The sequence below is a fragment of the Homalodisca vitripennis genome, chromosome 2 (genome assembly GCF_021130785.1).
Source record: "Homalodisca vitripennis isolate AUS2020 chromosome 2, UT_GWSS_2.1, whole genome shotgun sequence".
Classification (NCBI taxonomy): Eukaryota; Metazoa; Arthropoda; class Insecta; order Hemiptera; family Cicadellidae; genus Homalodisca; species Homalodisca vitripennis.
Window position 1 is genome coordinate 199,349,196 of NC_060208.1, and position 144,179 is coordinate 199,493,374.

The following is a 144,179-nucleotide window of genomic DNA, read 5'->3' on the forward strand; positions in this document are numbered from 1 at the left end:
CATACAAAAACGCATGAAAAATAGACAAAATCTGTTAAGCTATCTACAAATGTAATATTGAAATTAAAACAGCTGTTTTATTAAAACAAATTAATGAGTTACTATTATTTTTTATCAAGTAAATATTTTTAACAATCATACATTATCATACATAAAAAAGTTATCTGAATTATCATTCAACAAAAAAGTTACACTTGTCCTAAAAAACTAACCAACGTCACAGTAGATGTTCAAAATGTTTCCCCTCATTCAAAATACAAGCATCCAGCCGTCTTCTCATAGACTGCCGAACTCTTCGAAGATCCCAGGTGTCTCACGTATCCTTTGAATCCCGTTAACAATCCTTATTCGCAACTCTTCTATGGTATCCACAGGCGAGTCATAGACAAGCGTCTTTTTAAATGTCCCCATAAGAAAAAGTCTAGAGGATTGAGGTCAGGGTGACCTTGCAGGCCATGCTACTGGGGCTCCTCGACCAATCCATCTGTTTGGATATGCTTCATTTAAAAATTCTCTTACTTGTAATGTGTAATGAGCTGGAGCTCCATCCTGCATGAATCACATGTTGTTGCATGTGTATAGTGGCATATCTTCGAGTAACTCATTCAGATTAGTCGTCAAGAAATGTAAATAATTTTTCACCATTGAGCGTATCAGGTAAAAAACTAATAAAAATTTTATCACCCAGAATAGCAGCCCATACGTTTATAGAAAACTGATATTGGTGACGGTTCTCTGAAATAGCACGTGGATTTTCAATTGCCCACATGTGAGTATTGTGGGTGTTAAGAATAGCCATTCTTGAAAATTTTGCTTCATCAGTAAAGATAATGTAATTTAAAAAATGTGGATTTTTTGCACCTTTGGATAAGCCATTGGCATAGCTGAACACGAGGAAAGTAATCTCGAGGCAAAAGAGCCTGGACCCTTTGATAGTGATAAGAATGCAACTGCTGCTCGTGTAAAAAACTTCCAGACAATTGAATTACTAACACCGAAATCCAAGGCTAGTTCTCTAGTACTTCTTCCAGGATGATTCTCTATTTCGTCCAACACGCCCTCCTCCAATTCAGCTGTACACGTTGTACGTGGCCGTCCTGATCTACCAACTTTTCCAGATTTAAAGGTTCCCGTCTCGCTTAGCCTTCTATGAATGGAAGAAAACATTTTATGAGTCGGTAACTGTCTATGAGGAAAATGTTCCTGATAGAGTCGTCTAGCCTGACGACTGTTGCAATGTGCAAGAACCGTACATTAAATGCATGTCTGCCATTTCACCATTAGTGTACATAATATTCATATTACCTGCCATGATGAATAAGATATTATTAGCTATCAAAAATTAACTTCAACGGCACTCGCACTAACTTGTATTAAAGTACAGATCAACACACGCACTTAATGAGCAATGGAAAATAGCTGTTTGTAATGTTTATTTAAATTATTATAAACAATGTTACATTGTTTTAAAACATATGTTTTAAATAGAAATTATTTTGTTTCTCAAATCAAATATTTTAATAAAACATCTGTTTTAATTTCAATATTACATTTGTAGATAGCTTAACAGATTTTGTCTATTTTTCATGCGTTTTGTATGTAATTAAGGATTATTTTTTAAAGTTTGCGTTTGTCTATTATAGACTTATTTTATATCTTTCTCTTCGAAATTAAATTTTCTACAAGTACCGTGAAAAAATATTTTGTGTTTATTGTACATTTAACATAGTAAATCTGCTTCAAACCTAAATGTAAACTTGTTTTTTTTCGGGACCAAGTTTCGCGTATTTTCGTCACATATCTTAAAAAATTACTGTAGCTACAGGTCTGGAAACGGTTTTTATTCAATTTTTCAGTTCATTTTACATAAAGTACGGCTAAATTGTACATCTTAATTAACAGCCAACAAATACCCGTAGGGCTTCGTTGCAGCAGGGGAACTGAAATTCAGACGAAAATCTTTCACCCTGTATAACTTGGTAACTAAGCATTTTCGGACCTATGTTAATTAGACCTTTTTTTCTTATTTCGATGTGAGGAATCACGCCCTGACTTATGGGCACCTTTTTTCAGAACACCCTGTATACATGAAAAACAAGGTATATACATATTACAGAAAACAGAACAAATTTAAAATAAAATTATTACAATTAAAACAGTTTTTGGCATAAAACAATCAATTATTAAGGTTACCGAATTATTACATTACAATCAATCAGTGGATTATATGACCTTGTCAAAGAGAAACATTTTTTAATTTTATCTTAAAATTTTTATACATAACCTCTAATTTAATTTCTATAGGAAGTTTGTTATGAAATTTTGATCCGACATACTTAGGTTTCTTTTGAAACAAATAATAATAAATAGTCTATATACAAAACATATGCTGCAACAAATAGTTTTTGTTTGACTAAAGTTATTAATTTAGTCAACCATCATATGCTTATAAACAAAATAAATACAAAGCCATCAGTGGAGTAAGTATATTTGAAATGTGGCTTATCCAGATATTTCACCATGTAAACACCATGTAATAGTTGGTTTAAACATCATACACTAATGAAAACTATTTTTTTTTACAATAAATCTATTCAATTATAAGGAGTACCGTAATGGTCAACACTTGGAAATATGCTGTAACATGTTTTGCATTTACTATTGTCTTGGTAAGAATCTTAAATATCTATAGATTTTATTGAAAAATGTAGACAGGACATTAAAGACATGTCTCAACAGTTACTTTAAGTATGTAATTTAAAAGTAAGAAGAAAAATGTAGTTGTGTTATGTTTAAAAACAAGCATTTTTTAAGGTTGCTTTTGATGATAAAAGTATTGTCATGGTAACACTGATCTTTTCAGACATTTGCTGGTGCTCAGTGGACTAACACTTTTAATGATGGCGCATATCTAAAAACACTTATACTGGATTATTTAGGCGATATTAATTTATTTTGTTGGCACACAAGAAGTCATATTTAAATAAATACAAAATACATAGATAAGCAACAGAAGTCTTGTCATTAAATTAACATGTACAATATAACAGAAGCTATCTTCATTGATTCTGCCAATGTTTCACGTAACAATAAATACATCCCGTGCACATAAGGCCTCCTTAGCCTTGTGTAACTATAACATGTATTTGAATCATTGCTCTTTTGCAAAACATCACGAATATTGGAAAAGGTGGTTATTTTAGTGTCTTGTACATAAATGTATAATAGGATCTTCATCTGTTTGTGTGTTTTGTTTTTAAATCTTATCTCCTGGCCAAGTATGATGAGTAGTTCTCAAATAACTTCAGTATAACCAGATTATCTCATCAGTGGAAATAAAACAGTATGTCTTGTAAAAAGAATGAACTTTTGCTGTTTTTAACACTTTTGTGTATTCTTTTAGATTACTTCTTAAAAGAACACAATATATTTTATGGAAAATGATTCCTTACTTACCTGGTTTACTAAAGTGAGGTGCTGATAGAACTTCAGATTCTTTCCTTCCTATTTAGAGATTTTCTTTCTTAAAAAATATTCATTTTCTGAAAAAAAAAAAAAAAAAATAGGTTTGTTAAAAAATGTTTTGGAACTGGATTTGTTTTACTAAACTTGTGTGTCTTGGTGCTAATAATTTATACTGACAATTTTTATCAGATTTTTAAACTCAAATACAGAATTATTATATCTGAAAATCCCATAATAATTGTTGTGTAAAATTATCTGGCAGCATTGGAAATGTAGTAACTTATATTATTCATAAATTAGACTACCACACCAATAGCCTAGTTTCTACCTTAATATTATATAATCAACATTTATATTAAGGATAAAACAAACGTTAAAAACAATATAACTTAAGTAAAACTTGTTTTGCGCAACTCTGCAGAAGAAAACATGATTTTTATACTTGCTCCAATACTTTAGAGAATTTTTTCCAACAATTATAAAATTCCTTACGCACTGCTAAGAGCATACTACTGCCTAACACACACAGCCCTTACAATCCTGTTAATTTTGTTCTAGCTACCATTTCAGTAAACCCGATAGATAAGTGTTCAGACATTGTATAGCTTATAACCAGAGTAGATTTCATTTCTTTATTGACAATGGACCATCTGTAAGATTTACAGTTATTATGTGCATACATGATTATATGCCTAAAAACAATTATCTGTTACATAATATGTAGCAGATGTGTGATTTATTCGCAAGCTACTTTTCTTCTGTTTTTCTTGCCACCTTCACGTCGTTAGCAACAGTTACAGATTCAAACACTCCTTTCTGCCTTAGTGAGTTCTCCTTCACTATCTCGGAGGTTTTTGATGCCCTGGGTGAACTTGATGTTACCAAGGGATGCAGCCCTGATCTTATTCCATCGAGTGTCCTTCGATACTGTAGGGTACTGCTTTGTAACCCTCTGCAAGCTCTCTTCAATAAGTCACTCCATGATGGAGTCTTTCCAGACGTCCTCAAGCTGAGCTATGTCATACCAATACATAAAGGTGGATCTAAGGAAGATGCTACAAACTATCGTCCCGATAGTAATCCAGTCAGCTGTTGTCAAGATTTTCGAAAAGCTCGTTGTGAAGAAAACTCAACCCTCTCTTTCTTAATGTCATCTCACCAAAACAACATGGTTTCTGCAGAGGAAAATCTACAACTACTACTAATCTGATTGTACTGGAAACGAACATTGTTGAGGCCTTTAGCAACCGCAAACAACTCGGCATCTATCTTGACTTTTCGAAGGCCTTTGACAGAGTTAGTCATTCCCATCTTCTGGCCAAAATTGGAAGTTTACGGTGTTTGTCGGGTACCTTCTTGAATGATTTGGCAGTTATCTGTCTAATCGAAGACTTGTGATAAAATCTTTTGGATCCCTTTCTTCTGAGTTCGTCGTTACATCTGGAGTACCTCAAGGCTCGCATTTGGGACCACCTTTTATTTAATATCTTCATCAATGACATTGTTGACATCATTAAGGTGGACTCTCTTCTTTTCGCCGACGACATTAAGCTATACAGTTTCCGTAGAAAGTGAAGTCGATTGCTTGAATCTTCAGTGTGGCCTGGATGCAGTCAAGAGTTGGTGTCGTCAAAATGATATGACGCTTAATATAAATAAAAGCTCTTGTATCACATTTCATCGAAACCAAGTCTCCCATATATTTCAATTATACGCTTGACGGTGCCCTATTATCAAGAAGCAACATTGTCCGAGATCTTGGCATAGTTCTGAGTGAAGACTTAACCCCCCACGAACATATTAACAACATTTGTGCCAGAGCTGCTAAGGCACTTGGTTTTATAACTCGCTCTTCCAGAGACTTTCATGATCCTACTGTACTCGGGACGCTATACTGCACACTAGTTCGACCTCTGCTTGAGTATAGTTGTGTCATGTGGTCTCCTCATCAAGTAACTTTGGTGCGCCAGATTCAATCTATACAAGACAAATTCATCCGTCTATTTGGTTGTTGTAGGCTGGGATTCGCCTACAGAGACGTACCGCTGGCGGCTTATTGAGGAAGAATTGGGACTTTGTTCTCTGGAAACCAGAAGGAGTATCCAGGGTTATGTTTCTGCACAAACTTATCACTGGCGGCATTGTTTGTCCAGAGAATCTTAAGAGGAGTTTCCTTTCGCTGTCCAATGGGTACGGAGATCTTCAGAATTATTCGGCAGACGGTTCGAACTATGAAGCCAATAGTACCCTCATACGTATCCAATGTCTAGGAAACATAGTATCTCCTCACATGGACTTCTTCGCTGATAGTGTCACTGTGGTCAAGAAGAAAACTGTAAATGCCTTGGTATTATAGAAATTGCAAGCGTCATTTATGGTTATTGATTTTTGTTGAATTATATATTATTAGCGACATTTGTTATAGATATTATTATTGTTATTATTATTTATTATCTATATGTGTGTGTGTGTGTGTGTGTGTGTACGTATGTGTGTGTATGTGTATGTATATATGTAGATGCACTGCTTTGATTCTTTGGAAATGTATTTATTATTTGTTTTTCTATAACTTTTCAGATTTTTATATAAATTGTTATCCTTTTATAGATATTAATTCTGTTATCTTTTTTTTTTCTTCTAAATATTTTATTTTTCATTTGTTGTTGACTGGTAACTTACGGATGTTTTGTTTTTAATATCAATTAATTATGTGCTTGTATGTAAGTAATACGTAGCTCCTAGTCATTCATCAGTTTATGCATGTTAGCCACCACTTGTAAATTTTTCATTGTATATTTTTTGATGTATTGGGTTTCTCCCGTTGAAAAAATAAATAAATAAATAATAGATATTGTTACGTGTTAAATTTAGATTGTAATGCTTCATCTGAAGAAACAAAATTAGCACATCTAACAGTGTTTTATACAACATTCAAAACAAGTGTTATGTAAAATCCTGTTGTTTTTTCTGCAAAGCAGTATGTCCACTTTGACTACCACCTATTGAATTCTAGAACGTCAGTTCATAGAACCACTCAAGGAATATAAATATACCTGGTACGTGATACATACTCTCTTAAAATATGTGTTTTTGTTTATCACTAGTACAGTGATGGGCAGCACCATAAGATGCTAGCATTGTTGGAGCTAGTTAGAATCGCCATTGCTTATGCGATTAATTTGTTGTTGTTGATAACTAAAGTAATTTCAAGTTTTCTTTAGTGTTTTATTTGAAATTTTCTGTTCTTTCTACTCATTCAATTAAAAACATATGTGATATACTAACATGGTTTCTTTCTTTATGCAATAAAACGTATTAAAGTAATTTAACTTTCTCAGATTTTTAGTTTTTCAGTGGGTACAAACAACTCAATTGGTGTTTTTGTGCCTTTATATAAAAATAAATGTGGGAGTTGTAAATATTTTTGATTTGTAACAATTTTTTTCTATTTTATATATTTTGGATTTTTATTTGAGGGAATTGAAGTACTATGCTATGCTACAGGTCAAAAAGTACATAATAATAACTGTTATTCTTGGGTAGACTTTAATAAGCGGCCTACACTCTTTATTCGGTTGTTTTTTCAAATGGTTTGTCAAATTGTTTTTAACCGAATGAATAATTCAATATTAAATGTATTTAACAAAACATTATGATTCCTACTTATTAGTTAGTCATTTGTCATGTAAATAATAAACAGCAAGAAGTAACTAATTTATTGTGAATTTGAATATGACGATGAATATGAGGAAATCGTATGATAGATTTCTAGATATACTTGTGGGTTTGGCTACTGCCTTTACAAAAGCCGTTGCTCACTGCTATCCACGCAATCTATAAATATCGTAACATATTTCTGATGTGCAGGTCTAGGCCATAGTTGGTTTTGTTATTTTATAATGTTATTGTTAAATTTATGTTATTAAAAATTGTAATGTATTATTCTTGTTGTTAATTTATTATTATTCTTGTTTCGTACGATTTACATAAAATATTGAATTTGGATAATATATCAAATAGTGTGATAGAACAATTGAACGAGTGTAGGCTACTTATTAAAGTCCCTGCTTATTCTTCTCTAAAAAAACAGTTTATATTTTTCAATATGTAATGGTAAGAGGCCTTATTGCAATGATTATTTTATTATTCTGTAACTTTTTATAAGACAGATATATAATATATATAATGCACTTTAAATTTTGTGTAGCTTACTAATTATTTATTTTCAGCATATGCTTGCAAAACTCCTAAAAACTGTGTATCACTACAGGTGAATATAATCAGTAACTTACCCAGAGGGAACAGGGGTAATACCTAAAAATCATTAGCCAAGACATTTATCTTATCCCTCTACGATGTAATTTATATTTATTTGCACAGTTTTGAAGGCACAAGTGAACTAAATTTGTGTCCCTGTACTTCTATTCAGAACATGTAGGCTATAAGGAAATGTTACAATAAATGTATATGTAAAATATAAGGTTGCAAACTAAAAACCATATTCCTAGACTACATTCATAATTTATTAACCACTGTAAGGTTTCATTAGCTGAACATTTTGTGTAAATATTGATTTATCTGAAGAGAGTCTAATTTAGTAATAAATCCATAATTCTACTATGTAATTCATAAAAAATTAAAACTTACCATTCATAAAAACATAACCTCAATAGAACCATGTTTGACATTTATGTCACAATGTTAAAATGACAATGTATGAAAAAGTCTCAGCGTTAATGTTTATCTCATAAAAATAAAAAATAGAGTACGAACCGTGAAAAGAAATTACTGACTAGACCTATGTTGTGACTAATAGTCACATTGGTGACGATTCAAATTTTCCATTAATAGGTCATGGACGTCAAATAAAGTTTTCCGTCTGCTGGTTGTTGTTATTTTAGAGTGAGGTATAAAATTATATACATGACGTTTTAAATTTCAATAAAGTTATGGAATTTACAAGAAGTTTTCTTACCCTTTCTTGTCTTGGTTACATTTATTGCGGCTTAGTTTGTTTCATTTATCTTTATTTATTATCTCCACTAAGGTAATTAGTGATTCTACTCTAATATGGGCAGTTTGATGAGTTGAAATTGTTTGTCGGTCCGAGGATATCATTGTTATTATTTTCAGTTTTAGGGTTGTATAAAGTGTTTAGAATTGGATAGGCAATACTTGTAGACCTTGAGAAATTGCATATAAATTAAATTGACGTAAATTGTATACATATCTTGCATTTTTAGTATAGGGAATTTTCCCAAGGCAAAAGAAGATGGAGGGTGCGCGCAGCGTGATGAATATCCTCCTTAAAAGTTTATCTTGGACCAGAATTAATTTAGAATCAGAGATAGAAGAAAAACTATGTCGAGATAAAAACATCTGAGGTTTTGCATGGAGTAAATCTGTTGCAGGCTTCCGGATCATATAATGCTCGCAGGATGCGACAGATATGTTAAACTCGGAATATTGAAATCACTCATCAGTAAAATATTCTCAGGGGGAAAAGTGCAAACAATAACCTTATCGAGAATTACAAATTTCATAGAAGGTTGGCAGGTTATGGAGAATGCTATATGCAAAACCAAGAAAATGCATCATGATAATAAAGTGCAGGAAATAATACCATTCGGTAGGATCATATAAGAATTATCCAATAAGCGTCTGGGTTGTAAACAGAAACAAACACGCAGCCCTCACTAAATTTAGTTCTAGTAGTAGTAGTAATAGACGTAGTAGTAGTAGTAGTAGTAGCAGCAGCAGTAGAAGCAGAAGCAGTAGCAGTAGCAGCAGCAGCAGCAGCAGTATTAGTATTAGTAGTTGTTGTTGTGGTAAAATTAGTAGTCGTACGATTATTATACGATCGATCACATGAGTAGATATTAAAGCCTGAAACCAGATTTCTTAACTTCCTGAGAAAGTTTACTTTCTACCAAGGCAATTATATCATATAAAGAAATATCAATATTTAATCGTCGCGAATCGGTGACTGATTCATCTTCTCATCAAGTCTCCTCTCTTAAGAAGAATGAATGTTTCTGTGGACGGCGTAGGCACCCACGAAACAGATATCCCGCTAAGGATTCGATTTGCAATATTTGTGAGCAAAGGGGACATTGGGCCTAAGTGTGTAATTTTACAAAAAAATTGTGTAAAGGGACAAACACTTTCAAAACAAAAGGACAGAGAGTAAACTATATGACATCATCCACATTGGCTGCATCTCAAAAATGTCTTTCCAAAGCACTAGTTCCCCTGACTATCAATGGATATTATGTCGAAGTCTTAATCAACACATGGAGCTCTGATAATTTTATATCTGAGACTGCTGTTAGAAGATACAACACTCGTAAATATCCAATAAAGCAACAACTATCCATGGCGTCAATCAGGCGTCAAATATATGTGTCTTATGCACTTGGCTATTGTATATTAATATGAAATATAACAGACATAAATATTCGCAAGCAAAACTCATAATTTTACCTGAGTTAAGCGCTGATGTGATAGGACATGATTTTCTTCACCAACATTCAACTGTTGAGTTAAAATATGGTGGAGGACGCCCGCCCCTGAATAAATGTTACATTCATAGTACTAAACAGATGCCTTTTATCGTGTTTCCCCTTCTCTTTCAACTAAAAAATCTGAAAAACTTTATCAGATGCACGTAGATATTGGACATCCGGGTATTGTGCGAACTTTTCACTTATTGAAACGCAAGAATCTTCCCTACTCTATAGAGGATGTGCGTAGGAGGACTGCTACATGCTCCGTATGCGTAGAAAACAAGCCAACGTTCTATTACAAAACTACATTAGTTAAGAGTAAGAAAAGCCCCTACATATCTCAGAGACTATGTTTATATAAAGGAGGGGTGAATGTAGCATTATCTTATGTCTTTTATGTCTTAAAACAGCTGCTTATTAATTCTCAATATTTATGTTTACTTTCTGTAAACACATTTATCTAAATGTAGCTTTGTTTTAAATTGAATAAAACCATTTCAGTTCGGTTCAAACCTTACTCCATTTTATAACACAAATTGTAAACGTTTTTGTGATAATCTGGCTCAAGTATTGTTATTTATAATAAAGATTCCCAGTAATATTCACTTATATTACAGTATATGCAACAAATTTGTCTTAATGCTACATACAGAAGATACTTAGCATAAGTGGTTGGGATGGTCTCAAAGTATATTTTTCAAAATTTAGTACAGGTGGCATTGAAGAATCTACAGACTACAATGGCGGAAACGATGCACTGTCGTAGTGTCAGGCGCGAGGCCTATTTGTTAATTTAATAACAACAGTTCTTTTTTGTTGGTTATTTAAGTTATAGTAATTGAGTTTAGTTTGTAAAACTCACTACATTCATGAGTGTAATTAGACGTTTTAGAACTTATCGGTAGCAATGAACGGGTTAAGTTTGAGTGAATTGTGTTGCTTATTTTGTTGTCCACCTTGTCCATCAAGAATCGCAGCAAAATTAGCTTTCTTACCACCTGATCCCACATACAGCTTTCAGTCTGATGAATCTGGATCCAAGTTTCAAATCAGTCTCTCAGACAGAGCGGAATGGCAATATTCAGAACGTGAGAAGGAAAATATAGAAGGCTTCTTTGCAAGGACTTCAAGAGGCAATAGAATTGCATGTCTTTTTGTTAGGTGCAGTGCTAATGCTCGGTTTACAATATTGTTTTCACACGGTAATGCAGTTGACTTGGGGCAGATGAGTAGTTTTTATCTAGGCTTAGGAACTAGAATCAACTGTAACATATTTAGTTACGATTATTCAGGATATGGAGTAAGTACAGGCAAACCCTCTGAAAAGAACCTGTATGCTGATATTGATGCGGCCTGGCAAACATTAAGGACAAGGTATGGGATAAGTCCTGAAAATATAATATTATATGGACAAAGCATCGGAACTGTACCCACAGTGGACTTGGCATCAAGATATGAGGTTGGTGCAGTTGTTCTACATTCACCGCTGATGTCAGGCATGAGAGTGGCCTTTCCTAATACGAAAAGGACGTGGTTCTTCGATGCCTTTCCTAGGTAACTTAGTTGAACTGCCTGTTGTTTGCTTCTTATATAAGGGAAATTCTGAAATTGCTAAGTGCCTAAAGATCCTAGTAAGCTATTTAGATAAGACTTAGGCCTATTAGATCTAGCAATCTGTGAAAAACTCACTATTTTAGATCAAACTTAATGTATAATTGGTTTAGCTATCTGTTTTATTCAAATGGTTCTGTTGCATAACAACCTAGAAAGGTAAGCAATTAATTGTATAGGACCTGGTCTGTATGTAAGTAGACTTTAATAAGTGGCCTACACTGGTTATTTGTCCTTTATTATTGGATGTTTTGATTTGTTTTTATCTAATGTTATAATGTTTGATTTTATAATGAATGATTATAGCTTATTACAATTTATTTAACTAACATATTGATTTCAACTTATTAGCCTAATTAAAATTATTTTAAGCAACTAGACGTAACCAATTTTTGGAGAATTTGAAAATGGCGATTAATGTGAGGAAATTATGTGAGATATATTTAAAAAGTGATTAGATTTGTTTCCCCCCATGTTTAGTTTTTGTACCCATGGGGATAATCCTTACACGTCCCTTTCACAAAAGTGGTTACTCACAGCTATCCGGTCAAGCTGTGAATATTGTAGTTTTTCTGATATTTACATATATGTCTAAGATAGTTTTATGGTTTTAATGTTATTGTTAAATTTATTGAATTAAAAATTATACTTACCATATTATAATTATATAATGTAACAATATAATTTATAACATTATATTATTCTTCAATTACTCAGTTGGTAGAGCGGTGGTGAACTCTAGAGTATAACAATCAAATAACGAGTGTAGGCTGCTTACCAAAGTCTCCCCGAGTACTAAATTAGCTTCATAGTTTTAAGACGAATGGTTTTATTGAGTTATAGCAATTTTGAGACTCTAGTTAGACATTTCTAGATAATTTGTATTTGTTTAGCTGATGGGCAAGGCTTATAGATATGATGTATATCCATAGTTTCAAAAATATTTATCCCACTAATCTAACTACACAGGCGGTAGTGTTTGGTGCTAAGGCTACTGAGTTTTGCTGTAAAAAAAATGTATGTAAATATTTTATCTGATTTTAAAACTTGACTATTCATTTACATATTCTCATGTTCTATATGTATTAAACTGTAAAGTTACTAACTCATTTCAAGTTTCTTTTTTTGTTCCAACAGTTATATCCATTCTTCACATGTGTGGTTTGTTTTTTGTGTGGGATTTATAACTTAACGCATAGCTGATCACTGATGAAATATCTGATCATGCAGTATCTAGGTCTAAAAGCACAGTGGCATGCTCAGGTCGGGGAAAGCGATTGCTTGTAATTATACCTCCTAGTTATTAAAATAATGTCTTGTAGACTGTGTTAGCGTCATTACTAGTCTAATGAGTGTTTTTGACAATGGTCTTTCTTTATTTTTACAAACACAGCCAAATAAATCAGTTCATAGAATGTTCTTGCCGCTAAAGATTCCTATTTGCTTAGCATCTGGTTGTGATGCCCTTCCTCCAGGTAGTGGAATGCAATCCCATCATCTGTTGGAGTAGTTTGTTTCTTTTGCTTTGACCTTGGTTTTAAAAGTTTTATATCAATCTCGTGGTTAGTTGAACAATTTTGATAGCAAATAATTATTTAATTTACCAGCCGGATCTGTAATCAGTTGGCTGTTCGACATGTTGGAATCATATTGTTCTTGGTTCAGAGCCTTCGAGATGTAAATGTAATCTATTTTTTATGTGCGTTATTTTGTCATTGCCTGTGCTGAGCTTCAGTGTTATCTGCTTGGGAACATAGTCAGAATCACCATGCTACTGAATACAAGGTGCCTCTTGTCTGGTTGTGTATTCTGATTTGATGTTCAGTGAAAAAAAAATTGTATGTCACTATTTCTGGGAGGTTCTATCCCTGTTAAGAAATGTATTGCTTCCTTCAGAATACCCACGATGGTTGAGAACAACAACTATTTGTAAGAACGTGTGAAAGAATTGCCAATAAATGAGCAAGTGCGCTTTGATCTAAGAGAAATGTAAGTGTTTTTAAAACAAAAGTATGAACCTACTTCCCCGACCACATAAACAATCTGGCCAATAAGTGCTGGGATTTATGTTATGAGAAGAAATAAATGGAGTGGTAATTGATGATCTGAATGCAGCGAAGACAGTCTATTACTCACTTGTGGTGTCCCATCTTAGCATGGCCTAGTAGTCTCGGGGAGGAACAACTGAAGGTAACCTACGGCGAATTCTTGTCCTTGAAATTTCTTGTCCATAAGGGTGCTGGCTGATCTCAATTCTATGGACAGCTACAGAGAGTCATTTAAATATCTCGGGATACTAACAGCCATTGCACTCTATATAATAGATGCTGTTCTGCATATCGATGAGATGGAGCTACCTACAGGAAGTAGTATACGTACGTACACACAACACAAGACATGCATCACAACACATCCTACCTCTTCATCGCACAGCATTAAAAAGAAACCATCCAACATTGGACGTAAACTACACAATGCTCTTCCAGAATCGCTTAATGTCTCACAGGCAACAGACTGAAGAACCTAAGAGACCGGCTTGCAGACCACCTTCCACACGACACGGCAGAATTCTTTGACTTGGTTCAACAGTGTCCATGAACATTTATAAGTTTTGATTCAACATGTATTATTTGCTTTAGCTCTAGGATCTCTAGAAAATAGTATTAAAACCTTGATAAAATATTGTATAAACCTTGATTTTATTTAACAATTGAATTGAATATTGTTTACAATAGTACAAGTAAAACAAAAGGTCTTTAGTGCTATACAAGAATTAGACAATAATCCTTTTTTTTCATTGATTACTTTTTAACTGTATAAAGAATTATATATTTTATATATCAACAATGTTTTCACTAATATTGTATAAGACGCAATGACTGTTCGTAATGAATATGTAAATAAAGATTGATGACTATGACTATGATGACTATCAAGCGATAAATATTACATAGTGAAACAATACACGGTGAAATAGTGGTTACTTGTTTTATCTAATCATAATCAATGTCAATTAAGAGCATTAACTTGTTCACACACTACTACAAATTCAGGAAAGAAACCAGTAGCTTAATTCTAAACAGAAAAAAACTAAGCACAATTAGCAAACAGTAACTATTATGCATAAAAACATTAAGCTTGCTAATTTAGTTATATCTTCTTAAAACAAAATTCTTCCAAAAGTAAAGGGCAGTAGTTGATAATAATAACTTTTGCACCTATTATCTGGAGGTTTAGCCAAATATTTATAAAAGACCATGTTTTACATTGTGTAGAATAGTGACAGATGAGGGTGTTTTTAGAAAAGCTTATTTTTGAACATTTTATTGTTATTTCGTATAATATGAACAATTTATAGTAAATATTTCTATTATTAGTTATTTTTGTATTATGTTCTAAGAATAGGTGGAAAAATGGCAATAATAAAATTGATAACAAACTGGCTATGAAAGTTGGTTAATAATATTTTCCCAACATGAATAGTTACATTAGTTACATAAAAAGCTATGTACACCAATGAATATTATTTTAAGTTGCCCAATGGCAAAAACAGAGATGTTTTTATTACATTTGTGTGTTGTGGTAACTGTAGATTATCTGTTTGTAAGGATAACACTGAATTAACATTTTACATATGCTATCTATGTTTTGGCATAGAAACTAAATAAACAATAATACCTTTGCTTTTCAGCATATAACTTTGTACGGTTATGTAACAAAGTTCATTGTTGTTAATATTATCTGTGTAATACATGAATTTACCAGTTTCTTCAACTTTTTGGCATAAAATAGGGTATTTAAATTGTCATAAAAAGTAAAAATCTTGTAATTGTAATTTTATAAATATAGTAAGAACTTTACATCTGGTACTAACACCTGTGGTATGAAACCAGGTATAAATTTAATATATAAAAAAATGTATTTTAGTGAACATCAATGTAGGCATTAAATTAATGATAAAGAGGAACCTAGAAAAAATTATATATAATAAAAAGCATACTACATGATCAAATTTTGTATCTTGAATCTTAAAATCCTAAATTTTATATTCTGTCCCTACACAAGTATGTTGACTGATAATAAAATATTATTACTTTATATTTAAAAATTATTACTAAATTCAAAATTATTGGATCTCTGTTGTCTGGATTAACAGCAGAAATATTCTTTGATCAAATGTAAAATAAATTCATGCTAGATGAGTAGAAGATTGGGCAGTTATTGCATTTCACATATTTACTATTATGAAATTACTTGAAATAAGTAAGTGGTGTAATATACTTACAAATTGCATAACATTATCTTCTGTTTATACATGAAGTAATAAAATTCACTCACATAATTGAAGAATAGATTAGACTGTAACAAATTATCTTATTCTGGTATTTAAAGAAGTATTGACTATAAACACAATTTAAGATTTCAATGAAAACTAATAAATACCAGTTCAGTTAATATTTTTGTATTTAATAATTTTGTACCAAAATCTGGCTGTACTCAAATATATGATTGCAGAATTTTATTAGATACAATAAAAAGTCTTGAGTTTTATTACAAAATATGAAGTACACTGTTGTAACTAAAGGCTACAATATGAGCTTAATTGACATATATTAATGATTAAGGCATATTAAAATGCAGAATTTCAAAACAACTACATTGGTATTATGGGTGTATAATTTAAAATAGGATTTAACAACTAAAATGTTAAATACAGTGAATTCAAAATATTTTGATCATCTACTGACCATACAAAAAACAATCTTAGAACTTTAAATTGTTTAATAAACAGGTAAACCCTTATTTTAATTACAGATCTTTTCATAATTTATGAAATTTTTAATATCAGTCAGTAGTTTATTCTTAAACAATCCAGATTTTCTCTCTCTCTCTCTCTCTCTTTGAGCACAACATACTTAATGTAAAATAGGCACAAATGCAGTCCTTGAGTTCAAGTATTACAACTCCAGTTCTATTATAATCAGATTTATAATCTACATGTGATTTGATTCGCCTGGATTCAAAACCAATTACAAGATTCTAAATTTGCATATTACATTTTGTTGCCCTCTAGATATTTCCAAATCAATATATTATATATGAGTGAACTTTATCAGAATCCTATATATGCATACTGTCTGCCTATTTCATCTCACTTGAATAAGTTGTGCGTAAAAATGAGTACAGTATAACACTAACCAATTTATTTAATTTATATATGATTATAATTTTTATTTAATTTGTTTAGTTAATTTTATTCAAACTCAGATAGACAGGATGTTTACCACAGATATAAGTAAGTAAATATGGTGTTACTTAACCCATATTTAAGTACAGTATGATATTTACAATAGCCAAGACAGGAATGGATGCAGCTCTTTAACCAAAGAGGTCACGAGTTAGATTTTTATTGGGTAGTCAATAAAAATGTTCTAATGTATATTGTAATATATATTTTATTATTTATATATTATGTATTTCCCTTGACAATATTTGATATTGATTACAATGCCATTGATGAAAGTTAAGGAATGATTGATTATCAGAAATTAATACATATTACTACTAATTTGGTCTTTTTTGGTTAAGTATAGTAGTACAGTAATTAATATCCGTACATTGAGTTAGCTCCATTTCACCTTCCGCTTAGTGTAGTGTTTGAAATCTGATAATAAACACTGCACTAAGTGGATGGTGAAAGAATCTGCACTAAACGAAAGGTGAAATGAAGCTAAATTCAAGAAGCCTATTCACATTGAATCAAACCTTCCCACCATAGCATTGTTAGGAGTAATAAGTATGTTTAAGCACTCGTTCTCAAATGTCAAAAAATACCCATACACGTAAATTGTGAAGGCAAAAAATTAACTTTGGAAAACAATTTAACTAGAAGTGAGGTGGGGGTGGGGATGGTTTTACAGTCCCTTAATTTTACTCTGCAATGTGTAGCAATAAAATATATTTCCTAAAAATCTGAAACAGAATTTGATTGTAGACCCGTAGAAGCAAAAAGATCTAACGTTAAAGCTACAAAATACTTTGTTAGAGAATTACATACTGTCACAAGTTTTATTTTATTTTGCTTTGAAGCTTATAATTATAATAAGCTTATAATATAAAATAGAGACATTTTCAATGTGTTAATTACTTATTTCATTGCCTACTAACGTAGCGTATTTTATTTATCATCAACCCCTCACTTATCATACTTAATTCTTGTTGCAGTATTGATAAGGTTCCCAAAGTGACGTCGCCTGTCCTGGTTATCCATGGGACAGAAGATGAAGTGATCGACTTCTCTCACGGGCTGGCCATCTACGAGAGATGCCCGAGGGCCGTGGAGCCTCTGTGGGTCGAGGTATGACAGTAGTAACTGTTAACAAATTTTATAAAGTAACATTTAAAAAAGGAAAAGTTCTAAATTGCACAAGATTTTCTTTTCTCTTTTTTTAGTTTTACAAGAAAATGTATACCTAGAACAATATTTTGACGTAGTTTCCACCAATGTATACAACATTTAGGAATTATAATTTTCTACCCACAATTATATAAATATGGTATCTTTAATCCATTATTCAATTATTTTTTTGTTGATACATATTTGACATTTGTTTAAAATATATGATGTATTTTTATCTCATTCGAAAATGTGTTATTCTGTTCCTCCCTATTCACCCAAGGTGCAAAATACATGTTTCAGCTGGATGCTGATGTCCTCTCCTGAAGAATAAGTTTCTACTTGCTCAAATGTCAGACAATAATAAAGTAAAGTATCATTTTTAAAGCAAGAACCGATAGCGTGATAAGCTCCCACAGCCTGTTACTTTATGTATGTTCAAGGTTAGCCACTCTTGGGTGCCCACCCACTATGGCACCATTGTGTTTCTCTTTCTGCTGGTGTTGATTGTGTGGATATACTATTTGTTTGTTGACATGACCTGCCATCTTCTCAGTTGTGAAATACGCTCTATTATTATTATATATAAAAAAAATCATTTTTATTATTATAGGTCCTCTAATATAATTTATGTAATAAGATGTTAGAACAAGGTGTTTTTCCAAATGCTCTCAAGCTGGTAAAAATAATTCCTGTATATAAGAAAGGAGACAAGTTAAATCCATCTAGATACTGCCCTATATCTTTGGTACCCATCATTGCTAAAATCTTTGAGTATTGTATTAAGAAGCACTGTTTGATTTTTTTCTCGTTTAATTATCTTTTATTATACGTTTAATGGCTGTTGATGACATAATCGTACGTTTTGAAAACATGGCTGTACAGTCTGCCACTTTAAATTGATTTGTCCAAGGCTTTCAATTGTATTTCACATAGTTTGTTCTTGGATAAACTTACTAGTTATGATGTTATGGGAATTGAACTAAATCTTTTATTATATCTTAGCTGTAGGAATCAGATGGTTGTTGTTCAAGGTAACAATAAGTTTAGCTTTAGTGAAGTTAAAAATGGAGTACATTAAAGCTCAGTACTTCACCCGTTTTTTTTAACTATAGCAGTCCAACTACTTTTCCTGTAATGTTCCATGTAATGTTCTTTATGCTGATGACACCTCACTCTTACATAGTAATAATGTAACTGAAAATCTGTTATTAGAGCAAGATGCAATGTTAGAAACAGCTTTTAAGTGATTTTAAGCTAACTTTTTAGTAGTAAATGAAAATAAAACTGAACACATTTGTTTTATAATGAATAGTATGTTTAAACAATTTTAAACTGTTAAACTGCTTGGTATTTGTTTAGATAGTAAGTTAAATTGGGAATGGCATATATAAAACGTTTGTAAAAAGTTAGCTAGAGTTGTATTTTTACTGTGTAAGCTTAAGTTCTCTGTTAGTAACAAAATGCTCATTATATATTATTATGCTTTTTTCCACTCACATTTGATATACAGTGTGGGTAACAGTAGGGTATCTAATAGTTTTTATATGGCAGCAGAAAGTTCTTAAAATAATTAAAGGGATACCATACAGAGAGACGTGTTTGGTGTCCTATTTTAACTATAGGAACATCACAAATTTCAAAACTGTCCTCAAACAACAATCCTGGGAAATTGTGTTCGCTCAGGATAGTACAGAAGATGCATACAAAATATTTAGCCAAACAGTTGCACTGGCAATTTGCGTATAAAGCCCAATAACATTTTTGACTATGAGGTCTCGCAGCTTAAGCAAACATTCCACGAGGCCCAGGAGAGATGCCTTCCGAGTGGTACAGAAGAGTTTAATAAAGACATGACGGATAAGAAAAAAATCTTATGATTAAAGACCTTTTTTACGATAGGAAAATGCATTATGCACCGTCAGGGACAGGTGTTCGCCCTGGTATGTGGGACTCTCACCCACTAAAAACCTACCAGTCCAGGCATTGGAAACCCTCTCGGGAACGCATCTCTGCAACTACTTCAAGAGGGTGCCATCGTTCGCCCAATGGGCATTACTTCATTCTAAAATCCACCAGCATGAACTATTCTGGTGCTTTATAGCTGCTTTCTTCTTTTTTGCCTTAGCACCCTCTTGCAGAACGCAGCGACAGCGTTCCACGATTCGGGACTGGACAACATCTCTTCTATAAGAGTCTCCGGCGAAACATGCCCGATAGCTGCCTCCAGCTCCCTTCTCTCCGTTTCCCACCTTCTACATTTGAAGAAGGTGTGCAAGGCATCATCCGCATCCGAATCCCTGTACTGGCATTCCGGACTCGGGATCTTCCCCATTCTGTTAAGGTAGAAGCCGAAACAACCGTGCCCAGTGAGAAGCTGGGTAAGGTAGAAGTCTACCTCTCCATGCTCTCTTTCGGTCCATCCCCTCAGATCACCTATGAGCCTAAAAGACCAACGTCCTCGACTCTCCGTCTCCCATCGAGTTTGCCACTCATCCATTGTGTGCGAACGGGCAGTAGCACGGCTGACAGTGCCATTTCCATCGTATACATGCTTCCGCTCAAGAGCAAGAAGATCGATGGGAATTACCCCCGCAATCACAAGGACGGCCGGCTCTGAAACGGTACGATAGGCAGATGAAATCCGGAGAGCTCCTCTCCTCTGCACCGCTACGACCTTCTTCCTGTAATGCTTCTGCCGCAAGGCATCCGCGTTAAAGACCCTTATGATTAAAGACCCTTAGACGCCAAGCAACTGCAAGTACTATAGAAGAAGCTAATGACAAAAGTAAAGCTCTGTGGAGAATAATTAATAGTGAGCGGAAATCTTCCAACAATACACTTACTAGTATCACCAGATTGTATCACCAGTACAATGGAGCTGAATATAAATGGAGCCAAAATTCAAGATCCTAATCTAATTGCTAACCACCTTAACCTATTTTTTACTAATACTGCAAATGACCTCCTTGTAAAAAGCCAACATCAAATGCCTCAACAGCCTCCAGTAGATTCTACCCGTACACAACAAATACTGAATATGTTTCTTTATCCAACTAACGAACATGAAGTGCTAAAGGTGATTGAGTGTCTTAAGAACAAGATATCAACTGGCATTGACATCTCTGCTTAGCTACTGAAGACATGTAAAGAAGAACTTACCACACCACTTGTACATCTCATCAATCAGTCACTCAGAAATGGAATTTTTCCGACTGACCTCAACATTTTAATAGTATTTCCTAAATTAAAGAAAGGAGACCGTCTTGATCCCAAAAATTACTGTCCTATATCACTAATATCCACATTCTCCACAAAGTGTTTGAAAAATTAGCGCTTCACAGACTTCTTTAACATTGATCTCTTCATCAATTACTTACCCCATATCAACACGGCTTTCTCAAGGGAAAATGTACCACATCAGCCATCATCACCATTGTTGAGTTTCTCATAGACAATCTCGAAGCCGGCAACACATCAACAGCAATCCTACTTGACTTTAGCAAAGTTTTAGACTGCCTGGACTACACTCAACTGATAAACAAAATGAAGAACTACTGCAAACCAGTTCAAAAGTTTATTAACAGGAAGAACCCAAATAGTTGAACTAAAACACACAGAGAAAGGAGTAACAAAATTAGGGAGATCAAAACCACTACTAGTGACAAGAGGTGTCGCCCCACAAGGCTCTGTGCTGGGTTCTGTACTTTTTATCTTGTTAACAATCGATCTCCCAGATTATCTGGTGGAATATAACGAAACACTGATGTATGCAAACGATACTTTCCTCCTTCTCAGTGAAAAGCTCCCTGACATGCTCGAAGTTCGTTCATCAGTAGCATTAAATATGGCTATACAATACTGCCATAGTAATAGCCTGGTTGTAAATGAAGATAAAACCTAACAACTGGTGTTTGGCAGGAAAAGAGACCAAGTGAACGACTTCCAGATATAGAAATATCCGAAGAGGCCAAGTATTTGGGAATAACTATTGATGAGCAACTGACATGGATCCCTCATATTGACAACCTATGCCTAAATTAAGTAGCAGCCTCCATGTCATCAAGAGGATTAAATCCATAAGTAGTACTAGAGTAGCAAAAATTGCATATCATGCAATCTTTGAATCACACCTGCGGTACGGACTCGGAGTTTGAGGTAACTCATCGGCAACAAACTTGGTGTACAAACAGCCTGGTGCACCAGAAAAAAACTATTAGAGTTCTTGCAGAACTCAACAACAGAGACAGCTGTCGACAGAAATTTAAAGAACTGAAGGTTCTAACAGTGGTTTGCCTGTACATCTTAGAGGTGGCCACTTACGCTAGCACTCTACAGCTACAGAGAGGTACCGATAGACACAAATACAACACTCGACAGGTCTCGAACTTTACTAAAATCTTTAAGAAAATCAATTTTTAATTAAATAAATAACGTACGAAGAATAAACAAAATCGGTTACAGTTTTTTTCTTACTGAACGTACATGTTTTATAAACTTTTATTTTCACTTACTATTGCAAAAAAATAAATGCTAACAAAATAACTAACCTTAGTTTAGTAACTGTTCGAAATTCCCTCCTTCACAATGCACACAGCACTCTCCTCGACGTAAAATATTTGTGGTGGCTCTGCGAATTATGTCTGGATTGTTTCTTATACTGTCAAATGCGTTGCGAATTCTAACGAGTAATTCTTCCTTGGTATCAACTTTACGTTTATACACCATAGCTTTAATATGTCCCCATAAGAAGTAGTCAAGAGGCGATAAGTCAGGCGATCGTGGTGGCCAGTTGATTGGTCCACCACGCCCAATCCAGTTTAAGAAATTAGCATTCAAATAATTTCTAGCTACTAAAGAAAAATGAGGAGTTGCACCATCGTGTTGGAAAATCATTTTTAATCTTTTTTGTAAAAGGATATCTTCCAAAAAAGCCGGTAAATCATTCTTCAGAAATGGTTCGTACATATTTCCTGTAAGGTTTCCTTCAAAAACGAATGGTCCTAGAATTTTGTCATCAATAACGGCACACCAAACATTAATATGAAATCTGTGTTGGAAAAAGGTTTCTACGGTAGAACGTGGATTTTCTTCGCTCCATAAATGACTATTTCTACAATTGAAGGACCCGTTTCTAGTGAAAGTTGCTTTATCAGTAAATAATATTGAATTCACCCTATCAGCATTGTCTAGAAGCCAATGAGAAAAGTTTAACCATAAAGGGTAATCTGTCGGCAGCAAATGTTGTACCTTTTGCAGGTGAAAAGGATGAAGTCTCTCTTTACGCAAGATGCGCCACACTTTGTTTCTCGATAAACCAGTGCGATACGCAATTCGCGTCGTACTAGTACCCGGGCTACGATGAATATGTTGAATCACTTGAAGTTCATCGTTAACGCGATGTGCCTGCCGTTCAACCGAAAACGAAATTGTTGGAAATGATCCATTCGTTCTTAAAAACTGAAACACTGAAGAAAAGGTTTTCGCATTCGGAATCCGCCTTGCAGGAAATCTTTCCTGATATTCATGTCGAGCAGCTTCCGCATTGCCATTAGCATATCCGTAACAGAACATTATGTCGGCATATTCTTCATTAGAAAATTGAAACGGAATATTAACTTTTATACTGTATCAATATTTACACTTAACTAATCTGTATGACACTTCAATATAAAATATTCAAAAAAAGTTCGTAATTGTGATTGTTGAACAGCTGTTAGTACTGCCAACCTATGAAAATAATATTTTTGAAAATTATAATTAACATGTTTTCTCCAAATATTAGGATGTACATTCAGTAAGAAAAAAAGTGTAACCGATTTAGTCTATTCTTCGTACTTATTTATTTAATTAAAAATTGATTTTCTTAAAGTTTACGTATAATTTTTATCGGCTTATTTTACATCATTATCTTAAGAAATTAATTCTTTACAAGTTTTGTAAAAGAACTTTACGTGTTTGTTACACATTTAACAAAGTTAATCTACTTGAAACCTAAATGAAACTTGTTTTTGGACACCGAATTTTGCGTATTTCTTCAGATATCTTAAAAATTACTGCAGCTAGAGATCTGGTACCAATTTTATTCAATTTTTCAGTTCAATTTGCGTAATATACATTAAATTTTACGTCCTGGGTAACGCCCAAAATAATTTAATAGGGCTCCCTTTTAACGGTGGCACTGAAATCTGGGCGAAATCTTTCACCCTGTATAGCTCGCTAACTAAGCGTTTCTGGACCTATGTGTATATGAACTTTTTTCGTTATTTTCACCGTAAGAACAAGTCCTGACAGTTTCTCCGTTTCTTCATGGGACACCCTGTATATATATATATATATAGTATATAATTTCAATAAACATTGAATCGCAAAAAGTACTGGCTCCGCCGGGAGTCGAACCCGGATCTCTCACTTGCCGGGTGAATGTGCTACCATTACACCACAGAGCGCTTACTTTTTCCGATTCAATTATTTTGTATTTGGCCGTATCTGTCACATATGTGTTTAAATAAGCAAACTAACATATGATCAGAAGACCAAATACCTGTCAAATGACTTTTATTTACGTTAAATTGTATAAATGGCAATAGCCTTATTTAATTTCAATAAACTTTTTGCGATTCAATGTTTATTGAAATTAAATAAGGCTATTGCCATTTATACAATTTAACGTATATATAGTATATAATATATATATATATATATATATATATATATATATATACTATGTATATATATATATATATATATATATATATACTATGTTTAAAGACGAATAAAGATCTTGAATCTTTTAGAAAAAGTTATTCCTGCTAAAATTCATTGGCACCCAACTATTGGAGTTTATAGTGATGGTATGATGAATGATGGAAATGTGTGTAAATGGTATGTTATTTAATGAAGGGAGGATGTATTTTCATCATGAAGAATAATCTGGGCAGCCTACTGTTATTGAAAAAGACTTATCATGAAAAGTTGATAAGGAAATTTGTTAAACCAAGTTCTTCACCAAACAGTTCAGTTGTGAAGGAACTTTATCAGAAATTCCCAAAAGTTTCAAGATATGTAGCCTAGTTTATTATATTGTTGTTGACAAACTACTTAAAAAATATGTCAGGAGGGGACAATAAATTATACAGATGAAGACAAAATAAGCATGTTTCTCTAAAGCAAATGGTAAGTTCCATTCAGTGGAGTTTAAATAAGAAGTGTACTAAATAAGTATCTTACCAAATGAGCTGATTAATTTATTTATAATTTAGAATGTAGAAGTAATTTTGGGTCACTATCCACAACAAGTGGCTATCATGAATAATGTGGTCAGTCTGATTTAAGTTCTGAACACGAGATAAAATTAACTCCTTTTCCATTTCATAATTCCATTCTAACTGCCACGGGAAAAGGAAAAGGGCAATAACCAAACTGGTGTTGCAGGGCGCGGGTCACAACGACATAAAGCTGTATAGCCAGTATTTGGAGCAGTTGAAGCAGTTTGCAATGACGTAGAACAGTGTAGCCAGTACTTGGAGCGGTTGAAGCAGTTTGTAACCAAACTGGTGTTGCAGGGTGCAGGTCACAATGACGTAGAGCAGTGTAGCCAGTACTTGGAGCAGTTGAAGCAGTTTGTAACCGAACTGGTGTTGCAGGGCGCAGGTTACAACGACGTAGAGCTTTATGGCCAGTACTTGGAGCGGTTGAAGCAGTTTGTAGCCAAACTGGTGTTGCAGGGCGCAGGTCACAACGACATAGAGCAGTATAGCCAGTACTTGGAGCAGTTGAAGCAGTTTGTAACCAAACTGGTGTTGCAGGGTGCAGGTCACAACGACGTAGAGCTTTATGGCCAGTACTTGGAGCGGTTGAAGCAGTTTGTGTCTGTGGAGCTTCTCAACTGACAGTTGCTGCCGAGTGAACGGGACGACCCTCTCCCTCCATCCACCATGAGCTCAGCCACCAACAGCTCCGTCACCGAGAAACTCCTCTAGCCCCCCATCCACCCACCTGCGCCGACGATGCCAGTGAATTTCAGAGTATTTTGTTGGATATATTTTTATAACCTTGGAAATGCATGAAAAGACAAGGTACCTGGGTGCCGGCTGGACTGTTTGGTTCGCGCAGAAAGTGAGGTTAGGTTCGATGTCGTCTACTGTCGCTGGTCCAGTTGGCACCTCACCACCAGAACATATTGCATTTGACAATTAGCTATAAATATAATATATCACAATATTATGTACTCTCAGTTGTGTACGATGAGAGTTGATTTCTAAATCTGTAGCTGTTCGTAGGCATAAGCGGTTATTTTGTACTCTTTTAGTGCCACTAAATATATAGAACTAATATTCTTTCATTATATATAGTGTTTAAAAAATTTCATTAAGCCGCAGAACCAAAATAGTTAGTACAACTCAATCATTCATTCATCATTACAAAGTAAAGACATTTCTGAAACCTGATAAGTGTTTTAAAGATGCAAATTCAGAAAGTGATTGTATACTTAATTTTTCTGCAAAATTAAACACCAGGGAGATTGTGTCTGTATAAAAAAAATAGCAAGAAAATGGCATTATAAATCTGTTTAGTTTTTTTATAGATAATCCTTAGTAAATTTGTTTTAAATTAAGCTTTTCACATTGTTGCAGTCTATAATGTTTGATGACCTATTCTAATTAATTAAAATGTTGACTTAAAAACTAGAAAAGTGAAATGGCCATGAAGATAAAACAATTACCAAAAAATCTAAATAGAAATATTTTAAATTAAGAATTCATCAAGTCTGTTATTTACCATTCTTCCATTTGGCCCAAGAGAAATCTATTTTAAGAGTTAGAAAAAATGTTACATTTCAGTGTTCTATAAGTTAATTAAATATCTCTGAGAAATAGTCTTGATTAATTAAAAAAGATTATTTGTTATATTAACAAGACACAGAATTAGTTCATTGTAATTTATTGCAGAATGTTAAAAATTAATTATGATGGGACAACACAACTTTTCCCAATCTGTTTTTTGTTATCTAGACACTATCTGGCAAACTTTCTAATTATTTAAACAATTGGTTATTATATTCAATCAATCGTAGTGTATTTACACAAAATGAATGGGGGCGTACTTGTGCCATTGGAAGGTCTTGTATAAATGTTTTAGTGGTACTAAAAGGGTTAGCAATTTTAATGGAAAAACTTCCTAAATTAAACCATTTCAATTTATATATCTGTTAAGTTATACATATTATTATACTCTATATTGTATTTGTTTATCTCGTGGTTTTCGTATGGTTCAATATTGTTTTATGTTTTGTGTAAATTTAAATGTCTCTGGGTAAGATAGAACAAAACGATTTGCTTAACAGTTCCAAAACACTCAGTAAAAGCACAGCAGCCATTACAGTAATCATTCATCGGCGTAATAATATTGTCTTCACTCAGTCTCAGAGGTTTTGTAGGTTCTGTTAAGATCGAGGTAGGTGTTTAGATTAAAGTTTTGGTTTTGGGTGTGTGTAGTAGAAAAAAACCATTGTGAAAATCTTCCATATAAATAAACAGTACGTAAGTAGACATTGTTGATGTAGTTGTAGCTATTCAAGCATTCCAATGTATAATATGGTAATGTAATGTTATTGAAGGAGAAGTTATAAATCTGTAATGAAATCACTTTTAATTTTTGAAATTTATTTTACATAATTTATAATAGTATCTTATTAATTCCTTTCAGTGGATAATAGGTATTTTTTAATACAGGGTGATTCACGAAGATATGCGAAAACTGTGGGAGCTCATTCTATATGTAAAAATAATGAAAAAGTTTACATAAACATGGGTCCGGAAATGCTTCGTTAGCGAGTTACAGCTAGCAAAAGATATTTCATCCAAATTTCAGCTCACCATGTAAAACGAGGTCTTCCTGAAATTCTGGTAAGGTAGATTAAAGGGGCTAATTCAATAATTTTTTATCGTTTTTGACCTGATAAATTGAATAAAACAGGTCCTACAACTGTGAGACAATGACTTTGTTATTTCACCAATAAACATATCAAAATTTTTAATAAAACTTGTAGAATCTTTTATTCTGAGCAAAACTGTTTAAATAAAGTACACAGAAAGTGATGTAATGTCAGTAATTCTTTTTGAAAAAACTAAGTATGTTTGACCTGGTAAGCGCTCTTGAAAAATAAATGGTCCAATCAGCTGATCATGAATAATACCACACCATACGCTGTAACTCACTAGCGTAGCATTACCGGACCCATGTTTATTTACTTACTCTTACTCCCATGGCCATGGATACCCTAGGTGGTATTTGGCCTCAGCCAACCAGCTGCCTCCATCTCTCCCTGTCTTCACAATCCCCCTGACCCGCTCTCAATTTCCGCAAGTCCTTCTCCACCTGGTCCTTCCAGCGATTTTTGGGTCTACCTCGAGGTCTTCTTCCAACTGGATTGTGTTTCCAAACCTCTTTAATCAATTTATCATCCTCCCTCCTCATCACATGGCCTGCCCACCGAAGTCTCTTGCTCTTTGCTTCTCCTACAACGTCTGGAGATTGAAACATCTCTCTGATTTCTTGGTTGTGCCTGATTCTCCATCCATCTCCATCTCTAATAGGTCCAAAAATTTTCCTCAAAATTTTATTCTCGAATGTAACCAATCTCTTTTCTGCCTGTTTATCTATAATCCATGTCTCTGCTCCATAGAGAAGAACTGGTCTTATAACAGTCTTATATATTCTTAATTTTGTTTTGTAAGACAGTAATTTTGATTTTAAAATATTATTTAATGCGTACATGCTTCTATTTGCCAAATTTATTCTATTTTGGATTTCTATTAGTTCATTACTCTTTGAATTAACTATTGCTCCGAGGTATTTGAATCTTTCAACCTGTTCGAATTTATGGTTCAGTATTTCCAAATCTTCTCTACCATTATTTCCTCGCCTAAAATAAATCAACTTTGTCTTAGCGTCGTTAATTTCCAGTCCTATTGACCGGGTTTTGTCTATTAATATTCCTGTCATCTCCATCAGTTCATCTCTGTCATTGGAAACTAACACCACGTCATCCGCAAATGCCAGTGCTCCTATCTTAGTTCCAATGCTTATACCTAGTTTCCTATTTCTTATTTCTTTCAACGCTTCTTCCAGGGCTAAATTGAACAGTAATGGAGAGAGGCTGTCTCCCTGTCTCACCCCTGTTTTTACCTCAAACTCGGGTGAATATTCATTTTCCACTTTAACTTTGCATTTGGAATTTTCTAAGCTAAGTTTTGCCATTTTCGTTAGTTTTGTAGGTATTCCATACTGCTCCATTTTTTCCCATAGTTTATTTCGATTGATACTGTCATAAGCTTTCTGAAAGTCTATGAATAATCCATACAATGCTCTATCAAATTCCAAGTGCTTGGCTATTGATTCTTTTAGAACAAATATTTGATCGATGGTCGACCTTCCTTTTTGAAATCCTGCCTGGTGATCTTCAATTATTTCTTCTGTGTACACTTCTAATCTTTTCTGTATTATTTTTGACAGTATCTTGTATGAAGTATTCAACAATGAAATTCCCCTGTAATTATTTGGCTCTTGTTTGTTCCCCTTTTTGTGTAAAGGCACAATTATGGCTTCCTCCCAGTCCGAAGGCATCTCTTCATGTTTATTTAAACGTTTTTTATTAGTTTTACATGTAAAATGAGCTCCCACAGTTTCTGAATATCTTCGTGAATCACCCTGTATTACAGTAGGTCTATTAACTTTGGTTCATTTATCTTCATGTGCCAATTAGATAGACAAATGAATAATACTCTTATATATAGGGGTGTGCGAATTGTCCTGGTTTTTCTTGATTTTTTATATACATTTGCAAAGACCAGCTCTCGAGCCTGCCCTGAGTTTTTTTTTACAAATAAGCTAGTGATGAGCTAGTTAGTAAATCAAAGTTACTTTTAAGAGTTGAAAATATTGTTTCCCATTTAGTAAGTGGTTTATGATTTCTTGATATATTCTAAAATACTCTGTCCGATGTTGGAGAATACCATCTTTGTATTTAGAGCTGACAGGTAAAATGGCATAATCTAACTTACTTTTTTGGATCTCGTCGAGTGGGTTCATGTAATCAAACCAAAATGGTGAAGTGTTACGCAGTAGGCTATGTTAGCATTTCTCCATAACTCCACTCCGAAGCCAGTAGAGTTCGCTAGTCTGTTTTTATCAAAGATGTAAGGTTTTTGTCCGTCTGCACGATCTCGAGAATTATTGACCTATATTATTTAAATAACATCAAATTCAATTGTTACGATATAAAGAGTGTTCAGGAATTTGGTCAACGCTCAAGAAAATTAAAGCACTGCCTATTTGGTGAGTAAGTAAGAATCGAGATTGATGATACAAACATGTATAAATAGTATTTTACCTCTTTTTGATACTAAATGTTCAACAAATAAAGCCCTCGTCCTGTGGTAGGAATAATGAGTGTACACACATGCAGTGATGAGTTCGTGTGGTAAATTAGCAAGAAACCCCTTTCTTGAGTTTTTATTGTATTTTTTCATACAAGAGATTGTGAAAGTAATTACTTGACAGGTTGTGTAGACTGTTCAATAACTTCAATCTATATCTTAACTTTATTTTTGTAAAGCTCTAACCGGAACCATTTTTACATAAGGCTAAACTCAGATGATACGTTTTCATACACTAACTATTTGTTAGCGTATGAAAATGCTGTGTCCGAACCAGAGTTCAAGTCATGATGAAAACGGAGATTTTGTTGTATTTGTATTTACTACAATGTAATACAGTTTGTATTTGAAATTAAAGTGTGTCTAGATTGTGTTTATTTATTCTGTAATGTTCGTGCTTTAAAAGTTTATGACAACATTTATTATTAAAAAAAATTATGAATAAAAACAATTCAATTTATAAAAACTTTGATATTTTTTGTATAAACCTTGGCTTCATTAAAACTAAATAGCAATTTTCTCACACCCCTAATTTTACTTCTTTAATACAAGTACCAATTAAAAATTAGAAAAAAATATTAAAATTAATTATAGTAAATCCTGAATTGGAACAAACCCCTTATATAAAATATTATTAATTTAACTATCTAAAACTGTTATGTTGTATAAAAAATCTAGGTGAAGATAAATATGTGTGTATAATTTTTTAATCATGAGCAGTATTAAATTGTAAAAAATAGACATACATTTTAATATATCAATTTTATGGTTATCGTCATTGGACTATAGCAAAATCCCACATAACTACTGTGATCCTTTTACTTAATATGCATATAATATACATAATTTACTTATTTAAAATCATTTAAACTTGTAATTTATTGTTGTTCTTGTTATTTTAAAAACAGTATTTACAATTTTGGGTGTAATTCTTTCTGTTATTGTTGTGATACATTATCAGTGTGTAAAAAAGAGTAAGTTAGATATATATTTATTTCCAAATGCGACTCGGTAAACTAGCATTATTTTAGATTAGCCGGTTGGTATGTATTATATCATATGGTGATTATAATATTATGCATTTTATAAACTAATTTAGGCAACACCTTGTAAATTGCATTTTTATATATTATTGTTATAAAATATCTAAACAAACATACAGTGGTTCAAATTAGTATAAAGGAGAAAGTATGGCAACTAAAAAATTTAATCAACCATTCACTCTAATGTACGTATCTTCTTAAACCTGTAAGAATCTTTATTGTTTAATTGTATTTTTATACAAGCAATAACATTTGGTGCCTGAAACGTTAAAAGTAGTCTTTGTTATATTATATTTACCCTTTAGTTTCCGTTGTGCGATTAGTGAAAGAGGGTGCTCGCACTAATATTTATTTATTTTTGAAGATATAAATAACAAAACTATAGACATTTTCCAATGTTTAATGTTTGTATTTAACGATGGCAAAGTCCGTTATCCTGTTATACTTTTCAAATCATTCATTGCTAATAATGAACTTAATACAAAGAAGTTGTTCTTATCAATATACCAATGTTATTTTTTATCATATATTATTTGCGAAAGAGTGCTCTGTCATTCTTCAAGACAAATTTCATATGTACTTCAAGACAAATTTCATATGTACATTTTAGCTAGTTTTTGCATGCAACGAGCTCAAAACTGTTACAGAATTCCTGTTAGTATAAATAATTATAAACATTCATTTAATCCTTTTACTGCCAAAGTCAAAATATCTTGTCTTTTTTTATTCCGGTCTGTTGTGTGTCCAAATATTTGGCGTTTCAATGTTTAGAATCAAAATATGCTAAGCTTTGTTTACGAAGTTTGAAGTAGATAAATCTAATTAATAATAATATCATGTTTGAAGTCTTTTAATATCATATAGACAATAAATATTTTGTGTAAATAATAACAAATTTTAGATAACACTTTTTTAGATAATTATAAATGTTTTATCAATACATCTTTTAAGTTATTACTCACAAAACAAAATTTAAATATTAATAAATGTAAAATCATACCAATGTAATATAGAAAAAAAAATTATTTTCCAGTATTAAGAAAATCTTGTAATGGTCACCTCATTATCTCCTGTATTCTTGTGAGTTTGCAGTAAAAGGATTAAATTGATAATCTTTCTTGTACGAAAAAGCACTACTATTTATGTGCAATAAACGGCACCTGCCTCTCAACTAAGAGTATGGTTGTTAGCCATATTAAACAAGTTGTGTGGTTGAAAAGTGAAAAATATGTGATTAAAAATGCTGTCAGTCTTGTCAAAAAGTGACGAGTACATTGAGTCCAACTTCAACACAGCCTATCTGAAAATAACAAAATCAGATTAAAATAAACTAAAACTTGTCTGAAATAAGTGAAATGGAATAAAGTATTTCAGTATGTTATTAAACTTGAATACGTTCATCTATCAATACAGTTTTATGTGAAATTTACTTTTATCAACTATGCATGTTGTAAATTTTTTTAGAATCTGTTCTAGGTTTTAGCTAAGATTGATTTAATCTTTTATTCGTTCGTTGTTGTTCTTGTTTTTGTTATTTTAGAAGATTGAAATTAATAGATAATAATTATACTCAGGTGTACATAATGTTAAAAAAAAACATTGTTTAGGTTTATTATTCTCAGGCAAAATTGTAATAATACTTCTACCACTATTAGATCTCAAAAAAAGCAAAGAGCAGTCAGTACAAGTAGAAACATTAGCCGAGTAGGTTTGTCCAACAGCTGTTGTTACCGCAGATGTAGTTAACGTATGATGCAGGTTTCATGGGTATTATCAGATATGTGCCTTATCCACTCTGATCAATACATTGTACCTATATGTTCTGTATCACTGTTCTTTTGGGGAATGGAATATTATTGTTTACTATGATGCATATTAACCCTTAGTTAGTAAAGATTCTCCCCTTACAATAGAAACAAGTAAATGAGAGCAAAATATGTTATCACGTTCGTTGAACTGATGCGAGCTAAATTTCACACACAGTATTTATATTGCTGTGTTCTCCAAGCATGTACAGGGTGTAATAAACTTCTGTGGGTTGTAGTAAAATAACTTCAAACAAAAAATGTCATAAACGTAGGATGAAAAATGTTTCGTTTAGCTGCCATTTTGTATTTTTTATAAATTATGATTGTTATCTCTAAAACTAGTTACGCTAAAGAAACCCAATTTGGTACATAGATTTGAATAGGTAAGAGGAAACTAAAAATAGTTATGTTATTTTCTGTAATATTAACAAAATGGTGCCTGTTGAAAAAATTCCAAAAATACCAGTGTAGTTATAAAAATTGTATTAGCTACCAGCTATTTGAAAATTTTTATTAAAATTCTAACAGTACTTGATCAACAAAATCCATCGCTGAAGAAGTACACTGAGCACCGACCACTTTAAAGATACGCTTGGACAAGCCAGTAGTAGCAAATACAAGATAGGCATCAGCTGTTTGTTGCTCTTGGCTTGTCGTGCTCACTTATTCGGATTTTGATATTGTTGGAATTGTTATAAAAGTTGCAAAATAGTTGGTATCTTTTACATTGTTTATAACTGATGTAAAACAGTTGAATACTATCACCCACAGAGGTTTTTGACGTCCATTTTTGAGAACACTCTGTATATGGTGTTTTATGACTATTTTATCATAAAATATTTCTTTTTTTTCAGAGTTTTTTACAGCCATAGAAAATAAGGTGGAAGCACTGATGCCAACCATTGCACATTAAAAACGAAAGATTGAGGTGTACATTATGTAGGAATTAAAATGATGTATGTTGTTTTAAGGTGCAATCCGTATAGATATGAATAACAACTGGTATCAATGCTTTTTTTTATTCATAGTGATGTGTTCCACCGTCAACTAAGGGTTAATACAAAACTCCACTTTTTAAATGACCACTGTAAATGATGTAAAATAACTTTTATTGTATTCGCTAGTGTATGGAGGATAAAGTTTTTTTAGTGATTTGTGGGTTTTTATTTTCATGTTTTTCATATAGTGATATATTTCTAAACTATCATTTAACCATGGGAATTGTGTTGTAGTGTTGACTAGAAAGCTGTGTCTTTACTGATGTGGTTGTTTTTTTTCTTTGGTTTCGGTTGGTTGTTTTTGTTTTGACTGAGGAAGAGTTAGCCATCTATCATCCATGTTGTGATGACACAAAAATCCCAGTTATAATGGGAAAGACTGTGAAAGCTCTGTTTCTTTTTTTTATATCGAACAAGTTGATTGTAATAAAAGTATGTTGTATGTATGTATTTTAGTGTATGATATGGTTATTAAGTTACAATAAGTTCTATATGTTGCCAATATATTAAACACTTGAGTTTTATAATTTTTATCTTATATCAAACTGTGTAAAAATGTCTTGTTGATAATATCTTGTGGGTTTGTAATTTCTATATAAATCATGTACATTACTCAATAACTGTTTGTGTAAATTTAACTTTCCCAGAGTGAAAATCCTAAGAAGCCACATAATTTATTGCCTTAAAACTGAAAATAGTCAAGTCTGTTGAATGGAGAACAAATTTCAGTTGGACCTGATATCAAATTTTTGTTTAACGATTTATGGTTACAGATGTATTTTGGTGCCAAAGGAAATGTAGATTGTATGTTTTTATAAAATATTTTATCTCACGTTTCTTTTATATTCTAATCACTGCCCTAAACTGTACATTAGTTTTACCCTTCATTTCAGCTCTCAATAAAATCTTGTTCAGTTCAATAATGTTCTTTTCCTGTAATAACCTTGCATGCAGTTTCTTTTCTAAATTCATTTTGAGTATGAGGGTAACAGAACAGTTTGGAGTATGTATTAGGATTACAGGACAGTTTGGAGTATTATTAGGATTACAGGACAGTTTGGAGTATTATTAGGATTGCAAGGCAGTTTGGAGTATTAGGGTTAGAAGCAGGCCTGTACTGAGACCGTTTTTTTTTGGACAATTTTACCGGGCCCCGACACATGTCTATTTGAAGGGATCGTGTTGACGGACGAGATAGCTCAATCTAATAACTTTAACGCTATTATAGGCTAGATGTGCAGTATCGATTATTACAATTGCGAAGAAACTGTGACTATTACTTTGAAAATAATAATCTTACTTTTGATTTAACAGTCTCGATCATGTTTATTTATATTGTGCATTCAAGCGGAAAAGTCAATAGTTTCTGCGGTGAAACAAATACTTCATGTGCGTCCGGTCTGATCAGATGAATCATAACTGGAATATCGATACAAAAGACGAATTATCTTCAATTTAGAATAAAAATTAAATTTAAAAAGCACCTCTTTTAAAGATTTTTCTCACAATCATTAGTATCTTAAAATAATTTCAGTTTGAAAACTACTTCGGCAGACTAATTATTATACATTTTTAGAGTTCACTCAATTAAAAACAATGCTTAAAAATGGTTCGATTAACAAGATTTTTTAAGTGCTTATTTTTAGCAATATGTGCTGAAATATTACTATCATAAAAATATTGTCAATAGGATAACGGGAGGGGCGAAGCGGTGTGACAGGGGCATGGTGGTAGGACATGACGGGGCCTGCCAAAGCTGAGTACGGTCCTGGTTACAGGACAGTTTGTAGTACGGCATTATGGTATTGTGGTAACAGGGTAGTTTGGAGTATGTGGGTAAAACGACAGTTACAGATATTACTGTCTTTTTTGTTTTAACACGGAAGGGGTATAAATTTCTCTCCTCTACAAGTGGTCTACAATCTAATCTAGAAATTAAGTAAACATTATGTAATGTCATCTCAAATAGTTCAGTTGCCCATTGAATTTATCTCAGTGGGGAACTACTGGTATAGAGCAAAAATATAAAGAAAACTAGTTTGTAAAGAACGTTATTTCAGACCTTGAGCCATTCAGCCAAGACCAGGAAGCTCATTCTAGGCTCATTGTACACAAGGAGATTCTGCTGCAGTTCAGCATCAAAATATCAGACCAAATATTAAATTAATATTTAGTCTCAAGTTACGGTTGGTAATACTGAAACCTTTACATTACATCCATAACTTGTAGTCTCAATTATTTTAGTACTGTTTATTGTAGTAATAACATTTCAGATATTAAAACTTTATTTACTGTACTGATATAGGTTATACAGTTATAAAAATTGGTTATCAGAGGTGTGTTGAATTCTGATTGCAGAATGGGCTTAAATATGTAAAACCTGAATTTCAGTATTTGTATTTATTCTGATAACAAATTTTAATTAAATATCACATGTTTAAAACAATTACCTGTGAAAGAGATAGAAAAATCATTTTCAAAACCTTTTACTTACTACTTACAAATAACCTAAGATTTTAAATTCTTCACTTTTGAATATGTTTGCCTAATTATTGAGGCTGTTTGCCTAATTTTTGTTTTCTTTTGCTGTGTTAAATGTCTTGGAAAGTTATGCCATGATTTCTAATTAGATGTCAAAATAGTAATTTTTAACTAAGAAGATTAAATGGTGGAATATTGAAATTTTTATTTGTATAGTGAAATATGTCAGTTTCTCGATGGAACTGTGTAAAGGAAGCATCCTGATATTTTATTTTCCAATTATATACACCACAGTAAAATTTTTTCTCTCTCTTAGGACAAGTAGCTTATAAATTGCACCTAGTGCTATATGGACCTTTGTGATGCTTCTGAAGTGACAGAATATTCAGGATAGGTAAGGTTGGGGGTAGGAAATGCCTCCTGTAGAGATCCATGAGGAAGAATTAGGGCACTAATCTCAGTCATGTCTCCCCGGAAGAAGGGGAGGCCAGCTCTAAACCAGCCTCTCCAGTCAAAGCAGGCAGGGGGTGGCTCACCCTTGTTGAGGCTAACAAGAACCTATGACACTTAGGGAATGAACCCCGCAAACTCCAACAGTCATCTCCCGCAGCAGACCAGGCCTATTGAGTTACCCTTTCACCCCAGAATCTCGACAGCGGTTAATGATATGCAGCTCCTGGACATCCAAAAGGTTGCCCAGATTTAAGTGACACATCGGTTTTTACTGTACCCAGTGTGGGTTCAACTGGAAGGTATAAACCAGCCAGAAGTGATCCCTGCTGGGTTCCAGTAACAGTAAAAAATTATCTGGTGAAACCGGATTTGAACTTTGGACTTAAACCTGTTTATTTTTTAATTTTGTTTATTTATTACATGGACATTAAGAACGGTAATTTGTCAAATTACAATAAGTAAACTCAAGGAGTTGTGTTGTTCATAGTGTATACAGAATTCTTGTGATCTCTTCAGTCTGTTTCCAGAGGTAGTCTGGAAGGAGGTTTTTTTCAGTTTTTGGCCTATATATAATGGTTTTTTTCTCCTAGAGGACTGTTCTATGTTGGAATAGGATGATGAATCAGGAGACATGGTGTGTGGGGTAGGTATGAAGGGCCATGTGAGTGCAGGTTAGTCTGTTAACATATAAAATGGCTTCCTAGATAGAGCAGTTTCAGGGTGGCCACCTGAATAAGAATCTTAGAACTTATGAGATTAAGAATGAATTTGACACCTGATTAAATTCAAAACGTATTTTGCATGATGTGGTTCTTAAAACTGCAAATGAAGATTGGCATAGGTTCACGAGCCCCCTCTAACGCCAGTTGCCATCACTACTGCAGTGGAGAATATTGGTTAGTTCTACTGCTGTGTCGCGGTAAGTCTCCAAATACGTAACAAACCATTGGCTAATTAAAGTCGGCCAACCGATCGTCAAGACGATAGTGGCCAAGGCCACTACACGAATGGTAGCTGTAAGCGGCAATGTGGTAGTGGATGCTATACCAACGGTGTTTTTGTGTTTAGGTGTTATTATAGTCACCGAAATGGGTCTCCAAACTAAGTTTTTCACTTATTCTTGAGTGAAAATAATATTTTTTTAAAATAGTTTGTTAGATAGATTGTGTAGGCCTACAATGTACAGTGTTTACCCTATAAACAGGTTTAGCGTTCGGTTCAGTGAAGATTATCATCTGTTAGACGGTCTGATAAGAGATGCAGTCCCGATTTTTAGACACCAGAATGTCTGTTGGATTTTTACAAGACCTGATAAGTCATCTTTTGGAGAAGGAAATTGTGGATTTGCGACAAGTAGAGCCGAGAAGGGTCTGGGTTCGACATGATGCACAAAAATGACAGAATGAACCGAGGGCTGAGAGAGGCAGGAGAAAAATTTTATATCTGGAATTTGGTGGCAGGTCAGTGCACTGCTCACGTCTATGATGGCCAGTGTCGAGTGTTCTCCGTACGTACAATACATGCATTCAACTTTCAAGTCGCCGCACTTTCACCCACCGCTTACCTGTGCAGTTTGGTTGAAAAGTACCAAAAAATAGTACTTTTTTCGTCCTTGCCGACATAAAAATGGGATGTTATTATTTGTTTTATGCCTTAAAGCAGAAATAAACAAGCTAAATTTAAAGTAACTCCCATTATAGTAGCTCTACTAGTTTGGGTGTTAACGTTAAACTCTGGTATCTCTACTTATCGATCTGAGAGTAGTGGAAGAAGTAGAGAAAACCAAAGAAAAAGGAAGTTCTATAGGAAAACTGCTTACAAAGACACTGGACAATTTTAGTTCACTCAGTCTGGAGTAAATACCCCTCCGTCGCTTGATGCCGCCCTCTCCCAGTATCTCCACCACAGCTCGGCACTCGCCCGCTTGCTCTATCCAGTGACCTGGCCACTGCCACTTAGCGGCTTCTTTCACACCAAAAACTAGCTCCCCGGATACGTCTATGGCTACATTAGTCTGTTCAATTAAAATTTAACGCTTGGACTGTGACACTTGTATAGGTCTACACATTGTATGATATAGTTATTTGCTCAGATGTTTGCTTCAGCGCAGATTTCTTTGCGAGCTGTTTATATATAGTTTGTGTATTAATAGATATTACAGGAAATTTTAATAACATAAAGCTTAAGGATGCAGCAGTGAAGAGAGGAGTTCCTTCAGATACTATCAAATGGATAGTAGTCCTCTTAAACAGCAATCAATTTGGAGCAAAACTCCGAAAGGAATTTGTTACAGCTACACTAATGTACTATTGATTTGTTTCATATATGTAAGAAAGGGACCATTTATTTTAATTGATTAAAATCTAGTGTAATCAAACAATTATTTTTCGATATGAATTTACAGTGTCCATTTAACTCTTAACATGTTGCAATAATAATTTGATCGAGGTACAGAACTTTATTAGAGACAGAAATAGAACTTAAAATGATCTCTAGAGCTTGCATTCCAGTTAGTGTCTCTTGCTTTCAAATTAGTTTTTTAAGGTAGATATGGACATTCTGTATACTGGAAAAACCTTATGGCTAATTCTTAACATTATTGTGTAGAAGCATAAATTTCCCTTTTGTTAATGTGTTCTCTATAATTAAATTTATATAGTTTTTCCTTTGTTGCTACAGTTGACAGTGAACAATGAACAATGCATGCATATCGTTTAGATTATCATTTTCAGTGTAACATTCGTTTATTAGTAATATCGACTTATGACTATTGTCGGTTAGCAGCCGGGTCCACTACAGGACTTCAAGCTATGTGAAAACTTTTACTGCATGAAAAATGCACTTGTGGCTGTTGCCGAAAGGTGATGAAGCATATTACCTCGAAAGGATATATGAAAATAAATAAATTTTGTAATGCTAAAATGAATAGAAACATGTCCGAATGCTTCCAGAATATGCCCAAAGGTGCTTATAAGTTTAATTTTATATAAAAGTCAGGATGCTGTACTTTTGAATCAAATGTATTATGGAAATGCAGGAATGCTCTAACTAAACTGAGAACACAAAGGAGTGTTTAGTTGGGTCCTGAGTCATTAAGGCATTCCTGTAAGTGAAGTAGCAGACCTTGGCCGAGAAAGATTGTGATAGCAAATTGATTGGAATTTAGATAGCTGAGCTGTAGAACTTCCTTTTATGTATGTAGAACTCTAATAAATGACTGGGTAAAGAGCCAAGCCTCAGGTCTCAGACAATGAAAAATGTTGAATTATCCCAATTGTAAAAGCTAGACTAGCTGGGCCTAAGTAAGGACGATGACTAGCTGGTACTTGAAATATGAACAGAAATGGTTCTCTTCAGAAACATCTAGTAAGTTAAGGATTTAAGCCAGACTGATAAATGCTGATTCTGAGGAAAAGCAGAAGAATGAGTGAAACACTTAGGGATGGAATGGCCTGCTATTTGTGTAACAAAGAAAAACATGTCAATAGACTTTTTATTACAATCAGAATCTTTTTATTAACACGAACATTGAGAACAGTTATGTCAGAATATACATATGATACATGGTAATAATACATGATTTTCATTTATGGTTGATCGAATTTTATTGTAAATTTTGGCTGATCTCTTCAGTGAATTCTTGAACACTGTAAATAGGATGTTCCAATAACCACGAATCAAGTTTCCTCTTCATTGCCTTTCCAGTTAGTTGTTTGTTGTTATCTCCTAGGAGGTAAAAGAACAGGAACCCCCAAATCCTGGTCTTTGCAGAAGTCATTGGTAAACAGAATAAAAAGAGGTGTAGAGATCCCCTTAGGACTAAGTGCAGAGTCTTTGACTATCCCTCAGAGAAAACAATGAATACATGATTCTAATGGAATAAATACAACAGTTGAAATTACTTTTACTTTTCTTCTTGCCCTTTGCAGACTCACAAACTACAAGTGGCTGTTACGTTCTTTCATATTGAACTGGATTGCATCATGCTAACATTTAATTATAACTTTAGAGAACTAATATTTGAAAGCATATTACTTGCTAAAACACTAAATTCAAAATTAGAAACATCACTAATTTGTTGATTTAAATGGTTTATAAAGAGAAAACAAATTTATAACTACAAATACAATTTCTTTATTACAATATACAACATAAGGAATGAACGGATACAAAGATACACAAAACACTGAGCTAATAAAAAATATTTATTTAACCATATGTTTCAAGAGGCAGCCACTTGGAACTCTCAAGAGCATCCCAGAGGTTGTAGTCCCTCTCCATCACCTCTCGATTCCAGGCCTCCACATCTGTTGTTGTGTTATGGTCTGTAAAATAAGGAGGATATTATGGAAATGGTATAAATTGTTCTCATATATTATAATATAGTACATGAAAGTTGATGAATATTGTATTAATTGTGTATATGAATGTAAGATAAGAAAATGGTTAAAATATGAATGAGTGTCCCTATGAACTCACCTGTATCAGCAATTTTATTACTGAAACTTTTAGTTTAATATGTACTGAATGAAGATGGCTATTTATTCCTATGGCTTTAAACCTTCACAAGCCATTAATAAATTCATTAACTTTCCTAAAACACCAAGACAAACTAAAAAAAATTTTCCCTTAAATTTAAAGCTAATTTTTATTATAATTAAATTATAAAAGATAAAAGCACAAAAATGAAAAAAAAACAGGGCATTTTACTTAAAATTAGCGTATTTATTGATAAAAAAAGAACTATTTACAAAATTGTTTTCTAAGACAATTCTACTATAAAACACACTATAAAACAAGATAACTAATCACAACACTATCACAAAATAAAGAATAATAACAAGATACGTTGTAGCAGACGCGCACTTGTGAAAACTGAGAAAGCAGTCATACACACCACGGATATGTTTGGTTATGGCTCTGTAGGAGACACAGAACTGATGAGCAGGTGGTCGGAGTTAGACAAAGGGCGCTCCCGTCCCCCTGCCTAAGAGTGAAGGTCGTTTATAAATACTTCTTTGGCAACCACAACAAGAATGGAGCATGCACCGGGCATTTCGTAAACTTTTGTGAACTAAAAAGACTCTCCAAGAGACAATGTATAACATCGGATATACCTGTATTTGGTGTTTTGGTCAAAGTTTGCCATTCTAATACGAGGGTCTTCCAGAAAGTAAAGGACGATTGCGCATCACGGGCGGCGCAGTTCCCCCACCACCGCGGTAGATAGCTTGTTCGTTAGCCACACCTTCTGCCTCAGTGTGAGCTGAGTAGCGGTACCGTGAGGTCACGTTTGCGTCTCCTGTGAAAGTTTAAAATGGCGGCGTTAATTGAAAATCCCGCCAAGTGTGAACTGCGTAGTGTGATACGGTTTCTGAATGCACAGAATGTTCGATCAATTGAAATTTATAGGCAAATTAAGGCAGTTTACGGTGACAATGCGATGCGATGAACGAGTCATCAGTGAGAAAATGGTGCATTCAATTTAAGGAAGGTCGAACTAATGTGCACGACGAGGAACGAAGTGGAAGGCCATCAGTCGTTACTGACGAGTTGGCAGCGAAAGTTGATGGAAAAATTCAACAAAACCGTCGTTTCACTTTGAGTGGTCTAGTGGAATTTTTTCCACAAATTTCAAGGTCGCTTTTGCACGAAATAGTGACTGAACGTCTTGGTTATCAGAAAATGTGTGCTCGTTGGGTGCCTAAGATTCTTACTGATGTCCACAAGACTAAACGGATGGGAGCAGCTCTTGAGTTTTTGACTCAGTATGACGAAGAAGGTGATGCGTTTCTTGACCGCATCGTAACGGGTGACGAAACTTGGGTTTCCTATCGAACCCCGGAAACAAAGCTCCAGTCAATGGAATGGCATCACTCGAATTCACCAACAAAAAACAGGAAAGAAAAACCAAATTTGAACACCAGGAAATTGATGGCAACAGTTTTTTGGGACCGAAAAGGCCTAATCCATGTGGAGTTCATGCCGAGAGGCGAAACAATCAACTCAGAGGCCTACATCGAGACCTTGCATCGGCTTCGCCGCGCTATTCAGAACAAACGACGCGGAATGCTGTCGTCGAAAGTGGTGCTGATCCACGACAATGCTCGGCCTCATTGCAGTGCACGAACCAAAGCAGAACTCAATTCTTTCAAATGGCAAATCTTCGGACACCCTCCGTATAGTCCAGATCTGGCTCCGAGTGACTATTACTTGTTTCCAAAGTTGAAAGTGTTTTTAGGCGGAAAAAACTTTTTGGGTGACGAAGACCTCAAAGAAGGAGTAAAAACGTGGCTTCATTCCTTGGCGGCAGAATAGTATAACGTCGGAATAGAAAAACTGGTGCCACGCTACAACAAGTGCCTTGACAGTTCCGGCGATTTTGTAGAAAAATAGAGTAAGTTTATAAGTATTTATAAATAAATTTTCATGCTCTTATCTTTTGTTTTTATTGACTTATAACAAAACGTTCTTTACTTTCTGGAAGACCCTCGTATATCCGTCTATGACTTCGGAAGGGTTAGTTGTATAAACAATTTTTTGTTACAGTGTGGGTGATAGTTATGATACTAAGCAGTATAAGACTGTCATATATTAAAAATTATGAGTCTATATACTATAATTTTAAGTTTTTATCAGTAACGTGGTTTATGATTGACTTATGACTGAGTGAACTTATGACGGGATAGAACAAAGACTACTTTAGGAGTTACCTACATTTAAAAAATGCTACTTACCAATGAGTTCTAATTCGTCCTCCTCTATGGTGATGGTTTCTATGGGCACCTGCTGTACGCTACTGTGGAACGAGTGGTGGCCAGCATTAGCCGAGGGATTCTCGTAGTACGACTGCCAGGCCGAGTAGCTCTGCCAGTAGTTGTCTGGGTCATAATACTGGCTGTAGTCCTGACTGGAGTTGTAGCCGCCTGCCATCACTGACGTGCTGTAACATGTCACACTGTATACTAGAGCAACTTCAGTGCCTCTACTGACAGTAAAGATTGTCATTACTTACGTATTTGATATACGGTGAGCTTTGGGTACGGCACTGCTGATCTTCAGGGGTTTGGTTCCCAGTCCTTTGTAACCGTTCATGGTGGACAAGCAGTGTTTCTGCTCATCTTCGTTGGCAAATCGGATGAAACCGTAGCCCTTGCTGTACCCTACACTGTCCATGACCACTGAAACAATCATTGACATATTTAATTTATATTGTTCTAAGCAAAACTAATGATACAAAAAGACACAGTGATGTAATTTATGACAATAACATTATTTTTAATTAATTATAAACAAATTTTTTTATGAAATGTTCTCATCCTTCAATGAGCTTTTTACCACAAATTTCAAATTTTTACTATGCTTTAGACTATTTTTAAAGACCATATCCAAGTGGAATATTTTATAACCATTACAGGCACATACTTATGCATGTCACTAAAACCTCAATATAAGTGGCACACCTGACTTACAATCAGCGCAGGTTCCATGTTCACAAAACATAATACAGACATGTACTTTTTGCACTCATTCATTAAAGTACATGAAAAACATAAAACCAATATTTAAGACTTTTATTGTTTTGTGAGGCCTTTCGATAGCGAGGCTATCTTCTTCAGACACATCACAAAAGAAAGTGTCACTTTTGTGATGTGTCTGAAGAAGATAGCCTCGCTATCGAAAGGCCTCACAAAACAATAAAAGTCTTAAATATTGGTTTTATGTTTTTCATGTAATTTAACAGTGACCAATATAAGCTCCATCTACGGCACTCATTCATTGTGCCTTGTTTGAGAGGATCGTCTCAACAAAGCCACTTACGCCATTAAATGGTCCTCTACGCAACATTTTATATAGTTTCACCCGCCATTATCCCACTATTTGAGATCATAGAGAGAATTAAAACAAATATTGATATTTACAATCAAATTTTCACTTCCACAAACTGCCCAAAATAAAATTTGAAGAATTTCAATATTTCCCGTCCTAGTCTGATATTTTTCACTTATTTTACTTTCTATATATGTTTGGGGTTTACAAAACCATTTCATAGAGTTTTTCTCAGGTGGCATATGTGATGAAAAATATGTAATTACTTTTATAACACACTGTAATTATTGGTTATTTGCATTACACTGCCTCAAACTTAAAATTTTATATATATATATATATATATATATATATATATATATATATATCATGAAAAAGATTTAAGCTTAAGCCTTATTGTTTATTTTTCAAGGGCCAACAATTTTTGCTCTGAGTAATCCTTTTTATTTGACACTGCATTTATTAAAATTGGTTGATACTTTTCTTTTGTACGAATAGACACTCATGTAAAGATTTATACTTTGAGCTCAATCTACTCCTATGTTATTCTGTAAGAGACCAAATATGAGATAGGCTTTCACTTATATGCTCAGGCAAGAAAGTATAAAAATAACACGATAAGAATATAATTACATTATCAGGTATATATGCAATAAACATCTGCAATAAAGATATCTTTACAATGGATAACAGTAACATTTTATCATATGACGGAATATTAGTTCTTAAAAACTACATTCAATTAGTTCAACTGTGTGAAAAATACTAACAGAACCTAAGTCTAAGTACTTTGATTTTTTGAGTAAACAATGGAGATACAATTATTAAAAAAAAGAAGAATTGTTAATACAAAAATTTAAATATGCTGTTTCATTTATATAAAAACTATGTATGAAATTGCTGCACTTGGATAAAAAACCATTATCTCTCAATAGAAAACAATATTATCACTTTATACATTTTAAACTGTTCCCTTTTTTGTGTGGAGATAACTACATTTTTGTGATTCTACTACTAAGAGAAATTCACATTACCTTTGGCTGTTCTGATGGACTCGTAGCGAGACGCAAATGTTTTGTACAACTGATAATCGTCTACTTCGGGTGACAAGTCTCCGACCCATAGTGAGTAACCCAGAGATGTTGACATTCGCCCACTGGATGTTGCGTTGTTCAGGCGAAACCGAGACGGCTGGGGAAATAATACATCACAATGACAAATATACAATATTTTCGTATGAAGTGGCCTATTCAATTTTAAAGTCTGACAGTGAAATACTGACTTTTGGTCTTATTTTCTTTAATGATATTACAGAAACAACAAACACCTAAAAGATAAAAAGAATTCAAACTTAAAATTATTCACAAAGCAGATAAAATTAATGTTTTCAATAGAACATTGTAATATTTGGATTAGTTGTTATGTAAACATTGGACGGATTTTGCTTTTATTTTCTAAGAACTCTGATTTACAATCACACAAAATTGTTTCTGCCACATGATTAAATTTGTAAATAGGTTTAATGGAAACATGTGTTAATATTTTTGAAAATTAATCATTAGTTGTGTTACAAATTGAATACTGATTGATTGTATAATTCAGTACAAATGATTAGCTTGTCACATGATATTGTATATTTGACTATGTTATTGCATGAAAGTATAATATAGTAAAAACTATAAATGACTGTGATTTATAAAATAAATATATTTGATATGTCAATTATTAGGCTAAAATTAATTGCAATACAAATCCACTGCATTAAAAAGTTTTTATAGTAATAATTAAATTGAATGTAAAACAAGAGATGAGGAGGTTATTACTTAATTTACTCCTTTTCAGAGATTGATTTTTGAGATTTTGTATATAATATATTGTAATTCAGAATGGATGGATCTGGCATTCTAGAGTTAAAAAGGTAACTAATGGATTTGGTTTGGTTTTTAACAGCAAAAATGTATTATCCTTGTGATAATTTGACTAGATGCAAGTATTCAACTTACCGGATTCGTATTTGGGATAAACTTTCCGTTCAGTTTGTGCATCGCCTTAATAGCTTCATCATCATTCTCGAAGTGGACGAAACAGTAACCACACAGCTCTCCTGTGATCTTGTTCCTCATAACTTTCACGTTCAGAGGGTTTTCACCCATCCTCTGAAACGCTGTCATTATGAACCCCTCTGTCATGTACGGCTCCACCTGTGTTTTGTTAAAATATTAATCCTCAATTAATATACCATGATTATTATTCCTTTTCCCGACACAAATATATACCAATTCATAATACAGTAATTACTAAGATTTTGTACTTATAATACACACGATAAACATAAATAATATTTGCAATGAATGGGAATTTTGACTATGAGAGAAAAAGGATAGAAAGTCACCAGTTTCTTTTTTAACTGTTTGGGTTCTAGACCTCCATTTTATGGTGTGGTTAAGAATGTTGTTGATTGGGATTTGTTTAATTTTAAAAATCTTTTTAGGTTTCCTAGTTAATTCTCATTTTAATATTGGTTCTCAAAGTGGTCTAACCTCAACTAAAGGTTGACGGTTGGTATGCTAACATTATATATGAAGCCTCAATAAGCATGCATTTGAAGCAATTCTCCTCATGGTATATATATACGAGGTGTGATCAAAAAGTTCCAGGACTGAATTTTCATACATTTATTCATACAACATACAGGTTATTCGAATTTGTCTCCTTCAAAGTACTCCCCTTGGGAAGCTAAACACTTTTCCCACCGGTGTTTCCACTGATCAAAGGCCCCAGAAAACTCTTCTTTTGTAATGGTGTTTAGCAGCTCCGTCGTTTTTCCTTTAATTTCGTCAACTGTTTGAAATCTTCGTCCTTTCAGGGGTCTCTTGAGCTTCGGGAATAGAAAAAAGTCTGCTAGAGCCAGGTCAGGTGAGTAGGGGGGCTGAGGAATGACAGTCATTGCGTTTTTTACACAAAAGTCACGGATAACTAATGCAGAGTGAACAGGAGCATTGTCATGGTGAAGGACCCAATCACCACTTTGCCACAGCTCAGGTCTCTTTCTTCTCAAAGCATTACGCAATCTTCTGAGGGTTTCAAGATAAACAAACGATTAATTGTTTGGCCTTGTGGAAGGAATTCATAGTAGACGACACCTTTACAGTCAAAGAAAACCGTAAGCATGACCTTCACATTTGATTTGACTTGACGTGCTTTCTTGGGTCTTGGAAAGCCTTTTGATGTCCATGGTGATGATTGGGCTTTTGTTTCCACATCGTAACCAAAAACCCATGTCTCATCTCCCGTAATGACATGATCCAAGAAGCTTTCGTCGTCATTTGCCTTTTGAAGAAGTTCCTCAGAAACATGAATTCGGTGTTGTTTTTGGTCTTCAGTCAACAGTTTTGGCACAAACTTTGCTGCAACACGACGCATTTGAAGTTTTCAATTAAATGTCCTGACATTACCCAAATGAAATATTACACTCTTCTGCCGTTTCACGGATTGTTAGTCGACGGTCTGATCGTACGAGAGCGTTCACTTTAGCAACATTGTCATCATTGATTGACGTTGAAGGGCGTCCGGAACGAGCATCGCCGTCTGTGGATGTTCGGCCATCTTTAAACCTCCTGAACCACTGATGGCAGCATGATCGGCTTAGACATTCTTCACCAAAAGCCTCTTGTAACATCAAAAAGGTTTCAGAAAACGTTTTGTTCAGTTTCACACAAAACTTCACACAAACACGTTGCTCTTCTTTCACATTCATTTTCATTAAACAAAAATATAGCCAAACTCTATAGAACTAATCTTAAACAAACTGTGCTAATGTTACTTTCAGTGATGTTATGATTGATCTGCAAACACAGCTGTGTTACTGTTGAGTCACGGAATACAATGCTGCCAACCGCATCGCTGTGAGACATTGCATTCCCATAGTATATAAAAAGTCCTGGAACTTTTTGATCACACCTCGTATATATATATATATATATATAATATTATGTTTGCTTTACCCCATTTCATGTGATTATTTTCAGACACAATGTTGATCAATATTAGACTTTTCCATTAAACATTTTTCGTATTTCTTTGTTCTTAAATTCTAGGATTTAAAGCCTCGTCTGGAATATAATATATGCGAAACATAGGGATGGATGGTCTAGGACCAAAACATAGGGCCGGAGGTACGCCCCCCTTCTGACCATCGCCTTTCTGTCTCATTGTTTCAGATGAAATGCTGTGATACAACAGGAAATATATCTACATTAATTTTCTTGCTAATCATCCCCACTGTTGCTTATGTGGTTGTCGTGTGTTTGTGTTTGTGACTTATGTGTGGTCTAGATTAATTTTCTCCTGTCTGGACTTCAAGCTGTTGTCAGGTATAAGTAAACAAATTTTATTGGTAGTCCATTGACACATGTAAGTTTTTAAGTACTCTTTTACCTAAGTATTTAACTGTTGGAATACCATCATGGAAGGGGCTCCCGTAATGTTATCATGTGGCCACTCGTGTCAGGAGCCAATCCGTGATAACATTGTTAAAAAAAAGGTTTCTTATAAGAAATCCTTTGAATGATAACATGTGTTTAATGCTTTTAACAACAATTTTGAATTGAAAAGGTGTATGTTTCCATGTCTTTATACAGTAAATAAAGATACAGCATTTCTCAGTTGTTTTCTTGATTGAATATTCATTGAGCTCGGCTACTTCATTTTTTGTGTTATTGGCAGGCACTTCAAACTTTTCAGAAAAAGGCGAAAACTACTGAAAAATGGATTGGAGGCTTTTGGCCATAAATACGTTTAATGAGTCTATAACTCCTTGGTAAAAGACATGTTACAATACAGCCTTGAAATTTTTAATGTTTTTTTCTTTTTGGTGGCAAAGTTGTTAAGTTTCTACTGAATATTATTAGGCAGCTCAGGAAGCTCATGATTATTTGGGCTTTTGATGTTAGTTAAATATTACCATATCTGTAATTACAATACTTTTTGCTGAAACTGCTAATTTAATAACTCAAGAATTATTTAACCCTAGAAGTGTGTCCATGTTACCAAAGATAAAAACGTCAGTCCATTTTTGACGTGTTGCAAGGGTGTTTTCAAAAATTCGTAAAAAATACTTAATATCAAGAAAACATATATTGTTATATATAGTTTTTCTTCTCAGAAGTTTTACTATTTGAAATAGGAATAAATCTTTTGATATTCTTTGGTTTAGTATATATTTTCATGAAAATAATGAGAAATTGCAAAAAGTTTTATATGAACATTTCAAGTTTGGACCTCTGTAAGGTATTGAAAATATTACAGTAAGGTCAAAATGTTAAATGTATAAAATGTAGATAATTCTATGCCAAATTAGAAAATATATTAAAAATTTCTATTAAACAAAAATTTTAATTTTGCCATTTGTTTTTTTACAAAAGCGAAAATTTACAAAAATGTACAAGGGTTTGGACTTTTCATTTTTTTTTACCACCAAATGTGACTATATATTTATATGAAAAACAGTTTTCAATTGTAAATTATACATGCTATTTGAAAACACTAAAAGTAAACAACAAAAAAAATAAACTATTATTTTATTATAAGCTTACAAAAAAAAATCTTTTGAAAAATGAAAATATTTTGTAAAAAAATTCAGAAACAAGCTAAAAATGTTCACTTATACTTTATGTTTATGTAATTTTTGAATATACCCTTAGTACGTATGTTTGTTTAGCTAAAATAAAACATAAGATATGTTCAAATACTTTGAGAAGGAACTGAGTTATGACATTTTTTGTTAACAGTCGCACGTTGAAGAATTTACTCATAAAAAATAATCTGGTTTGCAATGTAAAAAAATATGAAATCATTTTTTTAAAATTTTTTTTACTTGTGTTATAATTATGTTAGCACATAATGTTTGAAAGAAATACACTCAATAATTTTTGAAATTGAGTAAAAATAATTGTTGTGCGTCAAATATTGTAAAACCTTGCATTGTACAATTTTTGACAATATATAAACAATAGATATTATAGTTCAAACATAACATTGTTTTATAATGTTTTTGTCATTCCATATGCCATTTATGCAGTTGAGTATTTCAACCTGAAAAAAATAGAGACCTAAATTATGAAAATCAGTAAAAAAAATAAGCTCGTGGTGAAATAAAAAATGGTCAACAATGGCCGACAGGGATGGGTTGGGTTGGTCTTGATGCGACGCCGTGATTCATCTCTTTCGTTTCGCACTGCCGGAAACCTACTGAACTAAAATTTACCGTTGAAAGATTTCTACCGGTAGATCATTTCTTTCACTTTACACTGTTGTTTTTTATTTTCTTTATTGACAATAAATAACTGTGTGTGAATGTTATTATACTAACCAGCATAAAATATGCTGGTTTACAACTTTAGAGTTGTCCCTTTTTAGAATATTCATAGTAAATCAACTATTCGTTCTAATGACTTTCTGTTTGCACTGGAAGAAAGAATATTTCATTCCGCGTCTATTGATATATGGCAGCACTGTTTGCAGGCAATACGTAACTTGCTGTGATTGGTTTAAAATGACGTATTTCTTTTGACCCGGCCACCCGCGAAATTCAACTCAAATGATGACTTCTTCAGAGAACATTTCACCACGACCGTAATTATTGAAGTTAGAAAATAAAAGTTTATATGAAAATTGTAAAGTAAAGAATGTCTTATTTTACCAGGCGAAGTTAGGGCTAAGAAGCCCTCTCTAACACTTAACCTGGGGACCAACGGCTTAAAGGTGACTTCCGAACCACCACCAATGGCCGGGCAGGCGGGCCGCTTGTAAGGACAGGATCGCTCAGCGGTCACCTGTCCAAACAGCGGCCACGCTCGGCGTTGCTTGATCCGGTTATCTTGCGATAAAACCGCCGTACCCACTACACTGCGCCATTAGCAATCTCACAATTTCAATGATACCAAAAACATGGTGATTGTTTGAAGATAAATAATTATTTTTAATGAAAAACTGAACCGACATACAATATGCTGGTTCCGCACAACACACATAAATTACAACCGACATAAAATATGCTGGTTCCACACTTCTAGGGTTAAGTTCATTTGTTTTCTTTTTGAGTGGAGAATGGTGATTAGAAATATGTATTAGTATTAGTTTTATAGTAATAATAGAAATAAACCAGTACAAGTGAAAAAAAAAACTCGTTTACTATATCAGATTTTATAACTGATACACCCATTTTACATTGATTAGACAACATTGTACTACTTAGACATTAATCAACCTCATTGCAATAAATTTAGTTTCCATGGTGATAGCAATTTTTGGACCTATTTTTTATCCAAGCCCAAATTTCAGTGGAATCATGACTTGAAGATGAGCCTTTATAATGGCCGCAGTTCATACAGAAGTGGGGCGCACCGATAATAACTCAGCAGAGGAGTCAGAGACAGCGAGTAACGACCAGCAGAAACAGTCTGTTCTAGAGAGTCATGGTTACTCGCTTGGTAAAATCATCGGAACTGGTTCATATGCCACCGTAAAACTGGCAAGATCTGAGAGACACCAGGAATATGTCGCCGTCAAGATAGTTTCAAAATTCCAAGCACCCACCGACTATTTAACTAGATTTCTGCCGAGAGAAATTGAAGTTGTGAAAGGTCTAAGACACCAAAATCTAATCAGATTCCTGCAAGCGGTAGAGACTACACACAGAGTATACATAATCATGGAGTACGCAGAAAATGGAAGCTTGTTGGATATTATACGTAAAGATACTTACATCGAAGAAGAGCCCAGAGCTAAAAACTGGTTTTCACAATTACGGGATGCTCTCGAGTACTGCCACGAACACGGAGTCGTTCACAGGGACGTTAAGTGTGAGAACCTTCTAATGAATAATAAATACGATTTAAAACTGTCAGATTTTGGTTTTGCTCGTGGTCACATGAAGCCGCGTAGTGACGGGATTCCAATACTCAGTGAAACCTTTTGTGGAAGTTACGCCTACGCTTCGCCTGAAATATTGAAAGGCGTCCCGTACGATCCCACGCTCTCCGATGTTTGGTCCATGGGTGTGGTACTCTTCGCCATGGTGTTTGGGAAATTGCCGTTCGACGACACAAACTACAACAAGTTGGTCAGGCAAGTTCAGTCTAAGCTCAAATTTCCATCGGATCCTGCAGTTTCTGAGCAGTGTAAGTCTTTGATAGGGAAGCTCATTGCTCCTTTAAGAATCCGTGCAAAGGTCGCACAGATCGCCAAAGATCCATGGGTATCTTCTAAGCCTCAGGTTACCCGTACGACTGACTCTGCGCCTACAAACACCGCAGCTACCAGCTCTACCTGAGCATTAAAGGTATTAAAACTGGAAGCTACAACACTTGTTGAATTTTGTTATTGGAAATACATATTTTTTACAGAACTCTCTGAAGTTATTAAAATGGATTTAACCATCCATCTTTATGGGAGAAACTTTGGTAGTTACTATTGGATAAAAAAGTTTTAGTTCCTAAGTTTTTTTGAAATTACACAATTTCCACTTGTCTTCTGAATGATTACAGTAGATTTTAGCAGGGCTCGTTACAATTATTCACTTAAAAGTAGCATACAATCACATTTTAAGAAGTGACTTTAATTTAAATTAAGTGAATTTAATCCTTTAGTTTGTCACTTAAAGTTACCTATTTAGCTATGAGTTGTTATTCCATAATTTAGAAAATGGCAATAAATCATGAAATCAACATTTTATACATGTCTGTGATATTACTAAAAATCTTTTATGTGAAATAAATTAAGCATATTCCTTCTATATACATGAGTACAAATAGTTTTAATAATATGAATGTGAGAATTTGTAAGTTTTGTTATACTTTCACACAAAAACAAGGAGATGGATTTAGATAAAATTGGGTATGCACTTGTTTAGATATAAGAATGAAACACATATTTTTATTCTGAAACCCCCAAAAATGCTCTTAAAAGTAATTTAAATACAATTTATTTACTTTAAAGATAGGCAAATTTGTTGACAGCAGAACAGGTCACAGAACACGTGCCACAATGTTTTAGAATTGTATATTTGCTTGATAAAATACCATCTGTTGTAGCAGATAGTCGTGACAGTAATATTGATTCACTTTTACTACATAGATAGAAACAGTGACAAATTCAAACCATTCAGTTTATTCTGAATAATTGGCTGAGCATTTAGTGAAGTTTCTCCCTCTGGTTGCTGATGAAAAAATCTCATTTCGTTCTGTCTGTATGTATGATAAGAACAAGGTCATCTAGAGGGTTGAACTTTGTATAAAACTCCACCTTAAGACACCGTAATTGAAAATGATTTTTTACTATTTCATATTGACTGGGATTACTTATGAAAAATGGGATGGACAGAGATGTATCTCATGTATGGTAGTTAAAAAGTTAAGTACAAATATTTTATTGAATTTCAACTATGGGAAGACCTAGAGCCTTCAAATTTGGAACACATCTCTAAACTGGATACAGTACAATCCATACATAGTCAAATTTTTATAATAAATACTTGATAGATTAAATTTTGTTTTGCCTATTCCTATATCACCCTTAACCCTTTCCGAGCCAATGACGTTACTAGACGTCATGCCTAAACTAGCGCTAAAAGCCAACTATGTCCACTGACGCAAAATCAATTTAAAAAAAATATATTATTTAAAAGCATTTCTGGGTAACAAAATTAGTAAAAACTGTTAAACAAGGTTTATTTAAACAAGAGACAACCGTTTGTGTCTATTTTGAAGGTCATGGCTCTTGTTCGAGCGACAAAATGGCGGGCGGCCGGTTGTTCATAGTCTCCCGCCGAGCCAACGACGTCTACTACTCACGCGCACTCAGTCTGCCTGTAGCCTTCCGTAAGGTAGATGTTTATTCGCCCTTCCATTTTCAATCTGCGTATTTATCTTTTCAATTTTGATGTTAATCAATATTTTTAATCAATGTACAGTGTAGTTTATGTATTATTATCGTGATGTAGGGCTTTATTGTGCACAAGACGTGCGCGTCGAAGCCTGCCTTGCATCCTGACCTGTGTTTTTAAGATGTACCACACACAACAAACCTACGCCTAAGGATCACATATATGAAGCTCATTTTCAATAAGTATCATTTATAAATTTTCTCATGTTATAATATTGTAAAATGTAGTGTGTTCTTTATTTTATATTTGGAAAATTGAAATTTGTTGTAGTTTCATTGCTTTTATTTAATTTGTATATATAAATTTTTACTATATTCTTTATATTTTGTCTTAATAAAAATTACTATATGCTTGTTTTTTGTAAAATATTACAATAATTGTGTTCAACTATCGTTAATTTTATATATGAACACATAGAATGTCGAAATTAAATTTTTTCAGTGAAATTATGATTTTACCATTTTTTGGCTGTAAATTAACAATAAAGAGTAAAAAAAATTTGTCGTTTTTCTTACCTCTTATGTTACAAGAATTATAAAAAAAATTGGTTTTGGTATTTGGGAATTTTTTTATTTTTAAGGTGTATAGCTCTTAGGAGTAGTTTTGGTTATTTATTTGTGGCTCGCTAAGGGTTAAAAGAAAGAGATTACCTACTACCACCTGGAATTCAATTGATGTTTGTCACTGGATAATGCAGATTGTATTTATTTGCATGGTTTTGCAGACATAAGTAAACTCTAATTATTGTGTCTATTTGTTGTGTTGTACAGAAGATGTAGCATTAAAAAAGTTGTGGGATTACCAAAGTTTAAATCGAAGATCAGGGACAATAGATGATTTGTCATACCCAAAATTTTAAAATTACTCTAATGAGCATTTTTCATTGTAATCAATGGTGAAATATCAAGCCATTCATTGTTTGAAGTCTGTTCTTGACAATGGAAGGAATGTGAAGGAAACAGGATTTTTCCAGACATTTGCCATCATTCAGTGGTACAAACAATCATTTGTTGAATATAATTGAATAAAAATGATTTGTTGTGTCACTGATCGATGGCAATTGTCCAGAAAAATCATGTTTCCTTCATCAAGCCATTGCCAAATCCGGGGTTGCCGTGGCTGTAGTCCCTATTTTTAAGTTGCCACCGATTACTGAGCTGCAGTGAATACGTTAACAGCTTAGCTACCCACTACATTGATTTTGGAACATGCTGCACAGTGTAATTTAAAGTGTGGGTCAATGAGTTTAATTGTGGGATATTGGCAGTAGAGCCGTGCAGCAACTTCTCTAGCCTTCATAGTCCATCCTTTATAAACAAATGATACCAGAATTATAGTACCAAAGCGAAATAATGCAAGCTAATAACAGTTGTCAAACAAAACATTTGTTAACCCTAGAACTGGCATGCATTTTAGCCTTAACTGGCACAGCTTTTGAACCTTGTTCAGAGTTAAACAAAAATTAACTTGTAAAATCAGTTACTACGCAAAAAATAAATTGTATATCATTGTATTCAGAATAAAATAAAATATACAATATATTATAAAAGAAATAAAAATTGGGTTTACATTCATGGGTATATGATGCCCTGTTAAAACTTTTATTTTCTAAAAAAAAATTATTTTCTGCAGCCCATACAAGTCACTAAACACCTTTAATTTAAAAATCCAAAATATACATAATATCTGGGTTGTTAGTTGATAAGAAAACGTCTACTTATAACACAGAACGAAAACAATGTAAAACTAAACAGAAAAGAATGCAACTGACTCAAACAGCAACAGCTACTGTAAAAAATCAAAATATCAGAACCAAATTACGTTACATATATATTTCATATTATAATAGCGTTCACCAATATTTTAAAATCTAATATTAAAGTAATAATATAATGATTAATTAGACACTACCTAACATGTATTTATTAAATTTTAAAAACAAAGCAGTGTACAACTTATTTACTTTGTACTTTCTACTTTGAAAGATAAACGTCTCTGACAGCTTGTGACACAAATAACGCATGTTTATCACCACTGTATTTATCATTAGTCAAATACTACACAAATGATTTTACTTTGTATGAATTCAAGGTCTAAGGTAAAATTTGAAACAAGGTTCTGCTCATCCTCCTGAACAAAACTATAATACTATACATGGTTTTAAGGGGTCAAAATCACAAATGAGTAGGTTTTATAATAATTGAAATGGAATGGCAACATTATTTTTGGTTATATTTGTGTACTGAGCTTCTTTTTATCTATGGTCTTCAGTATTACCAGCACCCGATAGCTTATCTATGTGTTCAATTGTCAGAATAGCTTTGTACCGATTGTATTAAATAATAATTCTGGGGTAACTGGATTACCGGTGGAAGGAGTAGGCCCAGATGAATGGTAAGGACTGGACTATACAAAAGAGGCTGCTATCGGCGAGGCGCGCATCTCAGATGGCAGTGTTTGATAACGAAATTGAGAGGTGGGGTGAGGTAGACCTCCATCTCAGTTCATCGGAAGTGATTGTAACGAGTAGAGTTATTAGTGCTTAGAGTAAATCTTTTTGCTAATCGTCATCGAACCTGCAGGTAAGTGAACCTTTTAACTGGAGTCCAGTCAATATTCATTCTTAGTTATTTTGGAATAATTTTGGGGAAAGAAATATTGTAAAAATTAAATTTAATGGGAATTTAGGAACTTGTCCTTTTGATCTGTGCAATATAAAACTTGTTAGTGCAGTGAGCACACGTATATAAAATTTTTATGTAAAAATACTAAAAGAGTTTTGTGGTTGTTCAGATGCTTTCAGCAATTTTTTTATTTTAAATCTAACACTGAAGAATAATTTTTAAAGTAAAGTAAAGAAAATTAGTAACAAAATAAAAATTGAATTTAGAAGATAAATTAAAGTGAAGAATTGCCAGATCAGATTAGAGTGTGAATGTTTGAATTTTGAAAATGGAATAAAAGACAAGCTGTAAGAACTTTGTACATTTTTGGGAGTGAAGAATATTTTACAAGTTTGAATTTAAAAGTCATCAAGAAGTTTTTATTTTAATTTTAATTCCAGTTATTATTTTTAAGAACAAATTTTATTTTAGTTTGAACTTTATTTATTTCAGAAGATTTACTTTTATTTTAAAACCTTTACAAAAGTTTATTTTAAATTTCAAAGCTAACCCCTCATGTGCCAGTAAAACGGTACAGCTTAGTACAGCACCAGCAAACGTTCCATTTAGTAGTCTTCACTGCCTCACAAATAACGATGGCGTCCATTACATGACCGCAGCGCGTTAACTCAAGTACCGTAAATTAGATTTTAAATTTTAATAAATATATAAACATAAATAAATGTATTAATATGTTTTGAGTGTGAATTACGTGAGCAGTTAAAATATGAAATTAATTTATTCCTTTTTAATTGGTCATAGTTTTATCACAGTGAGAGTATAATTCTTCGGGTAATCAATTTTTTAAATCGAGAAAACATATTTTAATGAGGTCAGAAGTTACTAGTTGGTTTGTAAATAAACAGTACATACTTACTAAATTAGGAAGTTATGGTTACGTTAGTTTTGCTTAAATTTCTGTTTGTTTTTTACACTATTTATTAGTTTGCAAAAAGTCTGGTAAAAGTTGTTTGCATTATTTTCAAATTAACTTTTATCCACATGAGTTTTGTGTTATTACCTTTTGCAATCATCCTTTTGAACAAAGCAATATAAGGTTATAGGGGATGAAAACGACAAATAATGAATTTTAGAACATTAAAAGTTAGTAGAATTATGGTTAGGTGAGTTTACGTGAACATTTGTTTGCTCTGTCAAGTTGTGTTTCCTAGATAGCAGCAATGGTGGGAGACATTTCATAATTAGAGGGATGTTTTTCGTTTGTTGCCATCAGCGCAGAGCTGCACCATAGATGCTGCTGTAGCCCCCACTCATGGTCAGAGACACTTATGTCAGGCCGATAACAACTTCTCAGAAGGTCTAAATTAGCAAAATCGTCGTTTATTTGGGTAAAATTCCTCTAATTTCAGAATGGTTAATTTTCAAATCTAAAAATGGGGCTACAGCTGACGTCAGCAGTATCCCATACCAGGTTGGCTCAAGGTTACACTAAAACCACGTTACTTAATAAGTGGTCTACACTTGTTATTCGGTTGTTTTTATGGGTAGGGTACGATAAGCGGACCCCGTTTTTTATATCGAAGAATATAATCATTAATACCTAATAATATTCGCATCTCAAATCCTAGGCTATCAATCGATATAAAGCATCTATAGTCCTCAATAACAATCATAGGTTTTAAATTAAAATATGAATTTAATATTTACAGTGATCAAACAAATTATTATAACCAGAATTAGGAAAACTGAAGACGACCATATTTGCTCCTCTCACAGTTGTTTCTTTCCCACAAATTTCACATAATGGGTTTTTTCGGTACGTGTCCAACATGTTGAAGTCACAAAAACATGGCTTGTCATCTTTCAAAGCAGTTTTCTAAAACTGACTGCCATTTTTAATTAATAATCAAATGTTACTTATAAAATTAAAATATTACATTACGAGTATTATTTGAAAGTGTTTACAGCTAAAGTTACAGATTATTTAAGTTAATTGTTCAAAATAATTAATCAGTATCGATTTATTATATCGATGGTTATTACTAAGTAATATTGTTTGCCAATTTTGATATAAAAAACCGGGTCCGCTTATCGTACCCTGACCGTTTTTATCGAACAATTAAGATACTATCCAACTTTAATATGTAAAAATCGTACACAATAATAGTTATAATAAATTACCGTAACAACAAGAATCTCATACATTACAATTTTAAAAACATACATGTAACACTTAGGCACATTACAAAACTAACTTTGGCCTAGACTTAGAAATCAAAGAAACCTTACAATATTTATAACCTGCCTAGCTTGATATCAATGAGTAATAGCTTTTGTGAAATGGGGGGAAAGGATTCTCCCCATGGGTTACCAGGAGACAGACCAACATGTTTACGCCACTTAAAGAAAACTCGTCACTTGTGAGAAATATCTCATATATTTTCCTCATATTCATTGCCATTTTCAAACTCTTAAAATATTAGTTACTTCTGGTTATTTATTGTCTACATTCAAATTGCTATAACTAATAACTTGAAATCATATGCTAAGTTAAAATATCTAATTATTCCTTCATATAAAAACATTGAACCATTTGATAAAAATAACTGAATAACGATTGTAGGCCGCTTATTAAAGTCTACCCCACCATTAACCCCATTGATAGCCTACTAAATTAATTTTAAGGAACATAATTATTCTGTAAAATAAATACTGCTGGCTATTAATAATATATTATGACTAACTATGAGTACTAGGTCAATGATTTGATTGTCATGGGGCCTGCTTATTAGACTGCAACTGGCTTTCATAATTTTAACCAATGTTGGTTCCACTAAACATGCATTAAAATAATAACTACTTAAGGATAACTTAACGTAATTTAAAATGAACTTACGCCTCCCATCCATAACTGACAATGAATTATGCTTGATGACATAATGAACGATAGATATAAATAATCACTAGAATATTTTTCAGCGTCAAATAAATATACTATTCAGCAGTAAATGTGTGTGTTGTAAATATTGCTAAAATAATTAATAATTGGGTATCGGTAAATACACCGAGAACGTTAGGTTAGGAACGCACTTTACTTCAAACAAACAAACAAGTCAAAACACTCACTCTTTTTTTCTGTCTCGGTTTCTCGCTTTTCATTTTGGGCTTGGTATTCATACCAAGAAGCCCTATTTATTCTGTCGTGATTATTGATTTCAATATTTGCATTTTCACAAAGTCACTTTTATTTCATAGTAAATTATTAAACTATTTTCTGTCCATTTAAGTTTATAAATCTTATATCTATATTTCAAATTTTTAGTTTTGCGTCTGTATGAAATTTCAAGGCGTATTTTCAGAAATGGTAATCCGCGAGAGGTCACGCTCTTAGCACTCCCACGGCAAGTCGCGAATATAGGACAAATCTAACATTTTTGAAACTAAGTATAACTTGCTAAATTGTAATGATGTCATCAAAAAGGGTGTAATATTGTTATTTGAAGTAAATTTATTTCATTGATCACAAATATGATATCTTAATTTTAGAATATATAAATGCCCAAAAATATTCGGGGCGGAAGCAGTCAGCTGTGTCCAAATTAGAATGCTGTACAATGGCAGTGCCAGGAAATGCTACAGATTTTTCAACAGGGAGGGTTTTGCCAGTTGTTCATCCTATCGGCTTATGTATATTTCTACTGGTCCCTGCGTCTAAGGATGAATACAGGTACTCTGAGTGTGGAATGGTACCTCTGCTGAGAAGCCAAGCATCGTAGGGTCAACGACCTAAAGAATTTGCAAGGATGTTTTATATTTTTAGATTCTTCCCAAACAGTCTGTACGTGTTCCTCAAAGTCTGACTGTTCCGTGTTTGTTTCTTCATCTCGATGATCAGAATCATCGTCTGTGTCGGACTTATTCCCTTGCCTATAAAAGTAACATTCACTAGAATGTTCTTCAAATCGCCAACAAACGTTACGGTATCGTCGTTGACGTACATCGTGGAATAAAACTATTTAAAAAGACAATATTCACTCACAAACACAAATAAAAACTAAAATTAATCACCCAAACGAACTATTCATACAATTATGCAGTAGATCGCGCTGTTAGGCGCAAACTAAGTTGGCATTTTACGACCTGCTTGACTTCCCACACGTCACAAATAACCATGTTTACCACTAGTTTTATATAGAAATGATGCTAATTTAACCATACAAATCATAATTAGAAAATCAGGGTCATCAAGCGGGAAAATTAAAACAATTCTTCAGAACGAATGAAAATGTTAGATTTGATCTAATAGCGTGACCTCTCGTGGGGTAATGATCTATTTGAAGAAGGGTTGGTAAATGTTATGGAACTATAAAATTTTCTTTCCTAATTTTTTACAAATATTTTCACATTCCTGGTGTACCCCATACATTGATCGATCAATATTGATTTCTCAAAACAACCCCTACGTTTTCTACATTATCTAATAACTTCATCTCGTGTAAGCTTCATAATGTGCTCCCACGCCCATTTTACTTTTAATTACCAGCTTTTTCCTTGTGTTAGTAATCGAATTAATTTTGTAACGATAAGTCTCTACTTTGATCCTTAAAATAGCGTTTTTAAATACTTTCTTACCATTTTTTGTTCTCAAGTGGTGATGTCACGATGTGTATGATTTCGCTTACCTAAACTGACTGCTACTTCCAACCTTAATTTTTGATAAATCGTTAATAAACTTTACATACGACTACGTTAGAACAGAAAAATTATCGTCATTTGGTTTGACCATTTGCTACCATAAACACTATAGCCCGTATACAGGGTGTCAATTAAGTCTGGAACCTCTTTTTTAATTTTTGAACCACAATAGAAAGAAATACCAAAGTTCACTCGTGCTTACTGGTGATAGTAACGCGTACATCTGCCCAATAACCGACCAGATAATCCCTTTGGGTGACGGTACACAAGGAGTCAGACAAAATTCTTAAATAGCAGCAAAGGTCAAGTTTGGTATCAAATTAAAGGTCTTACTTAGCAGAGTACAATGCCGCAAATCGGACTTCAAAAGGTGGATTCATTCAGTAGTTATTGCTATTTGAATTTTAAACAATTGAACAATGTAAAGTATGAAGTATTACAAGTAAACTCCAATTTTTAAGTACCTGTGATCAAAGTAAGTGTTCAAAATGTTCCCCTCCCATCGTCTGGCAATGTCCTAGGCGGTTGTAAAAGCTATCCACTGCATTTTGAAGGTAGTCACGAGGAATATGTTTGAGCTTCTTGGACTATGAGATTTCTTAGGTGCGCCAAATCTCGAGGCTTAGTACGATAAACTTTATCTTTGAGGTATCCCCAAAGAAAAAAAATCCAGCGGAGATAAATCAGGGGAACGAGCAGGCCACTCTACTGCACCACGTCTTCCAATCCATCTGTGAAGGAATATTGTATCCAAGTATTCTTTAACAAGGAGAGCAAAGTGCGGTGGGGCGCCATCTTGTTGGAAATAAATTCTTTGAAATTGTCGACCAAGAGCAGCTTGTAGTGCAGGAATTATCTCATTTTGGAGCATTGCTAGATACGAGTCACCATTTCAATTACCATTGATAAATAATGGGCCCATAATTTGATTTCCTATAATACCTGCCCAAACGTTAAGTTTCTGTGGATGCTGTGTATGACTCAATCTGCCACTTTCACATTCTAACAGTAGTTGTGTTATTGGTAATAATTATTGATTCCTGGCTTCGATTACTACATTGTCAGATGATGGGAGGGGTACATTTTAAACACTTACTTTGATCACAGGTACTTAAAAATTGGCGTTTACTTGTAATACTTAATAATTTACATTGTTCAATTGTTTTAAAATTCAAATAGCTATAACTACTGAATGAATTCACCTTTTGAAGTCCGGTTTGCGGCATTGTACTCTGCTAAGTAAGACCTTTAATTTGATACCAAACTTGACCTATGCTGCTATTTAAGAATTTTGTCTGACTCCTTGTGGACCGTCCCCCAAAGGTATTATCCGGTCGGTAATCAGGGAGATGTGTTCGTTACTATCACCAGTAAGCACGTGTGAACTTTGGTATTTCTTTCTATTGTAGTTCAAAAATTAAAAAAGAGGTTCCAGACTTAATTGACAACCTGTATAATAATCATTATTTAGCTTTGTTACGTTGAAAGTGTTTTGTCTGTTAGAAAAAAATATCATCCATCTCCTTACAGTTCATTATTCTTAAATTTCCTAGAACTTAAGACATCAAGAATGATAATGATGTATAAATATTATCTTAAACAAAAACTAAAAAGCAAAGAATACTCTGTTATCTTGCTTATTTTCTCTTTCTAAGCTTCCTTTTTATCATTGTGTTGTTTTCTGTTGTTTCTTAGCCTGTATTATCATGATATAATTACTTGTTTATTGTTTGCAGTTTAGTTATAGTTACTTCTTATGATAACTCATAGTTTATTACTTTTGTCATATTTTTGCAATGTAAGAAGTCTTTGCTCACAATATTGTCGTTACTCATAAAACCAATTTTAAAATATTCGCTAACGCTCCGCTTACTCCTATAGAATAACATGCACCACAATCGAGCGTATTGTTACTCATGTATAAATGATGCTTCATGTAAAATTTCAATAGGTAAGTTATCGATATACCGTGCGGGCAGACAGGCAGATAGACATGCAGTTAGACAGAAATACCATTTCCAGCCCCACGAGTGATACACTCCACTAAAGATCAGCCAATAAGCCTATCTTTTACTTTAAATTTGACTTTCCAGAGATTAGATATTGCATTCATATTAGGTTCGTTTGCTAGAAATTTCGTGCATTTCAGTTTATTCTGTCTCGTTAGGCATAGTTAGCGGTACTGTAATAATTATTCTTGCAGCTATAATCCATTTATAATCTTATAACGATTACCTAAATTTTAGTAAACGGATTTAAAACTTTGGGTATTTCTTATTATTGTTATAATCATTTGATCATGTTTAATGCTTTACACTAGAAGCAATATCTTCTCGTGACTCAGGGTCTGATTGTTTTTAGTCCTCCTCCGTACACTAATGGTTATAGTCCCGGCTCTCTAACCGAGAGATCATGGGTTCAAATCCCGTGGAGGTCCAATCACGTACTTTGACAATAAAAACCTGTGAACATCGAAGCCGGCATAGCAATAGCTAAGACGCTGATGTTACGTTTTGTTACCCTTGACTAGCCATAAAACGACGTAGAGTTGACTTGCTTCTGCAAAACCACCTAAATAAATAAAAACTGCATTATTCAATGACACAAATTGATTGATTTTCTGTAAATAAGAACAATACTATCCAGGGATGTGCAGTTTACTATGCAAAACCGAAAATTGAATATAATTGCATTGTTATTAAGTTCCGAGCTCTGTCCCAAATTTTAAGACTCTTTTAGTTTTCGTAAAGTTAGTTAAATTGATATGTACTATTTTAAATAGCAATATTTGGTAGTAGAGATAAAGTTATAGATTATATTTTGTCGGTATAGTAGAAAATTATGCACAATATATCCTCCACTTTCAACATATATATTACATGATTAACCAAGAAAAAAAAGAAGTTGAAATTGACTTTAATAATAATACTTATTGCTGGTTAATCTAAACTACGCAAACGTAAAGGCCTTATTCCAACAGCCTTGAGTGTGATGATAGAGTAGTACTGTATTATATTCACTTACAGATTACAGATTGACGACCAATCATTGCGAAACTAAAGGTACAAACAAGAAAAAAAAGTTTTTTTACACTTCTAACAAGGGATTGATTTTGTTATCATACTGTAAATACAAAAGTAAAGTCAGATTTAGGTTCGAAAGTTAAAGTTCAAACTTCAAAGGTTTTTTTTGTTTTTACTAACTGGCTGCGCGTTGAGTTGACTGGTATTTGGTGACAAAACTCAAATTTCCATTAATTAGAAAACTGTTACATTCCAATTAGCTATTTAGATTAAATTAAGTTCTTGTTCTAATCAATTTGACTGTAACAGACACAGTAGGTCAGTAAGTGTGCAATTATTTTATTTATTTAAACACAAGAGGCATGTTTTCTTCAAAAATTCTGCACAGCAGCCTTTCTCATGGTCTTAAGGTAAGATTTTTCTATTGAAATTGTAATTAAAATAGTTTTATGTAATGATTTGACTGTTTAACCTAGCCTATTTCATATAATTTAACCTATCAGTAATTGTGATTGAAGGTTAATCCTACAGATAGCTCTGTAATTATAAAGTTATAGGCATGTTTCTTCAGAAAAGATAGCGGTTTTGCTATTATAGACTACCATTGAAGCTTTTCAATTTTACAAAATTGGTTCAGAATGGGAAAACTAGGGGTAGTATAAAAAAAAGTAATGGGCCTTCCCCTAACCTAAAATTTGAGAGGCGTAATCCGACAGACATTCTTTAGTGGGCATTTTCTATAAAGGACAATTATTATGGATATTCGAGGGTGTTGCACTTGTGCTTAATGTGCAATACCATTTAACTTGCTATTGATCTTTGACCATATTGATTAGGCTATTTGAAAATGCTTAATATTCAATTTTCAGTAAAAGTACATTCACCAATTCATCATTATCATCAGTTTATATTATTGTAATCTTTCATGTTACCAATGTGTTAATGTTAAAAAATTTTAACACACTAAGCAAAGAGAGTGCTTAACTTGATGTGTTGAAAATGTAGCCTACAACTGGGGTTGAAAATTCAATCCCAACCAAACACAAACTTCAATCTCATCTACTTTGGCAGCATTCACTGTTCAGAACCCCTCTATCAAAACACTGTCTTAAATTAATCATCATTCTGTAGGGAATTAAGAAAGAAATAAATGTTCAACATTTGTAACTTTTAAAATTTGTATCCAGATCTCGTCAAGACTCCAAAGCACCTTGGTTATAGCGGAACACAATAATGACAAACTAGCACCGATAACAAGACATGCCGTCACAGCAGCCAGCAAGCTCGGTGGGGAACTATCAGTACTTGTTGCTGGAACAAAATGTTCACAGGTAATTAATGAAACCTTGTATTTTTGTCACCTACAAATATTTATTGGTTAATAATTTCAAATTGATGGACAATTGAAGCCTTCACTTAAATGAAGTTAAAGTCTAAAAAGTTTGCATTTGTGATATGTTTAGTCTATAATAATACCTTAGATATGCAGTGTAAGCCTAGATAAGGTTTCATGAGGGTTTGAACAGTCTTTGCCACAAAAATTCCACTTGCACTATCACATAAAACAGAGAGCGTTATACTAAAGTACTTTCACTTGAATGGGATGCACTGTTTGAAACTTAGCCATCTTTTCTGTAACGCTAGACTTTCATCAAACACAAAGTTTTAGTTAGGCTGAAAGTGTGAGGAAAATTTACACCTGATTGTTTCAATTACAATATTCTAAATTTAATAGCATATCACTACTATTTTTAGAGCATTCTTAGTAAGAGAAGAAACCAATCCTGACTGCGCATTAAAAAAAATAAATGTTTCAAACAGTGTATCAGTTCTTTAATACTGTTTCAAAGTATTAATTCTGAAATGTGGCATTAGAAACAAAATAGTAAAAAACAATAGAGTTAATATGCATTAGTGTCTCTCCGTAGCTTCAGTTTTGTATATTTCATAACTCCTCTTCCATTTCTAAACACTCCTTGAAAAAATCTGTTTCCGCTGCAATGTGACTTATTACCAAGTCATAATCCAATAGAGTGGAGCACATACACCAATTTCTCTTGTATAGGCCAATCTTTTTCCAAGTCAAAGTTCAGCCCAGAGTTTTAAGAATCAAAATCAAGTTTTTTTTACTTTTTACTGGATGTGCTTATCAGGTAGCAGTAACATGATTTATTATTGTTCTATTTTTGGCTATGTCATTATGTATTACCAGCATAGCTGAATCTTGTAATATGACTGGCTTCTTATATTTCAAAATTGGCTTCAAAATTGGTAATACATTGGCTGGCTTCTTATATTTCAAAAAGACCACAATACGTTGACTTGCCGTTTGTGACTTCAACAAATTTAATCACACATGGAAAATTTTCTTTACAAATAACACGCCACGTGTACCACAGTGTTCCATCTTAGGACCTATTCTTTTCCTGATTTATTTGTTGGGTTTAACAAATGTTTTGACAAGTGATCAGAAAAATGCAAGCTATGTTTATATGCAGATGACTCTAATTTAATAGTTACTGGTAAAAAACTATTAAACTGGTAAAAACATTATTCTTTTTTTGTATAATTTTAAATGTAATTGTACAAATTATATGAATAAAGTTGTTTTGAATTTGAATTTGACGATAAACGTTCTTTCGTTCATTCATTCGTACAGTAAAACATTAACCCTTTGGACGCCGATATAAATTTAGTATTTTTTTAAATTACGCTCATTTAAAGCTAATTTTTTTGATTCATTCCTAATGACTAATAGTCACACAAAAAAATAAATTTTACAATAATGTAATACTTGCATGGAATATTTCAATCAAAATCAAATTCAGGTTACAGAGTAATCAAATGCATGTGATGAAAAATATGAAAACTATGTACAAGGATAAGAAAACAAATAAAGTGTAATATGCTGATCTTGATTAGTTTTATAAGTTCTGATAATAAAGATTTAGGCAGTTGTACGGTAAACTTCAAAACAAAAATCGGGATGAAGCCATAATTACACACCAGAAAAGAAACAATAAAAACTTTATTATAACACCTAAAACATGGTAACAATAACTTTTTACAACTGTTTGTATAAGGAATGACAACGCAAGAACACTTCCCAAAGGCAAAATGCGTGCTCCACTGACAGTTGATAATGGCGGATAGTATCGTCATTGGCGTTCAGGCGGGAGTGGAAGAACAGCTGCCAGCAACAAAACAATTTATTGTTTACCTACTGCGGCCAGCTGATAGCTGCAACTGGATTATTTGGTCAAGCCAGTACATTACTTAGTATTGTGGCTTATGTATTGAGCTTATAAACTTCAAAAACAGTAATAAAATATATTTTTATCAATCGGCGGATTATTTCATCTTTGGCGTTATAAGACCAAACAACATCGCGGATTATTCCGTCTACGGCGTGCTAAGGGTTAAAACATTTTAATTCCAGAAAATATAAAAATAGTTTTTGATTTTGTGAACATTTAACTTTCCAGATCTGCGTTTTTGTTCTACACTTGTATAGAGTGTATACTACTTTTTACATGATAAAATAAAGTTATATGAAATGATATTTCACTCCTTATAAAATTTTTGATTAGTTACGTCCATTTTAATCAGGTAGCTGAGGAGTTGGCCAAGATCCCGGGACTGACCAAGGTCCTGGTTGCGGAGAAACGCAGCGTTTAATGGCTTCTTGCCGGAGACTCTGGCTCCCCTGGTGTTAGCCTCTCAGAAACAGTTTAACTTCACTCATATCGTTGCCGGGGCCACAGCCTTCAGCAAGAGCCTGCTTCCTCGTGTCGCTGCCAAACTGGATGTGTCTCCCATCTCCGACGTGATCGGCATTAAAGCACCAGATACATTCGTGAGGCAGATCTACGCAGGTAAGACGTTGTAGTAGACTTTCAATTAATCCTCTTCATATTTTCACACTTTAGTCCAGATTCTGTAATTTTACAGTGATTGACGTCGTCGTCTCAATTATAGTATGTAATACGTATTGTTACGGGTTTCCGCGTACTCTGGGACATCTATTAATTGGGATGTTAGTTACACAATTCACTGGTAGAATGTACTTGATGTACAGAATTAGGTTATTGGCAAAACAGAAATTGATGACTTGTTTTGCAAAATCCCATTATGTAAAAACATGTTTCAAAGTGTACCACATAAAAACAACTATAAAATGTAATGTGTGATTGTTATGTATTTAAGGACGGAAAATTTTTCATGTTTTAACTTACCACTTATTTAACCCTAGAATGATAGGGTATACGAGGTGGTATCAGAAAGTTCCCAGATTATGTCCGCTAATTTTTGTTTTCTTATCTGGGCTTTTATTGGTTGTTAGCCCATTCGAATTAAGCTCCATTTGAGGTGATACAACGAAACCCAGCGTTTTTCTACAACTGGAAAGTGTAAAAAAAAACTTCCGGAAAGCTGTTGAGAACTTAATGCGTTTTTTTTGTATGTCTTCAACACATAATACCGACATTACTGCATAAGACAGGTTTATTTTCTGATGACGGTCTTCATGAATGAGGTGCCGAATTTTTCCAACAATTTCATCTGTTTGCTTGTGGAAGGCTGTCCTGAACGATGATCATCTTCAATTGATGTTCTGCCAGCCTTGAAACAAGCGTACCACTCAAAAACCTGTTTTCTGCTCAGTGAATGTTCTTCAAAACCTTCTTGAAGCATTGCAAAAGTGTCCATCGGTAATTTCTTAAGTTGAAAGGAAAAACTTGATGCAAGCCCTTTTCTTGAATTTATTAGTCATCACAAAAATTGCTATGTAATGACTTGTAGACATAACCTAGATTCACAACAACGAAAACTCAGTACAATGACTCAGCAGTTATTGCAACAGAGGCTACTGGTGCGCTGGCTTGTACAGTCACATTACAAAAAAAAATGGTGAGTACAGTCCGGGATACCACTGGATGGATTTTGATACCACTTTGTATTTGTATACTGATAGGACGGTTATACAAAAATTACGCAAATTTGCTAAAATGTAGGCTAAACACAAATAAAATTAAAACTACAGTACTTGAAATGGATAATATTAATACAATCATTTACATGTTTAACCCTGGAAACTGGCCCATCATTTTTCCCAAAATGGCAGGCACTTTTTGGTGATTTTGTAAGGGTTTTGTATTTTAATCACTGCTCATCTATTATTTAAGATAAAAACATTTTAAAAACATCAATGTCTTTAGAAACAAATGCAGTTTCCCCAAAAAAAATATTAAAGGTTGAATCATTTAATGTATTTTTATTTTTTTACAGATTAACGTAAAAATATTAGTAAAGAATAAATTTTTCTCAAAATTTATAGCACCCTCTCAGGTAATATGAAAGTTTTTAGAATAATTCTAAAATATACAAAAGTTTGCTTATATACCTCAATTACAATTTACAAAAAAATATTTAGGTAAAAGAAGTTTATTGGTACTTTTGAACAATATATCTATAAAAACTACAAAATCTGAAAAAAAGTTTGTATAGCACTATTATGTATACCATTTTGACATTTTGGAATCTATTGGATGAACAAAAATTTTTTTCTAAGAGATGAATATATTTAGAAGAGAAAAATATGACATTTATAGAAGTTTACATTGTATAAGATATTTTTATATGGCAACAAACTTTTTTTAAATTTTTACAAAAGTCAAAAATTGTGAAATAAATGCCTAACTTTTTTAGCTAACAATTTTCTTTTCATCCAAATATTATTTATAAAGATAGTACGTTTATTGAAGTTTACAAAAATGTACAACAATGTATTTTATTTATATTATTTTTTTGTTAAAAAAATAAAACAAGCGATGGTCATAGAAATAAAACGCTAATACCTTCAGAAAAAAGTAAAAAAAAACTTTTCACTTTTATAATAAATACCTTTGCATAAATTTAAATCAAAATTTAATTTTAATTAAAATTAAATTGTCTACAAAATTATAAAACACTGAACCTACGTGAACATAGGCTTATTTTCAGTTTCACAAAAATCCAACCTATTCCCTAAAACTTAACCTAACCTCTACATTTTTCACTTCACTAATTAAAAAAAAAACAATAAAAAACTTTTATTTATACACACTAAATAACGAAATGTCTAAAATATCCTAATAAATAGCAAGCAATACACTAATACCGGCAATGGCGTAATAAACAACAAAGAAATCAACATGGCAACCATGCGATGCGTTGTTCCGTTGTACTGGCTGAGTCGGTGATTGCGCAACAGAACAAAAAATAAAATAACTAGTTCATAGTCTTCGTTGTCTATTATACTGTTGCTTAGAGCAATTCTTCTTCTTTGTTTTGATATGATTTTCACTATTTCCAGACAACGATAAAGTAACAAAAATAACAAAATTTAATGAAGCTATTTTTCGACGCATTAGGCATTTTGGGATTTTACAAAACACGAGCTTTTCAAACGCTTATTTTATAAACATTAATTTTCCTACTGGCTATTGAAAAAGATGTTTTGAAAGCCAAGAATACACTGTTTTCAATGACGACACTTACGATCGTGTAGAACGTAAACTCACGATAGGGAATTTTTACAAAACATACGGTAATTTTAGCGTGTTCGGAAATTACGCAAACAAATGGCAATCGGAAAATGTGAACATATAAGTTTAGAATTTTATAATGAAAGATTTTAACTTAACTATAGAGCGTTTTATGGTATAATATATGAAACCTTGAATCTTTATCTTTAGATTTACGTATGTTTTACTTCAAACAAAGTAAAAATAGACTTGCTGTGAGAGATCATATTACGCAATAGTTAATGCGTCTAAAATAGCTTAGTGCCATTTTGAAACTGTAGTTAATGCGTCGATAATCGCTTAAAAGCCAGTTGCAGGGTTAATGTTGTTTTATAATTAGAAGAAAACAAAATATACAAGAACATATGTAGCATATAAACCAAGTACTGTAGATCATCGCAAATTGTTCTTATTGAGTTATTAGCTTGGCTTATATACAATAAAGTTAATATCTACCTTTTGCAGATTGTAGCACAAGGAAAGCAAAATTTCTTTTGGTTTCCCAAACACAACTCTTTTCCACAAAATATACAGTAAGTTGTATAAGAGCATTCACTACAGAATTTCCTTGTTTCTTTCTATTGTGAGTTTTTATGATGTCTTGAACTCCAAGGATGTATCGGATGGAAGCACTAAAAAGTTTGTTATTTCAGTCATTTGGAGGTCTTGTTTCTGTAAGCTGTATATAAAACATTAACATTAATTGTATTCTATTTGAAGCTGCTTTCCCATCTCTGTTTTGCTTGTATTTTCTCCATACAATGAAGACATCAGTGCTACATTTTTAAGCTTATATGATATTACTGTGACATCATTATGAAACAAGAAGCTATTATGCATTTGGTCCTGGGTCCTGAAACTTCTTATCCTCGAATTCTTCAGGAACTGTGGTTTATTTTATTTTTTTATTGTACCAACAGCAGGCAGGTTATCCCCTCCAAGTTCTTCCGGTAGAGGTCAGAGCAAAACCAATTTTCCATATAACATTGTGATTTTAGCCTTTTATAGGTTTGATCAACTTCTCAAAAAAGTCTGTTACAGGCTGATTCATTGGGGTTGTTCCTTGTCTAAATAAATTACAGTTTTAACTGTATGTTTTGTTCTGTTGTCATACATCATCATCAACTTTAGACCATTCTTAAGTTTAGGAAGAATGTAACTTTCTGAACTAACAATTCCCTCTAAATCCTTCAAGTTGCCACGCATGATCCTGGCTTGTAGAACTTTTCACAATTATTCATTAGGCACCCACAGTTATCTGATACTGAAGCAATCCTAGTTTCTTTATTGTCAAAGTGCAAGCATTCTATAGGAAATTTAAATCCAACTTTGAACGCGTTGCCTTGTAAAGATTGCCGCACTACAACTGGTAGTTCCTATGTAGTTTACTGTACAACTGTTTCTGTGTAATTTACTTTAAAGATTACTAAAGATTTTAAATTTCACCCCAAGACTTTTGGGCATTTATTTTAAAACTGTCATTAAGTTCAATAACAATTCAATTAACAATGATTATAACGATTAAAAAAGTTATACATTAAAGAGAAGGTTGGCATAAGAGTGAGCTATTTTTGCGGGATCACTGCAAACAGTTTTATCTTGATAGGTAATGCGATCCTGACACTGAAGTCGAAGGATCCAGTGAAGATACTGACAGTGCGAGGAACCAGTTTCGAGCCTGCAGCAGAGTCCGGGGGCAGTGCCAAGGCCGAAGCTGCACCGGCTGGTGAATATAACTCCTCTTTGGCAGCCTTTGTGGGTCAGGAGCTGACCAAGAGTGATCGACCTGAGCTGACCGCGGCCAAGGTCATCATCAGCGGAGGTAAGTAGTGCTCATGGAATCTGTAATATTTAAGACAAAGTACAGTAAGGTAGAAAATAGTCTTCCAGGAAATTCGATTCTGCTTCAACTGTTTTATTGCTCATTTGTTTTTGTTCTTTTAGGACAAGAAGCTTGTAAATTGCACTTAGTCCTATAAGAACCTTAGCACTGCTTCCGAAGTGACAGGATATTCAGGATGGGTAGGTTAGGGGGTAGTGGCCACCTCCTATCGAGATACATGAGGAAGAATTAGGGCACTAATCTCAAAGTCATGTCCCCCCAGAAGAAGTGAAGGCCAGCTCTGAACAAGCCTCACCAGTCAAAGCAGGCAGGAGGTGGCATACCCTTGTTGAGGCTAGCAAGAACCTCTGATACTTAGGGAACGAACCCTACCAACTCCAACAGTCATACCCTGCAATAGACTAGACCTATTGAATTACTCTTGTACCCCAGAATCTCGACATTTACGGTTAGTGATGTGCCACTCCTGGACATCCATAAGGTTGCCCAGATTTAAGGGACACATAGGTTTTTGCTGTGCCCAGTGGTAGGTTCAACTGGAAGGTATAAACCAGCCAGAAGTGGGTGTTTTTTTACTCAAGTTTTATTAGAAAATATTTTTGGAACAGAAAAAAAACAAACTACAACATATGTTATCAAATAGAAAATAATGGACAATTGAAATTATTTAATTCCACAAAATTCTGAGGAATATTAATCCAGGATAATGTTTAATGGAATTAACATATTAATGATTTTTACTCTAGACTGAATAATGCTTTATTCGCTATTAGGCATATTACAAGAGTTGTGACTTTTCCTATGACCAAGGCAGTTGTCTATCATGGATATTTTCAGTCGCTTTTATCTTATGGTATTATATTTTAGGAACATAGTAGTTGCAACAAAATCTTTATTCTGCAAAAAAGAGCAGTTCGCACTCTTGACAACATTAATTTTAGGCAGTCATGCAACCCATTTTTCAAACAGTTCAAAATTTTAACACTGTCTGCTCTTTCTTTTTTAGATTTAGCTGTATTTGTAAAAAAACTTTAAATCCAGTTTTTATAAAACTCAACCATTAACATGACTATTGTACAAGATACAAAAACAAGTTCCAGTATCCTTCTCATAGTTTTACTCTTTTAAAAACTGGACCATTTTAAAAAGGAATTAATCTATTGAACAATTTGCCCCCAAATGTGACTTAGAAGAGAATTGCAGAATGTTTAGAAAGCAATTTTTTGAAAAATTGCTCATTGAAGCTTGTCATAAAATTTCAGATTTTTCCCTGATTTCATAGTATAAAACTGTATTTTATTATTTTAATGATCACTGTTATTTTTATTTGTCAAAATTTTGTATTGGGTACAGTAGTGAGAATGACATGCTATATGTTTACAGTTGCACTGCAACATTCTATTGTGAATTTACGTAAAAAATAAGTAATAATGATAATAGAACTAAAATACTTGTTCAAACAATAGTTTTATTTACTTTCTGATATATTAAATAAGTTGCAGGTGAATTCCTAATTCACATAGAAGATTTTTAAAAGTGAAGAAGAAAACAAAAACAGATGCAATTGTACCTTGGTTTGGGGGTTATTGAATGTAGGGGGTTATCATATCTGTACAATGCAAAATAACTTTAATATTTCATAAATATATAAAATAAAAAAATGTAATTTAAACTTCTTTTGGTGTGCACCTAAAAAAACTGAAATTTTTACTTTCAGTGTTTTACCTGATAATTTGGGCTCAGTTAAATGTCTAACCAGAACCTATAAGCTAAGATAGTCAGTTCATAAAATTATTTTATTTAAATAAATTCAAGCACAAGACAGCAACAGTAAATTCGAATATTGAGAGTTTCACTGTTGTGTTGTAGGTAGAGGGATGAAGTCTGGGGACAACTTCAAGTTGTTGTACACCCTCGCTGACAAGTTCCAGAACGCTGCGGTGGGAGCCTCTCGCGCAGCAGTGGACGCAGGCTTCGTGCCCAACGACCTGCAGATCGGACAGACCGGCAAGATTGTGGCACCGGTGAGACTTTGAAATATTGCCACAGTGTGGTTACAAAATAAAATATATAACATTTGGTTCTTTTTTGACAAGTCTAATATAAACAAGTTAAAACTTTAAATATTTGATGCATTGAGTTAAATATTTTCATTGCAACTGATCCACAACAACCTGATTTTTTTTACAGTGAAACAAATATATTTTTTATGTTCCATAAGTTTTTTGTTTTTTTTTTTATTTTGTTCTCTTAGGACAAGAAGCTTATAAATTGCACTTAGTCCTGTAAGAACCTTAGCGCTACTTCTGGAGTGACAGGATATTCAGGATGGGTAAGGTTAAGGGGTAGGGTCCACATCTATTGAGATCCATGAGGAAGAATTAAGGCACTATCTCAAAGTCATTTAGTTCTCTTGTAATAAATTAGTTAAATGTTGCAGGAATTGTACATCGCTGTCGGTATATCAGGAGCTATCCAACATCTCGCCGGAATGAAGGACTCGAAGACTATCGTGGCCATCAACAAGGACCCTGAGGCTCCGATCTTCCAAGTCTCTGACTATGGGCTTGTCGCTGACTTGTTTAAAGCTGTCCCTGAACTTACCGAGAAGTTATAACTGGGCTGAAAACAATTAGATTACTTCGGCCTTCTTGTATCAGATTTTTATACATTTTACCTGTGTTAAGGTGCTGTTATACTTTTGTTTTTGTATTTTTAGTCTTTAGTTTTTAGTGATTTTTCCACTCAGTGTCAAAACGTAGTTTATTTGAAATTATACTCTTGTGAGCTTTACTCTAACTGAAAAACCTCCATGTAAAGTGTTCTGTCTAGCTTTAATTTTTCAGTCAACGCCAAAAGTCGAAGACAGGGAAAATCTGTATGGTTTTGATGACCATGTAAAAGTAATTTGTGCAGGATTGTGAATTATAGATCTATAGCATGTAAAATATTTGTATTGTATTGTGTTTTTGTATTAGCACAAATTTTAAATATATTTTTATATAATATTTCTTCTATTCTAACTTTACAATATTATCTCTTGTCTGCTACGCCATTGTCTACCAGCCATTGGAATTTACCATAAAACAATGATGTATATAAGTACAATATGTGTATAATCTTGTTGTTCTGTAACTAAATACAATGAAGAACTGATATAATATATTTTTATAGTTACATATTTATGTGTTGTTTTAATTCTATGAAACCTTGGTATCCTTAATAATATCCTTAATATAGTATTTTATATGAGTATCTAACTCAACTTTACATTTTTGTTATTTTAACTTTTATTTGTTTCATTATTAAAAAATAAAGACCAGTGACATTAGAAACACGATAAAATAAATTTATTTTGTTTTTTTTTTTATAAATGATGTCCAGAGTGAGTGTGTATATCATGTGTAGTCTTGACCAACTAAGCTTTAATAATACATGAGCCTTAGAAAGAATTTTATATTAGTCCAAAAGCTAGAGAAACTACTATGGCATATATAGTTAAAGGTTGGCTACAGTAAAGCAACCTTTAGTTTTATACCATAAGGACAATATTAAATACTTAAATACTTCTTTATATGCTCTTATTTTTAGGATTATGCGAAGGAATGATTTTATAGATATGATTAATAAAGCCTGGGATTTTTCTTTAATTTACTTGGAATATTTATAGGAAGCAGGAAAAACAATTGTTGAGCACTTTTTTCTGAATAACTGATACAAATGTAAAGAAATTTAGAAAGCATTTTGGTGGGTTGTAGTCATAAACTTTAAAACCATAAATCTCCCATAATTGAGAAATTAGAGTGTATAACTGTGTAAGTTCCTATCTGGCTAAAATCAGAGCTGTCAGCACAGTACAGCTGATATACAATGAGATATCGAATAAGAAGTTTCTCCTAAATTTGTTTTGTTCTGCTAGGACCAAAAGCTGAGAAACCTGTGATGAACTCCTGAAAGTAATATTGCACTTGCTTCCAGAGTGACAGAATATTCAGGATGGGTAAGGTGGGTGTAGGAGCCAACGAGCTCCTCGTGGGCCACCACACGGGCTGATCAGAAACCTCGGCCTGAGAGAAAGAGTGGGGGGCAGTACCGACAAACCCCCGAACATGCGGCTGATTAGAGTCGAGCAGTACCGACAAACCCTGAACATGCGGCTGATTAGAGTCGAGCAGTACCGACAAACCCCGAACATGCGGCTGATAAGAGTCGAGTAGTTCTGCCAAATCCCGAACATACGGCTGATCAGAGTCGAGCAGCACCGTCAAACCCCGAACATGCGGCTGATGAGAGTCGAGCAGTTCCGTCAAATCCCAAACATGCGTCTGATCAGAGTCGAGCAGATCCGTCAAACCCGAACATACGGCTGATAAGAGTCGAGCAGTTCCGTCAAAAATCCCGAAATACGGCTGATTAAGAGTCGAGCAGTACCGACAAACCCCGAACATGCGGCTAATCAGAGCCAAGCAGTTCCGGCAAATCCCGAACATACGGCTGATGAGAGTCGAGCAGTACCGACAAACCCCGAACATGCGGCTGATCAGAGTCGAGCAGTTCCGACAAACCCCGAAAATGCGGCTGATCAGCAACCTCAGTTCGGAACAGTTCTGATTTCTATGATCTATTACGAATTAATGAGTCGTTTTATATCCGAACATATCTGAAAAACATTGAAATTATGTAGAACTTATACCACTTTAATGTTTATTCAATTAAGTATATTAATATTGAACTTTTTTTACCTCCAAAATGTGAGATATTCACAACGAATATTGCTATAAAGTGTCATAATTTCATCATACTTTGCATATAGGCTTAAAAACGATGGTACATATATTTTTTATTTAATTAGAAAAGTTATTAAAATTAACAGTACAAAGCAACACATGCATATGCATAACTGCAACATCTTTTAATATAGAATCTTTAATTGGTAGTACAGAAATAATTAAGCTACAAAAGCTGTAATAAAGAGTTATCACAGTAGATGTGTTAAGAACTAGAGACTAAATGGATTAAACCAGAAAACTTATGAGCAAATGTTCAACAAAAACATAAATATAGAAATATGACAAATCAATCACAATTATTTAACTTAGGTACTTTGACATGAATAAATGATTACAATAAAATATGAGTGAGCAAGCAAATTAAAAAAGTATAATTAGCTTGAGAATACATTTTTAAACAAACAAATTTAAATATTTTCAGAGTAGAGCTCTGTAACCTCTCAGATGTTTAATCCACCCTCGAATTTTTTCGAGCTACGCCACTGAATGTAACGAGATTACTTTGTTATTAGATTTTCTTACGTCTTGTTGGGTCTTTCGATACTCCGTTGTATTGGTTTATTTGTATGTAGACAAGATTAATTGCTCTGTTATTAATTACCTTGTTGTAAAATCAAGGTTCAATGAAATAAACGTAATTGTGCTGCATCCTGCATTTCAGCTAGAAAGTGTAATTTAAATATATGTATACTGTACCGAACTACTAAAAGGTGTTCATCAGAGTATAGGCTGAAAACACATAGGTACATTTTAATAGGTTTGCCAGGTTACTGAACTAAATTAAATCCAGAAGATTATGGAGCGAGAACGCGTGGGACTCCTCATTCCACTATTTCCAATACACAGGCTATCTGTAGTTGGGCAGGAGGGGCCCATCTATCCCCACCTCTTTCTCTCCGAGGTTTACTGATCAGCCCATGTGGGTGGCCCATGAAGGAGCTGGTGTCAGAGCCACCTTGGAAGAAAGGGGAGGCCAGCTCTGTAACAGCTTCTCCAATTAAAGCAGACAGGGCCAGCATGTTCTTATGTTTAGGTTATCAACTGCCTTTAACACATGGGAATATCACCAACTCAACAATCATCCTTTACTGTAGACTAGACCTACTCGATCTACACTTTGTAACCCAATATCTCGATATTTGCGGTTAGTGATGTGTCGCTCTTGGACCCCCACCCCCCCCCCCCCCCACCCCCCCCCCCCCCCACCCCCCCCCCCCCCCACCCCCCCCCCCCCCCACCCCCCCCCCCCCCCACCCCCCCCCCCCCCCAGAATGAGATGTGGGGTCGCAAATATATTAAAAGTCCATTTAAGACAGTTGTCTTTATCTTCAGGGACATTCGGTTCCGGGTGAATAAATATAGGACGAGAGTGTGACCGGGCCAATTGTTTACCCAAGGATAATCTAGAACGGGCACGAGCGAGTGCCGCACTTTTGCTGCCAGAAAGCAGATTGATTCCAGCACTAAGTGGGCAATGAAGGGCAATTTGGCACCGGGACTTCTCCCAGCGCCGACACGCAAGCTGGCGCAGACAGTCCCCGATATCTGCTGTCGGCAGCCAGAATCACGACAAGTCTACTGTACAGTGTTCAGTGACTGTACGGTCGACACTGTACGGTATTTATAGAGCTACTAGCGATTAATTGAACGGTGTAATAGCTGTTTTAACTACTGTACAATAACTGTCTAACTATGTATCACATGTAGTTAATGAGTTTCAGTTTATGAAGATAAAACTAGGTTGTCATCAATATACGACTTTATTAGCTGAGCGTTAGCGAAGTCTATTACTATGAACGTCTGGAAAAAAATTTCATTTTTGTCTGTCAGTATTTCCCCCACGGTATCCCGAGAACGAACGACCTTTAACATGAATTTTTTCAGAAGCTTCATTTCTATCTTTACATTGGGTACGTGATAACAATGAGAAAATAGCGCAATAAATAAATTTCAGTAATAATTTGGGACATTAACATATTATGATATAGTAACACGTGTAGTCCAACAATGCGCAAAGTATCTCGAGAAAGATTTCATATGTAGTCTTTAAATTTTGTATGAAACCTCATTAATAAGAGGTTTCGTACATACAGACAAGAATGACGCTGCGCGTCCATCCATAAGATTTTGCTGAGCGTTATTAAAGCCCTATTACTCAGTAGGCTGCCACGAATTCATAATAGGTATAGTTAACAAAAATCCAAACCTTTTTAGGTTTATCAATACTGTTATTGGTCTATGTATTTTAACGAAATATACTTTGAAGTGTTGGATAAGAAATAAACGAGTCTTATTCCAGAGATATTCTGGACTCCTAGTTCTAAGGCGACAAGTGTACTGGTTCCTACCTCGTCAAAAAACTACTCAAACAATTAAATTCTTGAAATAATTCGGCCTCCGTATGGAAAGATGCTAAAGCGAAACTGTCAATAATACACAGTCGCCTGTGCTGGCGAGTGGAAAGGGGGGGGGGCCTGAATTGTGATTGGCTGAAACTAAACAAACCAACGAGCAAATTATAAACACTGATCAATATGGATTTTTTATCACAGGATGTAAGATTTGAACTATTCTTAGTTTAAATTATTTTCTTCCTCGATTATTTCTGCAGTTGCTCTTGCTGTCTTTGGATAATATTATAGAATTTTTGCTTTTGCTTTGAAGTAATCTATCGCATGTTTGGTTTTGTAACTTTTGACGACAATGTATGATTTTCCTTATTCTGACATTTTGTGTACCGATTTCTTCACTAATTTGCTATGTACTAAACACTTATTTCCTAATGTAGACTGGGCAGTTATGGAGGTGGGAACACTTAGATGTTAGTTATATATTCCATATCTCTGCGACCAGAAGTAACGTGCCTAAAGCGTGTAACAGAGTTATTCTGGAAAAAACTCAAGGTTATTTTAGTACACCCTGCACTTAAATACTAAATATTGTTTTAAGCGGGCAAGCGGTGATACATCAGTTTAAAGCTTGTTTTAAGGGTATGTAAAAAAACGGATACAATGTGAATAAAAAAGGTGAGGCTTAAAATTAGTTCTTGTTCGTGGAAAACAATAATCGTTGAATATATTAATTCATAGCTCCAAATCTGTAAGGGCGTGCGTGGTTCACCAGACCACCGTGTTATTATGAACATTGGAGCGGAAGATGACCAAGGACCCAAGAATTTACTCGCCATCTTAATTATAAAAATATTCGTCACAACTTACTGTATTGCTTTGGTTTAAGTTGTTAAAATATTGATTAAAAATTGGTGGTGGCGGCTGCAATACATTTTTTTTAGAGAGAGGCTTTATCTGAATTATAAAAACATTCGTTACAAATTATTGTATTGCTTAGGTTTAAGTAGTTAAAATATTGATTAAAAAATTGGTGGTGGCGGCTGCAAATACATTTTTTTTTAGAGAGAGGCTTTATCTGAATTATAAAAAACATTCGTTAAAACTTACTGTATTGCTTTGGTTTAAGTAGTTAAAATATTGATTAAAAATTGGTTGTGACGCCTTTAATACATTGTTTAGAGAAACGACGATTCATATTGATTTAAAACTATTCTCTTCACAACTTATTGTATTAATTTGGTTTAAGGAGTAATAATATATATATATTAAAATTCGTGGTGACATCTGCAATAAATGTTTTTAGAAAGTCGATTATACACAAACGCAATATTTGACAGCAAGTATAAATATCGCCGGAAGATTCAAGTCAATACACTAAGTATAACTTCCACAATAATAATGTTAACTGTATCTCCTGAGAGCTTTGGCAGAGCAAGCTCAGCACTGGGTGGGTTATAAATAATTGCATTTCTTAATGTTCTTCAAGACGTAGACGCTATCTTGGAGTTTTTCATATGTTTCTTTCTTTACTTTGAAGTCATTTTTTTCAAAATAAAATATTCATACTAATCCATTTCGTATCTATAATTTCTGGAAGCGTATCTAATCCTGGGCAAAAAGGTCTGTAAAAAACCCATTACCATTGACTTTTTACAATCTGAGAGTATTAAAAAACCCAACGTTTCAATAACGTCATCTTCTTTTCTTCCTCAGGTGTTCAGCTCTAATAAAACATGATAGGACGTTATAAGATCGATAAATACATAAGGAGCCCCATACCACCCGCGAACCCTACATCTAAATAGAACTGTATGAGCTAGAACCAAGAAACAAATTGCAAACTTACTAAATAAGCTATCGGCTATTATATAAAATTGGTTTAACTGTTTCAATATGACAGAGGGTAGTGGGTTCGAATCTCGAAAAGTCAAATGTAGTAGATAGGTATGTGATACATCATCTTAAAAGCGAGTTTTAAGCCAAAGATTCCACAATTTGATTTAATCGTAATCGGTTTCAGAATGACGGAAAAAAATTATACAAAATTATAATATTTATAATTTCCCCATCCCTATAAGTACCGTACCAGTTGTGTACCAACAAAATAAATAGTGGAAACAAATGGTTGTGAAAACTTCAAAGTTTTTGACCACATTTTGACGTACAACTTGCAGTACTCTTAGTAACCTTTTTTCATTTCTGAGCTGTCTTGTATGCTCAACATTATGTTTTAGGATATGACACCTGGAGAAGACAGTAGATATAGTTCTTGAAACGTGGAGTTCCAGTTATTTTAGCACAATACAATGCCAATGATACATAGTCCTTTTATCGATTTGGATTTGAGTCACAAATCGCCAATTAGGCATACAAAGTTTCTTAACAGATAACGGTTTATTTTAATCGTACTAAGCCAAGCAAAGTGAGTCACTGTGTTTCAATAAATTAACTGTTATGAACGCACCAACTACGTCTTGCACGCTTAACCTTATATTTAGGATATAAAACCTGAAGAAGACAGTAGATACCAGTTCTTGAAACCTCGCCTTCCAGTTATTTAGCACAAGACAATACGAAATATCCACAAACATTTTATCGTTTCTAGTCACTAATCGTCAATAATTACGATTTAGATAAAGAATAACGTGTATTTTTCTCGTACTAAGCCAAACAATGTAATTCACAAACTCAATATATGTAGTTTTGTTATACCAGTTAACATTAAGTATCGCACTACGTCGCAGTGTGATTCAGGATGTGTCAGAGTCAACAATATGGAGAGAGAGAGATAGGGAGGGAAAGAGGGAGGGAGGGAGTGAGTGAGGAGGGAGGGAGAGAGAGAGAGAGAGAGATTCTTTAAACAAATCGAGCGCCTAATCTTTGCATTCTTTCGTGCCTGTCCGGGTTCTAGCCAGGGTGGCACGGCGACAAAGCTACAGTCAACAGTGGATACGGACATGCAGAAGTCAGCAAAGTGCAGTGGAAACACGCCAATGTGTGTGATGAAGCCGGTGAAATGGTCAGATCTGTTGTACAAGAAGCCGTTCAAGGCCTCGCATCCGAAGATTCCCCTGTAATCAGATAGATCCTGAGGCAACAAAACCAGTGTTGGAATATACACGAGAACTTGGCATTCTTTCGAAGTGTAAGATTTTTAGCTATCTTATTATAACCATACAGCGTTGCTGTATACGCATTGTAATTAATGTTTTTTTTTAAATGGACCTACGTAATTAATTGTGTATTGATTGCAGCCTATTCCCAATCAATATTGTGGCTATTGATTATTGAGTACATACTCGCCATTGGCCTCTAGTACAAAAGGCGAAACCTTCTTGCGCTTACTAGAACACAAACTACTTTTATTCAATTTACAATTATGACTTTGGCCTCCCTATATATTAATGAAACTCTCTGTATGTACATTCAATATCCAACAAAATGCAATAAACACCAGTATGAACATAACTATGAGCTGAGATACGGAGACCTTCAGTATCCAGTCCACCGGTTAACCTTTTATGAAGCTGGAGTTTACTACTCAGCTCTGAAATTGTATAACAAGGTTCCCTCACCACCTTAAAATTCAAAATTCCCAAAACAAATTCAAAGTTTTCCCTACAACACCATCTACTTGACCAGGCTTATTACACGGTTGATAAATTTTTAAACGAGTAAAAAGAATGTAGTTTAAAGTTTTCATTTACAGCCACAAATATTTTAAGTTAGTAGAGCCTTAGATTTTGTAAATAATTTACTTGTTACAAACGATGTAATGTTGCTAATTTGACGTTTCATGTGTTTACTTGAGCATAGCTCATTTTTGTAGACAAAAATTGAATAAACGTATTTGAATTTTGAATTTGAAACTAGTTTTTATTTAATCGATGGACGAATCTCTCTAAGAAAATAAATGAACACCAGCCACATCAATTTTTGTAAAGTTTATAAACTAAAATGCAGCGAAAGGGTGAAAAATGAATGATAAAATCAGGGTGTGACAAGTCACGGGGTCATATTAATTTCGCTTGACACTTTTCAAACCAACAATCGGATACATAAACAGTGGTTATATCAGCGTCACGCAATCAAATAAAGGGAGTAAAAGTCGCTATGTGCAATCGACCTATCCTTTTGGCTATAACTGATATAACAATTCATTATTTGTGAATCTTACGGTTACTTCTGAGTGAATCTAGGTAAAGTTATGACTTAATTCAATATACAACCCGAGTTTATGTTTTGTAAATAGTATTTTTTTGAACTAAATTTATTTGTGCTTGTGTCCATAATATATTACTACATCTAGTGATTTTATCCCACATGAAAACATATGGTAAGTGCATTTCAGCATCTTATTAGCTAGCCTATACTGTAATACGTTCTTATGCTAAAACAGCAAATTTTCAAAAAAATGTAAGAATTTGGTTTTTTATAATTTGTTTTATGTTTATTCCAATTTGAATAAAACTTGTAAACTTATTGTTACGAGTATTTACATGTTTTTTTAGAAAACATAGTTTCCTACGCTAAAAGTATTTTTAATATTTTGCTACATTGTTGCAAACTTGAAAGTTATAATTTTTTTAATATTTTCGCAACAGATACATCTAAAAATTAAAGATTTATCTGATAGCTATCCCAATGATAACTCCGCCATCAAATAGAGAATTTTAAAAGCAATACTTGAAATAATAGAGATCTAGACTATACATTATACAAAAAATGTAAAGTTTGTTTTGTAAAAGCCAGCAAGACACTCATTTTTAGGCCGGTCTTTTTCGCATATACCTCGAGGAAGATGGTGGCATTAAATTTTTTGAGGTCTAATTTATCGGACGGTCCTCAAAGGGATAAGAAAACAATTATAATTTGGCGTTTTTAACCTTTTATTACTTTACTATTTGTACTTCCACCACAATGCGCGCGGGTGACGATCGGTTACTATCTTAAGGTAAAGAATCGTCTGTGGTTTTCAAAACCACATTGTGTATAGAAACTACTGAATTTACTTTCGCCGATAAGACTACACATTCCACATGAACACAGAGAAAATATAACAGTACAGAAATTGTCTATGGCAGGTTAACACTTAGCGGTTAGACTTCATGTACAAGATGACCATACAAATGAATGCCAAATATTCGGATTTGCCGTTCCTTAGAACAGAAAAATGTATTTATTCAGTATCATATTTGGCATACTGTTGTAAAAATTACTACTACTCTTTTAACAAAACTTGGCTCCACTTTTTAGCATAGGAAGTAGCCCTAAGAAGACTTTAATCTTCGCCTGTTATAAAGTTTCCACAATTCACCTTACAATATGTTCAAATCTTAAAACCCAAAAACAATAGATTGGATTATGATGAGTAATGCATATTAGGAAGTGTGTTAATTCACCGAGTCAGTAATCTTTTCCCTCCAACTTAGCGGTGAAGAAAGAGCGCTTTCTACTTGACTTCCCCACAACTGACGATAGTTTTTTTTTACCACGTGAGCCATGGTTGTCACACTTCTATACATATAAAAATGAATGTTTGTGTGTTTGTCCTTTATGGAATCGCAAAATATTAGACAGACCATTATAAAAATTTGTATGTATACGTATTTTTCCACGGAGAAGGTTTATAAGCTATGCCCATTGATGTAACTCAGCACCAAGCGGCGCTGCAAAAGATAAAAGGTTTCAAAGCGCCTGCACACTATAAACTGCAATTAATTACGAGACAGTTACGTATATTACATAGCCAAACACTATTTGAAGGCGCTAAGTTATTACGTATATTTGTCTTTAAGATACATTTCTGATTGAACTTAAAGTTTGAGTGTTAGGCCACTTTATAATAAAGTACATGTAAGTGCACAATGGCTACAAACATAAACATATTTTCTTGATCGTGGCAAAAAGGCAAACTCTACATCGGCGTTGTAAATATAATTCAATTAAACCAGAAGTTCACATACACGGGCAAAGTTTACGAAAAGCGTGCAACGCCGCGGGAAACAGCTAGTATAGAAATAAAGCTTTATACATTTCAAATTTATAGGTAATTGCTTTTTTGAGATACCGTGTGTACAGAGACAAACAGATAGAAATGAATACTTTTTATTCTAATTATTAGAGTAGTTATCTATGTGTTGGTAGTGGCACAAAACTTACACAATCATTTTTTATTAAACAAATCGTTTACAGTTTTAATACTATTTAAATAACCTTTGTGTTATTTTGAGCAATTTTTTGTTCTAAATTGTTATTACTTATTCAGATAAAGATTTTTTGCACAACCTTTAAATACTTGAAGAGAAAAAATATTATATACATAAACTTAAAAGTGATAGATAAGTGATTATCATGTCTTTAAAACGAGACGTATTCATGTCTCAGTTCTTATGCTTTCGTAACACTACGTTGAAATATTGCTTAAGATTTTCTTGATCGCGGCAACAAGGCAAACTCTACATCGGCGTTGTAAATATAATTCAATTAAAGCAGAAGTTCACATACACGGGCAAAGCTTACGAAAAGCGTGCAAACGCCGTGTAGTGTATGATATTTCTCTGAATATGATCCAATGTCAAGAAAGGAACACAAACGTTGTGACAGTCCACCAGTTAAAAACGCCCTGGGAAGAAGAAGTGAGGAATGCGGAATCCACAATACGCCCCAGAAGGTAGGAATGCCATTCTAGTTTCCGAACACTTTACGAGACTCCGGGTTGCATCCTTTACCTGCCTAATCCCGTCCTGAGGGAGCTCGGCACGTCTGGACCAGGAGACCATGAGTTGTCGCCCATCCAGCGGTGCCGCGATGACACCAGACGTAAAAACTCAAAGGTCCTGCTCACTTAATAGCTAATAACCTTCAGCTAGTTTCGTGGGAAATGTGCTCAACGCATTCTTTGTGCTGAAGACTTCGAGGTATGGCAAATCGTTTCCGGATAACCATAGGCACATCAGCGTTATCACAACACGACCAGCTAAATGGCCACGTGACTTAGTGGGGACGGTCCCTCAACGGTGTCTCTTTGTTGATCCACATGGGATGTTTAATCTACATTCCAACATGGCATCATTGACGTCCCATCAAGCAGTAGAATTTGGGCAATTCCAGACTTTCTAAGAAAGCCATTCGTAATAGATGGATACAGCATTTGCTGAAATGACTAAGGAACAGAATATTTGAGGGCTTTGAGGTTTCAGAATTGGAAAACATATTTGACCACCTAGATTTGCAATGAGAAATGATATTGTATTGCACTAGACAGATGAGATTAATAAAATTTGATAATAAAGTATCATGTAGACAACTTTACTGTAAATTCTCAAGCGTATAAGGTATAAAATTTAATTTTACAAGCATGAAAGACACGTTTCTTCAAATTTTCCATGAATACAGAATATCTTTTTCAAAATTCGTACAGGGTACGTTTAAAATGAACGGACGTACAGGATTTTCCAATTTAGACTTTCAAATGTAAATATTATCTTTATTCAACATTTAGGAGTGCACACAATATCTCCAATCAAAATACCCGAGCATACAGGATATTCTGCTTTGTATCCTTGGTGGAAGTAAGTTGGTTTTAATGGAAAAGACATATTTTGTATACTTCCACATAAAATTTATTAAAATAGCGCTTTCGCCGGTTAAGGCATCATCAGTTTGACATTGTTTACAGAAAAAAACATATGTGTAAAATAGAAGAAACATATGATAAAATAGAATAAAATTTAAAACTAACTGTAAAGACCAAAAACTAATAAATTATAAAAGAATTATGTAGAAAAATATGGTTTGCAATTCATAATTTTGGAATGGATTTCTTTTTTCACTAATGGTATAAAAATATCACTGAAATTTATGGAAGGTTGGGAAATACAATTATCTTTTAAAACTGTCATACACGCACTTTCAATTTTATTTCTTTTAGTCCAGGAAGATTCTTTAAACACAACACTAGACGATTCAAAATTTATATGATGATTTTCTTTTACTGCATGTTCAACTAATTTAGATCTTTCAATATTTTCTTTTTTATAATTATAAATATGTTCTTTTACTCTAATTTCCACAGGTCTTGATGTTTGGCCGATATACGTCTTGTTGCAACCACAGTCAATTTTGTATATCACATTCTTGGTTTCTTGATGTTTGTTTTTCGGTTTTAATTTTGTTAAGTAACTTCTTATATTATTTTGGGACTTAAAAACAGTGCGGATGTTAAATTTATAATTTATTCTACGAATTTTTTCTGATGTTCCTTTTACATAAGGAATAGTTACGGTAGTGAGATATTTAGGATTGTCTGTTTTGGTAATTTGCTTGCAAATTTTGTTTTTAGCCTTAGCTCGTTCAATAATTGATGGAGGGTAGTTGTTTTTAATCAAAAGTTCTGTAGTATAATTTTCTCCTAAAATGTGTTTAAAGAATCTTCCTGGACTAAAAGAAATAAAATTGAAAGTGCGTGTGTGACAGTTTTAAAAGATAATTGTATTTCCCAACCTTCCATAAATTTCAGTGATATTTTTATACCATTAGTGAAAAAAGAAATCCATTCCAAAATTATGAATTGCAAACCATATTTTTCTACATAATTCTTTTATAATTTATTAGTTTTTGGTCTTTACAGTTAGTTTTAAATTTTATTCTATTTTATCATATGTTTCTTCTATTTTACACATATGTTTTTTTCTGTAAACAATGTCAAACTGATGATGCCTTAACCGGCGAAAGCGCTATTTTAATAAATTTTATGTGGAAGTATACAAAATATGTCTTTTCCATTAAAACATACAGGATATCTCAATTTTAAATTTTGGAACATACACGACAAGTCCACAATTTCAAAAGTACCGAATATTCCACCTTTTTCTAAGGTGTAACAGATATATCCATGTAAAATTTCGAATGTATAGGATACCTCAACTTAATCTCCAACATTCAGGGTATCTAAATAGTTTTTAACTTTTAAATACACCCATCTTCTTTATTTACAATTTGAAAAGTATAGAATATTCCAATTTTTTAAGCATGTAGAGGATATCTCCATGTACAATTTCCAGTGTATAGGATACCTCTACATACAGGATAGCTCATTTTTAAACTATTTAACACACAGTATATCTTCTGTATTATACAATTATTATTACAAATTACAAAGTACAGATATTCCAATTTTAATCTCCGGGTGTATAGGATATATCCATATATAATTTAAAATGTACAACACACACCCACTTAAAATTTCAGAGCTTGCAGTAAATTTTCCTTCAAACTTTAAGAACTCACAAAATACATATTTCATTCAAACTTTTTAACTTACAGAGTATCCCCAATCTAAATTTGTAAGTTTTCAGGGTATCTTTATGAAAAGCTTGAGCCTAGTAGAGAATACTTCCACTCAAAACTTCCAAACGTACATGACATTTCCAATAGAGTTCCAACAGAGTTAAAAGGGTATGAACAATATATTTTTTAAAACGTATAATCCTACATTTAAAATTTCTGCAGTAAAGATTTTATTATTGATTTATGGATGCTACAAAACAGAAAATTTCAATTACATTGCAGTATTTTACATATAATTATTACAATATCTTAATAAGTTCGTACACTATTAGTTTAAACAGAAATAACATGTAATAAATAGCATTTACAGATATATTGACAGGGAAATTTAAAAACCTATGTGAGTTTATAATTTTCAGCATAGCTAAAGATAAACATATGAATTATTGTCAATGTTTAAAAATAAACTAATAAACTAAACTAAACTAATCAAGAAATAGCTACATATCTGCAAAGCTTAGTGAGTTTAGTCTAAAAATTCAATAATAAGTACATTCATTAAGGTATTCATCAACTGAATAGTATGCCCGGTTAATGAGGTAGCATTTTAGGGGAGTTTTAAATGCATTTATGGAATTCTCCCATCTTTAGATTTGGAGGTAATTTATTATAGATTTTGAGAGCTGAATAATAAGGATCCTGCTCGAATAGTTTTAATCGATGTATGGGGTATTGTAAAAAAAATCTAAAGTAAAATTGTAAGGGTTGATTTCTGTTGTTATAATGGTGCAATACTTATTTTTTTGAAAAGAGTTGTTGTTTATTATTTTTAAATAGTAATAGGGTTTCTAGAATATATAGAGATGGTAAAGTGAGAATGTTATGATTTTTTTAAAGTGGTAAATAAAACAAATTAAATTAAATATACAAATCGGGTACATAGATTCTAATTTCCCTATTGAAAGAAGACACGGCAGAAGAGAATAAACAATATTATTAAAATAGATATATACATTCCAAAAGAGATCAATAGGGCACAAGGGTAAAAATTAAGTGGTGTGAACTCTGAATCATTACTTAACTAATGTAACACATCTTGTTGTGTCTTCATTGCTTAGACAGGCACAGAATCGCTTAGGGTGCACTAATGGTGGATCCAGTTTCGGTTAAACTGAAGTAAAGTTACTATCAAGATGCCATTGACAAAGGAAGGTTTTAAAGCAGCGCATGAAAAATTCAACTCCTAATGACAAGTAACTTCCGACAGTTTTTCTTTGTCTCTAATTAATACAAACAGGAATATGAAAGTCAGAAGTTATCGGAATAGGCTTCTGTAATAGAGCGTGGGCCACTGTTGTTAGCGGCTGGGGACGGAAATATCCCCGAGTATTTTCGTCTGTCTGCCAGTCTGGTAGCCGAGTGTACGCTGTGGAGGGCCAGGCCAAAACCAATATTCTCCCAGCCCGTGTAAATTGGAGCTCTCATTAGCGCCCAGATCTCCAGGAAAGGGACAGACGAGACGCAATGATAACATACAAGGAAAACAGTCCTGTGTTGACGGATCACAGCCCGTGGAGAGGGAACGCATTCTTCCCAAGCTGCGTGCCAGTGGGGCACATTCTTTATACATGAAACACTGAAGTTTTCAGCAACGGGTGGTCCGAAATACCGGATTCGTGGGATAATCACACACGGGTGCAGATAGTAAAACTACTGTAAAATTGAACGGGGATTGTGCAAGTACGCGTATATCGTAGTGACTATATCGTCCTCCACCAGGAAGTCTATAACTTAGCTTTTGAAATAGCTTCCCTAGTATGTAAAATGTACTCCCCTTAATCTGAAATGCATTAAAATTGCAATGCGAAGAACTTCACAGTTTTTTAATCCAATTTAAAAATCGATTAATGTCACTGTTAGTAACATTTAACATGTTTTTCCATTGAAGAATCTTGGAGCATTAGACAAAAGGTTTAATTTACTATCACAAGTAAATGAATAACAGATTTTCCACTATACATTTTATTATTGCGCAATGCCTTTCGGAATCAATGATTTCCTCATCAGGCACTTCATCAATATTTTCAAAATCATTGATTCCAAAACACCTTGCGCAATAATGAAATTTATATTGGAAAACCTTTTATTCATTTACCACTGATAGTAAATTAAATGTTTCTCTAACTAACAATGTTTTAAGGAAAACAGACAAAGTTTCTGAAAATGTCTTCAAATATTCCACGGTTATAAGTAAGGACAACTTTCTTCAACTCAATTTTAACACGAACAAGTCCAACATAAACTTTGACATAGTTTGTAACATGCATTACAATGCAATGTTGAGTTTAGCCCTATTACCTTCCGCTAAGTGAAACGCCTAACCCAGCAGGGATCACTTCTGGCTGGTTTATACCTTCCAGACCACTGGGCACAGCAAAAACCGATGTGTCACTTAAATATGTGCAAACCTTATGGATGTCCAGGAGCACCACAGCACTAACCGCAAATATTAAAATTCTGAGGGGTAATTTGATAGGTCTATTCTACTGCGGGAGATGACTGTTGGAGTTGGGGTTCGTTCCCTAAATATCAGAGGTTCTTGTTAACCTCAACAAGGGTGTGCCACCCCCTGCCTGCTTTGACTGGAGAGGCTGGTTTAGAGCTGGCCTCCGTTTCTTCCGGGGGGACATGGCTTTGATATTACTGCCCTAATTATTTCTCATGGATCTCGATAGGAGGCGGCCCCTACCCCCTAACCTTAAATATCCTGCCACTCCGGAAGCAGCGCTAAGATGGCAATCTAGGTCAAAATAAACAAATCATACCAGAGCGTTGTGACACGCCTGAGTCAGGAATCACAACCACCATGTTGTGTGTAAACTTCACGACCTCTAAAACATGCACTTAATAAGTAAAAACTAAACACAACACTAATTATTCAAAAGAACTAAAGCTGAGTGTGCCACAACGGTCTGGTATGATTTTTTAAACCTAGTTTGTAAATTGTGTGTTAGGTTAGTTATTTACCTCAAGAAGAAATCAGATTGCAGATCTCGAAACGTAGTGTTACTGATTTTTTGTATCACTGAAGCTCTACATCTTTAGTAACATCTTAAATTTAGTTCTTAGAAATCGTTCACAACAAAAGTCTTTAAAATATCTTTAAATTAAGACAAAACGATGAGTTTCTTTAACCCATTAAGCTACATTATGATATAATTTAACTAAGTATTACAGTAATTACTAATATATTTGCCATGCCAACTACATTAAAAATTGAACAGCTCCAAACCATGACACGCTCTCAGATTGCTTATTTACAGGACAACAATAACAGTATCATCGGCTTATCTCCCGACATTTAACCACTATAAAGGAGGAGGCCGTCGTTGCCCAAGGGACAAAAGCCAATAGACACATTATAACCTGAGAAGAAAGTAGCACTGTTCGCCCTTGTACCACGCGAGACGGCCCGAATAGGCCGCCGCCACTTCTGCCTGTAGCGCCCCGGGCAGGCCACCTCAGATAACTGACATTACCACGTAAACATAGGCACATCTGGGCCCGGGACTGTTGGGTGAATCCTGACTTGCCGGACACGATTGTGTTTCCTTTATGTTGGGCTATTCACCTGAATCACCCATTTCAGAATTGACCCCGCTTTCCCAACTGTGCGAGAAACACAAAACCTTCCGATGGTCGGCATGGACTGACTATTTATCCGGACAAATTGGAAATCCGCCTGTATTTATTTCATCCCACTGTCGCCCGTTCAATGTTTTGATTCTTTGGTTTTGAATCCTTAACATCAATTATTATCTGGATTCATATCCGGGAGTCTGAAATAAGATTTCCGAATTCCAGCGTTTCCAGGTTCTTGGCAAACTCGTGCTTTAACAAATTGCCATCACATTTGAGTCAGTTAAGTGTCATTGTTTCGAGTGAATAATTAACATTTTCAGAGACTAAACTGTTACTTTACTAAAACCTAAAAGACTTTATCTTCCAAATATACATTTGCAATGGATGTCGCCAGTCAATATGAAGTGCTGAAGAACTCTTTAAGTAAATAAGAGATAATCTGCGAAATAAAACTGTCGATTTCAGTTTCAACTAACAAAAATAACATAGCATAGCATTTGTTTACGGTTTTTATGCTAAATTTAAAAAAATCCATATTATTTTTCGCTTTTTATATTATTTTTTCAGACCTTATTTCTTCGGTCAGTTTAACCAAAAATGACACCTTTTCAGAAGCTTTCGATGATGACCATGATATGCTACAAATTTCGTACTCCACCACACCATAAATGTATAATGGAGTGAGAACATACTTAAGTGTACACAAGTCTTAGAAGTATACCGGCTATATAAACGGATTTCACTTGCTATCATTTGATTAGATGCATTTTAGAGTCCCATAAAGCCACCATAAAAAGGGTATGGACTACGTATTTAGCCAAATTGTAAAAATTGCCAAATCTATGGTAGGCATCCAAAAATTGTGTTTATTTTCCTTTTCAGCAAACACGCTAGCCCGCAAAGTAATTTGTTCAGTTGTTTCGACATGAATTAGCAACACAAAAATAACCTTACATAATTTGTGACCTAGGCAACAAGTTATGCGAAATGGGGAGAACAATGTAAACATATGAAATTACGTAATTAGTAGAGAGTTCTATTAACACATAAAAATATAAAGTTATGCTAAAAAACTATTTAAGTTATATATGAAGCAAATTCAATGGTGTATTTAATATCTTCTTTTAATCTGTCTAATCGTTTGCTGAAACAGGATTACAGGGATTTTCCACCATTATGTGCTACGATAACGGAAACGTTTACAGTATCGTTATCTCATCTCTTCTTCGAATTGTAAAACCCTAAAATATAGCGTTCAGCATCAAAAACAACAACAATTCAAACACACGGTGATAGACCAAAATAAAAATCATAAAGATTAAAGATTAACGAAAAGTTCATGGTTTTTGCTATTTTGGTGACTATTTTGTTGTCACCTTTAACTTGGGTGTGTTAATATCCAAGCGTTTCATTGTTTACTTTTTTAAATAGCAAACACTATGTTTCATGATTTGTCACCAGAAGATGAGAGCAGACACGGTTCGCGGAAACGTCACATTTCTGTTATAGTAATTAGGTTTATCCTTTCAAATCACCCACGTCAATAATGAATATTTCTGCTCAATGTGAACAAGATAGTTTAGAAATACCCAATTCTGTATAATTATTTATTTTTTAAACTTACATACACCACAGAGAAAGAATCAAACATAAGGTTGAAGCAAAGTTATCAATGAAAGGCGTCTGTCTAATGCTGTCTGTTGGCATTGGCAACAAACAGCGCCGTGAGTAAGGTCTAGCGACACTAGAGCTCTCTGATGGTGTCGTCACTAACTACAACTTTTTACACGCGCGCCAACGGTCTGTATGGACACATCTTCAGTTTGTGATTACACTTATGCTCCACAGAAGAGTAGCTCTGCTGGGGAGGAAAGTACAGACCCGAAGCAGTCACTCTCTGCTCCTGGAGATGAACACCCACAGTTCCCACAGGTGTCTCCGTGTTGGCCAATCTATTATACAACAGCCACATTAACATACACTGGATATGAGGGGGGCGGGCCCGATATTATGCACTATTGTACCCTTCCCTCCCCCCCTCCACCACACCGCGGCTCGCCTCCGCGCGATCCCGTATATTGTGCCGGCTCACGGCTCGGAACGGCGAAAGGGTACCTCGGGGATCGCTCTCGCTCTCGGACCTGGAAACGAGATCACTGCGGCTGTACTTAGATTACTGCAGTACGACGCACGATGTGCCACAAACTAACTCGTAAATATACGGTAATTAGGGTTACATTACAATTCAGCTTATTCCTGTGTCTGGACATACGAGATAAACGAATTAAATAAACTTTTCAACCAAACTGCAACTTTGAGAAATCATACCTCGTAAACTTGAGATCCGAATAAGACAACAGTTTTATACAAGATTCATTAACAAAAAGTATGTCATTTTACAATTATATGATATGAGTTGTTGTTAAATTGTCATAGTAACTGTTATTTTTGACCAAGCGAGGGAAGAGAATGTTTTTCATGAACAGTAGTCAGTTATCGACTCCAAACGTCAGTTTGTGCTCCCACCATAAATTTTACTCCATATATTCTTCACTTGATAGAAGGGCTCAAATTCTGCCATTTAACTTATTTAAAGTCTGATAACAAAGAGTTCCAAGTCTTTTTTTCGAAATTTCAAACAAAACCATCGGAAGGAAATAAAAGCCGCCAAAGCTCGGGATATGGAGGGAAAATTAAGAAACTCACAGAGCCTTTTTTAAAAGTGAATGGGAGGTTATAAATAGCTTTACAGAACAAACAGATTCCTCAAAAAATCAAACCCGAAACTCAGAACACAAGGTAAAATAACAGACAATCCATTTCAAGTGGCAAATGAATTCAATTTTTTTTAGACTGTGGCTAGTTGTACAAAGCCCAGCTTTAAAATTGAACAGCGTTAACAAAAATGTATTACAAACACTGGTCTTCTCTATGATTCTGTCTCCTGTGTGTGAGACGGAGGTGGCCATCGTCGTGAGAAATCTCAAGCGGACTGTCTGTGTGGTCAAGCGTTGATTCAAGCACATTTTGAGGCCCTGCTCAATCTTTCTTTCGCCCAAGGCGTATTCCCATCTGCTGAAAGACAACCAAAGCATAAGTGGTTCCAATTTTCAAAAAGGATGATCCTTGCATCGCAAGCAACTATCGCCCTATTTCCATCCTTCCGGTCATGAGCAGAACTTTTGAAAAAGTTTTCTTTGACTATAGGGTTTCCTTATTCCTTATCCGATATTCTTAGTTTTGAACAGTTCGAATTCAGGAAAATCAAATCGATCATTGGTGCTGTCACAAAAATCTAAGATTGTGTTGATGGCTTGGAGAGGCGAGAACAAGTGGTCAGCTCAAAGTCCTTTGCGTGCACTATGCATGCAACACTGTTGCATCAGTTATCGACAAGTGATGTTCGAAGTTTGCTGCATAAATGGCTTTCTTCATACCTTAGTCGGAGAGATCAGTGTGTGTAGATTGCGAACAGTCTGTCAGGAAAAGTGAAAATGCCATATGGTGTTCCACAAGGTTCGATTCCGGCCATCACAACCCCAAACTAGGTTGATCAGGACCTCACCAGCACATCAAAATCAAACACTCAACACAAATTTAAATACTTAACTAATAAACAATTTCGCTAACCCCTAAATAAAAGTATTAATACACTAAAGTTCAATACAATGGACTATATTCTATCAGAACTAAAAATATTTGTAATAGTGATTGTATCTTGGTTTATCTTACCAATCCAATTATATTTTAGGACAGCGATCGATTTCGCCTTATATGCCATCTTTAGATCATTCTCAGATAACAGCATCATTAATCACAATCAATGTAGCCTTGACCTTGAACATTCCACGGACCACAAGTGAAACGACAGTCAACTGCGAACATGTAGGATATTAGGCTATGCCGGCCGCGCGCGCGCGCGTGTGTATGTGTCAGTTTGTGTTTATGAAATTTTACCTGCACAACGAGTGCTTCACGATTATCACATAATGCTATCACACTACTGACGAAATAACAATGGCCCAAATAACAGCCTAGAGGTACCCCAAGGAGCGAAATGTATTGCTGTCCTAAAATATAATTGGATCAGTAAGGCAAAACAGATTAATAATAATAATAATAATATCTTTATTGCATTTAAACAATTTCTGACATTGTATTGCAATCGTCAACTTTAACACATTTTGTAAAAAAAACCATGTACACGTTTTCAATCAGTCAGACATACATTTTAAACATTCATACAGACACATCCATTCCGACATCAGATCCAGCTGTTGAATTTTGATTTTTAAATTTCCCAGCGGCTCATCATGAATTCTTCAACAGAGTAAAACGCTTTAGACACCAGAAGGCGCTTGAAACGAGTTTTAAATTGATTTGTGTCGTTTGAATTTTTTACATTTGCACGGAGCCTGTTGATTAGTATGACACCAACTTGTTGCGGGAGGTGTTGAGACAACGTCAGTCTTTGTTGCTGTGTTCTGAAGTTGTCCCTGCCTCTGGTTTCATATTGGTGAACTTCCCTGCCACGAACCAAGACACACTTGGAGAAGCAGTACATGATCACCTGGAGAAGCAGTAGTTTACTCCAGAAAAAAACAATTATATCCACTAATTTGTGTATTCCTTGACATAAATGCTGTATGCTGTTAGCACACTTTTAAGTAGGCATGTAATTACTTTTACGTTGTAACAAATCAATAAATAAAACTAATATTTTTTTGTTTTATTTCTGATCAGTGAAACTAACTAAAGCGAAATTACATAATCCCATGGGTGCATTATGAAAGAATAATAAACACGTAGCTTATTGTTTGAGAGCCCGCAGTAGGATATAATAGTCCCCTATTCATTACAATATAAACCCTTGTGAGCAATAGACACACTAGGACAGTGTAAGCGGGCTACAGTCACGCCGCATCGTTAGGGTTAACTACCTCGACTACACAGGGCGTGCACATCCATTTTCCACGTCATCAATCTTAATTTTCCTATGACACGATCTTAGGGTGTTTTAAGACTTCTGATCCTCTCTATCACATGGTGATCATACATTTCACTACTGTGTTTAAAAGCTTCTCCAGTTTCATTCAATTCTACTTTAAAATCTATATTGAATAACAATTTTGTGTCGATAAACTGCTAAAATTTCAAATTAAAACTTGTTAAGGAGACGCGATATAAATAGATACTTAACTGTACCAGAAATATAAAAGATTTCACGAACTTTCAATTATTGCGTTGACATAATTATTCACTTTGTTAATTAGCTGAACATTTACGAAGCCTATCACACGATGGTCTGGAAGACAATTCATTTAAAACAATGATGGTTGATGAGGCAATGATATTAGTTTCCAAGTCATTAATAACAACTATAAAAAGGAGAGGCCCCAGCACAGACCCTTGTGTCTATTCACAAGATATTTCGAGAAAAAACTGACGTATAGATTTGAAATATTGCATGGACCTTCATTTCTATATTGGAAATATCGAGTTCGATGATGGTACATGTCGCTCCATGGGATTTGGCTGAGCGTTAATGAAGAGTTTTACATTGGTATCAAAGATCACACAGAGAAAATGCAGAATAAATAAATTTGTAAACAGACTACGTAAAATGTTAATGACATGTTAAGATGTGACATGGTAACAGCTATCAGAATAAAATGAACTATAGAAATGTGTTGCAACACCAGTGAAACCTGTTACGCGACATGTGGTGTAAATCAAAAATTAATTTAACTCATAAACATGATATTTTTCATAAGTATAAACAATGTTTCATATATAATATCTTACTTATTATTGCATTAACTGTTCCGGAGTTGTACCAATTTGATTACAATCATCAAAATTTGCGGAGACGCCTTACAGAGAGAAGGACGCAATCCGAGTACCTGACTGTACGCCAGGTATTGCATATCTTGCGCCTTATTCATTGCATAATATTATTATTGTAAAGTTGTATATATTAACCTTTATAATGCTAGAAGCCCATCTTGATAACGTGTATTACATCAGAAAATAATACGTAATATTGCCATAAGACCGTTCCTTTGAATTGTATTTAGAAGAAAGAATATACCACAGCACGTGTCGCATAAAAAGCTCTGTTAAGGCTGCATGAAAAATTACAAGTATATTGGTCATTACTCTCATTTGACTAGTATGTAATGTTAAAAGTCATATTCTTGTTTACAATGTATTTATTTATTCTGAGATTTTCTCGTTAGCATCATGGCTACCCATAAGAAAATTATAAAAATGTTAGCTAACGCTCAGACAAATCCCATGGAATGAAATGAACCATCATCGAACTCGATGTTGCTTAAGTAGACATGAAGTTCGCTTGCGCTCAGCCAATTTACGACTACAAATTGCTCTTGGCTACTTCACTAAAATCACTTCAACTATGCATAAACCTTTAACTGTATAGTTACACAAGAGATAACTCACCAATGCTATAAATTGAGGCACGGAAAAGTTAGCGTTTGGACTGCCATCTGTGGAGTGGGAGCTGAAGTAATAATCAAAGTTACGTGGCGCAGCCCTAGTGTATGACCTTGGAACTAACTGAAATAATCACTCGGATCCCAGCACACCACGTCCGTATGAATGGGTTATCTCCTGTGTAACAAATACTGTACAATCAACACTAAACTAACGATACGGATAATGAAAACTTACACAGAAATGTCAAAAAAGAGAGTTTGCGATATAATTAATGACAAGAAAGGTCGATTTACGCGGGACTACTGTCGGAAAAGCCGGCAAGAAGAGGTAATTCAGTAAAGACACGCCACAAATTGGAATGCTGCAACATTTGATAGCCGGCTACTGAAAGTGGCTCTCCGAAACAACTGAGGCGCTGCTAAAACCTACAGAATCATCACTGCTCAAGATTGCGTCAACTCATTGCGTACTGTAGTCAATAGTCAAGTATTTATTGCGGAGACAAAAAGTACATTTGTATAGCAAACGTCAAGTATCTAATAATTTTGACACATGTGCCACATCGAACTCTCATTTATGCATACATTTTGACACTCACTCTGCTCCATTCATCGCCAACTTTTTCCCACCTCAATTCGAGAGTAAGTCTTCTGATTGTGCGGTCTCCCAGTAATACGCCATGAACTCGTTCACGCTATAAAACGTGTTCGACACTAGACAACGTTTCAAACGAGTTTTAAATGCTTCATGCGTAGGCGAATTTATAATGATGAGATGAACTCCTGCGTGTGAGGGCAAACGTTCATGAACTACTGTCCTGTCTCTCCTGGTTCGGTAGTTTTCTCTGCCTCTTGTCTCGTACGAGTGAACATCCCGTCCGTTGGTCAAGGTGCATTTAAGCATACAATATGACGTTGTTTCTAAAATGTAGAGACTTGGTAGAGTCAACAGTTGCAATCTTTTGAAAACGGGCTTGCACGAATCTCTTATTTTAATTTTACAATGATGCGAATCGATCATATTTTGAAGCTTGAACGCTCTCAAAAATTGGTTACTTGCACATGCATCCCACATCACTATTCCGTAGGTGAGACGTGGATAGATCAAGCCATAATAAGCTGTCATCATAGCCTGAACAGGGCAGTAAAAGTTGCAAAAATTCTCGAGACACGTGTTTTGTATGTATTTTATAATAACTTTAAAACTTTGCGAGCGGAGGGACAGTTGGCGAAGTGAGTGGGGTGATCGCTGGATGTCGCACCTGTCGGCCAGGTCGGGGCCACGCCCACAGATCTAGTTCAACTTGACCGCTCTCGCCCGACTGGCCTGTCGTCACAGACCAACAAACCTCCGCACACCGCGTTCTACTGCTGGCCCATGTTACAGACGGCCCACTTTATCCTCTAGTCGCGCAATTCGTTACCGATGGCATCAACAGGAATTTGTAAGAGAGGGTGGAACAAAATACAGGATGTTTATGTACCCACACCAAACCTCTTAGGAATTAATTCATCAGCTGGTAACAATACTGTAGACACTTGTACTACAAAATATACCATTGAATATTCACAGAAAAAGGTTGTTCTCTTCAACAAAGTAACCACGGTAGTATGGTTCAAAACGTTTATGAATTTTCGTGTATATAAGTACACTTCTTCAGAAAAATATAAATGGTATGAATATTTACAACAAATATGACAGAAAAAGAAAGTAAGGGGTCAAACAAGAAAAACAAACATTATAATTAAACACAATAGATCAGCAGCTGATGGTCCATGACATGACGTGTGTGAGTGAGTGGCAGAAAAATAAATTTATCTTAAATCAAGACCCCTCGAATGTCTTTTCTGAAGTACCAATTGGTGTGCAGTTTCCCTTTTTCAATTTCAATCTATCAAGGTTTTCGTTTAAATTTTCAGGGACCTTATTTATGCCTTTGATGGTGTAACGATTTTTCTAAATTGTTTGTGTACATTGATAGCGTGACTTGCTGAAGGATTTTCTACGTCGCTATGGATGATGTCAAATCGATAGCCAGTCACTCGCATACGTAAAGGATCCGATGTTTGGCCGACATACTGTTTTTCACAGAAGATACGACCAAATTGATGAATAAGGTTTTTAGTGTCACAGTTGATAGTTCCTGTGATAGTACATGCTTGGTTGGTTATATTACTTTTGAAATTTTAACTTGTAGACATGATCTTACAGGTTCCACAACGAGGTTTTTGGCAAGGTTTACAACTAAAGGACTGTGATTCCTTATTTACATTTTTATAGGATCAATACAGACCAACATCTGTTTAATATTGGTTGACATTTTGAATACATCATATATCAGGCGAAGATTAGTCATATATAATAATGTCATTAGTGGGAAGTGTTGATTAAATGCAAATAGACTTTTACCTCCTCTTCACTTTCTACTAAGTACAGCGTTTTAAATCTGACACTGATACAGATTGACTCCTTGAATCTGGAGTCCACGTCCGTTCAGAAAATTGGGTAGGGTACGATAAGTGGACCAGGTTTTTTATATCTAAGAATGTAATCACCGATACCTAATATTCGCATCTCAAATCCTAGACTATAAATCAATACAAAAGTACTAGCTGTTTTCCCGCGGCTTTGCACGCTTTTCATAAGCTTTGGTCGTGTATGTACACTTCTGGTTCAAGTAAATTATACTTCCAATACCGAAGTAGACTTTGCCTTGTTTCCACGATCAGGAAAATATGTGTATGTTTATAGCCATTGCACACGCACTTTATTATAAAGTGGTCTAACACTCAAGATTTAATTTCAAACATACATATATACATCAAATTATACAGATAAATATAAATCATAACTTAGCGCCTTCAAATAGTGTTTGGTTATTTAATATACTCAACTATTTCGTAATTGCAGTTTATAGTGTGCAGGCGATTTGAAAAAAAATATATATTTATCAGTGCTGCCTGGTGGCTAGTTACATCAATGGACATAGCATATAAACCTTCTCCGTGGAAAAATACACATGCATAACAAATTTTCATAATGATCGGTAAAGTAGATTACGATTCCATAAAGGACAAACACACAAACATTCATTTATATATATGAATGTTACATATATATAAATGCTCCTCTCACAATTACAGTTGTTTCTTTCCCCACAAATTTCACATAATGGGTTTTTTCGGTACGAGTCCAACATGTTGAATTTAACGAAAAAAATTTCGTATCATCTTTCAAAGCAATGTCGTGTAGTTTCTAAAAACTGCCTGCCATTTTTAATAAATCAAATGTTACTTATATAAAATTTAAATATTACATTACGAGTATTATTTTTAAAGTGTTTTACAGACTGTTGATATAGATTATTTAAGTTAATTGTTCAAAATAGTTGATCAGTATCGATTGATTATACAGGGTGATTCATGAAGTTCTCCCCCCACTTCTACAGCACATTGTACTAGTAAAAATAATGAAAAAATGTTATATAAACATAGGTCCAAAAACGCTTCGTTAGCGAGTTACAGCTAGCGAAAGATTTCGCCTGAATTCCTGGGTAAAGAGTAAAATAAAGCCATACTGAACTTTTGGAAAGGTTAATTAAGTAAGAAATATTGTGGATTCTTATGTATTTTTACCTGATAAAGCTAATAAAATAGGTTTCAGAACTGTACCTGTAGTAGTTTTTGAGGGATTCAGGGTTAAATGCAAAAAATTGGGGCACGAAACAATGTTTTTTTAAGTTTGATGTACAATAACTTTGTTTAAATTGGTAATAAATACATAAAATCAACAAACATTAATTGTAGAGAATTTAATTCTGAGAAAATTGATATAATCAAAGTCTAAAATAAAACAGAAATAAAGTACCAAAAAATCGATTTTATTCAGTATAATACATTACTAGTTTTAAAGCCAAAATTAATCAGGTTGGGCCAACCGTACGCACCTTTTTATAATATATGTTCGAAAATGAGGCCAATCATTATCAATACATTTTGCAGCATGTTTATGTATTGCTTTTGTTGCGTTTCTTAATTTTTCAGGACTTCCCTGTATCTGCACAGCCGAATCCATAATACGGGCAATTAATTCATCACGAGAATTCACTTTTGTCTTGTATACAATGTCTTTCATCCATCCCTAGATGCAATAATCCAATGGAGATAGATCTGGTGATCTTCGTGGCCAAGGGTGAGGCCCTCCACGACCAATCCAGTGTCCAGGAAATTGATGACTTAAGTAAGCAGAAACGGCACGTGAAAAGTGGGGAGGTGCTCCGTCAATGCTGGAAGTACAAATTTTGTCTGAGATGTAAAGGAACATTCTCCTAACAGCTGCGGCAACTCTTCTTGAAGGAAAAGCAAATAAAACTCAGCATTTAGGCGTCCAGGTAATATGAAAGGTCCAATCAGCCGATTGTGCAAAAGGCCACACCAGACATTGACGCTAAAATCGGTGTTGAAAGTTCTGTTCCACTACCTTATGTGGATTTTCTTCTGCCCATGAGTGTTCATTGTGCAAGTTATTGACACCATCCCGAGTGAATTGTGCCTCATCCGTAAACAAAGTACGCTTGTAGAGTTGATTATTAATATTCAAAAAGTTGCAAAACTCCAAGTGAAGCGGACCATCCCTAGCTGTAGATGTTGAACCTTTTGTTTATGAAACGGATAAAATTTGTTTCGATTAAGTGAACTCCACACCGTTGACTGCGAAACTCCTATCCGCCTAGAAATACGTCGTGTACTTACACCTGGACTGCGATGAACAGCATTAATAACAATATCATCATCAAGTTGGACAGCTCGTTCATAATTGGTTCTAGTACTTGGTAGTGATCCTGTTTCCCGAAGAGTACGAAAAGTTCCTGAAATTTTTTCGTATCTGGAATCCTCCTATTAGGGTAACGTAGTTCATATTCTTCTACAGCAGCTCTAGCATTACCATTACAGTAACCCAAAATAAATCCATATCAGCGTATTCCTCTGATGTAAATAAGTAAGGCATTTTTTCGCTGAATAAAACAATCGAATTATAACTCACAGAAAAATTGCATTAATAACACGATTCACAGAACCCGATCTCCTGCTGTAGCCTGCAAAACACCACTAATACACAGTTCTAACGTAACAGTACAGAATACCATTGTTGATCAGCTGTTATTTGTGCGTTACAACTTAGAAATTAATAAAACAAAAAACTGCATTTCGATGATTAGTAAACAATAAATGGGAAAATGTTTTGCTTCATTTATTTTTGAACATTTGATGTAAATTTTTATTTAACAAAAAAAAATGCAACGTAATAAAACATTATATTTTTATTTACAAACAAATTTATTTAACAGTTAATCTTGTTTTCCTCAATTTATCTCATCATTAAGGAACAAACATTTTGTTTTTGTTTTATTTTAAACTAAATACTGTACGGTATTTCTTTACAGCTAGTAATTACTAGCTTTACCCAGGAATTCAGGCGAAATCTTTCGCTAGCTGTAACTCGCCAACAAAGCGTTTTCGGACCTATGTTTATATAACATTTTTTTTTCATTATTTTTACTAGTACAATGTGCTGTAGAAGTGGGGGGAGAACTTCATGAATCACCCTGTATCGATGGTTATGATTAAATAATATCGTTTGCCAATTTCGATATAAAAAATCGGGTCCGCTTATCGTACTACACGGGCCCCTAATCCTCGGTGGACCGAAAATCTTTTCCGAGTCCACCAAAACTGAATACGATCCTGCTGCTGGGTAAACTAGACCGAGCTCCTTTGTAGCCTAGATGTCTCTGATGTTGGAACGACTTTTTTTTTGGATCTTTCTGACGGATCCATGGAGTCTTTACCAGTATCAGATTTTAGATGAAGCATTAAGCACAAGGTGAAATGGAGCTAAACTCAATATTTGCACGGAGATTAGCCAATTATCTTAGAAATTGCTTTGCTATTTTTTGTTGTCTGTTGGGAAATTATGTCATACTGTTTTTATAATATACCTAGTTAGCTTAATCGTAAATAATATCTTCTGTAGGAATTCCAATGAATGAGAAATAACTAAATATTAACTGTACAATTCTGAAGAAGGTAACAATGTGGTACTCATAACTTTACACTCGACAGTTCTCTCTACAGAACTGATCTCATGAACTGCTCCTCGAAGGTTTACCTTGTCTCGATCGTTCTTAGTGAACGGTACTATAAAGACCAATAACCACTCAGTTCGTCGTGTATATTGAATTCATTTCCCGCCAAAGGTATTTGTGAAATAACGTTATTGAGATAATTGTTGGACGAGAGTTTCAAAGTAACTCTTAATACATTAGGTACAGAAATAACGGGATCGTCTCGATAACAGATTTACAAAAAAACTGGATACAGTGTTACTTTTCATACTAAGGGGTGACCCAAACCGGAACCGGACAAAGTATCAAACTGGTGTATAAGCGCGCTAGCGAGCCAGTTACCACAGACAAAGGATTATAGGTTAGTTCCTCTGCGTAGTCACTAATCACTAGCTGCTGGTAGCCTGATCACGTGACACACTAGTTTACTCGGTATTGATAAGTCACGGCCGACACTGCAGTGTTCTGGTCAAGCCTTACGAGTCAAAGCTTCATTAGACACATCTTCATGTAAAACATTATAAATCTACCAACGTCCTTTTTAGAGCATTCGGCATTAAATATTCTATTAATTGCAAATACCTGATTTTTAATACTGTTAAACAAATCTACACCACGAGTCTGTGATATATGTGCAAACCTAGTACTATTTCATCTTCAAACACTTTTCTATGATTGTCCATTGACAGGTAGTTGCTTATGACTTGTTTATGCGTGGTCACTTTCTTGAACCACACCGTGCATACAGCAACACTGCACTTCTTTGCCATTTACACATTTTGCAGTTAATTGTTTCTGCTCTTTGCAAGCAATGGGATATACTCAAAAGACTCCATCACCTGAAAGAAACCGAGCTTTGTGTCAACTGACCTCTACTACCTATCCTTCGGCTCCAAGTGTCAACTTACACTTCGTCTAAAGCAAACTTATTTTATCATCACCTGAACAGTTCATATCGTGCCTATTCTCTAGTTATTTATTTTTTACAATCAGCACTTTTTACAAAATTATAGCGTAACGTAAAAGAATTTATTCTACTTTCATCTATAGTTCATCATACAATGTAGAATCTTAATGTTATCCTTTCTTCGATTTGTGAAACATGCACTCCGGGGATTCGAGGCTATGAACCTCACCACAGATGAAAATAAGCTTATTTTGCTACATGCGTACAATTCTTTATAACTTTGTCTACACGGTTTTTAAATTACCTTTTCATATATAGTCAAACACAAAATTATTTCAAAGTCCCTGATGGTTTCTCTTCCACTGTATTATTAATGATTCAACATATCCCATCAATTGTATTCCTTCCAGCAGCTGCAAGTTTAGAAAATCACTGGAGAGACTGGTCCACAGAGTGGGGTTGAACTAGAAGATTTTTTACAACTGTTCCATAACCAAAATACTTTCTGACTCAATAATGACCCTGAAGGAAGTCCTATATCACCATTGCAGGTATATGCTGGTAAGTAGAGGTACTCTTCTTCTTCATAAAACTTCCAGAATGGGATGGCATGCTGCACACTTATCTGTATATCCTTCCTTAATCTTTTCTTATTTTATTACAACCTGCATTACTCCTGAAAGACAACCAGTTTTATACATCTCTTTCTTGAGTCTCCCATTTCGTATGTTGTTGTCAGTATGCCTACACAGAGTAAAGAAATAAATCAGTAATGTTATATCATGAATTTTTAAAATTTGTTATAACATTTCAACAGTATTTAGTGTGGTGATGGAACTATGGTAGAGGGGAATTGAGTATACCATGAACAATCAATAAGTCTTATAAATTTATCAATGCTTATTTGATTTAGTTGAGTTTGCTCTACAGCAATGCACATCAAAGTGAATGCTATTCATGTTTAAAGGATCGTTATGGTAGTTAAATTTTATTAAATTGTCTATTTCGTGTGATAATATGCTGTCTGTTTTATTACTAACCCATAAAACTATTTACATTTCAAAAACAATATATCCCTACTTTTACTTAACAACTCAATGTATTTTGTTTAAACATTTTCTATTAATTAATAATCAATAATGTAATTTGAGACAGGAGTAAATGTATAAGCACCATCATTTGATAAACAATCTATGCAATCCAATTTTATCCAATTAATCTGTAATCTGCAGCCACTGTTGACTCAATACAACTAATTGGAGGATCCAGAGTCCATTAATTAATCAAATTATCAGGCCAAGTCATCTGGCTGGTAGTTATTTCTGTTTATTCTCAACCCTCCATTAAAATTAGTTACACAATTCAGGGGGGTGAAGGGGAGGGAGGGATATATAAAGCTCATTATCCACCCCACAACTTGTTAAGGGTTGTAATTGATAGCAGGATTAATCTTCTTCACAAGGTTATTGATATCACCAGTGGGAAAAAAGGACACTGATGAATATTCAAGTTTTCTTTTAGACAGATGTTGGTTGGAAAATCCTGCTGTAATTACTTTTTTGTTCACATTTCTGCTGATAATGCCCAGATTAAAAGCCACTTTACGAAACAGTATAAATTAAGTTTAACTGTATCTTGTAAAAATATGTGTTAAAAATTGTGGCAAAATGTGGGGTTGTAACAGAAAATCCTTTTTGTTGAAGCAGATAATGCTTTTCGAATACTGAAGAAATGAGTAGTTAAAATTTAGATTGTTATATGTCTCAAATTGTAACAGATTTAATTAATTAAAGGTTTTTGGATTTTAAATATAATTTTTATTTTTGTTAAAATATTTATCTTCCTCGCCTGGTATCAAAATTAAATTTAAACAATAAACACAAAGATTTTACGGACTATACTGTACTGTAACCAGAGTATTAACAATGTGCGCATGTTTAAATGGCTTGATCAAAGACAATGTCAACTCAAAATAAATTAAATTCTTTATTAGTACCCTCAAAAGTATACACTTTTATAGATATATGTACAGTATTTCTCATCATAATTTTAAATGTTTATTTCCTTTCCATTATTTTTATGAATGTATTGTGATGCTCCACAAAATAAAATAAGATATTCTTTCATTAAAAATAAATATTTGAGTACCTGCAAATACTTCAATAAGTTGTAATGACTTGCAAATATATCCTTCCATATGTACATACATAGATACGTCTGGTATCTAGATAGATTGAAATAGATAGATTAAAATAGATTGAATTAAAAAAATATATTAATTAAACAAATGGTAGCTAGAATTTGATAAACTTTTATAGTTAAATGTTAAGGCAAGTAACAAAATTCAATTATATTACGCTAATTATCATAATTTTTACACCAAGATAGTTTTGACAAAAAAGTAAGTATTTTTCATAATACACCGGTTTTCATCATTTATTGCCTATTTGATGGTTTAAGCTTACATAAACCATACCAGCAGTCCCCCAAACAATTAAATGCTTTGGTCTAACACTCTTCCCACAATAAATATTCGTTAGTGTCTACATTCAAGTAAATTATGGTACTTATTTTTCTTGTATTATAGAGCTCTAAATTGGCTAACAGTGGGTAAGCAAATGTGAAACTATAAATAATATAGAAGTAACTTTTTTTAAGTGTTTGACTATATGAAAATAATAAGGTTTATCAGAGAGAATAGATGTTTTTTTTTTTTTTTAATTTTACCTGCATACAGTAGCTTCTAATGTTTAATTATTTTGACTGTACACTATCAACTAAAATATTTTCAGTTGTGAAAAGATGATGACAACACAGTTATTGCAACCTATTTGGCATAAACAATTACAAAATCGCCACCTATGTATGCAAAACTGAAGCCTGAAAATCAAAGTTTGGATGAGTTTTTTGCAATGAATATTCAATTCTACCTTCAGATTATTGACAAAACTCAGGAAAATTCTGCAGTCACTAGGAAACATGATGCCAATGACTTCTTCTTCTGAGGCACTGCTTCAGATCTCACCAGGTCTCTTGGGAAACACTAGGACAGGAGACAGATGAAATAGCCCTGGCAACACCTAATCATCACCTTCCTCTACCGCCACCATCTCCACAGGAACCTGGACATCCGATCCTGGTGCAAGCAGACGTACACCACTCCAATTCTTTTCTAGACCATACCAACATGTCAAGCTGCAATAGTAATATAAAAAAATTCCGCAATGCTCAGAGTCATCTTCAACAGAAACAAAACTGTTTTTTAGGCAGCACTCAGCAGATAAAAATGACTACCTGACAATATGTCATCAAAACATAAGAGGTCTCAATACAAAAAATAAACCGGCTAAAACCAACTACTAAGTGAAGTATGCCCCAGCCTCTTGGTTCTAACAGAACACGGTCTCAAGCAAAGCGATATTGAAACCACAAAACTTCTAGGATACTCTCTCGTATCTGAATACTGCAGAAAAGAACATAGACTGGGGGGGGTTGCTATTTATTGTAGAGACAACTTAATAAACAATATAGAGGCCATAGACATGAGTAACCACACTGCGAAGAAAAAACTATTTGAGGCTGCAATGGCGCATATTATAATCAAAGGGAAGCATCTCTTTCTCCTTGGCGTATACCGCCCTCCCGGGGTAAACATTCAAAATAGCTTGGACATCCTATCAAACATTCTGGACAATAGTCAAGCACATAATAGGTCGTTTATTCTGACAGGAGACATAAACATTGACAGATTAAAACCCAACAACCCGGACAACCTGATGTTTGACAACGAATTGGCAACACACAACATAAGAAGGCTCCCTTTGCCACCAACTCGCATTACAGTTGACACAAGCACTTCAATTGACTGTATATGCACTAATATTCCAGAACATGACCTTAGCGCAACAATTTTACAAACTGGACTATCGGATCATACCGCCCAAATATGTAGCCTGGACTTTTGTAAAAATTACGACAACACGCAAAACTCTTCGGCGACAAATGGGAAGGAGAAACCTTGACCAGCTCAAGTCACTGCTTTCCATAAAAAAACTGGGATACTGTCTATAATGCTGAAGATTGCGGAAACAGCATATAACATATTCGAAGGAGTGCTGCAAACTGCCCTTGACATCTCCCTGCCCTCACAAGAAGAGCAAAAATAAAACTAAGAGTAAACCAATTCACTACTATGACCAAGAATCAGCTGAGATAAAAGCTGCCTACTTAAGAGCCTCAAACACCTATGAAAATTACCGGAAGGGCACAAGATAAAGAAACTACGGTAAACATAAAAAAGAAGTAACGACAGAAAACTAAGGATGTTGCAACAAAATGCAAATACACAGAAAATAATGACATCTGACAAACAAATCCAAAGCTGTATGGGACATAATACATACAGAGACCAATGCCAAACAACTTAGCAAAACGTGTCCTAAGCTAAACAATTGACGATGTAGTGGTAGACAATCCTCTTCAGGTAGCTGAACAACTAAACACTTTCTTTACTCAGATAGCAGAAGTGACATTACAGCAAAACAACCAACAGCCAGGAGACAGCAGATTAGAAGAGGACCTAAACCTCTTAAACCACCCTTTAATACAACCATTTGATCTGACTGCCACAACATGGGAAGAAGTAAGTCAAGTAATACACAACCTAAAAAACAAATCATCGAGTGGTACAGACGAATACTCATCAAAAGTTGTAAAGCATTGCGCAGTGGAATTGATTCATCCCTCTTGCATCAATTATAAATAAATCATTTTCCCTGGGCCAATTCCCAACAAAGCTTAAAGTCTCCAAGGTCTATCCCCAGCACAAAAAAAGGACCAAAAACTGACCCAAAAAACTATAGACCCATTTCCTTAATATCAACGTTTTCAAAAATTATTGAAAAAATAGTATTGAAGAGACTAATGACACATCTTACACAACAGGACTTAATTACTGACTGCCAGCATGGCTTCCAGAAGGGAAAATCTACTTTATCTGCCATCATAAGTCTGGTCGAATCTATAATTGACAGCATAGAGGAGGGACAATTTGTCACTGCCTTATTCCTAGACTACAGTAAGGCCTTTGATTGCTTAGGACACAGCCTCATCTCTAAAAAACTTGCAGCTTTGGGAGTAACAGGTCTGGAAAACAAGTGGTTTGATAGTTATCTCAAAGGGAGGATCCCAAATTGTGTGGAGATTCAGCATACTACTACATCTGGCGTCACTAGCATGTTCAGATCTTGTCCTCAACCAATTACTAGAGGAGTCCCCACAGGGATCTGTGTTGGGACCCATTTTGTTTATTCTGCTGACTAACGACTTCCCAGCTCTAATTCAAAATGAAAGTACGAGCTGCATAATGGTACGCAGATGATTACCACACTCTTCTTCTAAGAAATGACACAGCTGAACAATTGTACAGTAACTCTATCACATCATTAGAAAGCGCCATAATCTACAGTAAATTAAATGACTTAGCAATAAACCCTGACAAAACTACACAGGTACACTTAGCAGGAAGAAAGAAGGTACCAGCAAGCATTCCCAATATACCAGTGGCTAACCAGATCAAGTTTTTGGGAGTAACTCTCGATAGCAGACTCACATGGGCAGATCATGTAAACAACATATGCAATAAAATTAGTACAGGCATCTACGTTGTTTAAACGTATTAAATGGGTAGGCTCTCTGGAAGCGGCAAAAATAGCCTACTATGCGCTAATAGAGTCTCACATTAGGTATGGCCTTATAGTCTGGGGAACCTCCCAAGGAAACCTCAAGAGAGTTCTGGTACTCCAAAAGAAGGCAGTCAGGACCCTTGCAAACCTTGAGCCACTACAAACTTGCCGACAGGCCTACCAGACCCTAGGCATACTTACAGTACCTGCACTTTACATTTATGAAGCCATCTTGCACGTAGATAAACTACATCTGCAGACTCACATGGACCTCCATAATTACCCCACACGCCATGCCTCAAGGCTCACCCTACCTCAACACAGAACAGCTTTATATGAGAAGAAACCTTCATACATTGGCCGGAAATTTAAAAACCTTCTACCAGACTACCTCCGCAGCCTGACAGGAAACAGACTAAAGAACCTACTTCGAGAGTTTTTGCTGAAGAGACCTGTATACACCATTGAAGAGTTCCTGGAATCTGCTAACACTGGAACCCACGTGATTTTTAAAAATTGAAGCATAAACCTCCTAAAACTCACAATGATGACACTATTAAACTGTAATTATCTAACTTTGCATTAATGTATTATATTTTGACAAATTACTATACTTAATGTTCACGTAATAAAGACATTTTGATTTTTGATTTGATTTTTGATAAATAAAAGAGAAAACCAAATCCCAACATTGAAAAGACAGAATCAGGCTCAACCCAGATTTCAGGCCAGGAATGTGCCACATACAGTGAATACTTGGAATATATTACGTGTAAAAAACGATTACGATAAGAATATCTACAAGTTATAGTAGCATACATTCTGTTAACTAGCAAACATTTCAAGGTGGTTCAGAAACGTGCAGTTTTTACAATGTTGAAAAAAGTACCTAGGTGCTCTTTGACGATTCAAGTTCTTTAACTCTTGAAGGTAACACCTGGAGCAGTTACTGAACTTTTCAGAAGTTGGTAATATTTTACGGTTTCCAATATTAGCTGGTTGAGAGCTCGTTTTCTCATGTAACTTAAATTTCTTCACTTTGTTTATAAATAATTTAAAACTTTTGTTTTCCTACACTCAGACATATTTCTTTGCCAAACTTAAAACAATGAATAAAATACTAATATAGTTAATTCAAGTTAAAATACGCATATTGGATACATAATCGATTGAAACAAAACTAAAACTCTTAGTTAAATGCTAAATATATACATGCAGCAATATATTCATGTGGGTCCTTCCGATTTGTATAAATCTTACATCAGATTGTCTAGGTACTTAAATATGTTTTTAACATGCAGAGTGTTATATATAAAAAGAGTACACACTCAACGTTGTCAACCTGTTCAGAATGTCCTACACTATTACGTGTGGCCATATTCAATGTCATGTTAATTAAAAGACGAAAATTATAACAAACAACAGAAATTTACCAGATGCAGATAAAGTTATATTTATGCATAATAACAGCTAATAATAGCTCACATGTCATAGACCTTCAGTCACACCTTTACCTAGTTGCTAAAAGTTTATTTATCGATCAAAAGTTCAGATCATGAGATAATCAACATTCAGTTTTGTGTCTCTCCTACTCCTGTGCAAATAAAAAATATCTCTTTTAGAAAATTCTACGAAATAGTTTGGATTTGTCCAAGTTTATTGCTTGTAATTGATTGCACAAATATGTATCATATATGTCATAGTTCAGTATATGGCATACTAAATAAAAATAATTTAATTTTGAAAATTGATTGAAAAACAGGTAAAAAATAATGTTTACAAAGGCGTACAAAACGGGCAAAAGGACACTAGGATTTTTGGCAAGAACATTGCTTTCGGTAATTGAACGCGATTTCAGGTAGATATTCATTCTCTGCCACAAGTGAAGTCCACGAGGCTAAAATGTTTGTAACTGAGATTCAGAGAGTGACAGAGCTAAAACGCATTACTGACAAGAAAATATCCAAGTTTTAGTTGTCAAGATAATATTTAACATAATATTGTTAATTACACCAACTAGTTAACGTAAAATATTAACCCTTTTAACAGCAATGCCCATATAACTTATATGGACTTCAAAAATATATATGTATAAAATACCAGTATCAGATTATACGAATGTTCACAAATTGTTTTATGACATAAAACGCAACAGACCTTTCGCTAGCAATGTTACGCTTTACCAAAATGATCATAAATTATCAATCTTTCTTATACAGTTGTTTTTGAACTAAACTTTATAATGTATTTTATAAATTATACAGAACGTATAACCGGTGTGCAACTTCTATATGTTTATTAGCTGTAAATGAAAACAAATTATAATATTTACTGTTGAGAGCAATTGTTATAGATAAAAACTGATAGAAGTTGTCTTAAGAAATATCACATCTCAGAACATGAGATAATTGACTTTCAGTTCTGTGTCTAAGTTTGATTGACATCCTCTTTTTGGAATGAGTGATACTGAATCTGGTTTTTAATACTTTGTCAATGCTTTATCAATTGTGTATAATTATTATTGCCCAAGAATTCAAAAAGTTGTCAAGCAACAATCAAAACAAGAACATTAAGCACTCACAATATAGTTTAATGAATTATCAATGAAAATGGGAGATATTGTACATATATTGAGGGACATTTTAAAAATGCCTGTGTACAATATTGCTTTAAAAAGTTGTTTTAAACTCGCAAAGGAAAATATACAAAGAAAAAAATGTAATGTAGGCCTGATGATGGATTTATTAGCAATGCTATTAACTGCTTGGAACTGGAATAACTTATAAAACTAGAAGCAGTGAACAATCGTACAGATATTCCTCCCCCAACAATATCGCCACATCAGTTTTATTGACCGCTATATTAGAATTGGAGGAACATTGTGTATCAGTATCAATCCAAAAGTAACAAAAATTTACATCATACATCACTCCTAGCTGATACTAAACGCCAACCTGTAACCTTTGATAGGGACAAGGTAATTAGGAGCAAATAATTAGTGTTATAAAATCCTTGTGTATACATCTAAATGTGATGACATTAAAAAAAAAATAATAGTCAAACTCATCTCTCCTAATAATTGGACCATTGGCATACAAAATTAATCTTAGTCTATCATCCTTAGATTATGCAAACTGTCTAAAAGCTTCCAAATCATTCCCTTATTTAAGAAAGGTGTTAGGTTTTACATTGATAAATGATTAAACAATAACATTTGTCTCGGTCTTTTAAAACATTTTAGAATCCTATGAAAATTTCCAGCTGTTGATTTTTTTTTGGAAAAGTATAAACATTTCTCAAATAGTCAGTTTGCATTTAGGTAAGGTCTTTCAACAATGTTACCATAGGTAATACTGTACAAATATTTTAATGTTTTAAGTTTTGAAGCAAATGAGTTTTGTAGAAGTGACGTTATTACACTTAATTAGACTTAAGCAAGGCCTCTGACAGTTTCTCTCATGAAATTCTACTAAATAAACTATAGTAGTTGTTCTCTTAGAGCAACAAGCTTATAAATTGCACCGAGTCCTATAAGAACATTAGCGCTGCTTCCTGAGTGACAGGATATTCAGGATGGGTAAGGTTAGGGGGTAGGGGCCGCCTCATATTGAGATCCATGAGGAAGAAATAGGGCACTAATATCAAAGTCATGTCCCCCCAGAAGAAGGGGAGGCCAGCTCTGAATCAGCCTCTCCAGTCAAAGCAGGCAGGTGGTGGCACACCCTTGTTGAGGCTAGCAAGAACCTCTCATACTTAGGAAACGAACCCCACCAACTCCAACAGTCACCTCTCGCAGTAGACTAGACCTATTGAATTACCCTTGCATCCCAGAATCTCGACATTTGTGGTTAGTGATGTGCTGCTCCTGGACATCCATAAGATTTCCAGGTTTAAGTAACACATTGATTTTTGCTGTGCCCAGTGGTAGGTTCAACTGGAAGGTATAAACTAGCCAGAAGTGATCCCTTCTGGGTGTTAAACAACAGTTATATGGATCAATCATACTTTTATGGTAGAGTATATAAAGTCAGTGTAGGTGATCGATTTACACCTTTTCAGGAGGTTCTTGCTGAGGTCCGGCAGGGTTCCATCCTGAGCCTTCTTCTTTTTATTCTTTATACTACAAATCTGTCCAATAATTTAAATTGGAACACCATAATGTATGCATATGATATCGCTTTGTTAGTGAACGATAATTGTCTGAGTAATGATATAAACAATGTTAAAAGGGAGGTTTAAATAATGGTTTGAATCTAACTTTTTTTTAATTTAAGAAAACAAAACTGAGCATATAATTTTTTTTTTCCTTTAAGAAATATTGGAAATGTAAGTGGAATTTCAAGAGCAGCAAAACTCTTGGGTGTTGTTTTATATTTAAAAATTATCTGGGAAGAACACACTAACAACATAATTTCAAAGCTATAAAGGTTTTGTTTTTTATTGTGAAAGTTAAAATCTACGGCAGTGGGTAAAGAATGAGGATGGCATATTTTAGCTTTTTCGTGTCCATTTATTATGTTATATAATTAAGTTTGGCTTGGGATGTAAGAATAGAGTTGCTAATTTAATGCTAATATAATGAATGGTTCAAGCATTTTCATTTTTCAAAATTTGAAGTAGCATGTGTGAGAAAATATTGTAGAATTAATTATGAGCCATAAATGCTTGATAATCAAAATATTCAATAAAATACTAGAAACCTTTCAATGTAAGGCATATTTAGTTTTAATTTTACTGTACTAATATTATTGAAAAACATGGAAATTCTGAACTACATACAAATTTAAAAAATCCTAAATGTTACTTATATATCGGCATAAAGTAATGAATTTTGGTTTAGTTGCTCATTTTTAACTATCCTCTTTTATAAAAAGTGATTGGATAAGAGCTTACATTTTTTATATATTGTACTTCTCTCCCGCATTTAAATTAGTAGTTTATTGCTTATAATTGATTGTACAAATATGTTCATAGATGTTATAGTTCAGTATATTTCATACCAAATAAAAATAATTTAATTTTTAAAATTGATTGAAAAACAGGTAAAAAAATAATTTTTACAAAGGCGTTCAAAACGGGTAAAAGGATACTAGGATTTTTGGCAAGTACAGTACATTTTTTGGGTAATTAAATGCGATTTCAGGTAGATATTTTTTTTTCAAAATTGGCTGGGACTGAAAGAGTTATAAACTAGATTGATCTTGATTTGTCGTGAAACTTAACTTAATCCTGTTAGGTTATCATTACAGGGTTATTAAGATAGTTAATCAATTAGTTTAACAACATCATTACTGATGAGCATATCTAATATTTATACATTGTTAGGGTAAAATATTTATTCCAAGTGTATAAATTTAAAAACTGTTTTTTAATACTTACAACTTTTTAACCACAGTAATGATAAGTTAACTTAGAGTTATAAACAACCATTGCCACAATGTTTACATTTTAGGTTAGGATATATGAAATACAAGCAATACTCAAGTTTTACTTACCATATATTACGTACTTGCAAATTTATTACTCCTGCAGCATTTCTTCACTGCATTCAATATTCTAAACTAATTTTTCACAAACTTTAAAAAATAAGCATTAACAGGGTTAATTCAACTACAACGTGTTTACACAATTATCCTTCCAAAAAGTGGAAACTTTGAACATTTAAAACTAAAACACAACTGCATTATTTTCCCTATAATTACAAATTTAGTGTTAAAACGTCATTCACAACAAGAAAGAAATAATACACTTCACTAACACACACAAATCGAATGCACAATTTATTTTGTTTATAACCTCAAAACAAAACAATAACCAATCTTTTTATTTTTATGCAGCTGAGCAAAACGGCAGACGCCGCGATTTCATTGGACAAACTAGAGGCACCTGGCGGGAATATATTGTACTATTAAAGCATTTAGAAAGGCTCAAAAGAGGTTTCAGTGACGTGCTGTATAATACGTATTCATATAATTTTTTTTTTATTACGAATTGTATATTTTGTAGAGTGGGCTAAAATGTATTTCACTAAGCCAATTTTGTTCAAAATTGGTGATTGAATTAATAATTTCACCTCCAATCCCCACCCATCTCATTGTACTAGGCCTATAAGTTCTGGACTTCCAACAAGGCACCTTCATATGAATATTACACCCTAATGCATAATATTCTTTTATAAAATCTATCAATGCTGATTGGAATTTCCAGAAGAAAGACTATTGGGTATTTTCCAGCAGTAAGACTAGAAACAGTGGTACAGTAGGTGCCCTGAACATTAAGAGAGTATAAAGTTAAAAATAAAATACGAAACTCTAAATGAGAGTCTTTCTTAGTACCCGGTTTTAGATTTATTTTTCTATGTCTTGACATACAGAACATTTTTTAACATTTACTGGTTGCTCACCACCATATAGTATGTATTTTGGGAGGGGGAGAATCACATTTTACAAAACGGTTTTGGGTGGCAGGAGTAAGACTCGGAATACCCATACCACTGATACTTTTACACAGCGTGCCACGTTTATAGGGAGGTTCAAATACAATATTGGCATTCAATAGAAATTGGACATTGAAAATGTTCTTATTAGGCGCAAAACTCTAAATCAACAAAAAGAAGTAGTCACTTCAACAAGGAGAGACAGTAATCTCTTACTAGCACGCCTGGATAACCAATGAACGGAGAAAAGAAACACACTGGTATAAAAATGGCAGCGACAGTTCCGCCCCTAGCGGCTACAGAGCGAATATGCGTGATGTTCCGTGATCCGAATCGAAGGTTCAGAACATAACATACATCCATAGTCCGCCAAAAGTAGTCACTTCAAAAATAGATAGGTCTGGTCCTTAGATTTAGCATTTCTTTGATTTGATATATTTCTAACAGTATGATCATAAACTTCTATAGCTGTTATTATTGATTGTTGTTCAGTATAGAAGTGTATGTTTTTAAGAATAACCCTTAGGTCATGTTTTACTTGATTTCGTATTTATAAATGTAAACTTACCTTATGCCAAGTTATGCTTAATGAATACACGGTAGGTATGCCTCAATGGTCACGATCACAGTGTTAATTTTTACCTTGTCTCTAGTAATACATTTGTAGGAATAACAAATTTAATTTAAAATAATTAAATTAAATAAAAAATTAATTAAATTTAATTTAAAAATAGAATTAAAAAATTAATTAATTTAATTTTAATTTTGGAGTCACTCTTAATTACTTCTTCAATGTTTACAACCATATCCTTTGTATTGAAAATGTAGGGGACAAATATAGGTGTAGGTCTTACTTCTGCAGACTTACTATGATGTCCTTCCTATTCAAAGTTTATTTCCTCATCTTAAGTATGTTTTATTTTGTTTAATACTTCAAAACTATTGTGTAAGTTTATAACATGTCTTGTATCAGATACTGCACAAGATTTTTTAACATACAAAGCATTACCTGTAGGCAAATGTCTCTTGTCCCCAATTGGCACCAGTTTGGTTTTTGTAGCCTTCTTGATTTTCACCAGGAGAGTTGTTTTAGGAGTCTCACAATATTTAGCAGTAACACAATAATTTTGATCATCGGATAAACATCTATTTACAAAAGAAGGGTTAACCTTAGATATATCCATTTTGTCACACTTCAGGCCAAGTCAATAGTTTCGTAACAAAATATTATGAATTAATAAATATACCAATGTTCAATACTCTGTTATGATTTGTTTATTTTAACCTAGATTGTAGTCATGTGTTAGGTTAGTTATTTGCCTGAGGAAGAGATCAAATTGCAGATCTCAAAAGATAGTGTTACTGATTTTGTTGTGTCACTGAACAACGGTAAATATCCGGAATAATCCTGTTTCCTTCACAACCCTTCCATCGTCAAAAACAAACATCAAACCCAAAAACAATTTAAAATATAGTTTGAGCAAACAAAATTCCTTGGTAGTTTTAAGCCAGAGAATTAAAATTGTTTGACAATGTATTCCTGGTACAAAATTCTAAAGAAAGGATTCAACACTCAATTGCGGAGGAAATGGGGGAGTCTCTACTCATGAGGTAATCTTCAGTGTAGAGTGTTACCGCAAAAAAGAGGAATTTCCCCTTCAGCAAAGCTCTGCTGAATTAAAGGAACGATTTCAGGAAATATTTGTGATTATGAGTCACATAAACAACAATACATAGAAACAAAATATTGTGTTTTATTATCACAATCAGAATCACAGTATCACAAGTACAAGAATACAATAGAATAATAACACTTCAAATCATAATAATAAGGTGAACACAATACTGTTATTTGTGAAGTTGATTGAATAAAAAAATCTGAACATTAAATAAATATTGTAAACACAAATTAGTAATAAGAAAAAGTGTACGATGTGTAAGTTACACAAGTAAATAAGGCAGTTTTTGTTTTATCATGGATTCTAAAACATCTAGTATTAACATTACAACATTACTATCATCTGGTTAAATAAAAACTTTTCCTGGGATACGTAGTAAATAATTATGTTTTCATTTTATACCGAGACAACATCTAGTCATTACCAAATTCTGTTCACCCGAGACAATGACAATACAATTGATATTTTATTCCTATCCTTTTTTCAGATTGAACACTATACCATAATCGATAGATAATTCAATAAAACAATAAAAATATTATAATTCAAATTTAACATACAAATATAAAATATTCACATTATTTGAAAACAATCAATAAAATCAAACAAAATATAAAATACATAAAAATATAATCAGGTAATCTAAAATGGATTCACACAAAATCTATATTTGGTTGAGCAATAGAATATTAACATCGTCAAAAATATATATCTATATAAAATATTATATTAGTAGACCTCTATATATAAGACTTTATATGATGAATAAAATTTGTATAGGAATAAATTTGAGTCCATTCATAATAGCAGCATATTAAAACATTAATAGGTTAATATTCAAACAATAAATACAGGATATCACATAACGTATACAATCTGTGGGAAAGCCTGAAACATTAATTTTACATTTATATTAATAATAATAGTTATATAAATATTAATGTTATTATTTATTATGTTACAAGTTAATTAAAAAAACTTTTTTTATCAACCAAATAAAAACAAGTATCCAGCATTGTCGAAGATGACCATGCAAAGATAATCTCAATGCTATTATATGTTTCAAGTTTCAGAAAAATGTTCTTACAGTTTAGCTTCCGTTACTATGAAATGGAAATTTCTACATAACGTTACTAAACATGACTCCTCGAACCCAAAACCAGAGTTTATACACATATAAATGTTACTATTATACATATTTTCTATGTAAAACAAATAATGTTTAATATAACAAAGCTGTCCTAACCCCCCCCCACCCCCCCCCCCCCCCCCCCCCCCCCCCCCCCCCCCCCCCCCCCCCCCCCCCCCCCGCCCCCCCGAACCCTCCCCCCCCCCCCCCCCCCCCCCCCCCCCTGGATAAACCAGTTCTCAGGGAAACACCAACAACAACCTCTATCTCGTACAGTGTAATATAACAAGCACCGGGGCACAACAATTAATTAGTGGGTCCCATGCCGTCAGCAGGTGAGTCGGCAGAGCTATCTGCGCAATCTCCGCGACTTGGACTGCACTGCGCAGTCGCAGCGAGTAGACCGCGACAGCGCGCATGACAACTGCCTCGCCCCGCCTCGTTATCTCGACCATCGGCCAATTAGAAATACTCCGCAGTCGACCGTAGGAATTATTTAGATAAATGGAAGACTGTGGTCCGCTGAACCGAGTGTACACGAGAACGTGTGGTTACTGGGTTGAAAATGATTAATTGAACCACACAAGCAGGAAGAGAAGCGACCAATGTTTGGTTGGTACCTCACCGAAATCGGTTTGTTTAGACACGCATTCATTAATAAGTATTAGAAATATTTACACGTTACTTGCATAAAACATATCGACAGTCATTCAAGACACTGTTCAGATATATAACATAGCACAGGTCTGAAAGTTGCATATCGATATTTGTATCAATACTTGACTCTCGTAGTTATTCTGTTTGATTAGAAAGAACTACGTAAGGGGGAATATAATATGAATTATATTCTTTGGTTAATGTTTGTTATTAACGATGGAAGTTTTAACAGGATAACAGGATATCGGACATTTTCCACCGCAATGGTTACAAAAAGTATAACACAACTATAGGTTTCAAGGATTGAAATCTATCCTCTTCGTCAAGTGGATTATTCATTAGTGCCATTATTAGTTTATTTTGCCTTCATAATCTCACATATCCGGATATTCATCCTTGTAGCGAACAAAACAGCTTACAACCTAAGCTGTTTTTTTTTAATAAGCTTAAAACATTTTTTAATGACTCTTAACTATGTCAAAATCCATATGAAACTATTAACCAATTCAAATTACACAGGGTAAATTTAAAACCAACCACGGATACTACGCTGTAAAATCCACACGACCAGCCTCATTACACCTAGGGATTCACTGTTATGGAGAGTTCACGTACTTTTGCAGTAAACATTGCGGAATATTGACGTTAAGTCAACGAGCGCACACCCACTGCTGGTTCCGACCAAACGAGCGGGATTAAGGAAGGGACAAACGAGGTACAATAAAAGTACCACATTCTTCTGAATACATTTCCATTAGAGACGACTTATTAAGGATGAAGACATGGAAAGATCGGATCTTGTAGAATGTTGGCGTCAAACAGTCTGCTGCGCAACCTGTTCTCCCTCAGACGACCGGTTACTCGCGGTCCCGCGCACTACGCATGCGCACTGGGACACGCGCCGCGCCTCTTGCTCAATTCCTTTCCCGCGCATACTTCTCGTATTTCGCAACGTAATATATACCGTTAAAACCTAGCTGCATTACAAAAAACGTGGGTATTTTATCCGACTTGAGATTGAAGAACACTAATTTTTACTGCTGAAACAACTGTTCAAAATGCATGTCATTTTTCACCCCTCAACACCAAATGATTCTACTCTACACCTATGAATATTCAAAATACACCCTACACACACAATGGTATGATGCCAAACGGTGTGCATCTTAACAACATAAAAAATACATTAGGCTACGCAATTTTATTTTTAATCCCTACGACTATAAAAAATCTTTAGTTTACTTTAAATATATTTTATTAATAAGAAATATTCAGTATATAAACGGCTAATAATTTAACTGGGTTTATAATAAAAATATCCCTAATTTTCTACAGATATTGTAATGATTTTGGTTCAAACAGTATTTAATAATTTTATTTTGTATTTGGTCAAAAACATTGCAACAAAACTTGCAATTATAATAAAAGATTAATATTTAGTAATATTTTATATTTTATCAAAACAACTTACTCGTGTTTGTTTTAAAATGTAGGAAAACCCTCAACGTATCAACATTCTTTATTTTATATTATACCCAAGTAGAACTGACATGAACTCTGAAACTCCTTGTGCCATCCTCGCCTAATTTTGGGACGTTTCCAGATTGAAAACTAGAATTTATGAATTTCACAATACAGCCCCTTTGGGGCATTCAAAGTATCAGACAGAATGCTTGCGTGAATCCAGTTTTACGAATCTTGGCAACTTCTCAGTTTATTGTATCCTACAATCAGTATTTCATTTTACACCATTAAACTTTTTAACATTTACATATGGTTTACTAATCAGCACTCCTTTTTACAGTATAAACTCTTGGATCAAATTTTACCAAATAACCCGTACCCCGGAAATCCCTCCACAAAAACATGCACACAGACATTTGACTGAAATCCTTCAAGGATGATGGTGCTGATGAAAGCATACGTCATGGAAAATTTTATTTTGAGACATTTCTTTACAGGTTAGTTGCAGTGTTTTTGTCTATTGCAGATATTTCATTCACTGAACCCTAAAAGAGCGAGGCGCTGCTGCTGGGGTTCTCCTCGCCAGAAGGCAGGCTCAGCAGCGTCAGCAGATCTGCTGCGGTCAGTGGGTAATGGCAGACTCCGCGTTGTTGACAAATAAAAGAGCCAAGTTGTTGGCCTTGTGGACTTCCGGGCCGCACCTTCTCTTCTGCGGCGGCAGCGCCTCTGGCGGTCTTCCCCGCAACTAAATTAAACTGGAGCACACACACGCACACACTCGTACACACGCTCCGGTTGTATATCACAGGTGTACAAGGAACAGGAGGCGAGGACAATGGCGTCGAATTCAAAATAAAACCTACATCACCGAGTCCACAATACCTCTTCATTTTATATGGCCTATCTGGTAGGTACCTCAATGATGAGTTGTATATTTACTACGTCTTTTGTATGGATAGCAGAGTAAACGTGGTCATAACTTTGTCGGTTATCAGCTCTAAAATGTGAATGAAACATTTTAGTAAGGTTTGGCCTCATAATGTACAACAGTGTACGAGTCGCAAACCTAACGCTCTGGATACAGCCATAAGAAAGCACTCATCAGAAATGTATCCAGTTATTTATTAAGAATCCTACAGATATTTCTAAAACGTGTCATTGTTTGTGTGTGCTCTAGGATAACGTCTTTAGATAGACCACAGATATTTTAATGTTTACTGGTATTGGGGTCAAAGGGTGAAAGGGCGACAAAAGTCTTGATCACCAATTGTTGCAAATATGGGAAAAGTTACAGTTAGTTCGAAAAAGATTTTAGTTACGTTCTGTTGAACCTTCAATATTCTATTGTAGGCCTACCAGTTATCGTAGGCACAAAATATTCAACACGCATCATTTATAATGATTTACAGTATGCACATTGATAGTAGTAAATAATACATGATAATATCATGTTTATGTCTCTTGTCTGCCAGTGAAGTTCCATTAGCTTACTTCGACAATAATCTATTTTCCTATAAAAAGATCTACCATACAATACAAATTAGAAAAATTGCAAAATGCAACTGATCACAAATGACTTCAGATGCTGCATACTTCAGCGACAACATGAATAGGATACAATGACTGATGAATTGTTCCATGACGTCGCGGTCAGTGGCAGATCTTCTGGGAAAATGCAGACAATGATTAGTTCAACAAACAAGGCGCGCCATTTTCTACTCAGAAGTTATTACCTCTTCTGGGAGAAAATACTTCTAGTTGGTGTGGGAATTAACAAGTAAAAAAAACTAGAGTCCAATATTCCAATAAAGATATCTGTAAATTAACGACGAAAGATTTGATTGTTGACTGACAACAATGAGATTTGGTGAAACTCGAAACTAAATAGCTCTCGCTGCATTCTCTATACGCTATACTGGGCGACACCGACCATCGATGTTCAGTATGGGCTGCATTATACCTTTACGGCGGTTCTATACTCTATACTGGGCGACACCGACCATCGATGTTCAGTATGGGCTGCATTATACCTTTACGGCGGTTCTATACTCTATACTGGGCGACACCGACCATCGATGTTCAGTATGGGCTGCATTATACCTTTACGGCGGTTCTATACTCTATACTGGGCGACACCGACCATCGATGTTCAGTATGGGCTGCATTATACCTTTACGGCGGTTCTATACTCTATACTGGGCGACACCGACCATCGATGTTCAGTATGGGCTGCATTATACCTTTACGGCGGTTCTATACTCTATACTGGGCGATACCGACCATCGATGTTCAGTATGGGCTGCATTATACCTTTACGGCGGTTCTATACTCTATACTGGGCGACACCGACCATCGATGTTCAGTATGGGCTGCATTATACCTTTACGGCGGTTCTATACTCTATACTGGGCGATACCGACCATCGATGTTCAGTATGGGCTGCATTATACCTTTACGGCGGTTCTATACTCTATACTGGGCGACACCGACCATCGATGTTCAGTATGGGCTGCATTATACCTTGACTGCGGATCTATACTCTATACTGAGCGACACGACCATCGATGTTCAGTATGGGCTGCATTATACCTTTACGGCGGTTCTATACTCTATACTGGGCGACACCGACCATCGATGTTCAGTATGGGCTGCATTATACCTTTACGGCGGTTCTATACTCTATACTGGGCGACACCGACCATCGATGTTCAGTATGGGCTGCATTATACCTTTACGGCGGTTCTATACTCTATACTGGGCGACACCGACCATCGATGTTCCGTATGGGCTGCATTATACCTTTACGGCGGTTCTATACTCTATACTGGGCGACACCGACCATCGATGTTCAGTATGGGCTGCATTATACCTTTACGGCGGTTCTATACTCTATACTGGGCGACACCGACCATCGATGTTCAGTATGGGCTGCATTATACCTTTACGGCGGTTCTATACTCTATACTGGGCGACACCGACCATCGATGTTCAGTATGGGCTGCATTATACCTTTACGGCGGTTCTATACTCTATACTGGGCGACACCGACCATCGATGTTCAGTATGGGCTGCATTATACCTTTACGGCGGTTCTATACGCTATACTGGGCGACACCGACCATCGATGTTCAGTATGGGCTGCATTATACCTTTACGGCGGTTCTATACTCTATACTGGGCGACACCGACCATCGATGTTCAGTATGGGCTGCATTATACCTTTACGGCGGTTCTATACTCTATACTGGGCGATACCGACCATCGATGTTCAGTATGGGCTGCATTATACCTTGACTGCGGTTCTATACTCTATACTGGGCGACACCGACCATCGATGTTCAGTATGGGCTGCATTATACCTTTACGGCGGTTCTATACTCTATACTGGGCGACACCGACCATCGATGTTCAGTATGGGCTGCATTATACCTTTACGGCGGTTCTATACTCTATACTGGGCGACACCGACCATCGATGTTCAGTATGGGCTGCATTATACCTTTACGGCGGTTCTATACGCTATACTGGGCGACACCGACCATCGATGCTCAGTATGGGCTGCATTATACCTTTACGGCGGTTCTATACTCTATACTGGGCGACACCGACTATCGATGTTCAGTACGGGCTGCATTATACCTTTACGGCGGTTCTATACTCTATACTGGGCGACACCGACCATCGATGTTCAGTATGGGCTGCATTATACCTTTACGGCGGTTCTATACGCTATACTGGGCGACACCGACCATCGATGCTCAGTATGGGCTGCATTATACCTTTACGGCGGTTCTATACTCTATACTGGGCGACACCGACCATCGATGTTCAGTATGGGCTGCATTATACCTTTACGGCGGTTCTATACTCTATACTGGGCGACACCGACCATCGATGTTCAGTATGGGCTGCATTATACCTTTACGGCGGTTCTATACTCTATACTGGGCGACACCGACCATCGATGTTCAGTATGGGCTGCATTATACCTTTACGGCGGTTCTATACTCTATACTGGGCGACACCGACCATCGATGTTCAGTATAGAACCTACTTACTACTCGTCGTCTGTCCCAGTCACTATTGTACAATATATGTCTAGCTAAAATACATATAATTTAAAAGGTAACGTCAATTAAAGAGGCTATAAAAACCGTAATATTAATAACTTTCTAAATTTATGGTCCGTGGTAAGCTAGCAAGGGGGTCCAAAGGAGCCCGCACCTCCCAATGTTTTTTTTTTTAATTACTTTTATAGTAAATTAGTATTATTATTAAAATAATTCAGTATTACTGATAAGTACAGCTGAAAAATCGTTATCAAAATTGAAACTTATCAAAATTATCAAAACTTTTTAAGAAACAAAATGGGGAATGAGCGATTTGACTGCACTTGCCTTATTTTCTGTCCACTACGGGAAAATATCAGTCGTCGACCCCCCCCCCCCCAAAAAAAGTTCATTTCTTTCTGGCTACGTTCTTTGTCCAAGCTTCTAATGAATTTTAAAATATCTAATAGTTATTGATTGAAAATGATGTTTCTAAATCTTCCCACGGAATACCTATGTTTGAAACACATAGTCTCTTCTTGAACCCTAATAACCACAACACATTTATATTTATTTGACGGTAATCAATAAAACATTAATGCAAGAACGATCAATTTTACGCTTCTGACATATTTTACCGCTTCCACAAAACTGCATTGGTCTATAATCATTATTTCTACAGACATTTTTACAGACGTCAATAATGTATAGTTAGTTATTTTAAGATGTTGCGATTGGTGCCATTACTTAATCCACCAAATATGACATTATATGACGAAAACATAATCTTATAAATAATTTATAAGGGAAGTTTTTAATAAACTTAGTAAATAAACATTTTATAAAATAATTCGGCTTTGTTAGCCTACACCAAACCATTTTACCTTTTCTACAGATCTGTATGCATTCCAGTATTTGATTGCTGACTGAAGCATTTGCGATCACACTCTAGAATTGTATTCTATTACGTAATGGCCACTATCTCGAGGGTTGTTTTATACTGTCACAGGTGCACAGATGTTCCGCGGCATTAGCAAATAAGATAAGATAAAAATGAAAGTTACTCGACTCCCATTGTTGTTAAACAAGGTAAACAAACAATCCTGCAGAATATAAAATCTCGACGATTACCGTGATTGTTTCTTACATTAAGACTTTGGTAAGGTTTGGTGTGGGCAACATAACGTACCGGCAGAACAAAATATCCCTATAACCACTAACATGGGTTCACATGTTCACGAATAGAGCTTTTAAAAAAGGGAATGTGCTATAATTTAAAAATTTATAGTACCTCAGAACCTGAAGTTTAAGGGATATGTAAGTTATAGAATCTTGAAAACATTTAAAAATTTAATCAAAATTATAATATGTTATTTATTACCTGGTTTACGAAGGAAACAACTTTTTTTAGAAAAAATCAAATGTATTGCATTACTAGTTTAGAAGATAAAGTTTTACAGCACTGATTGTACAATAACTGAAATTGTTGGCATGTTTATAAAGTCAGAACATTTCCAAAAACGTTTGTTTGGTTGCAATCAGTGGTGCATTATGTTTTAAATGGTTCTTTGCAATAATTCAATACTCATCAAGACTTTTTGTACTGTCAATATCTGGAATAGTTACGAGATGCCAGAACAATTTGTTTTGTACATATCTGAGAATTTTAAAACATTCTTTGATTTTGGTCTAGTATATATATTAAATTAGATATAACCGGTTCTATTTTAAACTTTGAATAGCCATTTTTGAATTGTAAAAGGTATAAAAAAATGCAAAAGTATTAAAATTGTTAGGAACTTTTGTATATATCGTGGGAAAGAAATCGTGGACAAATTCGAACGGTCCCTTCTTGTTGAAGCTAATTAATGGTTGAGACTGGCTAACGAATTTATTCAAGCCAAGAGCAAGTTTTGTTTAACTCAAGCCACTTTCTCTATACTGTACCAAGTTTAGTTTGAATTAATTAAAGATTACGGCAGTTATGGTGTCCATAAGCCCTAGTTTGCATAAGCTCATACATACATACATTTGTGGACTATAGCAGTTTCTGGTTCTGGGAACCAAGATCGGTAATCTCGGAATTCCTTCTTTGTAAAATAAATGCTTTCCTTGAGTGTGCTTGCTATAGACAGATTACTATAAAGTTTACTTGAAACAATAAAAGGATCTAGGATTACTAGCAGACTTTAGGTATCCCAAATTTGGGAAAATTGGCTCAGTATTTTAGCCCGTAATTCTAATATCATCCTAATCCTAAATCCTAATAATATTATAAACGTGAAAGTGCCTTTGTTTCTTTATTTTGTTTTCACGCATAAACTACTCAACCGATTGTACTGAAATTTTACATGGACATTCTTACAGTTTCTGGGCTGAATCTAAGCCTATTCTTATTTCAAAAATTCTTCTGGGCTACGCCCCACTGGTCTTTAAGATAGCAAAAAAACACATGGTCTCTAAAGTTGGGTAACATTAATTGAATGAGTCTGTCAAATGTAATCAAGTGTTCTGTGTAAACATTGTTTATTATTTTAAATTTGTTTATATTTATAGTGAATAAATTCTCGGATAAGTAAACATAATTTTTAACACCGTTTCAGATTTCAGCAATTAGGTAAGTACTGATCTGTGTCACATATTTTGTTGATCGGGAAACAAAACAAAATCAATTATGGGACAGCACTTACTAAGATCGAAATAAATTACAATGGCCATATTATGAACGTTTGACGTATTTCCTTGAACGAGGCAATAAGACAAACTCAAAATTGGTGTCGGAAATATAATACACTCGAATCAGCAGTAGTCATAAACGTGCAACGCCTCCTAAAACTGCGTGCAAAGCAGCGGATAACTGCTAGCAGTGCTGATAAAATAGACAACGAAGTTAAACTTTTACTATACATTTAAAGACTGTCATGAAACATATCTAAGTTGTCTTTTTACAAAAATAGGCTTTTCAAAGATGTGTGTGTGTGTGTGTGTGTGTGTGTGTGTGTGTGTGTGTGTGTGTGTGTGTGTGTGTGTGTGTGTGTGTGTGTGTGTGTGTGTGTGTGTGTGTGTTTACAGAGTTTACAAAAACCTTTATTTCAAAAGTGTACATACATTTACAGAGTCAGGTGCTTGGAAGCACGTGTGAATTATTTACAATATAATGCAATACCTTAGGCTAAATATACATGCAGTTGGCAATTCAAGGTTTTTTCTTATTTTTATGTTTTCTTCCACCATGGTGCACAAATACTATACTGTTACTATCAGTCCATAATATATACTTAATTTACTACTTATACAATCCAGATTTTAACAAGAACCATCTCACAAAAACGAGGTAAAAAAATTTAACAAGCATAAATATATTAAGTTTTAACAAATAAATATATAAATAATAAAATATTAAATATCAAATATCACATTTTTGGCCAGAACACTTTCTATCCCCATGAACAACCTAAAACAGTAAGATCAACAAACAATATTCAAAATATCAACAAGCATAAATATATAAATAGATTTAAAAATAAATAGTTATCAAAACAGCAGTAGAGTAAGTGCAGGTAGAAAAACTAATGCACGGCCAGGTCAGTTTTGAAAAATAGGACAGTTAGTCCACAGGTGTCGGCGTGGACAAACTGTCCTACCCTGCAGAAAAGTGACGTCAGCCACCCTCGTCAAACTAGGCGTGGACCTACAGTCCTACAATCTTTTGTAATAGACTCAAAAATCTTTGCTAGAGTGCTAATCACGGATATAGGTCGGTATGACGAGAATTCTTGCGGATTTCCAGATTTATAAATTGGCACAACAGCTGCGACCTTAAAGGCATTGGGAAACACACCCTGCAATAACGATTTTGAGAATATATGATTCAAAATAGGAACAAAAACAGTTGTATTTTTCTTTATAGTTATTATATTAATGCAATCCAATCCACAACTTTTCTTGTTCTTCATTTTACTTATTATGTCATAAATACAATTTTCTGTAATATGAAAATCCTCAAAATATGAATCTAATTCACTAAAATTTAGATTATTAAATAAGTCATTGCCAAATGACTCTTCTCTCAATTGGGCCGTTACATTTACAAAATATTGATTAAACTGCTCAGCAACCATTACTTCATTACCCTTCACCTCTGTTACAGCCCCGTTGAATATAACTTTATGTATTTTACTTTTTTCTTTATGCGTAATGCTCTTAACGATTTTCCAATATTTTTTTGTGTTTCCATTACTCTTATCCACCAAAGATGAATAGTGACTCAATTTAGCCTGCTTAACCTGTCTGCACACCAATCTAAATAAAGTAATGTACTGTGTCTTAATAAACAAATTATTTCTCTCTGTCGTGTGTGTGTGTGTGTGTGTGTGCTGTATATTCTTGATCGTAAGTGAGACAAAATCAGCTTTGGAACAAAACATCCTAGAGCTGGAGTAAATTCAAATGGCCATAAATATACACTTTCAATATATTGTCTTGGTGGTGGGAAAGAGTCAACCTCAAAATTGTGGTCGGAAATAAAATTTACTCGAACCAGACGTGCTCATACACGTGCAAAACTTTCGAAATTGCGGGCGATGCCGCGGATAACTGCTAGTAAATACATATATTATTACATTACGAAACCCCACTTATGGATATCAAGAAACTCTAAACAGATTCTTTAACACAATTTACTGATTTACTGTTCAAAAACAACAAATCACATTAAAATACTGTAATATGCTGATAATTAAAATACAACAAAATCAAATTGAATCTTATTAGAGAAGTATACTATAACCAATAACTCAAGTGACTTGGAATCGTGCACTGCTCAGCCTCAGTAAATCCGACCGACCGAGAAACTTAGTTTATAATGCGGTGCTGAAATTAACTCGACGATAATTCAGTCAATTCAATTTTGACGTGCAGACCATAATTGGAGTCGTAAATCTGAAAACCAAGACAGTCCGAGACAGCGACTGAAATAGCCGAGAGATATCGGAGGCCAGGGTCAATGGCGGCCAATTGCAATTAATATCTACATAAACGGCACGAGTTCCCCCCTCCCCCTCTCCTACAACTGTACAGAAGCAGTGTTACCAACTCAACGGTACAAGAGTATATCAGTGCGATTGTATGGCCATGTTGGTAAACAATGCGCGATAAGTATACAGTGCTACATCGATAACGTTAGCGATTGTTATCAATTCGGCGATTTTGAGAATATAAACACAGCGCTAATGAACTGAGAGATAGATAAACACTACTCCATGTTAATATAAAAGTACTTTATTCGTACATTATTTGTATACATCAAATCAAATAAATTGTAGTGAGTTAAATTTTAGTATTGGTGTGTGGTTATATAGTTGATTTAGCATTATATCCACAGCACGTTAAAATACCTTTGTTAAATTCTACTAAGAAGTATAATTACTATTTATGGAAATCTTACAATAAGGTACAATTTAAAGGCGATACGTCATATTGTTTTCGAAACATCGTCTTGAGAGAGACATAAATTACATGTTATCCAGACCCTCGAATGAATAGGCTTCGCTAACGCTCATCCAAAAATAAACAAAACACAATAAGTTTCCTAATTGATGAAAGAAAAGTCACAATTATCCAATAATTTTATCCCAATGTCCCTATGAAATGTACGTTAAATATTATCAAGGAATGGTTAATACCAATCGATTTAACAAAGATGAAATTAAGGCATACATAATGTTAACTGATTTATGCATGTCTCAAACTATTTTTCAATTAGAAAATCAGTTTTATGAACAGATAAAAAAAATTGGATAATTTAGACTTTTCTTTTATTAATTAATAGAAAATAGTGTATTCCAATACGAAGAGCTCCTCCTTCAATGAAAACACAATAAGTTTGGAATGATCGTCAAGATATTGAATCGGAAAGTGTTTATTTTTGGCTTTCTTTTATTTATTCCCCTTTAGAGGACGAGACATGCAGTGGACTGGATGAGTAATAGACGTAAGGCGTGCGGTGAAGGTAAAGCGCAGGCTGACATATCAGCCGCTGCGCTGTGTAGTGAAATATTCTATACTATTCTGACCCTTCTTACTGCTTTCTTCGTTTGAATTCTTTCAAAATGGCGACCTGTGATCGAGATACAAACAGTGAGGTATTGTCAGAAACTAGTTTAGATACAATTCCTCATTATCATGAAGAGTTTTGGACATTTGTAGTGGTGTACCAATGGTGAAAAATGCCATCTACATCTGCAGGAAAATTCAAATTGTAGCCATATACTGTTGCAAAACTAGCCAGTAAAAAAGGGTTGACATAATTAAATCTTAAGTATGGAATTTTTTAGTAAAGAATGTGTTTACAAATTTCGATGTAATTTGTAATTTCTTCTTATATAAAATTATTCAAAAACTTATCTAGATACTACACAATTATAAAGATAAATGTTTACTACAGAATAATAATGATGAAGTAAAAATATTTTCGCGGCAACAATGGATTAGTATTGGTAACTTTCCAGAACAAAATTACTTGATTATAAACCAGTATTAGTGTATCATTGATGGTTTGTTTTAAATAAAACATAAAACACTTTCTATAAACTCTTCTCTACATTGCTTCCTCAGTTCTTTAACGCAGATTTTGCGGGTTCTCCTAAACCAACTTAATTCAGAAGTACACAATGGCGGTGTTTTGATATGTTAAATGACCTAGAATTCCCAGAGAAGCGATCCTGAATGTCTTTCTACCAGAGTCCCCCACTAGAGCCACCAATCGTTTATATTCCACTCAGTAGCGTTGTTCAATCTTGCTAACGCCTATGGAGAGTACTGTAGAAATATTCGGCTTCTTGTGTTCCAACATTTTGTAAACAACCCATGAAGCTATAGTAAAGGTGTAAACTACATGTCATAACTAGACAGTGTACAGTAGCTGAATCAGTGCAACCGAACTGGATCGTAAATAATCCACTTCCAGTTAATACCTTTTTTCAGTATTAAGGTATTTATTTTAAAAAAATGTGTCAATTTAAAATTTTGTTACGTTGTAGGAATTTTTCCGGTATCCTTGACAAAGAAGAGTTAGTTACAAATTACTTTCGAGGATTCTTAAGCTGTTAAAAAGAATGGTTTCGAGGGTCTAAAAAGTTGTAATGCCCACATGATATAACCAACCGCATACATTCGTAGACTAGAGCACTGTGAGGTAATGTTCTGATTTTCGGCATAAAACTGCGTGGTGCCCGTTTCAAAAACATCTATATTTCTATTGAACGAAATATTAATTAATCCTGGAGACTTTGAAACTTTAAGATGAAGGGGAAGAAATCCTTAGCACTGACATTGAGTTACTGTATTTATCCACGTTACAACACGGTTTAGGTTGGGACACACATAACCGCACCGCGCCCCGACACGTCAGTCGGCCGTATGCTGGCCGTCATACGGTGAAAGAATTGCAACGCAGTATTCAACCTGCAAGTCCACACATGTCCGCACCGACACCAGAACCGTCGTGGCCGCACCGTGCCCGCACCGTCACCGATATGTTTAGTTTGAATTTTGACGGGCACGGTGTGGTCTACGAGCGGCATCATATGTTGTTTACTGTTGCGTTCTTCTTTTTAAAACTATTTAAGTAGTCTACACGTTCTATTTTATTGAATTATTTAGTATAGCCTACTAACTCTACATCCTGTGTTCGCGTATAAAATCATATTTATTTATAGAAGTATTACATTTTTCTTACCGTAGAGTAAACTAGTCATATTTTGTTATTGTGCTAAAATTACAAACAAATTTGAAAACCATGTTGTACATTAAGTGATTTTAAACAAACTAAATTCGAATTATGAAAAATCTATAAACATTTTTCATTAATTAATAAATAACAAGCATGTAATTATATGCACAAAAATCTATTTTTCTTTGATGTATTGAAGTTACTTGATAAATTTTATTCCGGTATTTTTAAGGGTCATATTTAGAATGTTTCTATGACATTTTTATTTTTTTATTCTTTTCACTTCATTAAATAAAAATATTTTATTTACAATAAGATTTTCAAGCAAGAAAAACCCCATGTTAAAATAAATAATAATAAGAAATAATTTATTTCCCAAAATAACAAACTGAATACTACAAATAAATATTATTGCCAGTGCTTGATACTAAATAATACTATGACATAACGTATTTAACAATAGCAGTAATATAAAAAGTAGGTTACATCCTTATAGGTTTTTCTTTCTTTTTTTAAACTAATAATTAGGCCAATAGATTTACAAAAATAAGGGAAATTTAGGTACCCCAATAAGGCTGTGCCTAGTGTTGGGCATACTATATACAAAAAAGGGTAAAATATAAAAATAGCGGAAACGAGGCAAGAATGAATGATAAAAATGAGTTATTGTAGCTTATGTAGTAAATAATGTAATATTACGTTTCAAAGTTTAAATTTAGTATAACTATTGTGTTGTATTAAATACAAAGGATTTATGCATGATTTACAATTCAAATATCAGGCTTTTATACATGTAACATTAAATATTATATTATAAATAATTATTTTGTAATGCACTAACGTGTCTATTTAAATATTATTATAACTTAGCAGACAAGACTATTATAATACATTAGTGTATGGTTAACACTAATGTATTATCTTAAACAAAATACTCAATAATCATTTTGACCGATCAACCATACTCTAATTTCTTTAGAAAATATATTTATGTTTCTACTATTTTTGACTAATTCTGGCAATATATTATTTGTCCTCGGAGCTATAAAAAAACTTTTGTAAAATCTGTTTTTTGTAAGTTCTCCAGTTTTATATTTTTACAAATATTTACTATGTTTTACAAATTATTATAAAAGGGCTTGCAACATGGCAAACTCTCTGGCATCACACTATAGCTCTTGGGTTTAATACAAAAAACACTAAATATACTGTTTATAGTGTATTTGACCGAAATTCACTGCAATGAAACACAATGAACAAGAATTATAGGGATAAAAATATATAACCAAGATAATGATATTTACAAATTTTACATACTAGCTGATTGTACAAAGCTTTACTGTACCATTACAATGTTTCATTCACCACAGCGATTAATAAAAATAACAACAATGATATTAACAATTTTTCTCAAGCAATACTTAATCTTCCGAATATTTTTTAAGTATCTGTCACTTCGAATTGAAAAGAAACATGCTCTAGTACAAACAGTGAGATTGTTGCGCTCGGACTGCATTACGGACATGTGTGGCCTCACGGTAACCGAGCCGAGCCCGCACCGACAATCGGCCGACTCACGTGTCGGGCACGGTGCGGTTTATGTGTGTCCCAACCTTAGAGATCTTTCAGACGTTTGATTCTCATGTAGCTATCTTTATATAATTGTTTCAGGACGACTGCTAATTTCGTATGTTTTGGATTTTTGATGTTTTGATTTATTATCTGTATTTCATTACAACCTCTGTTCTGAAAAACATCTACAATGTGTTGCAAATAATGCATTAAGGGCTTGCTGTACCCTATGCGCCCTATAAGAACAGTTTTGAATTTGAATATTATTGTCGTCCTAGGTTCAGCTACAGAATAATGAGCAATGTCTCATTTTAAAGGTAAATTTACACGCATGAAAACATTATTAGTTTTTTAGATATTTTTATTTGCTATTCGTAAACGCTCTCAAAACCTTTTGTCTCTAATTCATTAAAATATATTAAAAAAGTATAAGTATTACAGGATAAAAAGAAAGCATTTAGATTGGTTTTGTCTTTCTCTCCCAAAATACTACGGCCAAAAACAGGAGCTTAAAATGTGTTTGAAGTTCAATATTGTTCTTATGGAGTAAATCACTAGGTAATTTCAGTACAGTCGGCTCTTAAACCTAGACCTATGCCGTAAATGGATGTCTCCAACTTTATCTTCATGTTTGCAAATCGTTCACTTACAAATAATTGTTTTCTAAAATTTTCATGTTAGACCTATTTCCAAATCTTTTAACCTAAGTGCTAAATTCCAATTATGTTGATTTTAATAACTTCCTAGTGTATAAACAACTCTAAAAATAACTTCGCTTACATGTTCTAAGGCTTCTCGTGGACCTACTCCGAGATGGAATGTTTCAGTTAGGACTCTAAAATACCCGGGAATTTATGAACATTAAATGAATAAATGAAATGGCCTTTATGTTCAGTAACGGAGTTAGGAGTAATGGGTTCTCTCTACCACTCAATCTCAAAACAAGATCGAAAGTGAAAAGATCTGATATACATAAAACATCAATAAATTATGTTTTATGTATATAAGACTTAATTATTATTAATCTTAATTAATTAATATTTTCCTGATTCACGCACAAAGCAATATTTAAGGCTCGCCCCAAAGCCAAAGCGATCTCAAGTGCTTTTGATGGTACCAGGAAGGGAGTTCCACAACCTGCAGGAGAAACTGTGTAAAGGCTGTTGAAGAAGCTGTTCGACGGACAGGAATAACGATAGAGAAGACCCATGTCGGGTATTGTACGCACTTACGAAAGACATAAAAAGAATCGCTCGGACAGGTGACTAGGACATCCAAGAAAACACGATTTTTTCGAACATTTGCCATTGTTCAGTAATACAAAACATCAGTAACACTACGTTTCGAGATCTGCAATCTGATTTCTTCTTCATGTAAATAACTAACCTAACACATAATTACAAACTAGGTTAAACAAACAAATCATATCAGAGCGTTGTGACACGCGTAAGTCAGGAATTACAACCACCGTGTTGTAGTGTTACTGATATTTTGCATCACTGAACGAAGGAAAATGTCCGGAAAACCCCTGTTTCCTTCACAATTCTTCCATCGTCAAAAACAAACTTGAAACGAAGAATAGAACATCGTTTGGGTATTCCCCCTGTATTTACGAAATAAATTATTTGAAATTTGATAACGTTAATTTATATTCTGTCTGTTAAGTTCGTATATTAAAAACATACCTTCATCATGATAGCCTGGTATTGTATAATTTAATAGATCGGCGTCCAAACGAACTGTTATCAAGAGTTCTATAATACTTCCTCTGACTGCGGGGGCACGGAAGTTTAATTATACAACTTCTCAGAGGAGTGGTACAAAAATGGAATCACGAGCCAAGATCGCGGCCGACACGTAGTACATCTTCCCTGACCTTTTATATACATTTTACCGAGTGAAGGTTCTCTGCCAGTACTGTTTTACTGACACTAAGCTAATTTATCTTAATCAAAGGCAATAACGTTTTATATAGTATGTATTAACATAATGTTACTTTGTTGGAAGTATATTCAAACATAACATAATGTACACTTAACTTATCGTTGTTAAATTATTGTCTTGCAATTTAACTATTATAAGCTGATTTTTAATCTGCTTTACATAATAATTACTATCGTATTTTAGTTTATCTGATGATATTTTCACATTTTTATGTTACTGTGTAATTATGTAGAATAATTGTGTAAACAATATTTAATAATAATTATTAATTCAAATTACAATGTCACAGTTCTGTTCGTGTTTTTCTTGTCATTTATGGTCTCGTCGCGCAACAATACGCCTGCGCATGCGTAGAGCTGAGGTTTACTGCGCAGATTACGATGTTGCGTGCGCCACAAATGTTGCAAGTACAGTGCGGCCCTGCACAACAACACTGGACCTAATGCCGGAGAAAGAGAGACCTCCAAGTGGTTTGAACACCATATTTTGCGACATGTGATCAGGATTTTGAGGGCTTTGTGAAATTTAATTTCGGCCGATCACGACGAGAACACACAGAAACGGTGGCCGGTGGCCTAGGCCTACTTGCGGTCGTTGCACACTCACTCCTGGGCCTTCTCTAGCCCTGGGCTCACACAGCGCGCGTGACAGGCCTTGGACTAGAGGCCTAACTCCGGCCCTCGGTGTGTGCGCAGGGGAATGAACTCCTACATCGCAGATCCTCCGTACCTGTTATCAGCGCTGCGCAAGTGCTTCCGAAACTAACGACTGGAATCCTACAAAACCCATCTTTCCCGATGTCGATCGTTTTAACGACACGTCATAATAACGACTCGTTGACTCAGAGGACAAGTTGGGATCTTAACAATCTTTACGGCAATATTCATGAACTACCACTCTCATACAATTTACTTCTGCATTTATGTTTAAACATTCTTAAACAATGCCTGTTAAACTAAATTAAAGTGTACCTTTATTATATTTTTTGCTAGGAATCGGCCATCAATTACGAATGCCTACACATTAACATGAAACTCAAACAAGGACTTGCCGCATCAATATAGTCTACCTTGTGTTCTTTGAAATCAATAGAGGATTTTCCCTAGAAGGAAATCGATCAACAGCCACGATAGTGTTGGCGGAGGCCAAAGTGGGGGAGTATCGTAAGGGTTAAAATGTTGAAACGATATCTTCCTAATCTCAGACCAAATTTTTTCTAGTTTGACAAACTTGAGACCGACCGTTTGACACAAATAATATTTATAATCATCGTCAGACAATTAAATAAAAAGACTGCAAGCCGTCACTTTCGCGGTCTGTACGTGGTATCAAATCTGTAATGGCATCTGTACAAGAAAAAATTAAATCCATCACAAATCAATCAAAATTCAAAAAGGCGTTGAAAGAATATTTAACAGCAAACATATTTTATATCGTGGGCGAGTTCCTGGAACACATCAACCACCGTTGTCAGAGCTGGAAGACATGGGGAGCTGCAGGGTGTGCGATTCAGTTGATATGAAAGATTTTAAAATATGTGTATAATTGTGAAATTTATTGAATACATTTTTATTATTATTATTTATATGAAATATATATTTAATTTTAATTTTAAATGTTTTATACATGACGAAGCTTATTGGCTGAAAAATAGGATTGTGACGCATGTCATACAATTTTGTATAATTGTTAAATAATGACAATAAAGAATTATTGAATTGAATGGTTGACTGACGCTAGTTATACATTTATTTACGTGTCTTAAGTTTAATTTTAAAAATGTCGAGCTAGGAAAAATATGATCTGAGAAAAAGCATCGTTTCATATCCTTTACCCTTTGGATACCTCTTCCATTTCGACCTCCACCAAAACCAGCGCGGCTGACTATCGATTTCCTTCTTAGGAGAAATTCCTGTATCTATTCCTAGAAAAACTAGGTTGTGTGCTTATACCACAATGCAATTTGGCACTCAGCTCGTGGGCTAATAGCTGGAATAAAGTTTCTCAAACCGAAACCGTTCTTCAAGATTTATTAATTTATAATGGACGCAAAATCCTGATTTTTACTCGCATTTCAAAATGAGTCACAACCCACTTTAAATAATCACAAATTTAAGGTTACTACAGATTCGTGAGAAGCAAACGCGATGCACAAATCTGTCGCAGTTTTCCTTGTTAGCCGACTGCAAAAAAAGACGAAGCTGTAATACTGGCTTGACCACAACGTCGACGAACAATTACGGCTGCCAAGAGAGAGATCAGCGGGGCCGTGAAGCGAACACCGCCCTCAGATCTCTGCCAGTTACACATCCTGCGGCCGAAATGTCCTTGGGCCGGGAGGCGATGGCTGCCACCGATGAGTAAGATCGGGCCCAGGTGGCCGATTACACCTAATGCCATCACCGGTCTAATGGCTTGGCGGATTATGACTCAGCCCGGTTCGGAGAAACAAGCGGATTTGCATGTTTCGCACGTTAATGTGCGAGTAAACTCGCTCCCAACACTTATCCCTCTCGATGGTCCGACTGGACGTTGTAATCCTGGCATCGCAATTAGTTTTTTCGAGTTTTATCTTAATTCTCCTTTTGTTGAATACATTGTCGTAAGCCATGGAGTTGCGGGCGCTGTTCCAGCCCGGACGTTGCTCAGTTCGACTTGAAATCGAATGAAACCGATCCTCTGCTTCGTGACTGAGGAACACTCGACTGATGACTGATGACTGATGACTCCCACCGGTAGCAGCCAGAAACGGTTGAGGACCACTTCCCCCGCCGCATTCATTATTCACCTACTGCCTCCTATAAGCGTAATAATTGCCCATTAAATTTGCTGGGCGTGGTCCAAGCGTTTCGTCAGCTGCGAGGGAATCGCCGAAATAGTAGTTTCTGTGCACACCACGCGACTAGGGAATCAGCCTTATTAGTCAGCCTCAAACCACAACTGGCTTTACCATACGTCAGGGCACGTAGTAAGAACGCAGTGTGACTATACCAGAACCGAACTGACTTTGCCTCTACTCTTGCACCAATTGGCAATACTGTAAAGATACCAGCTCCGTCGTTGTCACATCGTATACGCTGGTCACCCTTCTCTCCCACTTGCCAGAACAGTTCTTGTGTAGCCCAGAAGTGTCGGAGGATACGCCCCAACGTGATACAATACGGAAATAAAACGCCGTGCCCACCATGGGCGAGTGCTTCCAAATTTGGAAAATGAATTAAATTGACTTTAAATATCACTTAATGCATAATTTATAAAAACAAGATTTAATGAACTAAGTGATACCAGGTAGGTACTCGATATTGTCTACATAGAAATGAAACTCCATGCAAAACTTCGTCTTTTGATCACTTCGTTGGTCGAGATATTGTGCGAAAAGACGGATATACAGAAATGACATTTTTCAGATCCTCCACCGATATGCTCCGCTGACGCTCAGTTAATAATGAGACTTTTGGTCCTTAGAATTAATTTTGTCCACGGTTATATTGAAGGACTTCTATAAAATAAACTAAATCATAACATGTATACAAACATGTATAAACACTCAAAAATACTCTATAACATTGAATAACATAAAACATCTTTCAACATAAATTAAACAACAGAATAGGCAACATAAAACAACAACCAGCAAGCAATCTAATTCTGTCAGTCAACAAAACAAGTTCAACGTCATCACAATCAAGAAAGACTGCAAGTGAGTTGCAGTACCAACCTCTCTCACGCACAAAACGAAAATCCCCAACGCACAAGCACTGTAAAAAAAAACAAGCCAATACCACAATCATCAAACATGAACCATCCAATTAAAATAACACACACGCACACATACACAGTTTTAACTGTTTAAAATGTCTATATCTTTCCTTGATTTAAGTAAATATGTATGTTCTAATCATAAATATTCAATTACTGTTATATAAATGTTAAAATGTAAGCAATAGGTAAAAATAAAATATTATGTAATTTAAATGTAGATTTTCCCCTCAAATAGCTAAGCTAGAGGGGATAAATTGTAATAAAACTGCATGATCTGTATTATGTTTTCTGAATAAACGTTTTTGAATTTGAATTTGAATTTGAAATAACGCTACAAAACTTGATTATGATATATTTAAGGAACCTACGCTAATACTTACAACTATCGCATTAAAAATTAAATAAAACAAAATTTTATATATTATTCTCCCCAAGAGAGTAACATATTTTTAATTCCAAAAAATATATAAATAATATTTGTTCCGTAAAATGTTATACATAGTGGCAAAAATTAACTTACATTTTTCAAAATAAAAATCTCAATCCCTCAGGACATATATCACATACTTAGTGTAAAAAATATCAAATCTTTATCATCAGCAGTTTTCAATTGTACCTGATTATAAAATAGCCCAAAATGACTACTTCAGATATAATTCCTGGTGAAGTGATCCAATTTTTTTTTCTTTCTCTGCATTCATAAGGGTACCTTGAAAGATTATGACAGTAAAATTAAAAAGAAAACACTACTCAACCCAAAATCGATTGCACCACCGATATACCT

The 144,179-nt window shown here is 34.3% G+C and overlaps 4 protein-coding genes across 4 annotated transcripts; 3 read left to right on the forward strand and 1 right to left on the reverse strand.

The window, feature by feature from the left end:
• The first annotated feature begins 10,702 nt into the window (after nt 1–10,702).
• Nucleotides 10,703–27,754, forward strand: LOC124355245 (alpha/beta hydrolase domain-containing protein 17B). Its single transcript, XM_046806289.1, has 3 exons — nt 10,703–11,525; nt 17,808–17,940; nt 25,788–27,754. The coding sequence occupies exons 1-3, from the start codon at nt 10,879–10,881 to the stop codon at nt 25,869–25,871; spliced, it is 864 nt and encodes a 287-aa protein (XP_046662245.1). The 5' UTR covers nt 10,703–10,878; the 3' UTR covers nt 25,872–27,754.
• A 13,635-nt stretch (nt 27,755–41,389) lies between these two features.
• LOC124355248 (tRNA selenocysteine 1-associated protein 1) lies at nt 41,390–60,705 on the reverse strand. Its single transcript, XM_046806292.1, has 6 exons — nt 60,496–60,705; nt 47,036–47,233; nt 46,067–46,223; nt 44,218–44,383; nt 43,940–44,145; nt 41,390–41,527 (listed from the first exon to the last, which is right to left on the reverse strand). Exons 1-6 carry the CDS (start codon nt 60,535–60,537, stop codon nt 41,412–41,414), a joined length of 885 nt encoding a protein of 294 aa, XP_046662248.1. The 5' UTR covers nt 60,538–60,705; the 3' UTR covers nt 41,390–41,411.
• On the forward strand, nt 52,327–53,439 carry LOC124355247 (testis-specific serine/threonine-protein kinase 3-like). The gene has a single exon (XM_046806291.1). It carries the CDS (start codon nt 52,405–52,407, stop codon nt 53,362–53,364), a length of 960 nt encoding a protein of 319 aa, XP_046662247.1. The 5' UTR covers nt 52,327–52,404; the 3' UTR covers nt 53,365–53,439.
• A 4,765-nt stretch (nt 60,706–65,470) lies between the features above and the next one.
• On the forward strand, nt 65,471–76,904 carry LOC124355246 (electron transfer flavoprotein subunit alpha, mitochondrial-like). Its single transcript, XM_046806290.1, is given in 7 exon segments — nt 65,471–65,727; nt 66,505–66,648; nt 68,927–68,980; nt 68,982–69,192; nt 73,487–73,702; nt 75,593–75,747; nt 76,164–76,904. Coding segments are annotated over 7 exon segments (1,005 nt in total). The 5' UTR covers nt 65,471–65,679; the 3' UTR covers nt 76,341–76,904.
• Nucleotides 76,905–144,179: the final 67,275 nt, after the last annotated feature.

Coding starts and splice junctions, on each gene's coding strand:
- LOC124355245 (XM_046806289.1), top strand. CDS start 10,879: ATGAACGGGTTAAGTTTGAGTGAATTGTGTTGCTTATTTTGTTGTCCA. Junction 11,526..17,807: donor TTCTTCGATGCCTTTCCTAG/GTAACTTAGTTG, acceptor TTCTTGTTGCAG/TATTGATAAGGTTCCCAAAG. Junction 17,941..25,787: donor TGGAGCCTCTGTGGGTCGAG/GTATGACAGTAG, acceptor CTGGTGTTGCAG/GGTGCAGGTCACAACGACGT.
- LOC124355247 (XM_046806291.1), top strand. CDS start 52,405: ATGGCCGCAGTTCATACAGAAGTGGGGCGCACCGATAATAACTCAGCA.
- LOC124355248 (XM_046806292.1), bottom strand. CDS start 60,537: ATGTCATCAAGCATAATTCATTGTCAGTTATGGATGGGAGGC. Junction 44,146..44,217: donor GCTCACCGTATATCAAATAC/GTAAGTAATGAC, acceptor GACATGTTACAG/CACGTCAGTGATGGCAGGCG. Junction 41,528..43,939: donor GGACGAATTAGAACTCATTG/GTAAGTAGCATT, acceptor CTTATTTTACAG/ACCATAACACAACAACAGAT.